The 144,179-nt window shown below is 33.5% G+C and overlaps 8 protein-coding genes, 2 long non-coding RNA genes and 2 pseudogenes across 18 annotated transcripts in view; 7 read left to right on the top strand and 5 right to left on the bottom strand.

The window, feature by feature from the left end:
- The window catches only part of LOC107948659 (probable disease resistance RPP8-like protein 2), a 6,280-nt gene extending 2,605 nt beyond the window's left edge, over positions 1-3,675 (bottom strand). The window contains exons 1-2 of the mRNA XM_016883283.2: positions 3,321-3,675; positions 1-1,702 (exon numbers count right to left, since the gene is read on the bottom strand). The exon at positions 1-1,702 is cut by the window's left edge and continues 2,202 nt beyond it. Coding sequence (XP_016738772.1) covers positions 1-1,625 — 1,625 coding nt within the window. The 5' untranslated portion in view covers positions 1,626-1,702; positions 3,321-3,675. The remainder of the gene's footprint in view (positions 1,703-3,320) is intronic.
- Positions 3,676-31,994: 28,319 nt separating this feature from the next.
- Positions 31,995-41,067, top strand: LOC107948658 (probable disease resistance protein At4g27220). Of its 2 annotated transcripts, none has more exons than XM_016883280.2 (4): positions 31,995-32,479; positions 32,580-32,680; positions 37,719-40,603; positions 40,688-41,067. In XM_016883280.2, exon 3 carries the CDS (start codon positions 37,726-37,728, stop codon positions 40,570-40,572), a length of 2,847 nt encoding a protein of 948 aa, XP_016738769.1. In that variant the 5' UTR covers positions 31,995-32,479; positions 32,580-32,680; positions 37,719-37,725; the 3' UTR covers positions 40,573-40,603; positions 40,688-41,067. The 2 variants fall into 2 exon arrangements, with proteins under 2 accessions (XP_016738769.1, XP_016738770.1); XM_016883281.2 differs by having other exon boundaries at positions 32,049-32,479; positions 32,598-32,680.
- A 9,074-nt stretch (positions 41,068-50,141) lies between these two features.
- LOC107948656 (proton pump-interactor 1) lies at positions 50,142-53,941 on the bottom strand. 2 transcript variants are annotated; one of them, XM_016883279.2, is made up of 8 exons: positions 53,682-53,941; positions 52,758-53,146; positions 52,241-52,429; positions 51,948-52,127; positions 51,641-51,835; positions 51,343-51,441; positions 50,747-51,253; positions 50,142-50,660 (listed from the first exon to the last, which is right to left on the bottom strand). In XM_016883279.2, exons 2-8 carry the CDS (start codon positions 53,124-53,126, stop codon positions 50,337-50,339), a joined length of 1,863 nt encoding a protein of 620 aa, XP_016738768.1. In that variant the 5' UTR covers positions 53,127-53,146; positions 53,682-53,941; the 3' UTR covers positions 50,142-50,336. The 2 variants fall into 2 exon arrangements, with proteins under 2 accessions (XP_016738768.1, XP_016738767.1); XM_016883278.2 differs by having other exon boundaries at positions 52,758-53,156; positions 53,682-53,912.
- An 11,961-nt stretch (positions 53,942-65,902) lies between these two features.
- Positions 65,903-66,774, top strand: LOC107948652 (uncharacterized). Of its 2 annotated transcripts, none has more exons than XM_016883275.2 (2): positions 65,903-66,047; positions 66,114-66,774. In XM_016883275.2, exon 2 carries the CDS (start codon positions 66,160-66,162, stop codon positions 66,592-66,594), a length of 435 nt encoding a protein of 144 aa, XP_016738764.1. In that variant the 5' UTR covers positions 65,903-66,047; positions 66,114-66,159; the 3' UTR covers positions 66,595-66,774. The 2 variants fall into 2 exon arrangements, with proteins under 2 accessions (XP_016738764.1, XP_016738765.1); XM_016883276.2 differs by having other exon boundaries at positions 65,905-66,047; positions 66,127-66,774.
- A 3,195-nt stretch (positions 66,775-69,969) lies between these two features.
- LOC107948655 (uncharacterized) lies at positions 69,970-71,498 on the top strand. Its single transcript, XR_001697515.2, has 2 exons — positions 69,970-70,135; positions 70,945-71,498. It is a non-coding gene; the product is annotated as an uncharacterized lncRNA (long non-coding RNA).
- Positions 71,499-90,435: 18,937 nt separating this feature from the next.
- LOC107902222 (uncharacterized) lies at positions 90,436-94,008 on the top strand. The gene has a single exon (XM_016828439.2). The coding sequence runs from the start codon at positions 90,712-90,714 to the stop codon at positions 93,601-93,603; it is 2,892 nt and encodes a 963-aa protein (XP_016683928.2). The 5' UTR covers positions 90,436-90,711; the 3' UTR covers positions 93,604-94,008.
- Positions 94,009-96,625: 2,617 nt separating this feature from the next.
- LOC107948653 (uncharacterized) lies at positions 96,626-97,755 on the bottom strand. The gene is made up of 3 exons (XR_001697513.2): positions 97,471-97,755; positions 97,085-97,123; positions 96,626-96,895 (listed from the first exon to the last, which is right to left on the bottom strand). It is a non-coding gene; the product is annotated as an uncharacterized lncRNA (long non-coding RNA).
- Positions 97,756-104,556: 6,801 nt separating this feature from the next.
- Positions 104,557-107,029, top strand: LOC107948651 (uncharacterized). The gene has a single exon (XM_016883274.2). It carries the CDS (start codon positions 104,613-104,615, stop codon positions 106,818-106,820), a length of 2,208 nt encoding a protein of 735 aa, XP_016738763.1. The 5' UTR covers positions 104,557-104,612; the 3' UTR covers positions 106,821-107,029.
- A 2,578-nt stretch (positions 107,030-109,607) lies between these two features.
- LOC107948649 (uncharacterized) lies at positions 109,608-112,058 on the top strand. 6 transcript variants are annotated; one of them, XM_041110819.1, is made up of 3 exons: positions 109,609-110,301; positions 111,125-111,311; positions 111,808-112,058. In XM_041110819.1, the coding sequence occupies exons 1-2, from the start codon at positions 109,755-109,757 to the stop codon at positions 111,289-111,291; spliced, it is 714 nt and encodes a 237-aa protein (XP_040966753.1). In that variant the 5' UTR covers positions 109,609-109,754; the 3' UTR covers positions 111,292-111,311; positions 111,808-112,058. The 6 variants fall into 6 exon arrangements, 3 of the variants coding, with proteins under 3 accessions (XP_040966754.1, XP_040966753.1, XP_040966755.1); XR_005925418.1 differs by having other exon boundaries at positions 109,613-110,920; XM_041110820.1 differs by lacking the exon at positions 111,808-112,058 and having other exon boundaries at positions 109,608-110,301; positions 111,125-111,590.
- A 107-nt stretch (positions 112,059-112,165) lies between these two features.
- Positions 112,166-113,213, bottom strand: LOC107948650 (acidic endochitinase-like; annotated as a pseudogene).
- A 1,316-nt stretch (positions 113,214-114,529) lies between these two features.
- Positions 114,530-116,637, top strand: LOC107948648 (putative pentatricopeptide repeat-containing protein At1g12700, mitochondrial). The gene is made up of 2 exons (XM_016883270.2): positions 114,530-114,789; positions 114,904-116,637. Exon 2 carries the CDS (start codon positions 115,416-115,418, stop codon positions 116,541-116,543), a length of 1,128 nt encoding a protein of 375 aa, XP_016738759.2. The 5' UTR covers positions 114,530-114,789; positions 114,904-115,415; the 3' UTR covers positions 116,544-116,637.
- A 5,943-nt stretch (positions 116,638-122,580) lies between these two features.
- Positions 122,581-123,623, bottom strand: LOC107947949 (hevamine-A-like; annotated as a pseudogene).
- Positions 123,624-144,179: the final 20,556 nt, after the last annotated feature.

The raw sequence follows: 144,179 nt of genomic DNA, 5'->3' as shown, positions 1-144,179 counted from the left end.
ATTTCAGACTCATTTTCCATGATATCAGAAACCAAATTCCACCGTCGCACAACCTTTCGGTCGAAAGCATCTTCCTGCAAGTGTTCTAAATCAGGTAACTCTTTTCCGGGAATCATTTGAAAGACCCAAGAATTGGTTTGCCGTGCTATTTCTGCACGAGGTACTGTAAGAATCACCCTGCTACCAGTCAAGGAGTTGGGAAGGGAAATTTTTAGACTTTCCCAGACACGGGATGTCCAGACATCACATAGAACTATTAGGTACCTCCTCTGAGCTAAGACATTGCAAACCATTTGTCGCATTGGCTCAAGGGATAGTTTAATTTCCCTGACGCCTATCTGCTTCCAGATTTCAACTAAAACATCTATTTCTTCGAACTCTTCTTGAACATGAACCCAAGCACAGCATTCAAAATGCTGCTTGACTTCTTTTGCATCATATACTTCCCGCAATAGAGTACTCTTGCCAACACCCACAATTGAAATGAGAAACAGCAACCTGTAAGAACCGAGGATCGATTGCATTAGCTTACTCATTGCAGCCTTTATGGCAATGCTAGAATCATCCTCCAAATAATTAGAAGGTTGAGGCCATTCTTCTGAAGCATGTCTTAATGCTGCATCATCAACAACACCATTTTCTCCAATGATCCATGAACTATTATGAATTGCAAGAATCACCCGACTACCATTAAAAGAGAAAGGAAAGGCAGATTTGAGCTCGTTCCAAATACTAGCCGTTAAAGCTCCATACAAAACTATCAGATACCTCTTCCCAACTAAGAAATCACAAAGCACCTTGTCTACCTGTTCCTCTTTCGTTTTGTTACGCATAACTTGTTCTAAAATGGCTTGCAAGATATCCTTTTCTTCACACTCTTTACGAACAGGGACCCAAGCAATGCATTGGAAATATTGTTTGATATCTTCTGAATTGTAGACTGCCCACAATAAAATTGCCTTACTTGAGAATGCAACTAAAGCCATTGAGATGAGATATTGAAGCAGGCATCGACTAAGGAAAGGCTGAGCTAATTTCTTTACTAAATCATCCAAAACGATCGTCACTGGTTTCTTAAGCCATTTTTTGCCATGGCTTTCAACTGAAGAAATTGGTACAACATCAATAAAGTCACTCAGTGAACATTCAAGCGAAACCTGCTCTTCTCCTACAGTGGCCTGCTTATCTTCTGAATAAACTTTTGGTCTAACTCCCACAACTTTTGAGCTAGTTGGCTTGACTTTCCTTTCCTCTATTACTTTGTCCTTCAAATTTTCCTCTATTACTTTGTCCTTCAAATTCCCAATCTTTTTTCTTAATCGCCTTTCGCTCAACCAGCACTTGATGCTCTCGGAGTAATACTTCATATTGAAACCTTTGTGGCATTGCAGTACCATAGAGTCCAAGGAGTCAATCATGTCCTCCACAAGATAGATATCCTTGACAAGCTTCGACCAGTCATCGATAGTTTTTTGGTCACTTACTTGGACGCTCACCGCACCTTTCAAGGATTTCTTCAACTCTTTCAGCTCCTTTCTGGATTTTTCAGCTTCACTTTTCAAATTTGGATTTCTAGTGAGCAGTTCTAATTTTTGTCTCAAAAGTTGAGTTATTTCAACAGCCATGGAGTCTCAATTATCAATCTTTAATCCTTCCTTTCCTTTATAATATGTGGCTTAACTTTGCCAGTGATTCCTGCATCCTGTTAAAATACAATTCTTTAATTAGTGAATGAGATTTGGAGAAGTTGCCTGCCTAAAATACATAAATTTTGATGCCAATTAGGCCTTCATCAGTCTTTCCTAGTCTCATGAAGAGATTAACTTCAGCTACTAAAATTTTATGATATTTATCAAATATCAAGAGTGACAGACAAAAGGAAAACAGATAAATGTGGTAAGTTGTGTTTTCTGTATGTTTGTGTTCTACATGCTAATTAATTGCGTAAGTAAATAAATTGTACAAGTTATTAACATATTAAAATAGTGGGATTTATTCAAAACAAATTAAAATCATGGATACTTGAACTTTGTTCCAATATGTTATATCATAGATGAACTTCGATTTAGTGCGACTGTATAAATAAAATTTTGATTTGATTCAAATTTTACAAATCACTAACAATATTTTTGAATTAGCATCATTTTACATTGAATACATACACAAACAGTTATATTAATCCAATATGAAATTAAATGTATGTATTCATTCATTTACATATATTCAATTGAATCAAAATCAAAGTTTCACGTACACATATGAACTACAATTCAAGTTTCATATGTATAACTATACCAAATAAGAACACATGTATTAAATTATACATTAAAGTAAAGTACTCTATAAATTTGATATTTATCCCCAAATTCATAAACAATGTAAAATGTGCTAATAGCGTTTAAACATGTTTTTTTTTTTTGCATTTATTGAACATATAGTATTCTTGTAAGTATTTCTTTAGGTTTAACTCACAAATTGGTATTTAAATTCTCTTGTTTTCGTACTTAAACTTTTTTTTCCTAAATTGGTACCTCCTCCGTTAACCAAACAATCAGTCAAATTGTTAAATCTATTTTTTTTCCTTTAAAAAAGCTTAACCTACAAATTAGTACCTAAACTATGCATTTTTTCCTATATTGATACCTAAACATTTTTTTATCACAAATGAAACCTAAATTTCTTTTTGTTCCCAAATAAGTACTTCTGTTAATTCAATAGTTAGTTAAAACATTCAATCTATTTAAAAGATATGTAGAAAAAAAAAAGTTGTAATATTTTCTCTTTTACACATATATTTTTTCTTTTTTTCTTTGGTCAAATCGGTCAAGCACAAATTTTCAGTTTGATCAATTTTTCCGATTCAATTAAATAAAATTTTAAATATTCATAAAAAATATTTTTAAAATAAAAATAGTGATTCAACCAAATTTTTTTGCTTGGTTCATCTAGTTTATATCGATTGACGAGTCAATCATTTTCACCCAATAGCATATTTAGGGGGCTGGTAAGGATGGACACCTTAAAATGAAAAATTATTCATTTAAGTCTTAAAATTTTTAAATTTAAATTAATAAAAGTAAAATTACACTTTCACCTTCTAAAAATATAAAAATTTAATTTAATTTTTTAAAAATTACAAACATATATGTTATTAAAAATTAAAATTTAATTTCGACCTCTAAAAAGTTCTAGTCAACTCCTATCTTCTAGCTAATACCCTCATCTATTCTTGATTCAATCAACTAATTTGGTCCAGTTTTGAAAATACTGGTTTTGTTATTCTGAACAAATGGAGCAGTAAGAAGATTGGGATTACGTACCGTTAAATACAAGTGTTGAGGTGCACAATCTGCAGGCAGGCTCATTCATTTGGGACCATCGCAGATTGGCGTCTGCAATTTTTTAGTGTTTGAACTTCAGGCTGTAGTTTTTAGCTGATCTGACGACAATAGCTTCCTGGAGACCGCCGGTTAAGCTAGGCGTTGCTAAGATAGAGAAATAAAATAAGAGATTAAATGGGACGTAAATGAAAAGAAGAGGTGTAAAATGAATCCACTCAAAGGAGCATTTTTCTTTCAATAATTGAACGTTAGGTACATGAAAAGAAGAGCTAAGAGGTAGTACTTTTTCATGTTTGAAAGAAAAAAATTAATCATAATTCAATATTTCTAAAACATCATAATAGCTCTGAGGTAGTACTTTTTTTTATATTTAGGAAATAGATCAATATAGAGAAATAGAAATTGATTTTATAAAATACATTTTTTATATATTAGATTTTTTATTAGATAATTAAATGTTAATAGTTTTATTCTTGGATCTCAAATTTGATTCTTCTCATGCTCACATTTATATTTTTTATTTTATTTTAATTTTTTAAAATAATTTAAATTTTTAAAATAATATATTTACTAATTAAAAAATTGATTAAAATTTTTAAAAATTTAAAATAATATGAAATAAAAAATACAAATGTGAGCAGTAAAGAAATCAAATCCAAGACTTAAAAAAAACCACTAACATTTAACCATTTAATTGAAAGAATTAATGTATCAAAATAAATACATTTTGTAAAAAGTGTTTTCTGTTTTTCTCTCCAAAATCGACTTAAATTTTACAAAAAAAAACAATATGTTTTTCTAATTTACCCAGCTAAAAATGCTCAATTTTGTTTTTGACAAATTAATCTAAAAAAAACAAGATGCAAGTTTTCAATTATTTTTAATGAAAATATTTTGGTTAAAATATGCAAAAGGATTGAGGGGCTTTAACCCCAAAGTTTTTAAAATTTCATTATACCCTTAAATCTTTTTAGAATTTTAATTAAGTCTCTCAAAATTTTTAAAAATTTTCTCTATACCTTTCAAAAAAATTTTAAAATTTAATTACGCTCTTCCAAAAAAATTTTTTTTGTAAATTTTTGAAAATTTTAAATATATCTATCCAAATTTTTAAAAATTCTCATTAAAACCCAAAATTTTAAAAAAAAATAGGTAGCCCCCAATTTAATGCCAAGCTCGGTCATTATTATACTTTTCGTAAATTTAAAATTTAAACTTTATATTTTTAATTTTTAGACACTTAATCTCTCTATAGTTTAAATTTCAAAATTAAAGTGAAATTATTAACATAGTTAAAATTATTTTGTTAAATTCAAATTCATTGCAAACGTCATTTTTTTAGTTATATTGATATCAATATGAAAAAAAAATTAATTTCAAAATGTCATACCATCTAATTTAACAAAAGAAATTATATCGATAATTAGGCATCAATTTAAAAAATATACAATTAAATTCCAAAAAATTAAAAATATAAAAATTTATCTTACACGGGCTAAAATGTATCTATGAGGGAGTGATTTTGCCAAGTCAGCAAAGCGCGTCCACGTCAGCGCGTTTTGTACTGACATGACAAAATTGCTCCCTCAAGGATGCGTTTTACTAGAATATCTCCCTAAAACACTCCTATGTAGACGCATTTTGGTGTTTTCAGCCTATTCTAATAAATAATGGAAAAATAGCTATTTCCGTAAATAAAATTGGAAATAAGCCTCTATTGGTAAAATAGTCCTTTTTCACCGAGTATATGAATTAAAAAGGTTCCAGTAAATAATTGTTTGGCACGTTTACAGCGAAAAGCAAATCCCAATTTGCAAATCGTGGGGTCTGGGATAGGAATGTGCAAGGAAAGCTACATTAAATTTCACACCTTTACATTGACTTTGTTGACTTCAAATTTTCAGCTTCCCACAAGCCAAGAAATTTGATTACAATTGAAAAAGCATGGAACACCCTGTTGCTCCGGCCAAAGAAAAACCCAATTCCCCGATTATCATAGCAGTAGTGATAGGCCCCTCAAGCAGGGGCGCAGTAGCCTGTGAGCTTGCCAAACACCTCGAACTCCACCTCATTGACGAAGATGATATCATCCCTACACTTCAACACTCTTTGCCTTCCTCCTCCTCCGCCCCAGCCCCCGCCGTTGCTGACTCCGAAACTCTCATCGACTTGTTCTGCGAACTTGTCATTAAAATTGCGACAACCCAGGTGAAAAAGTTGGATCTGGGGCTTATCATCAGCACAATACTCCCTTTTCACTCCCTCATCGATAAGCTAAAGCAGCTGGCGGACTCTGCTGCTGCTAGGTTGGTAATTGTTCAATGCATCGAAGCCCAAGATGCGACCGACGGATACCAATTTGAAGGAGTTCAGAAGTACACTGTTGACCCCAAACGCTTCGTTGCCGAAAACTTTGCAGCCGAACTGTTGGATAAGCTCGCAGAAAGGAATTCCACTCACCTGCATGCTCTGTCTTTGTATAACATTTATAAGCCATTCACTGAGTCGGGGAAAAGCCTCCTTTGCAAAAGGTGCCAGGAACCCATTTCAGGTCCTATGTATCAATGCATGGCGTGCAATGAATACATTTTCCACAAATCTTGCGCTGAAGATCCCAATGATTTAGAAGTTGTTCGGCAAAGTTGCCCTAAAAATCTCCGAGCATCAAAAGAGCCGACTGAGTATGAAATACGCCCGGAGAAACAGAAGAGGTGTGAAACATGTGAATTGAACAACAAGGATTTCTCCGTTAGTTGTCGTGATTGTATCTTCAAAACCAACATGGAAGGTAAATTCCTACCGCTCATCATCAATCACGGATCTCACCCCCATCCCCTCAATCTTATAATGATGCCAACCTCGTATGATTACAAGTTCCGATGTTGCGGGTGCGGTGAGCTGAGCAAATCCATTAGCTACAGATGTTATGATTGCAACTTCAATCTGCACGTAGGTTGCGTTTTGTTAGAGCCCACAGCTTCTAGCAGCCGCCATCGCCACAGTCTTACACTTGTCTATGATTCTCTGGAAGATACCTATTGGGATAATAACATTTGTGGATTTTGTAATAACGAAAGAAACCGAGATCACTGGTTTTACTACTGTTCAACTTGCGAAATCGTGGCTCACATTGGCTGCTTTGTGGTAGATTAGTCGCAGTGATCTTAGGGTTTCCGAGGCCATGGCTGCATATGGTCAAATTTCAGCAACGCAGATCGTTCCTTTTCTTTGTTTTGCCTAATAATCTTGTATGATTGTTTTTGTTTTAATTTTTATTTGGTTTGTTTTAATATAAAAGGTTTGTTTAATCTTTAATGATTCTCGTTTTGTCTTTTTTTTCGTGTAAAATAGGAAATGTCTTAACAATTTCTTTTGTGTAACACATTTTTCAAACTAATTACACCCTAGTCAATACAAAAATCTCATACCTGACCCGAACATTAGGTCAAAGCACCAAGATATTAAATTTTTTACTACGTTCTTCACTTATCAGCAAGGGCAAAGCCGAGGAGGGGCTGGCATGGGCCCCGGCTCCCCTAAAATGTAAATTTACTCTTTTGGCCTTAAAATTTTTTAAAAATTTTAAATTAATAAAGGTAAAATTATACTTTGGCCCCCTTAAAATTATAAAATTTTGATTTAATCCTTTACAAATTATAAAAATATAAACTATAAAAAATTAAAATTTTATCCGCCCCTAAAAATTTGTTCTAGCTTCGCCCCTGCTTATCAAATATTTTTTTGTAAATTTTCATAACTTTTCATTTTTTTGGGATTCAATCCCAATCAAGCTCATATAAGTACAAGATACATACCTGACCAACTTAAGGTATTATACGATTTCAATTGTCGTTTTATCACGAAGTCTCGAAATCTTAGATTTATATCAAATCACCGGCAATTAGCTTGCTAGGTTTAAAACCCGAATTCATCACCAGCATGAAGCCTGCTAGACTTTAAGTCTGAACTCATTCACCGGCATTACGCCTGCTAGGCTCGAAGCCTGATATTAACTCACCGGCATTATAGCCTGCTAGGCTCGACGCCCGATATTAACTCACCGGCATTATAGCCTGCTAGGCTCGAAGGCCTGAATAGTACCGTACGATAATCAAATTGACAAGTTCCATATAACATAATCATATCAATTAGGTACTAGCATCATTTGAACATATATAATTATACATCTCAAACACTTTTCTTTCATCTCATTTTCACACTTAGCATTCGATAGCTTATGCATAACATTTTGCTCACATTCATTTCAAACTTATCATTCGATTATAAAAGCACATTGCATATTTACCAACATGTTATACTTGCCATTAGGCCATATAAGCATGATACAATACACCATCATTTCATTTTTAACATTCGGCTAAATCCATACCTTACAAGGAATACCTAATTCACATAATATATCAGATTATAATCAATTGTTATTTACATTTGATTACTTAAAACTTACCTCTGATGTTGTCGAATGATTACAACGGCTATTCGATTACTTTCTCCTTTCCCCTATCCAACTTTGGTCCTCTAAGCTCTTGAGCTAAATCAAACAAATTTACTTCTCAATCAAACACATACATACGGCAACCATATACATTTCAAAAACCAATTCAATCGTATCATTTGTCCACTTAAGTCTATCACCATTTCATTTTCAAATTTATGTACTTTGTAAGTCACATTCGGCATTATGCATCTTTTCAAATATTTCTTTTAACATTAAACTCAACTTATAACCTTCTTCTAATTAAAAACATTCAACACCAACTAGTCATGCTTACATGCTATAGCCGAATATTATTTTAGACATTTGAGAAATCATTTCTCAACTCAACTTATAATTGTGCATATCTCATTCAAAACATCCACACCAATTTATTATACAATTAACCATAGCCGAATACTAAATCAAATAGATATTTGTTCACATTTCCATAACACATATTTATCAACTAGTCCATATATTAGCTTTTAGCATATTCGGTCATTAGAGCGACCTATTTAACTTTCAAACATTCATTTCTAATTTTAATTAAACAATGCCGAATGCCATTAACTACTAATGCCACACACACATATGCATAAAATTCATCCATACATAACCTATAGCTCATTTAGCCATTCATCACTCAAACCTATCAAAGCTTCATATCAAACTTCCTTGGCCGAATACACATATAAGCACATAATGTAATATCCTGAATTAAGGCCTAATCAGAATAGTGGTTTTGTGACCACAAATCTGAGATAGAAATAATTATTTTATAATTATTTTGAGGTTTATGATATGATTGCATAATTCTGTGAAAATTTCGTGAAAAATTTTTTGGCATAACGAGTTTAATTTAAAGTTAGGGACTAAATCGAATAAGTTACAAAACTTGCATTCTAGAAGTTTTTAGTATGAAATTGCTTTGAAATATTAATTAGGAGGTCTTAAATGGTAATTTGACCAATTTTAATAGGAAAAATAACCCAAAATGATCGTCTTCTCCATATTGTTCGGCCGATTTTTACTCTCCTCCATAACTGGGGTTTCTTCAACTTTCAAACTTCATAGTAAGTGATTTCAAGCCCCGTTTTTAATGATTTTTATGTTTTTGAAATCTCGGTAGCTCGATTTGGCTTATGTTAACAATAATTCAACCTATGGTTCATATTTGGAAAAATACCCATAGGTGAAATTTGTGTATTTTGGTGTTTATGACAGAATATGAGGTTTTAAATTTTGTTAGACAACTTGTGCTACTCGGTTTTGAGTAAAAACGAGTAAAAAGGCTTAATCGGTAAAAATATTTAGTAGTCATAAATACATGTTAGAGTGAGAATTTGATGTTGCCATAGAAGGGAAAAATGATTAGAATTTCATAAAACATGATAATAAGGGATGAAGTTTAATTCCCGAGCCTAGGGGCAAAAGTGTAATTATGAATAAATTTAGGGGCAAATGGTAATTTTGCCAAAGTTCGTATTAAGGACTATTTTAATGAATGTATGTATTAAATAAGATTAATTTGGTATTATAGATCAAGAGAAACGAGATTCAAGTCGTGATCGAGGGAAAAACAAAGTTTACGAGGAATAGGCTCGATTGTTAAAAATTTTGTACCGAGGTAAGTTCATGTGTAAATAAGGTAGCATAATTGTTATTTTTAAGTTATTGATGTTAAATATATGATATGCTGATTTTTATCATGAAATAGATGCTTTGTGGTTATTTTCGAATAAAATGCAGATTAAGTGTATTATTTGTTAAATATAAAGTGCTACTGAGTATTGGTTTCGGTATTTTACGGAAGATGGCAAGGAGATGTGTTCGAGGAAAATCCCGTTTGAACCTTAGGAATAGATTAGGATACAAGTGACATGTCACTAGGATGGTTGAACATCCGAACACGTTGAGTTGAGTCCGAGTTCACTTATGGATGAGAAATGTCCGAACTCATTGAGTTGAGTCCGAGTTCGTGAGATGTAACTAGGCATCCGAACTCGTTGAGTTGAGTCCGAGTTCACTTATGGGCGGGTTACATGGTAGCTTGTGTGACATCCCAAAGTTGACCCTAGTCGGGAAGTGGTTTCGGGACCGCTAAACCGAGTCACCAAAATGTTTGAATGTGATACTTATTGTCTAGAATATGTAATTATGAATGTGTGAAAATTTCAAGCTTCGATTTAGTCGATTGCATGTGAATTTAGTCAATAGGACTTATGTGAGAAAATTTTAAAATGTGATAGGTCAATGTGTGAGGACCTATTAGTGCATGTGGACAAAGGGGGGGACTTGCATGTCAAATTTCCCCCCCTAATGAGTAGTGGCCGGCCATGACAAGGAATGATGGGCAAAACATGTCATGAAACATGTTTTGTTAATGGAAGAATAAAATAAGGAGTATGGGTAATAAAGAAATGGAAACAAAAGAAAAAAAAATGTGTGGTTGCCCCCCAATGCCGTGAGCTAAAGAGAAGAAAGGAGAAAAATTTGTGTTCATTCTTTCTCACCTTCATTTAGCCTAAATTAGAAAGAAAAACAAAGAAAAAAAATTTCTCATCTTTTGGTTCATCCTTGGCCAAAAATTTTAAGGATGAAAGAAGAAGAAAGGTGAAGAGATTCGGCCATGCATGTAGCTAGGCTAAGGTATGTTTGATGATGTTCCATGAGATGCATGCATGTTTTAGTTGTTAGCTTGAGTTCTACCTAGCCCATGGTCTAAATCTTGCTATGTGATGGAAATGGCACTTGACCATGGATGCATCATTCTTGGTTGATGTTTGATGTTGTGGTGATGAGGCATGAGGATGAGTTAAGATTCGGCCTAGGTGGAGGTTGTGTTAATGCCATTGCATGCAAAATATGAAGCTTGTTAATGATGCATGTGATGATGGCTTGATGATTCTTGAACCTCCTTTTTAGCATTTTTTTGTGTGAGCACATATGTGCATTGGTTGCTAAATGGAGAAGAATCGGCTAGCAAGATGTGTGCTAAGGCCGAATGTAACTTTGCATGTTAATGAGCAATGCATGTGTTAAATTAATGAAAAGGGGGAGGATGCTTTACTAGTGTGTATATGTGTGTATTAAGTGTTGAAATCGACCCCAAAAATAGACATGCATATTCGGCCAAGGGGAAAGAAATTAGCTAATATGTTGTGTTGATGCATGATTTTTGCATGTATGAGACTTTAATGTCTAATGTATAAATATGGGCTAAGTGCCTTGTGTTCATCTTTTGATGCCTAAATGATGAAATCAATTTATTTGTTTAATTAAGCTCAATAGCAAAGGGGAAATAAATCCGATAAAGGGAAGGAAAAAGTGGTCGAATAGCTAGCGGAATCGTTCGACAACACCCGAGGTAAGTTCTTGAGTAAGAGAGCTTAAATTACGATGTGATTAAATCATGTTTTAAGCAAATTAAAATCATGCTCTATGAGTGGCTATTGAGCCGAATGTGCAAGGATGGTGTGTGCCTTGTGTTTGAGTTTCGCAAATGAAAATGAAATATGAATGTGCCATGAATTATTGTTAGATGTGCATGATTAATTGAATGCTGTCCGGGCTAAGTCCCGAAGGCTTTGTGCTAAGTGAATATATCCGGACTAAGATCCGAAGGCCTTTGTGCGAGATACTAAATTCGGGTTAAGTCCCGAAGGCATTCGTGCGAGTTATTAAATCCGGGTTAAGTCCCAAAGGCATTCGTGCGAGTTGTTAAATCCGGGTTATGTCCCGAAGGCATTGTGTGAGTTACTAAAACCGGGCTATGTCCCGAAGGCATTTGAACGAGGAGCTATATCCGGTTAAATCCCGAAGGTACGTGATTTGGTAATGAATGAGCTTGCTGTAAAATTCCAGCGAATACTCGAAAAACATCCCAATATGGGGATATGTTACGTATGTGTTGAATTAATCGAGCCCTTACAAATAAATGTTCGCTCAGTTGATAAACGAGCTACCGGCCTTCGGCTAAGTTAGTCTATTGTGTATGTACATAAGGGTTGTTAATGTTGTGAAGCAAGTTTGATATCGGTAAATTGCGTATTATGAAATATTCCATTTAGCCAAATGTGTGTTATTCTTTGTTTATGCTGGAATTCCTTGCTCAAACTTACTAAGCATAAATTGCTTACTCGTTACACTGCTCCTCTGTTTTATAGATTTTTGGTTCTCCAGCTATCGGACTCGGGATCTTGAAGTCGAAGTCGCCCACACTATCAAAGGCTCTTTTGGGTACTATTTTGGTTGAATTTTGATATGGCATGTATAGGACTACCCATTGTTGTCTTTCGAGTACTTTATGAAATGTATAAGTGTACAGCCATGCGAAAATGGCTTGTAGAAGTGGAGTATGGCATTAGACCATTCGTGTTTATGAATGTATAAATGGTTTCATGATGTAACTATAGTTGGAATGGAAGTGTTGAGCAAATGATCAGCCATTGGAATGGCTAAGTATGATCATATGTGGGCATATGTATGACAAGGCCCTAGTTGGTCCATGAAACCCCGAAAATAGGTAAGGTTTACTTTGAAAACAGAGGCTGACAGCAGCAGTGGTGTGGATTGGAAAAATCACAAGAATTCGTAGGAGTGGAATTAAATAGTGAATAAATTATGTAATCGAACCTTGATGAATCTACTTTCATATGAAAGTAACGAAACAATCATATGAACAGTACAGTAAGAGATATTCAGGTTCTTGTGGGACAGGGCCAGAACAGTTTCTGGATTCCCTGTTCCGACTTTGGAAATTCACTATAAATTGACCAGAGATAATTAGGAGTCATACCATATATGTATGGATTCCTCTCTGAGTCTAGTTTCCATAGAAACAAACGGCATCAGTATTGAAGCTCTGTGCAGAGAGATATCCAAGTCGTAATGAGCAAAGGTCAGTGTAGTCGACCCCTGTAACATGGGAGACTTTGACTAATAAACTGTACTAATTGGCCAGACCAAAAATTCTAGAAAAAAATACATAGATGGAGACATGAGTCTAGTTTCAGGGAAAAATCACAAAACTGATTTTCGAGTTGTGAAACTCAAGATATGATTTTTGAAGAGACTAGTACTCAGACTGGGCAGTGTCTGGAAAAATTTTTCAAAGTTTGTTAACATCTCGTGTCTGACTCCGGTGTCGGTCTCGGGTTCGGGGTGTTACATTTTATTGGTATCAGAGCTACGGTTTAGTCGATTCTAGGACTACCGTAATGTTTTGGGTCTAGCTATACATGCCATTTTATGTGATTACTTGATAGTGTGGTGATTTCTGACAATTGTAAATGTGTTTATTTATAGTAATGGATCCCGATCGTGACCGAGAGGTAGCTGATGATCTTGAGAGTGTAGCGCCTGCTCCCGCACAAGGGACAGTGCCGGCGGACTCTCAACCTAATGCTAGTAATCCGAATGATGAAGCTAGACAAGCATTCTATAGCGTGATGAATGATTGGTTTAACCAATACATTCGAACTAATATGGTTGTTCCACAACCTCCATTCCCGACAAATACTACCCCCGCACCTACAATACCACCGGTAACAGACCAAATAAGGTCAAATAAGCCCCCAGTTGACAGAATCCGAAAACATGGGGCTACTGAATTTAAGGCTATGGATAGCGATGATGTCGAGCAAGCTGAATTTTGGCTGGACAACACTATCCGGGTACTCGATGAGCTATCTTGTACACCCGATGAATGCCTAAAGTGTGCTATCTCCTTGCTACGTGATTCTGCCTACTATTGGTGGAGTACTCTGACTTCTATTGTGCCCCGAGAGCAAGTAACTTGGGAGTTTTTCCAAACTGAGTTTCGGAAAAAGTATATCAGTCAGAGATTTGTTGATCAAAAACGGAAGGAATTTCTTGAGCTTAAGCAAGGCTCCATGTCGGTTACTGATTACGAGCGAAAATTTGTTAGACTTAGCAAATACGCTCGGGAATGTGTTTCGTCCGAAGCTATTATGTGTAAACGCTTCGAGGATGGGCTGAATGAAGATATAAAAATGTTCGTTGGCGTTCTTGAAATACGAGAGTTCGTGGTACTTGTTGAACGAGCTTGTAAAGCCGAAGAGCTTAGAAAAGAAAAGCAAAGAGTTGATGAGGGAACTGGAGAGTTTCGTAAAAGATCCTCGGGGAGGTCTCTTCAACAGACATCGAAGAGATTTCGAGATGATACGGGCTAGTTTAGAGGCACTTCGGACCTTTTTAGACGAGATCGTGATCGACCCCCTGTGGGTACACGAGGCACTTCGGTCGCCAGTGTTGGGAATGAACGTCGAGACAGGACGAAATGCCGATATTACGGTAAATGGCATTCGGGGAGTTGTAGATTTCCTGACCGCTCCTGTTACAAATGCGGATCAGTTGACCACTTCATTAAGGATTGCCCGAGGTTGTCGGGACAGAATGCAAATCAGAGTGGGAGACCGGGTGCTACCACTGCTCGAGGTAGACCATCTGGAAATATGGGCAATGCTAGTGGTGGTCAGAGAGGATCTAGAGATGATATAACCAGATCCGAAGCCCGTGCGCCTGCTAGAGCTTATGCTATACGTGCCCGCGAGGATGCTTCTTCGCCTGATGTTATTACCGGTACATTCACTCTCTTTGATACTAATGTAATTGCTTTGATTGACCCCGGTTCTACTCATTCTTACATATGTGAAACCTTAGCATCCAGTAAGACTTTACCTATTGAGTCTACTGAGTTCGTAATTCGGGTGTCAAATCCCTTGGGTCGTTACGTGCTTGTCGACAAAGTGTGTAAGAAATGTCCCCTGGAAATTCGAGGTTCCTGTTTTCCGGCGGACTTGATGCTTTTGCCGTTTGATGAATTTGATGTTATCCTTGGGTTGGATTGGTTGACCGCGCATGATGCGATTGTGAATTGCAAGAGCAAGACTATTGATTTGAGGTGCGCAAATAACGAAGTAGTCCGAATTGAGTCTGCGGACTTGGAGGGGATGCCAGCTGTAATATCAGCAATGTTGGCACAGAAATATGTAAGAAAAGGGTGCGAAGCATACCTTGCGTATGTACTTGGTGACAAAGAATTAGAAAAGAAACCCGAATCTGTGCCGGTGGTTTGTGAATACCCGGATGTTTTTCCGGAAGAATTACCGGGTTTACCACATGTTCGAGAGGTAGAGTTTGGTATTGAGCTTGTACCTGGGACTACGCCGATTTCGATAGCTCCGTATCGTATGGCACCAACTGAGTTAAAGGAGTTGAAAGCTCAGTTGCAAGAACTGACGGATAGAGGTTTCGCTCGACCAAGTTTCTCACCTTGGGGTGCACCAGTATTGTTCGTGAAAAAGAAGGACGGAACCATGAGGTTGTGCATTGACTATCGTCAGCTGAATAAAGTGACGATAAAGAATAAATATCCGTTGCCGCGCATCGATGATTTGTTCGACCAACTGAAGGGAGCCTCAGTGTTCTCAAAAATAGATTTGAGATCGGGCTATTATCAGTTGCGAATCTGAGATTCAGATATTCCCAAAACTGCCTTCAGAACGAGATATGGTCACTACGAATTCTTAGTGATGCCGTTTGGGCTCAGTAATGCCCCTGCAGTATTTATGGATTTGATGAATCGGATCTTCAGACTGTATTTGGATCGGTTCATAGTGGTGTTCATTGATGACATTTTGGTCTATTCAAGAGACGAGACCGAACATGCTGAGCATCTGAGGCTAGTGCTGCAAATTTTGCGGGATAAGCAGTTATATGCTAAGTTCAGTAAGTGTGAGTTCTGGTTAAGAGAGGTTAGCTTCTTGGGTCATGTGGTATCCGCGTCGGGTATTCGAGTTGACCCGAACAAAATTTTAGCCATACTTGACTGGAAACCTCCGAGAAATGTTCCTGAAGTTCGGAGCTTTTTGGGGCTCGCCGGTTATTACTGACGATTTGTGAAAGGTTTCTCGATGATAGCCACACCAATGACGAAGCTACTTCAAAAGGATGTTAAGTTCGAGTGGACGGAGAAATGTCAGAAAAGTTTCGACCAACTGAAAACTCATTTGACTGAAGCTCCAATTTTGGTGCAACCCGAATCAGGTAAAGAGTTTGTCATTTATAGTGACGCATCCCTACTTGGGTTGGGTTGCGTATTGATGCAAGAAGGTCGAGTCGTGGCCTATGCGTCGAGACAATTGAAGCCACACGAGAGGAATTATCCGACCCATGATCTCGAACTAGCTGCCATCGTGTTTGCTTTAAAAATATGGCGACATTATCTGTTTGGTGAGAAGTGCCATGTATTTTCGGATCACAAAAGTCTCAAATATTTGATGACTCAACGAGACTTGAATCTGCGACAAAGACGTTGGCTTGAGTTGTTGAAAGATTACGAGCTTGTCATTGATTACCACCCGGGAAGGGCTAACGTGGTTGCGGACGCCTTAAGCCGGAAGTCATTGTTTGCTTTACGAGCGATGAATGTGCATTTGTCTGTTCTACCAGACAATGTGTTGGTAGCTGAATTAAAAGCTAAACCATTATTGACTCACCAAATTCGTGAAGCCCAGAAAGTCGATGATGAATTGGTTGCAAAACGGGCTAAGTGTGTTCCGAACGAGGAATCGGAGTTTCAAATTGATGATGATGATTGTTTGAGGTTTAGAAATCGTTTGTGTGTTCCAAGGAATTCGGAACTCATTTCGATGATTCTGAACGGAGCCCATTGTAGCCAAATGTCAATTCACCCGGGGAGTACGAAAATGTACAACGATTTGAAACGTCAATTTTGGTGGCATGGTATGAAACGGGACATCTCCGACTTTGTTTCGAGATGTTTAATATGTCAACAAGTGAAAGCGGAACATCAAGTGCCTTCAGGATTACTCCAGCCGATCATGATACCCGAGTGGAAATGGGATCGAGTCACAATGGACTTTGTGTCCGGACTGCCCTTGTCAGCAAGTAAGAAGGATGCGATATGGGTTATTGTTGATAGACTGACTAAGTCGGCTCATTTCATCCCCGTACGTACGGATTTTTCATTGGAGAAACTAGTTGAATTGTACGTTTATCAAATTGTGAGATTACACGGGGTACCTGTTTCTATCGTGTCGGATAGAGATCCGAGATTCACCTCACGATTTTGGAAGAAATTGCAAGAAGCTCTGGGTACCAAGCTGCATTTTAGCACTGCTTTTCACCCCCAAACCGATGGTCAATCCGAGCGGATAATTCAGATACTTGAGGATATGTTGAGATGTTGCATCCTCGAGTTCAGTAGTTCATGGGAACGGTATTTACCTTTGATTGAATTCGCTTACAACAATAGTTTTCAATCAAGTATTAAGATGGCACCTTACGAGGCTTTGTACGGTCGTAAATGCCGTACACCATTGTTTTGGACCGAGCTCGGTGAAAGTAAAATTTTTGGAGTTGATTTGATTAGAGATGCTGAACAGAAAGTAAAGGTAATCCGTGAAAGTCTGAAGGTAGCCACGGATCGTCAGAAATCGTACGCAGATTTGAAACGAAAAGACATCGAGTATCAGGTGGGAGACAAAGTGTTCCTTAAGGTTTCACCTTGGAAAAAGATACTCAGGTTCGGCCGTAAGGGCAAGTTGAGCCCAAGATTCATTGGGCCGTACGAAATCTCCGAACGAGTTGGTCCGGTTGCGTATAGATTGATTTTGCCCCCGGAGCTTGAAAAGATTCATGACGTCTTTCATGTTTCGATGCTTCGATGCTATCGATCTGATCCATCGCATATAATTAGCCCATCAGAGGTTGAAATTCAAGTCGACATGAGCTATGAAGAAGAACCGATGCGTATCCTAGCTCGTGAAGTGAAGGAGTTGCGAAACAAAAGAGTTCCGCTAGTAAAGGTGTTATGGCTCAAACACGGGGATCGAGGAAGCTACTTGGGAGACCGAGAGCTCGATGAAAGAACGATACCCAAACCTATTTACTGGTAAGATTTTCGGGGACGAAAATTCTTAAGTGGGGGAGAGTTGTGACAGCCCAAAGTTGACCCTAGTCGGGAAGTGGTTTCGGGACCGCTAAACCGAGTCACCAAAATGTTTGAATGTGATACTTATTGTCTAGAATATGTAATTATGAATGTGTGAAAATTTCAAGCTTCGATTTAGTCGATTGCATGTGAATTTAGTCAATAGGACTTATGTGAGAAAATTTTAAAATGTGATAGGTCAATGTGTGAGGACCTATTAGTGCATGTGGACAAAGGGGGGGACTTGCATGTCAAATTTCCCCCCTAATGAGTAGTGGCCAGCCATGACAAGGAATGATGGGCAAAACATGTCATGAAACATGTTTTGTTAATGGAAGAATAAAATAAGGAGTATGGGTAATAAAGAAATGGAAACAAAAGAAAAAAAAAATGTGTGGTTGCCCCCCCATTGCCGTGAGCTAAAGAGAAGAAAGGAGAAAAATTTGTGTTCATCCTTTCTCACCTTCATTTAGCCTAAATTAGAAAGAAAAACAAAGAAAAAAAATTTCTCATCCTTTGGTTCATCCTTGGCCAAAAATTTTAAGGAGGAAAGAAGAAGAAAGGTGAAGAGATTCGGCCATGCATGTAGCTAGGCTAAGGTATGTTTGATGATGTTCCATGAGATGCATGCATGTTTTAGTTGTTAGCTTGAGTTCTACCTAGCCCATGGTCTAAATCTTGCTATGTGATGGAAATGGCACTTGACCATGGATGCATCATTCTTGGTTGATGTTTGATGTTGTGGTGATGAGGCATGAGGATGAGTTAAGATTCGGCCTAGGTGGAGGTTGTGTTAATGCCATTGCATGCAAAATATGAAGCTTGTTAATGATGCATGTGATGATGGCTTGATGATTCTTGAACCTCCTTTTTAGCATTTTTTTGTGTGAGCACATATGTGCATTGGTTGCTAAATGGAGAAGAATCGGCTAGCAAGATGTGTGCTAAGGCCGAATGTAACTTTGCATGTTAATGAGCAATGCATGTGTTAAATTAATGAAAAGGGGGAGGATGCTTTACTAGTGTGTATATGTGTGTATTAAGTGTTGAAATCGACCCCAAAAATAGACATGCATATTCGGCCAAGGGGAAAGAAATTAGCTAATATGTTGTGTTGATGCATGATTTTTGCATGTATGAGACTTTAATGTCTAATGTATAAATATGGGCTAAGTGCCTTGTGTTCATCTTTTGATGCCTAAATGATGAAATCAATTTATTTGTTTAATTAAGCTCAAGAGCAAAGGGGAAATAAATCCGATAAAGGGAAGGAAAAAGTGGTCGAATAGCTAGCGGAATCGTTCGACAACACCCGAGGTAAGTTCTTGAGTAAGAGAGCTTAAATTACGATGTGATTAAATCATGTTTTAAGCAAATTAAAATCATGCTCTATGAGTGGCTATTGAGCCGAATGTGCAAGGATGGTGTGTGCCTTGTGTTTGAGTTTCGCAAATGAAAATGAAATATGAATGTGCCATGAATTATTGTTAGATGTGCATGATTAATTGAATGCTGTCCGGGCTAAGTCCCGAAGGCTTTGTGCTAAGTGAATATATCCGGACTAAGATCCGAAGGCCTTTGTGCGAGATACTAAATCCGGGTTAAGTCCCGAAGGCATTCGTGCGAGTTATTAAATCCGGGTTAAGTCCCGAAGGCATTCGTGCGAGTTGTTAAATCCGGGTTATGTCCCGAAGGCATTGTGTGAGTTACTAAAACCGGGCTATGTCCCGAAGGCATTTGAGCGAGGAGCTATATCCGGTTAAATCCCGAAGGTACGTGATTTGGTAATGAATGAGCTTGCTGTAAAATTCCAGCGAATACTCGAAAAACATCCCAATATGGGGATATGTTACGTATGTGTTGAATTAATCGAGCCCTTACAAATAAATGTTCGCTCAGTTGATAAACGAGCTACCGGCCTTCGGCTAAGTTAGTCTATTGTGTATGTACATAAGGGTTGTTAATGTTGTGAAGCAAGTTTGATATCGGTAAATTGCGTATTATGAAATATTCCATTTAGCCAAATGTGTGTTATTCTTTGTTTATGCTGGAATTCCTTGCTCAAACTTACTAAGCATAAATTGCTTACTCGTTACACTGCTCCTCTGTTTTATAGATTTTTGGTTCTCCAGCTATCGGACTCGGGATCTTGAAGTCGAAGTCGCCCACACTATCAAAGGCTCTTTTGGGTACTATTTTGGTTGAATTTTGATATGGCATGTATAGGACTACCCATTGTTGTCTTTCGAGTACTTTATGAAATGTATAAGTGTACAGCCATGCGAAAATGGCTTGTAGAAGTGGAGTATGGCATTAGACCATTCGTGTTTATGAATGTATAAATGGTTTCATGATGTAACTATAGTTGGAATGGAAGTGTTGAGCAAATGATCAGCCATTGGAATGGCTAAGTATGATCATATGTGGGCATATGTATGACAAGGCCCTAGTTGGTCCATGAAACCCCGAAAATAGGTAAGGTTTACTTTGAAAACAGAGGCTGACAGCAGCAGTAGTGTGGATTGGAAAAATCACAAGAATTCGTAGGAGTGGAATTAAATAGTGAATAAATTATGTAATCGAACCTTGATGAATCTACTTTCATATGAAAGTAACGAAACAATCATATGAACAGTACAGTAAGAGATATTCAGGTTCTTGTGGGACAGGGCCAGAACAGTTTCTGGATTCCCTGTTCCGACTTTGGAAATTCACTATAAATTGACAAGAGATAATTAGGAGTCATACCATATATGTATGGATTCCTCTCTGAGTCTAGTTTCCATAGAAACAAACGGCATCAGTATTGAAGCTCTGTGCAGAGAGATATCCAAGTCGTAATGAGCAAAGGTCAGTGTAGTCGACCCCTGTAACATGGGAAACTTTGACTAATAAACTGTACTAATTGGCCAGACCAAAAATTCTAGAAAAAAATACATAGATGGGGACATGAGTCTAGTTTCAGGGAAAAATCACAAAACTTATTTTCGAGTTGTGAAACTCAAGATATGATTTTTGAAGCGACTAGTACTCAGACTGGGCAGTGTCTGGAAAAATTTTTCAAAGTTTGTTAACATCTCGTGTCCGACTCCGGTGTCGGTCTCGGGTTCGGGGTGTTACAGCTTGGCTACAAATATGGCACTTATGTGCAAATTATCCATGTATCCGAGTTATATTTCGATGTGTTCAACGGGTAAAATTTCTAGTGAAATGGAAGAACACTTAAGATGTAGGTGACGTATTGGTAAGTATTGTGAAATGGACACTTTGGACAGGTATGTACTTAACCTTCGGGTTGAAAATAGATACAACAACGATAAGGTGGTAAGATGATTAATGATGTTTAGAAATGTGATATATGTTTTGGTGATACCATGCTAAGGTTGTTTGGTATAATTGTATTGTTATGTTACTTGTTATTTGCATATGACTTACTAAGCATTTATGCTTACTCCCTCCTTTTCATTCACTGTAGTTTTGAACAAGCCGGCTTAGGAATCGGGACAGGTCAAAGGTTCAGTCACACTATCCGAAGGACTCTTTTTGGTAAATGGCTTGTAAAACTTAAGTATGGCATGTATAGCAATACACCTATTTTGTGTAAATAATTTTGTGATATGGCCATGATTTGGTTGAGAAAATGCTTAATAATGATAAGTCATGGAAAATGCTAAGTAGATCATGTTTGATGTCATGGAAGTTTAATATGTTATCTAGATCATAAAAACTCATGAAAAGATGAAATTTGCCATAAACAGAATATTGCAGCAACACTGACATGAGTTTGAAAATTTACTAAAAATCATAGAAATTGAATTTGGTGATGGATTAAATATGAAATTGAAGCCTAGTATGTCTAGTTTTATATAAAACAAATGAAACAAGCAAAGGAATTATATGTTATAAGATATTTGAATTTTAGTGAAATAGGGTCAGAGCGATTTCTAGATCCCCTGTTCCAACTTTATAAATTTACCATAAATTGTAAAAAAATAATTAGGTGGTGTATTTTATATTCTTGGAATCCTTATTGAATCTAGTTTCGGAATAAATAAACTTCATAGTCATATAAACTTTTCACATGGAGAAATATGGTTCGTAGTAAACAGAGGTCAGTCCAGTCAAGTCCTGAAACAGGGGTAACTTTAACTAATAAACTGTATTAATTGGCCCAACCAAAAATTTTAGAAAAAAATTAGTAAATAGATATATGAGTCTAGATCTAAGGAAAATTTACAGATCTTGATTTCGAGTTTTGTAACTCGAGATATGATTTTTCTTGTAACTATGACGCAGGTAGCTAGAAAGCTGTGAATGTAGAAATAAATGATTCGAAGTTCTTAATTCGATAAATTATGTTCGGTAACACTTCAAGCTCGAATCCAGCAACGGTATCGGGCGTGGGAGCATTACATTTAGTGGTATCAGAGCAGGTTTAGTCGGTTCTCGGACTGCCTGTTGTATGTACGGATTTTGCTATACATGCCATATGTATAAATTGTGATAGTGTGACGACTTCTGACCTATTAAATGATTTTTTTATAGTAAATGGATCCCGATCCAACTGCGGCTGATGATGTAGAGAGTAATGCACCAGCTCCGACTGAAGGGGTGGTGCCAACTGAAAATTCACCTCCTACTGTTGGTCAAGGAGGAGGAGAAGGGGCTCGGGAAGCCTTTCTCCAAATGATGAATGCTTGGTATACTGAGTTCGTTCGTCGAACCCAAATGCACAACCTCCCCCACCTCCCCCAATTCCTCAACCTATACCCCCGATGCCTCAAGGTGTGGATATGATAAAATTTCACAGAACTCCGGTCGATAGAATTCGTAAACAAGGGGCCGAAGAATTTAAGGCAAATATTGATGACGATGCAGAGAAAGCAGAGTTCTGGCTTGAAAATTCTATCCGGGTATTTGATGAATTATCTTGTACACCTAAAGAATGTTTGAAATGTGCTATATCTTTGTTGAGGGATTCAGCTTATAATTGGTGGAAGACTTTGATTTCGGTGGTACCGAAAGAGATGGTAACCTGGGAATTCTTTCAAGAAGAGTTTCGAAAGAAATATATTAGTGAAAGATTTATTGATCAGAAACGTAAAGAGTTTCTTGACTAAAGCAAGGTAATATGACAGTCACAGAATATGAAAGAGAGTTTGTTCGATTGAATAAGTATGCCAGAGAATATGTTCTTACAGAGGCCAAGATGTGCCGACGATTTGAAGACGGGCTCAACGAAGACATCAAGGTATTTGTTGGGATCCTTGAACTAAAAGAAATGGTGGTCCTTGTCAATCGAGCTTGCAAGGCTGAAGAACTACTTAAGGAAAAGAAAAAGGTCGAATCTGAGACACGAAATTGGAAGAAAAGACCAATGAGTAATGTACCCTCACAACAACCCGGAAAGCCAAGAAATATGAATCCTCGTTCCCAAGTTTTAGCTGGGCAATCATATAGGAATTCTAAGAAGCAAAATGTAGGTCCTAAGGCCCAGACTACTTCGGCAACCAGTGTAGGGAACTTGAGATTTGTTAAACCCAAGTGCCAGTAGTGTGGTAGAAATCATTATGGTCCATGCAGAGCAAATGAATGTTTTCGATGTGGTTCTCCGGATCATTTTATTAGAGACTGCCCAGAAAGAGCTGAGAAAGAAAAATTTCAGTATACAAAAGCAAGTGGTGCGGATTCGAAGGGAATGTATCCAAGAAAAGCTGGGAATGAAGCAAGCAGTAAGAATGTAGCCAGAGATGCAGCAGTTAGATCTGAAGGTAGGGCTCCGGCTAGAACTTATGCTATTAAAGCGCGTGAAGATGCTTCATCACCCGATGTGATTACTGGTATATTTTCTCTTTATGATGTTAATGTTAATGCTTTGGTTGATCCTGGTTCTACTCATTCATATGTATGCATGAAACTGGTGTCTAGTATGAATATACCTGTTGAGAACACAGAATTTATGATTAGAGTGTCGAATCTACTAGGCAAATGTGTGATAGTTGATAAAGTATGCAAGAAATGCCCTTTAATGATTCGGGGTCATTACTTTCCGGCCGACTTGATGTTGTTGCCGTTTGATGAATTTGATATTATTTTGGGTATAGATTGGTTGACATTGCATGATGCTATAGTAAATTGCAAAGAAAAGGTTATAGAATTAAAGTGGGAAAATGGTGAAACTCTGCAGGTTGAATCAAATAAATCAGAGGCATTGTCTAGTGTGATTTCTTCAATGTCGGCTCAAAGATATTTTAGAAAGGGTTATGAAGCTTATTTGGCGTATGTAATTAATACAAAAGAAGTTGAAAAGAAAGTTGAATTAGTGCCGGTTGTGTGTGAATTTGCGGATGTATTTCCAGAAGAATTGTCGGGTTTGCCTCCAGTCAGGGCAGTAGAATTTGGTATTGATTTGATATCGGGAATAGTTCTGACCTCGATTGCTCCATATAGAATGGTACCAGCAGAGTTGAAAGAATTAAAGTCGCAGTTGCAAGAGTTGACTGATAAAGGTTTTGTGAGACCAAGTTTTTCACCTTGGGGTGCTCCCGTGTTATTTATGAAAAAGAAGGATGGTTCTATGAGATTGTGTGTTGACTATCGGCAATTAAACAAGGTGACAATCAAGAACAAGTATCCGTTGCCAAGAATTGATGATTTATTTGATCAGCTAAAACGAGCGACATGGTTTTCAAAGGTTGACTTGAGATCTGGATACTATCAGCTGTGAGTAAAAGAGTCGGATGTGCCTAAAACTGCTTTTAGAACAAGGTACGGTCATTATGAATTTTTAGTTATGCCATTCGGGTTGACAAACTCTCCTGCTGTGTTTATGGATTTGATGAATCGCATATTTCGGCCATACTTGGACAAATTTGTTGTGGTGTTTATTGATGATATTTTAATTTATTCAAAAGATAAGACAGAGCATGCTGAGCATTTGAGGATAGTTTTGCAAACTCTAAGAAATAAGCAGCTGTATGCTAAGTTTACTAAAAGTGAAATTTTGGCTCCGGGAAGTTGGATTTTTGGGTCATATTGTTTCAGGTGATGGTATACGGGTTGATCCTAGTAAAATTTCAGCCATTGTTGATTGGAAACCAGCGAAAAATGTAACCGAAGTTAGAAGTTTCTTGGGGCTAGCTGGGTATTATCGGCGGTTTGTAAATGGATTTTCTATAATTGCTGCTCCTATGACTAGACTACTCCGAAAGAATGTTAAATTTGAATGGACGGAAGAATGTCAATAGAGTTTTGAAGAATTGAAAAAGTTATTAACAGAGGCACCAGTGTTAGTACAACCCGAATCAGGTAAAGAATTTGTGGTGTATAGTGATGATTCTCTAAATGGTTTAGAGTGTGTACTCATGCAAGAAGGAAAAGTGGTGGCTTATGCTTCGAGGCAGTTAAAACCTCATGAGAGGAATTATCCTACTCACGATTTGGAATTGGCTGCGGTGGTGCTTGCTTTGAAGATTTGGCGACATTATTTGTATGGTGAAAAGTGCCGGGTATATACTGACCACAAAAGTCTTAAGTACTTGATGTTACAAAAAGACTTGAATTTGAGACAACGAAGATGGTTGGAGTTGTTGAAAGATTACGAGCTTGTTATTGACTACCATCCGGGAAAAGCGAATGTGGTTCCCGATGTTTTAAGCAGAAAGTTGTTATTTGTTTTGAGAGCTATGAATACTCAGTTAAAGATATCAGGTGATGGTTCAATTCTAGCAGAGATAAGAGCAAGACCGATGTTTTTACAAGAGATTTCTGAAGCTCAGAAAAATGATAAAGATTTGCTAGCCAAGAGAAAACAGTGTGAAGCTGATATGGGATCAGATTTCAGAATCGATTTTGATGGTTGTTTGATGTTTAAAAATCGGATTTGTGTACCGAAAAATGATGAGTTGATTCAAAGGATTTTGTATGAAGCACATAATGGTTGTTTGGCGGTTCATCCGGGCAGTACGAAAATGTATAATGACTTGAAGAAAATGTACTGGTGGAGTGGAATGAAAAGAGATATTTCCGAGTTTGTATCAAAGTGCTTAGTTTGTCAACAAGTGAAAGCTGAACACCAAGTACCTTCGGGATTACTCCAGCCTATCATGGTTCCTGAATGGAAATGGGATCGAATTACCATGGATTTTATATCAAGGTTGCCGTTAACTCCGGGGAAGAAAAATGCCATCTGGGTAATAGTTGACAGACTGACTAAATCGGCTCATTTTATTCCGGTACGTACGGATTATTCTCTTAATAAGTTGGCTGAATTGTATATCCGTGAGATTGTTAGACTTCATGGAATACCTTTGTCAATCATTTCGGATAGAGATCCGAGATTTACTTCACGGTTTTGGCAAAAGTTGCAAGAGGCATTAGGTACAAAGTTAAATTTCAGCACTGTCTTTCATCCACAAACTGATGGACAATCAGAGAGAGTAATTCAGATTCTTGAAGACATGCTCAGATGTTGCGTATTGGAATTTTAAGGTAGTTGGGAAAGGTACTTACCGTTGGTAGAATTTGCTTATAACAATAGTTATCAGACGAGTTTGAAGACGGCACTTTATGAAGCATTGTATGGTCGTAAATGTCGGATGCCATTGTATTGGACTGAACTCAGGGAAAATCAGATTTATGGAGTTGATTTAATAAAAGAAACCGAAGAAAAGGTGAAAGTGATTCCAGATTGTTTGAAAGCTGCTTCAGATAAACAGAAATCTTATGCGGATTTGAAACGAAGGGAAATCGAGTTTCAAGTTGGTGATAAGGTATTTTTAAAAGTGTCTCCATGGAAGAAAGTCCTTAGATTTGGCCGGAAAGGCAAGTTAAGTCTGCGTTTTATTGGACCATATGAAATAATTGAAAAAGTTAGACCGGTAGCATATCGGCTAGCATTACCACCTGAATTAGAAAAGATCCATAATGTGTTCCACGTATCTATGTTACGTCGGTATCGTTCGGATCCTTCACATATAATTTCACCGACAGAAATTGAACTACGACCGGATATGACTTACGAAGAAGAACCGATTAAGATTTTAGCTCAAGAGGTCAAGAAACTAAGAAATAAAAGTGTCGCTCTCGTGAAAGTATTGTGGCAAAAGCACGGGGTAGAAGAGACTACATGGGAACCTGAAGAAACTATGAGAAACCAATACCCACACTTGTTTACCGGTAAGATTTTCGAGGACGAAAATCCTTAAAGGGGGGAGAGTTGTAATATCCCGAATTAAGGCCTAATCGGAATAGTGGTTTTGTGACCACAAATCAGAGATAGAAATAATTATTTTATAATTATTTTGAGGTTTATGATATGATTGAATAATTGTGTGAAAATTTCGTGAAGAAATTTTTGGCATAACGAGTTTAATTTAAAGTTAGGGACTAAATCGAATAAGTTGCAAAACTTGCATTCTAGAAGTTTTTAGTATGAAATTGCTTTGAAATATTAATTAGGAGGTCTTAAATGGTAATTTGACCAATATTAAGTTCATGGACAAAATTAGGACATGGAAGGAATTTTTGAAAAGTTTAGTAGTAAGGGCATTTTGGTCATTTGGATATTAAATGAAATAAAAATAGGAAAAATAACCCAAAATGATCATCTTCTCCATATTGTTCTGCCGATTTTTGCTCTCCTCCATAGTTTGGGTTTCTTCAATTTTCAAACTTTATAGTAAGTGATTTCAAGCTCCGTTTTTAATGATTTTTATGTTTTTGAAATCCTGGTAGCTCGATTTGGCTTATGTTAACAATAATTCAACCTATGGTTCATATTTGGAAAAATACCCATAGGTGAAATTTGTGTATTTTGGTGTTTTATGAAAGAATATGAGGTTTTAAATTTTGTTAGACAACTTGTGCTACTCAGTTTTGAGTAAAAACGAGTAAAAAGGCTTAATCGGTAAAAATATTTAGTAGTCATAAATACATGTTAGAGTGAGAATTTGATGTTTCCATAGAAGGGAAAAATGATTAGAATGTCATAAAACATGATAATAAGGGATGAAGTTAAATTCTTGAGCCTAGGGGCAAAAGTGTAATTATGCAAAAGTTTAGGGGCAAAATGGTAATTTTGCCAAAGTTCGTATTAAGGACTATTTTAATGAATGTATGTATTAAATAAGATTAATTTGGTATTATAGATCAAGAGAAACGAGATTCAAGTCGTGATTGAGGGAAAAACAAAGTTTACGAGGAATAGGCTCGATTGTTAAAAATTTTGTACCGAGGTAAGTTCATGTGTAAATAAGGTAGCATAATTGTTATTTTTAAGTTATTGATGTTAAATATATGATATGCTGATTTTTATCATGAAATAGATGCTTTGTGGTTATTTTCGAATAAAATGCAAATTAAGTGTATTATTTGTTAAATATAAAGTGCTACCGAGTATTGGTTTCGGTATTTTACGGAAGATGGCAAGGAGATGTGTTCGAGGAAAATCCCGTTTGAACCTTAGGAATAGATTAGGATACAAGTGACATGTCACTAGGATGGTTGAACATCCGAACTCGTTGAGTTGAGTCCGAGTTCGTGAGATGTAACTAGGCATCCAAACTCGTTGAGTTGAGTCCGAGTTCACTTATGGATGCGAACGCCCGAGCTCATTGAGTTGAGTCCGAGTTCACTTATGGGCGGGTTACATGGTAGCTTGGCTACAAATATGGCACTTATGTGCAAATTATCCATGTATCCGAGTTATATTCCGATGTGTTCAACGGGTAAAATTTCTAGTTAAATGGAAGAACACTTAAGATGCAGGTGACGTATTGGTAAGTATTGTGAAATGGACACTTTGGACAGGTATGTACTTAACCTTCGGGTTGAAAATAGATACAACAACAATAAGGTGGTAAGATGATTAATGATGTTTAGAAATGTGATATATGTTTTGGTGATACCATGCTAAGGTTGTTTGGTATAATTGTATTGTTATGTTACTTGTTATTTGCATATGACTTACTAAGCATTTATGCTTACTCCCTCCTTTTCATTCACTGTAGTTTTGAAAAAGTTGGCTTAGAAATCGGGACAGGTCGAAGGTTCGATCACACTATCCGAAGGACTCTTTTTGGTAAATGGCTTGTAAAACTTAAGTATGGCATGTATAGCAATACACCTACTTTGTGTAAATAATTTTGTGATATGGCCATGATTTGGTTGAGAAAATGCTTAATAATGATAAGTCATGGAAAATGCTAAGTTAGATCATGTTTGATGTCATGGAAGTTTAATAAGTTATCTAGATCATAAAAACTCATGAAAAGATGAAATTTGCCATAAACAGAATATTGCAGCAACACTGACATGAGTTTGAAAATTTATTAAAAATCATAGAAATTGAATTTGGTGATGGATTAAATATGACATTGAAGCCTAGTATGTCTAGTTTCATATAAAACAAATGAAACAAGCAAAGGAATTATATGTTATAAGATATTTGAATTTTAGTGAAACAGGGCCAGAGTGATTTCTGGATCCCCTGTTCCAACTTTAGAAATTTATCATAAATTGTACAAAAATAATTAGGTGGTGTATTTTATATTCTTGGAATCCTTATTGAGTCTAGTTTTGGAATAAATAAACTTCATAGTCATATAAACTTTTCAGAGAGAGAAATATGGTTTGTATTAAACAGAGGTCAGTCCAGTCAAGTCCTGAAACAGGGGTAACTTTAACTAATAAACTGTATTAATTGGCCCAACCAAAAATTTTAGAAAAAAATTAGTAAATAGATATATGAGTCTAGATTTAATGAAAATTTACGGATATTGATTTCAAGTTTTGTAACTCGAGATATGATTTTTCTTGTAACTGTGACGCAGGTAGCTAGAAAGCTGTGAATGTAGAAATAAATGATTCGAAGTTCTTAATTCGATAAATTATGTTCGGTAACACCTCAAGCTTGACTCCGGCGACAGTCTCGGGCGTGGGGGCGTTACACATAATGCACATTTAGCATTTTTATTTACTTCATGATACATTCGGCCTTGGCATAATTTCATTAAAAATCCCTATTAGCCACTTCAGAAATCAATTATATCATCTACTTAATATTTCATAACTTATCATGCTAGCCGAATATTATTTATTCAAGTTCTCATTCGGCCATAGCACACACAACATGTTAGCCGATTTTTCCACTTAACATCTAATGCACATATATGCTCATTTGTCTAGCTCAACTTCACCTATCTATCATTACTCATAAAAAGAACATGAAACAACAACCATTTCCTTCAATTCAATTCATGACCGAATGTTCACAACACAACAATTTTCAAAATTTAAACATGGGTTAACTAAGCAATGCTTTGACCATGCTAATTTCGCAAGAATATCAAGAAAATACGTGGAACATACCTTTGAATCATGCTAAGTAAATGACCGAATGTGCTTGAGCTTTTTCCTCTCTTTTTCTCTTAATTTCGGCTATGAAGAACAAAGATGAACAAGCTTTGTCCTTTTCATCATTTTGTTATTTTATTTATCTTTATTTTATAATATAAAGCCATTAAATATTATAATGTTAATTTAAAATGCATATATTGTTTATCATCACCATTTTGGCCGGCCACTACAAATTAAAGTGGGAAATTTGACATGTAAGTCCACCTATTTTAAACCATAAAATATTTGGCCACTACAAATTAACCTATCACATTTTCAAAATTTCTCACATAAGTACTATTTAATAATTTCACATACAAATGACAAAATCAAAGGATGAAATTTTCACACATGCACTTTCACATAATAAGCATAGAATATAACATTTAATTATTTTTGTGACTCAGTTTTGTGGTCCCGAAACTACTTTCCGACTAGGGTCAAATTAGGGCTGTCACACCTGATAGGGGTGTGGCAAATTCAACTTGGTTGAGTTCATTTTCAAATTATTTTGTAGTTCATTGGACACATTTCTTTTCTAACCATTGTCCGATTGTAGTAGATACAGTAAGGCAAAGAAGTTGGTAGCGAAGAGGTCGATATAATTTCTGTTTCGATGCTAATTGGTGCTTTAAGGGTTCTTATGAGGAAAAAAATATGTCAATTCTGGTCTTCATCTATGGATGCTTTGCCTTTAAAATTAATTAGGTTGGGAAGAAAGCTGAGATATTAGAGCCATTTGGTAAAAAAGAATAGAGTGATTTCATAAGAGAATTTCATAAGATAATTTAGTGAAAAATGTAAAGGAGTTGTAAAGGATCAATTAATAAACTAACTGTTAAGTCTGACTCCTATTTCAGTCAAATTTGATAAATAATCTTCCAGTTAAACTCTGTTTATTTGTTTCAATCAAACTCTGATTAGTCTATATTATTTTATTATTATTTGACTTATGAATTTAGCCTATAAATAGGCTCTTTTGCAACCTTACAACATACATCCATTAGAGATTAGAACTCATAACACATTTAGAAAATTTTGTGTTTACGTTTTGAGGGTTATTTGTTTTCAAGTTTTTAGGGTTTAATTTTTATCTCCATCTTTTTGCAATTATAGTAAAATTATTATTGCCCGTAATTTTTTATCCTATTTGGAGGAGTTTTTTTCACGTTAAATTTGTGTGTTCAATTTTTAAAGTTCTTTCACTATTTTTACTTATTCGTTGCTTAATCGGGTCGATCCCCAACACTAACATTCGACAATGATAATTCATAGGTAAATGTAATTAATGAGGTCATGATTTAACCCTTGGAGAATGAACATAGATATAATGGTCTTAGAACTAATAGAGAAAATAGTGATAGTTGACTCAAAGAAGAATTAAAGAGTATAAAGTTTCATAATTAAAATTAAGGAAGTGAAGACTCTTGAAGAGACAAAGGATGCACTTTGGTCGAAAGTAATTACTAGAAAATTGAAAAAAAAAAGTGCAAACATAGGAGAGAGTTGCAATCACCATTTAGAATATGTGAGAAATACATGAACAACTCTCTTATTGATTTTGATATTGTAAGAGAATTTTGTACACAAATGTAAAGGAGGCATAGAGTGCCAATTAGTATCCTAGCATTATATAGTGACAATTCACAAGCTTATTTACTTTAAGTGGCTTAAATTGTTTAAGTACCAATGCAACCAATGAGATTATGATGGAACCTTTGAAGAACGAAAATAGATATGAACTTAAAATTAACAGAGCTAAATAGTGATGGGCTAACTTGAATAAATAAAGAGGATAAGGGTGCATAATTAAAAATAAGGAAAGTTGAAACTGTTGAAGAAAAGGATTCTCTTTAGTCAAAAGTGACTATTAACAAGTTGAGAAAGGAAAAGAAAGAGTAAACGGAGGAGAGTAGCTATCCCCAAGTGAGAAATAAATAAATAAGTCTTTTTGATCCTGAATTTCAACCTGAAGGAGAATATATTGCAAAAAAGCAAAAGAGGTGAGGAGGACAAGAGGTGGGAAGGATCATTTGTTGTTTTTCATAAGTGGCCGCCCCTTTCCAGTTATCTACGAGGCCAAGCGGTGGAAGGCAATTTATTCAAAGACGATACCAGTCCACCAACACAACACGGGAGAAGATTAAACAAAAAGTGTTTGGCTTCCGTCACTCTTGTTTTTTCCCCTTTAATTTTTGTTTACAGCAGAGCACATTCGTTAGCAAGAAACAATATGTGGTTCCGTTCAGCTGGGCGTTGACCATTGTAAGTAGATCTAGTATTGTGCTTTACCTCATTCACAGCCATCACCAAAATATGAACCCTAACCTCCATAAATTGTTTCTTTTGTTTTGCATTTTAACAGAGTGCGTTTGTGGTACAGTAGCAAGGAATTTGGTGATTACTGTTTTCTGGGTTTTCTCTTTTGGCCGTCTCAAGATCTCCTATTAATCTTCTCAAGGCCAGGTACTCCTGCAATCCCTATGTTTTGTTTTTTTGTGTGTGTGTGTGTTTTTTTAAGCATCCTCATTTTTAATAAAATTTTAACTTTTTTTTAAAAATATTTAAGGGTAAACTATAGAATCAGTAAATGTTTTACTCGCTTAACTGTTCATTTTAGTCACTAATTTAGATAACTTTTATTTTGGTCACTCGTGTTTTAGACCGTTTTTATTTTGGTTTGATTAGTATAATAACATATTTAGTTCTCAATATTTACACATTCTATCAATTGATACTAATTCTAAATAATTCAATAAATTTAACTCTCCACTAGAGGTGAAACTAAATTTTTTTTAAAGGAGTTGAAATTAAATTATAATTTTTACGATAGTAAAAATATAATTTTTAAAGGATTAAATCAAAATTTTATCATTTTTAGGGGGTCAAAGTACAATTTTTTTTTTACTAATTTAAAATTTTAAAAACTTTAAAGAGCTTCCATTTTAAGGGGGTTGGGACCCCTGCGAGCCCCCTAGATTCGCCTCTGCTTTCCATATTTATAAATTTTATTAATTTAATCCTTAAACACATCATTAAATATAAATTATATATTATGAAAGAGTACAAAATATAATATTATTTATATAAATATAAATAATATTATGTATGTTTATATTTAGTTATAATTATAAGGCTTAAATATACATTTAGCCCATCGAACTCGACACATTTTCTCAAGTTAATACTTATTTTTTGTCCTAAGTTGGTACTCAAATATAATTATATTTATATTTAATTATATGTGTTAAATTGATAGAAGTTGTAAATATTGAGGATTAAATTTATTAAATTGTTTAGAATTAGGATCAAACTGATAGAACGTGTAAGTATTGAAGACTAAATGTGTTATTATACTAATTAGAAAAAGACTACACTATCACTTCCGTTAACCATTTAACTGAAGAGTGACCAAAATAGAAACAATCTAAAACATAAGTGACCAAAATAGAAATAATGTAATACGTTAGTGACTAAATTGAAAATTTTTATCATTTGATGACCGAAACAGAAACATGCTAATAATTAAGTTACTAATTCAATTTTAGCCGGAAATTAATGTTAAAAATTAAAATAAATAAATAACCTCATTTACTATTTTTTTATTTTTATATTTGTATATGTAATTGATTGAGTTGGTAGCTTTTTTTTACAATATAATCATTTAATTATTAATAAATTATTCTGAAAAGATACAATTTAATCACAAATGTTTTTAAAATTTACTCTATGCTGTTAAAGTGTCTAAAGTGCTGCTGTGGAGTGCTTTTTCTACATGTGTACACACCAAGTGGATTTAAAATAAGCATATAATTTTCTTTTTTTATATTTTTTCCATTTTTTAAAAAATATTAGTAAAGTGACTTGAAAACAATGTTAGAAATATTAGTGATTAAATTCTAACATTTCACAGTTTAGTGACCAAAACGAAAAGTTATTAATAATTAAATGATTAACCTTTAATTCCTTGAAGATATTACTTACCTAGAAACTAAAATGAGTTAGTTACTATTACTAAAAAAATTAAAGAGTTTAATATTTTTTTAATTAAAAAATGAAATTAATAAAGAATTTATTAGCAACAATATCAATACCTATTAAGTGAGACTCAATCAACTATTTGAAGTGTTTTTTTAATACTACCTTCGATAATCTTTTTCTTTGTTGGCGTAAACAAGCATACAAAACTAAAATTGAATATGTTAGCAAATCTCCTAGTTCCTAAAGACTAACAGAATGCTTTGCCAGCTTCCTTGCCAGTGTTAGACAAGTACCTCCTAAAACTAATAGACACTTTTTTATTCAGTTTATTAATATCATCAACTAATGGTCCAAACTGCCGATGAAAAGAAGTTTCATCTTCCTTGAATGCTTTTCTCTCTCCTTTTTTTTTTTCTGTTTATTTTCTTATACAATATCGGGAGAGATGGAATAATACCATTTGAATCATGTCAAATTGGTGTTTAGTAAGTGCTTTAACAATCATTCCATATAAGTCGGAAACTCTCGCTTATATTTAATTCTTAAATAACCAATACTTTAACTATCACTTCATACAAGTCAAAACTCCCGTTTATATTTAATCCTTGAATAACCAATGCTTTAATTACTACTCTATACAAGTTAAAACTATAATTTTAATTCTTGAATAACCAATTGTCTTTTTTCCCTATTTTTTAATGGTAATTAAAATAAATAAAATAAAACATCAACATAAATTAGTTGATTTATGGACTGTCAGTTATATTTTAAAAGATATATGTTATAAATAAAAAAAGCAATGGAGAATGGAGAATTGATGATTTAAAATTTATCAATAATAAATTTTTTATTAATGTAAATATTAAAAAAATTAGTAGAAAAAAATTAGTCAGTATTTAATTTAATGAAAATTTACAGTTAAGAAATTTTACTTTAAGAATGACTAATTTTGTTGATAACAAAAATAATTAACATTCCATTTCAATAGAAAAAAATGATTGAATAATTAATTTTAGAAAATTTAAAGGGTAAATATATTGTTCACTATTTATTAATATTTTATTTTAATAAAAGAACTTTCAACTCAATATAAGAGTGCATTTGGTCGGGAAACAATATTTGAAAAATAATTTTTAGAAAATTACTTGATTTTCTGGAGAAGCTAATATTTCTGGCTGTTGGATGATTGTACGTAAAATATTTTTGTTATTTAACATATTTTCTTGAAAATATTTTCGGTGAAACAAACATATATTTACAAACATACATTTTTATCTTTAGATTTTTTAGAGTTTATTTTTAATTTTATAAAATTATGTTTTGCAATGTTTTGTGTATATGTATTCCAATGCTTTTTTTTTTTTGTAAATATATCGAATTAAATTTTGGATAAATTACACTATTAGTTACTAAACTATGAATAAGTTTTCGATTTGGTAACTTAACTAAAAATTTAGAAAAATAAAATTTTGAAAATGGTCTTTAATAAGTATGGAAAATAAAGAAAATTATCATTCAATAGAATCCAATAACAAATTAAAATATAACAAAATGAAAAAAAAAATGGTTAGATCATTACATGCTTTCTTAGTGTTTCTTGAAACCAAATTAATAATATTGTAATACCTCTTACTCATCCCGATGGTTGATACGGGCAAGAGACATTATCAAAACATTTTCGGTACAAAAATCAATACTTTATTTAATTTATTTATTTCACGTAAGTGTTAATACAAAATAATTAACATTTTATTTTAATAAAGAAAACATTGAAAATAAAAATTTTATCAACTATAATTTATTTGGACTTTAATATTAATGGTAATATACTTTACTTTATTAACAGTTTGTTTTAATTAAAAATATAAGATTGAATAAAATAATTTTAGGGTAAACTATAAGAATAGTCACTCAATTATTAATTTTTTTGATTTAGTCACTCAACTTTTTAAAATTAAATATTTTAGTCACTCTTCTATTAGTTGTTGTTAACTAAATAACCAAAGTACAATGTGTGTTTCTATTGGCCTAATAACAAATTTACAATATTAATTTGATTCTAAATCTAAAAAATTTAATAAATTTAGCCTTAAATGTTTACAAAAGTTTTCATTTTAGTTCTGATTTAAAAATTTAATAAATTTATCTCTCAATATTTACAAAATTTGTTAATTTAATTCTAATTCTAAAAAAATCCAAAAGAAAAAGTAAAAAAAATTGATAAAAATTATTAAAATGATTTAAAAATCTATAAATACAAATAATTATAAATAAAAATCAATATATATTAAAAAAAGGAAAAATATATCAAATGACCCTAAGCTTTTCCTTCGAATAAATTTGGGTTTGCCATCAACTCGCTGATAGGAGTTAGGTCACTCAAAGGTTAGCTTTACCAAAACCTTGGAATCCAAAACACAATAAATCACAAACTTAAGATCAACTTAGATAAATATGGGGAAAAAGAACTAATATTCCCATAGTTTTCCAAGTACTTTAAAGGAAGAGAGGATCATGCCAAAGCTAAAATTTGTAGAATGAAAAGAGATGTAAATAATTATATTAATAGAGAGCATTAGGTCTAAAGGAAATTGTAGAATGAAAAAAAGATGTTTATAGTTATATTGATAGAATAGGTAAGCATTCTAAAATTTTGATAACTAAAATAATAAATTTTGTAAAAATTGAGGGTTAAATTTAATGAATTTTTTTATATTTAGGATTAAATTGATAGAATCTATAAATGTTGAAAGGCTAAATATTTTATTAGGCAAATGGGAAAAGCCCATGTTAAACTAAGTCAAATAACATGTGACTGATTAAAATATTTAATTTTGAAAAGTTGAGTGACTGAATTGAAAAAATTAATAGTTGGCTGACCAAAATAAACCAAGTGCATAGTTAGGTGACTACTCTTGTAATTTAACCATAATTCTTTTTTAAAAAAATTAAGGGAAAAAATGTCATTTGTTATTTGTAGTTTTAGAATTAGATCCACTTAAAACTAAAGTGGACAATATTTTACTATGAGATGTGATGTGATTGTTCACCTCATCCCTCAACTATGTAATTGGAGGTTTGATTCTCACTCATGGGAACCAAGCACATTTTATGATGAATCGCTTACGTTTTCGGAAAGCACTCGTGAGGGATTAATCGCTTCTACCGGCGAATATTTTAGATCGATATGATAAAGATATCAGATTGATTCAAAATTACATGCATGATGAGTTCAAATATTTTGATAAATTCAATGATTGAACTATTAAAATATTAATAGTAAAAAAAATTGTTGTGGAAGTGTTTAAAAACACTTTTGTAAGTCCAACCCTTTCCTATTTACATAGATTATTACATTAAATTAAATACTTACATTTTATTATGAAATATTGTAATATTTTAGTTTTAAATAATTCTCATGGAAAAAATTAAAATAGAAAAAAGTTGTATATATTTATCAACTATTTGATATGCCAATGCATTCATTCTTCAACGAATTAATTAATATCTGGACTTGATGCAGGGACGTCATGGTGGTGGTGACGCCAGTGACGAGATCAATTTTAGCTAAAGTGGTTAAAGGCGCCATCGTCAGACCATTTTCCAGGCCCCTGAATTACCACATAAATTTCAATAAATATATGCGAGAATTCGAGGTAGCTAAAGAAGAGTTGCTAGCCCGGAAGGCAGATATTGAAGCTCAATTGCAAGAACAGCTTCGTTATGTGGGAGGAAGATCAACGAGTGAAGTTGAAATTTGGCTAAGAACAGTACGGGATGTTATTAATGACGCACAACATGTTGCGAATGAGGCCGAGAAAGGGAAATATCTGTTGCGTTCTAACGTAGGGAAGCATTTTGTACAAATAACTCTTAAAATGAAGGAATTGTGCGCAAAAGGTGGTTTGTTTGACAGCTTGGTGGTTGCCTCAACTGATATTGTAGGTCACTTTCGTGTAATAGAGGAAATTAACAAGTATTTGATAGAGCAGGAAGTTGGAATGGTTGGAGTGTGGGGGGTGGGCGGAATTGGGAAAACCACCATAATGAATCATGTTTACGATAAATTGCAGGAAGAAACTAAATTTAGTAAAATGATTTGGATAACGGTATCCCAAAGTCCTGATATCCGTAAGCTACAGAAGGACATTGCACACACAATGAGTAATGACTTGTCAGATGATGAGACCACAATTGAACGTGCAGCAAAGATACGTGAAGACTTGAGGAGAACAGGGAGCTACCTAATAATACTTGATGATGTATGGCAGGGTTTTTCTCTTGAGGATGTTGGAATCCCTGTGCCATCTGCAGATAATGGGTGCAAGATAGTATTGACAACGCGTGAAAGAAAGGTTGTTCAAAAGATGGGTTGCAAGGAAGTCAAAGTGGCGCGACTTTCTGAGGATGAGGCCTCCCAGTTATTCTTAAGCCAAGTTGGAGAAGATGTGTTGTCGGCTGATCCAACCATGCGACCAATTATGAAAGATGTAGTTGAGAGATGCTATGGTCTTCCGCTTACAATTGTTACAGTAGCTATTGCAATGAAAGGAGTACATGATCCTCTCCGTTGGAGGAATGCATTAAACCGGTTGAAAAAAAGAAGAGATGTGCTGAAAATCAGTTATGATCATCTAGAAAAACCAGATAAATCTTGTTTCTTACACAGTGCACTATATCCTGGAGACTATGGAATCCCAAAAGAGGAGATAATTGAATATTGGATAGAAGGACTTCCAGATGAAATGGAGAGCAGAGAAGAAATGAATAGCAGAGAAGAAACGAAGAGTAAGGGCAATGCTTGTTTGGAAAGGATTTTAGACAGTAGCTTGCTACAAGGGACCAATGGCAAGAACATTGTAATGATGCGCGAAATTGTGAGAGGTATGGCACTGTCTTTGATACCAAAAGATCGTAGGTTTTTTGTGAAAGCTGGTATGAAATTGAATGAGCTACCAAATGAACTAGAACTAGAAGAGGCTGTAGATATGGAGAAGGTTTCCCTGATGGAAAATTTCATATCAAAAATACCTCCAAAAATGTCTCCAAAGAGTAAAAAGCTCACAACATTGTTATTGTCAGGTAACTCCTTGGAAGAAATTCCTGAAGCTTTCTTCCGCCATATGCATGCACTCAAATATCTTGATCTTTCAAGAAATCCTATAAAAAGTCTGCCAAATTCCATCTCCAATTTGAAGAATCTGACAGCATTACTACTTTCAGAATGCGAAAATTTAGAGGAGTTGCCATCTCTATCAAAACTTGTAGATTTAAAGAAGTTGAACCTTGAAAAGACAAGAATCAAAGAGGTTCCTCAAGGTATGGAATGCTTGGTAAAGCTATGGTATCTCAATCTTAGATTCATCTCGTGTTTAGAAGAGATCCCGCGAGGTCTTTTGCCGAATCTCCAAGGTCTTCAACACTTGGCAATTCATCCAACACTGTCGAGACCAGAGGAGATAATGGAATTGAACAAGTTGGAAACTTTTGAAGGTAGGTTTGCTGATCTGCAAGACCTAAGCAAATATGTTGACTTTCTTTGGAAACAAAGTAAAAGGACCATCAAGTACTTCATTTTGGTGGGCAAGACTGTTGAGTATAAGTTACATTCTTGTACCAACTCTGTCACAGTAAAAGATTGTAACACCGAAGGCAGTTGTGTGCTTCCTTGGAATGTTGAGGAATTCGTAATTGAGAAGTGCAATGACTTGAGCAGCTTAAACGGAGTTTCTGGACTGCAAGAGGCAACCCTTTTGAGAAAATGCAGAATTGAGGAATGTGAAGGGCTGGAGTCTGTTTTTTCCTCTAGGTGTCCACAACTTGAAAGCCTTGAGTCCCTAGTTCTTCGACATTTGAAGAATCTGAATGTCCTAGTTGCGTATCCAGAGCCACTCCTCCATGCCTTTTCCTCTCTTAAAGTACTTTTCTTATTTAAATGTCCCAAAATAAAGATTTTGTTCACAACTAAGCTGCCGCCGCGGCAACATCTCACCAACTTGGAACAAGTCATTATTTGGGGTTGTGATCAAATGGAGCAAATAATAGAAGAAGAAGAAGAAGAAGAAATCCTTAGCGATACCACTGAATTTACGTTTCCAAAATTAAAGGAACTGGAATTATGGCATCTACCAGAATTGAAGAGCATTTGCAGCAGAGAGAGAGTAATGCTGTGTAAATCTCTCCAAAAGCTAGAGATATGGAATTGTCCCAAGTTAAAGAGGATTCCTCTGAAGCTGGATATTTCCTCTGACAATGGCAAAGTATTTCACCATCATCCTCTAAAAGAAATCAAGATGAAACCAAATGAATGGAAATCCATCGAGTGGGATCATCCCAAGGCTAAAGACGCCCTTTCTTCATTAGTGAAGATCATGTAGCAGTCTCATATACTGGAGTCAATGATCCAAGGCAAGCCCTGTCATCTCCCTTATAATTTAAGTGGTTCCAACTTGTTTTCTTCTATTTTACATTTGCCATTTATGTTGTTTTCAGCTTTTCATAACTCTCTACATCACTGCCATCCGAAGGAAATTCCATGCCTGAGTGGGAAACAGGATTCTTGAACAACAACAAAAAGACAAAAGAAAAGGAAAGTTGCATGGCTTGAACCATGACTATGGATTGCATTGATCATCTTCTATATTGTAATTTCTTTTATCATCCCAACTTTAGTCTTTAATGCTAGTTTGTAATTGTCTGGAAACCCCCCCCCGTTTTTTTTTTTTTTGTTAAGCTCTATTCGTTCCCTGGAAAGGGTCCTTTATGTTGTAGCATCTGAACAAGAAATTATGCTTCTGTTTGTACAATTGTTTTCAATTTTTGTATGCCCCTTGATTTCTTTCGCAAAAAGTACATAAATTTAGAAATGTTCTTATATCGATGTCATATTTGGGGGCTCTTTATTTGGTATAGTGATTTACATAGTCCTCCAATTTTAAAAAATGGTCATTTTAATCATTCATTTATATTTTTTGTCCATTTAAATTTTTTGTCTCTTCAAATTTATATCTTTTTGTTAAATCACTCCAAATTAGATGAAAAATTAACAAGTGTTAACTTTATTAATATGAACATACACTTGGATTAATTATTATAATGTTTCGGGTTTAAGGCTACATATCCATGAAAATTATGGTCTGGTTGGGCGTCCTTCATGAACGAACCAAAAAATGTGATGGTTTAGATAGCCGTGCAATATGCATTATAAATTGCTTTCTTCTTCTTCTTCTTCCAAATGCTACCATGGCCTCACATGCATACTTGATATTTTGAATAAACCATGTATACCCGCCTAGCTCTTCCCCACCTTGACTTTGACATGCATTATTTTGCATGTTTTTCATGTGATTTAAGTGTTTTTTTAATGCAAGTTTAAATTTTGTTGCATTATGAAATTCAAGACATTTTTCCCCTCATGGTGCCGTGCGTCTTTTTTGAGCTAGCCTAACGCTTTATTTGTTTGCATATATGACTTGTGACAACGTTTGAGACGAATTCCTTACCCTGCGAGCTTCCATGCATCTTGTTTTAGTGTCAGAATAGCTCATATATCAGAAGTGTAATATTAATATATGTCATATTTTAGAATCGGAGTCGGAAAAAATATAATTTTTGGAAACTTTGAGGCATATTCTCGATTGGTATAGGTAGAGAATTGAATCATAAAATTATGGTTTTATATTCTACTCCATGAGATCTTTACAACGGTATATCATATGCTTAAAATGGTTGAGTGATGAATGAGAAATTGATGCTCAAAATAAGCTACTTGTGAATTTTGTTGAAAAAAAATGAAAAACATTAGTCCCACATTGATTAGGAGTAGAGTGTGGAACTTGTATATATGTGTAAACCAACTTAATAGCTATTTAATAAATAAGCTAATGTGGGTTGGGGACATAAATGTAACGACCCGAACTTTAAGGTTATTAGAAAAGTGTATTAGAAAAGTTTAATTGAATATAATGTGAAAGATTAAATTGAATATAATGTGAAAGTTTAGTTTTAAAGTAATAGAAAATAAAAGGATCAAAATGGCAATTAAGCCATACCCGTGAAATGAGGCGGTGAATGGAAGAAAAATCAAGATTTTTCTTGAATTATGTATATTATTAAATTATTAAATATATATGTATATATATATATATAAAAGAAAAACAAGTGTATAAAAATTATTGGTACAAGTGTTAAATAAATATTTGTTATTAAATAGATTTTTGTTATAGTTATTATTGTCATTATATATATATATAAAAGAAACAAAAGAATAAAAAGAGGAAAGAAACAGAATAGCAGGGGACGAAACAGAGAAGGGAGAAAGGAAGAAAAGAAAAAGGGAAAAATAAGGTTTTAAAGGTTCCAAGTTAATTTGGTAAGTCAATTTAGCCCCTTTTCTTATGATTTTTGAGTTTTTGGAATCCTAGAGATAAATACTACTTGTTTTAAGTAGAAATTTTGAAAGTCATTAGATTTCTAAGTATGGTTCATGTTGAATAAAATGATGGAATTGGGGGTTTATTTGATAGAAATTTTGATTGGAATTGAATAAAGGATTGAATCGTAAACTAAGCTATAAGTTTTGAGTTTTAGGGGACGTTACAAATTGTTGGTATCAGAGCTATTCAGGTTTAGTCGATTCTCGAACTAAATCAAGCTCAGAATTGAGTCCAGAGGTACATGCCATAATTGAGTCGAAATTGAGTCGGGATCAGATGCTGATATCTTTGTTTGGTACTATTTTATTGAACACCCCTACCCGTATCCGTCGCCGGAATAGAGTACGAGGCATTATCGAGAAGCATGAAACACTTACAGATAATTTAAATACATTTTCATAACAATTTGTTTCAATTTCATACTATTTCATATTTAAGCTTTATTCACTAAAGTATTTGAAATATCATCTTTATGCAAATAGCACACATGAGGTACATAATTCCGTAATTATGAATGAACACATTATCAAACATATTCCATGTTTTTTTTATATATATATAATAGTTTCATATTTTCATGTATCAATTACCATCACTTCCTCATATTTCAGACAAATACGTGTAACAATTCATAAATATGCAATTCATTAACTCTTCCTACCAATCACGATTTAAATTGCCAAATCACTTATTGAGCCCAATTTCAATGTTCACTAAAATCTATCATATAAATTTTGATGTACGTATTGTCATTATATATATATATAAAAGAAACAAAAGAATAAAAAGAGGAAAGAAACAGAATAGCAGGGGACGAAACAGAGAAGGGAGAAAGGAAGAAAAGAAAAAGGGAAAAATAAGGTTTTAAAGGTTCCAAGTTAATTTGGTAAGTCAATTTAGCCCCTTTTCTTATGGTTTTTGAGTTTTTGGAATCCTAGAGATAAATACTACTTGTTTTAAGTAGAAATTTTGAAAGTCATTAGATTTCTAAGTATGGTTCATGTTGAATAAAATGATGGAATTGGGGGTTTATTTGATAGAAATTTTGATTGGAATTGAATAAAGGATTGAATCGTAAACTAAGCTATAAGTTTTGAGTTTTAGGGGACGTTACAATAAATTTCAACATTTAGTAAAATTTGCTTTTTTTTTTAATTTGATGTTTTAAATTTAGATATGGTGTTTTTTTATATTTCTATTTATATTTGTTCGCAAACGTTTTTTGTTCAACAAAAAGTAGAGCATCCAAATATTTTAGAGATCATATATCATAAGTAAATTGCTTCAGGCATCTCATATATCGGTTTAAAACATCGACATATAACTTATATCAAAATGAAACATTAAGGCATCTCATATATTAGTCATTAAGGAAGATTCATCCAAGACTTGGAGCATCAACATTATAAAACATATTGTATAAGGCTTTCATGATGACCAACAAAGATCACTTCCCAACTATGCAACCTTGATATGTTGAGAGATAAAACATGCGACGTGTTGATGATCAACTAAGATCACTTCTAAACTTTGTAACCTCAACATGGTTAGAGATAGAATATATGCTAAGAAAGACTTATCCATAAACCATGAATATTTATCTTAATCTTTGAAGCATTAAGGCGTTAAGGAATATTTTATCTTAGACTTTGAAGCATCAACAAAATAATATCTATTTCAAGCTTCGAAGTGCCAATGTGATAAATGAATATTTATCTCGAACTTTGAAGTACCAAAATGATGAAGGATAATACATGCACATCAAAGAAGATTCATCCTAGATTTTAAGGCATCAAGGTGGCAAAAGATAACATATGCATACTATGGAAAATTCATCCCTGAATTAGAGACACCAACTGTTAGTGTAAAACTTCAATGAGGAAAATCTCGAACACATGAACAAAATACAAGTAATAACTTGAACAAAAAAATAAATCAATAAGGAAAGGCTCTAAAACATGTGTGAAACCACTATTTTTAAGGTTTTATATGCCCCCACCTATATATACTCAATGTGCAAATGAGGTCAAACAAATGAACCTTGAGGATAGAATAAAGCCTAGTGACTATTTTCATTTTGTACTGACGAAAGTAGTCCACCAAACACTGAACAAAGAATAACAAGAAAATCAAGTTCTAAATAGGATTTCTACAATAATTATTTATAGAATAATCTAAAATAAGGAAAAGATAAAGGAATAATAGAAAGAACTTTTTGATTACTTTTTTTTGGTATATCATCCAAATGAAATCACACTCCTATCTATAGAAATTCTCATTTCTCTTCGTAAAGACATAACTTTTCAATAAATACATTTTCTTAATAATCACACCTCTTAAATAGACATAATCATTCAAGAGATAGAACTATTCAAGTAACATCTCATAAATAAATATAACTCTTCATACTTAACAGGCATAACTCATTATTTATGAATAGTCATAACCAATTATTTATTGAAACATTATAAACATTTAAAAATGTTCCAACACTTAGATGACATGGTATCATGATCCAAAGTAAACTTGCTTACTAACATGAGATGGGGGCTAGCTTTCAAAACCTCAAAAGCTTAAGTTTTATCTTAAGATTTGATGTTGTTGAAATCATTTTCTAAGGCAAATTCTTTCAAATTCAAGGTGATAGTCCAGCTTTGAACAACTTATGCGTTTTGAAGTTTGTTGAAAAGTGGCCAACCATGCTGCTATGATGATTTTGTTGAGTACATACATGTTGTAGCAATTGTGCATGCTGCAATTACATATTTTTGTTTTAAGTTTGGTTGAAAATGAACAAGCTTGATGACAACTTGATGTGTTTAAGTAGTTGAATACCTTGTTTGGTTGACTTGTTTTAGTGTACAAGCAATGTATCACAACTTACTAGGTTGAGTAGTTGTGTTTGATAGAGAAGATTATCTATAAAAGTCATGCATTGCTTTGTTAATGGTAATGAAAATCAGTTTTTCATTTCTTGTTACACATTTGTGAGCAAGTAAATTATGTCAAGCTTCTTGTTGCTTTGTTCTCTGTCTTGTTCTCTACTTTTGTTGCTGAAAATCCCCAACAAATGATATTAAATCCTAACTGTTTAAGGGCCATTGATTTTTCTTTTGTTGCTTGTTAAGAAAGACAGAAGCCGCCAAAGCCTGACATCTTTGAAGGTTGCTTATTAAGGTAGCAGCAGTTCACCCTTGTGTGTGTAACACCCTGAAAATTTCTACAGTAAGATATTATCCTTAATATAGTAAAATAAGAAAATAAAGTGACAAGAAGAGGAAAAATTGAGTTATGTCACTGGGAAATATATTACGACATATTGATTCAAGAAAAGATTAAATTGTAAAAGTGAGAAAAGTTTTGTGGCCCAAGAGTAAATACTCAAAATTTGAGAGATTAAAGTGTAAATATGAAAAGTTGAAGGACTAATAGAGCAAATATTTTAAGGGTGGAATGATCTAGAAACCAAGGAAAATTGATGAATTAGGACCAAATTGAATAAGTGAAGAATTATAAGGGACCAAATTGCAATTTTACAAAATTAAGTGATGACTCAAGAATGAAATTTTAAAAGATCACTAAGGGCAAAATGGTCAATTGGAAGAGAGAGAAATCTACAGACAATGATGATGTTGGAGATATTTTAGATAAATTAAATAAATAAATATTAGTTTATTAATACTTTAAATTGATTTTTAAATGATATTTTATTATTTTATTATTATTTTATTTAGTATATATAAGGAAAGAAAGATGAAGAATCATCATCTTTTCTTTCCCATGCAAACCAACGTGAGAGAGAAAGAAGAAAAGAAGTTTTATTTCTTTACAATTTAGTCCTTCCACCAAAAATTCATTATTTTCACTTAAAAATTGAAAGAATTTCCATAGCCATCAAGAGAGAAAGGTAGGAAGGAGATGATGGGGAGCAAGAATATCAAATTGGATTCAAGAAATAGAAGCTGGAGGAGAGAGAAAAATCAAGTTAAAGATTGAAGTCAATAAGAAAAGGTAAGAACATCAAGATTTCAATATATTTTTAAGTTTAATATTGTTGAAAAAGCATGGAATTGATGTTGATTGAAAGTTTCCTTATATATGGTCTTATATTCTTGTCATGTTAGTGAAGAGAAAATAAGAGAAAGTAATGAAAAATAGTGTAGAGAAAGAAAATAATGGTGTTATAAACATGGTAAATAATACCTTGTACTAAAACAGTTTTGGACAGCAGCAATAGTCTAAATTTGAAAAATCACCAAAAATTGTGGGAATCGAATTAGAGGTTAAATAAAATATGAAATTAAATCTTATTGAGTTTAGTTTCTTATAAAAGAAACGGTGTGAGAAATGAAATTGTAAATTGTGAGATATAGTAAATTTTGTGAGATAAGGTCAGAATGATTTCGGGTTCCTCTGTTCTGAATTTGGAAAATCATCAAAAATTGGAGAAAATAATTATGGGCTTAACTTTATATGATTAGAATTATGAATGAGTCTATTTTCAAGAGAAATGAATGGGAACATCATTTGAATTCTGTAAAATGAGATAATTAATTTTTAGTTAAGAAGGGTCGGAATTGTCAGACAGTAGAATAAGGGTGACTTTAAAGAATAAACTGTACTTATTGCCTAAACCAAAAATTCTAAAAATTTTATGGTAAGAATATACATAAGTATAGTTTCATGGAAAATTATCGGATCTTAATTTTGAGTTCTGTAGCTCAAGATATAAATAATTTAGTGACTATGATGCAAATGGACAGTTTTGAATATACATATAAGTAAATAGTGAAATTATTGATATTGTTATTTGTAGCATGTTATATAAATTAAGGATGTGGAACGGAGAGGAGGAGGAGGAGGAAAATATGTATGAATGCTCATCTAGCATGGCTAATTTGCATGTTTTAAGCTCAGGGACTAAATTGAATAAAAGTCAAACTTTATGGGTAATTATGTAAAAATGTTAGAAATGGCCAATTTGCATGAAATGGATTATTTTATTATTTAAAATTACAAAATTGAATAAAATTATTAATTTAGCTCAAGATCGGGGAAAAACATGTTTTAAGGATTAAATTGAAAATTGTTGAAATTATGGAAAATTCTGATATTTTATAGAATTCATTGGTTATCAATTTGTTTGAGAATAACGACTGGAAATAAGGATTAAATTGTAAGAATTTTATTTTTTTAGCCAAAGGATGAAATCGTCATTAATTAAAAATTTTAGAGGTAAAATGGTAATTTTGTTTAGAGCATCAATTGAATATATTAGAACATGAAATAAATGAAAACGACGATCAAATTTCTTTATAAAGATCCGGATGACTCGAATACGAGACTTGAACGTGGAAAAGAAAAGATATCGGATTAATGAAATTATAAACATGAACAAGTAACGAGGTAAGTTAGTGTAACTTGAATTGTATTTTTAAATGCATGAAATATCGATATAATGAATTACCTGATTTATGTTTATGAAGAAATGACAAGAGAATGATATTTATCATGACATGTAAATAGGTGATTATCTTTGATACGTTGATACAAGGAAATTAATTAAATTGAGACGAGTAATAAATTCAAGTACAACATATCAAGAAAAATAAGTACGTTAAGGGACAGTATGTTTGATTTTAATTGGTTCCAAATATGAACGTTAGATGAAATGAAATATCTGATAAATAAATCAATAACTCCGGTAATGCTCTGTAACTCTATTCCGGTGACAGATTCGGGTTAGGGGCGTTACAGTGTGACTTTCAAACAAGCTTGGGATAAGCTGAAGGAGGAAGAGTTCCAAGGTAAAACAGCAGTAGCCCACACCTGTAAGACTCCCAAACAAGTTTGGGATAAGATAGAGGAGTTGATGGAGTATGTGTATGAAGACACTCCACGGTAAGTAGGAGTATGTGCAAGAAGAAACAAGACTATAATGAACAAAGGAGCAAGGCAAGATGTGTTTGAAGGCAAGTTGCCAACCAAGGATGTGAAGGAGGAGAAGACTCTATTTGAAGAACAAATCTTTGGCACAAAAGACTGGGATAGTCAAGTGTGTGGATCAGATTTGGTTGAGAATGAGGCCAAGGTTGAACATGAATTGCTTAAGCAGGGTCAGCTTGAAACAAAGCATCTTGGAACCGTCAAGCCCAAAAAAAAATTGATGAATGATAGATATTTGCAGCATGGAGGCCAAGGAGGAGTGTTGAAAAGTGGCCAACCATGCTGCTATGATGATTTTGTTGAATGCATACACCTTGTATGCATGCTACAGCAATTGTGCATACTGCAGTAACATATTTTATGTTTTAGTTGCAATGTAGTTTAGTTTGGTTGAAAATGAACAAGCTTGATGACAGCTTGATGTGTTTAGGTAGCTGAATGACTTGCTTGGTTGGCTTATTTTAGTATACAAGCAACGTATCACAACTTAGTAGGCTGAGTGGTTGTGTTTGATAGAGAAGATTGTCTATAAAAGTAATGTACTGTTTTGTTAATGATGATGAAATCAATTTTTCATTCCTTATTGCACGTTTGTGAGCAAATAAATTATATTAAACTTCTTGCTGCTTTTTTCTCTGTCTTGATATCTGCTTTTGTTGCTGCAAAACCCCAACAAAGTTTAACTTCAAGAATCAAACAATTTTTTTTCATGGTAATTGAATTTGATGTCAAAACCAATCAGTTTACATACCCTCATTTTTTTCTTAAAATGATTAAGTCATAACGTAATTCACTCAAATACAATCTAAAATCAATTCAATCATTTGTTCAGATCAATATATTGATCAATCCAATTCTAAGTGCCTTGTAATTATGAAAATATGTATAAGCAATAGCTTTTACACAAGATGTTAATGACATAATTCTCGAAGTGATAGAAGTCAAAATTCCAAAAGTACAAAAACCCAACCAAATTAATAAACTTATTGATAACAATCAAATCAAACTAAATATTTAAATATTTACTTAAAATATGAGACCTGAAATATAGGCTTAAAAAAACCGTTTTAAAATGGATTGAGTTTTGGACATAATTTTGCAAGCATGAACCGGGCAACATAACCCAAATAAGCTAACATCCATATCCTAAAACCTAACCCAAATCCGTCTTATAAATCCTAAAAATTAAAAGCCTAGAAGCATCAGCCTAACCTAAAACAGCCCCTCCTTTTCGTCTCTGACATCACCCTTCATTTTCACATTCAACCTATCAAAATCCCATCATATATCCATTTCAGCCTTTGCCTTCATTTCCACTTTCAATCATTTTCATGTCCACCTTCAACCATCAGCCTTCACCACCATTGCTTAAGCTATTTTGCAGTTTAGACCATAAATTACTGAGTTGAAAATTGTAGTGTCGTTCTGCAGCCTTCTTTGGTCCAGGCAGGGTAGGCTGGGTAGGCTGGGCTCAAAAATTTGGGCCGACCTTGAATAAAACATTTAAACCCATATTTCATATTAGGCCAAGCTTGAGCAAAAATAACAGTTAGCAATACCTTGTCTAAGCCTGGGCCAAATCCGGCCTATGAGATAAAGCATTCAGATTGAACTACCGGTAACATTATGAGTTTCTGGTCCATCCTCCATGGGGATGCAAAGAACAAAATTAACTAACTTTTGCCACTATAGAATGTTTGTTCAACTAAATAAAATAAAGATTGTCCTATAACTCTAGTTCCATTCAAGTTAAAACTTCTTCAGGCAAGATAATAGTAACATAATGCTAAAAGAACCAGCACAACCACCACAGCAGGAGCTGCCCATATCCAATAGTTCATCGACTTTCTACGTTTCAGGATGGCTCTTGGGAGTGACTCGGTTCTTTTGGTTCGAATCCTGTACCTACTATTATTCTCCTTTGGTACTTTACCCTTCACTGAAACGGTAGCAGGAACAGGTGCATCAGTATTAACATCGACCCTCTCGGGTTCTGAATCTTGTGCCACAGCTTCAATCAGTTCCTCGGAATTCACAGAATTTGTCGATCCTGCCGCCTTCTTCTTAGCTTTCTTTTCACGCTCCTGAAAAAAAGATCAAAAGAGTTTCAGTTTCAACCCACAAACTAATAACTGATAAAGCGAAACCAGATAAGGAAGCAAATGATTTCCTTGAGCTTCTTTTCAGCTTCCATTTGAGCTCTTCTAGCTGCTTTGGCTGCTGCTTTTTCGGCCAACTTCTTTTTCCTTTCCATGGCTTGCTTTGCTTTCGCTATTTCCTCTTCTCTCTTCAATTCTTTCAGTTTTGCTGCATCGACTTCCTTGTTCTTTTGCAATTTTCTGGATACCAAAATTTCCTCTGCTACAACACTAGTATCTGACAAAGGATTCGACTCCACTGCTATAGTCTTGGCATCTTTTGGGGCCTTTTTGGCTAGTTTAGCATCTGGTTCGGGACCTGATTTGGCCTCTTCCTTTGGTTGTCTTACACTAGGTCTCAGTATTGTTTCGGTTTCAGAATCCACTGATTTCTCAGGTGCAACCAGTGGCTTCTCATCAGGATTCCTTATCCGACCATCCCGACTCAATAGCCGACTGTCCAGGGATGGCAGAATTCTTTTCTCATATTCATCCCTGAAGGCTTTATTGCCATTCCAGAGAGCCATAAACTTCTCAACCTAAAAGCAATATAAAAGATAAGAGAGCGGCCAAATATAAAGCAAATGAGATACATTGGAATTAACATTAACAAGCAGTATCAACAAACCTCCGCAGTTGATAACTCCTCAAGAGCCTTTATATCTTTCTGTGCAGCAAGCAGTTTGGCATTGTGTACAATGGTACGGCTCTGGTAAAAGTGAGAATTCTGAAATTTTGAGAAAGAAAGTAATTAAAACGATTCATTAGTAACATCATGCACAGGAATATTGGAAGTAGACATAATATGTATCATTTAATATCTTAAGTGACACTAGTTATTGATGCATAAATGAAAATGTTCCGACATGGTCAAGTATACATACAAAGCAGATATCTTAAGAGTTGAAGCAAAGAAAAGGTGATACCCCCTGATCACTTTGTTTCCTCAGCTCCTGAATGTTTTCAAAAGCTTTGTCCCTCTTCAGGGTCACAGCTTTCAGCTCATTTTGTAAAGACTCGATTTTAGTCTCAGTTTCATCCAATTTATCTTTAATTTTCTTTTTTTTGGACCAGACTGCATGCTGCTCCTTCCTTACTCCATTCAAATCAACACCCATAAGCTACAATAAACAAATATAGCATTTTCTTTAGTGTAACACAATGGTGCTCTATATTCAGAGATAAAAAGAGGCTCACTCCGATGGATAAAGGCAGAAAATAGAATTTTCTTACTTTAACTTGATCTTGAATGTCTTCTTTCTGGCCTAATGAATCTTGAATCTTTGATCTCATTGCAGCATTAGCAATAACTTTCTCGCGGGTTCCCTCCAGATGTTTGATTTCTTTAAGGATTCGCTTCTCCTCACTCAACGAGATGCTTTCATGCTGAATGCGATATTGCAAGCTATGGATCTGCAATTCATAAAATCCATTGAAGTGACTAAAGGAGAAAAAGTAAAGCATTAGCTGCGGCAGAAAACAATGAATAAATCCAAATGCAGTCAAAGTTTATAGAAGTATCATACAATAAAGTCGAGCTCTTCCTCAGATGCACATAAACTAAGTCGATTATCAACATCTTTATTATTGCGAAGCTTGCCTAAAGCCTGCTGCAGTGGTTCTATTTCCCTTTTTTTCTCATCTAAAATTGTCTTAAACTGCTCAAAATCAACATTCAGTGCTCTCACTTGCGAAAGCATCTCTGATCGTTCTGCCTGCATTAGCATAAAGATAATCACAATTTAGCCAACTGGCAGCGCCATTATTTTTTACTTCTTTCACAATTTTCCTCAAATTCTGTAGGCAAACACAACAATAATGAATCATTATACCAATAGCATATCTGTAAGTGTCATTACATTTCAAGGACATAAATTTCAAACATTCAAATAAATGCTTCCGGGTTTAATTCCCCTACATTCATCGTATTACAATAAGCACACCGTAATGACATAATGATAGGCCTAATAATTATCTTTAAAGTATGACAATTAATGGCTACCATGCTATACATCTAACTGAAATTAATAACTTTTCACTCACTCTTTTTGCTTTTAATTCATCGGTAAGCTTAAACCTGGCTTTATTCCACTTTTGTATCTCTTTATCAGCCTGATCAAGTTTGGCTTTTATAGCCGGATCTTCGTAGAAGCGATACCGAATAAAATGAAAAGAGTGGATCTGCTTAGGTGCAGGCCACTCGTCGACCACATCCTTCGGAAAGTGGGGATCGAACGCACCATTCTCTTCTTCCTTATCTGGTTCCTCACTATGTGAATCAACTTCAATGGGGTTATTATAAACTGGATCCTTATCCAGTTTCCCATTTTCATGAAGAAATGATTTGTCTACTTCAGTCACTTTGTCAATAGACAATTGAGCCAGGTCTGAATCAACAACCTCAACACCCATTAAACACAAAATTGAGCTACCTGAAAACATCTAAAAGCAAAGATTATGATACCATGTCATATAACAACAAATATAAATATAAAATATTATTTCATTCATAAAATAAAAATTTTAAAACCAGACACCTGATAGACATGTATAAAACAATATATATTAAAAATAAATAATTTTTAAAGAACAGTGTAGCCAATACAATTTGAAATGGTGCAATCTAAAGCCATTCCTTTAGCTAGTATTCTCATTAATCAGATCAAAAGAGTGAACAAACAGTAGAATTGCAAAAATATATGTATATATTCTAAATAAATGATCAACTATAACGGAAAAAACCAATAATCAGATAAAATCCAGATCAAAAACTAAATTATAAGTACATTAGCTCATGCTACAACAAAAGATCAAGCCTTCATCCAACAAGATAATTAACATGCAAAATCATATGAAACTAATAGAAAAGAAAAAAAAACCCAGAAATTTACAAACATGAGATAAAATGAAAAACAAAAAACCTAGAAACAAAAACATGAGAAATGAAAGAAAAACTATATGATTAACCTTTTAGAGAGATTATTAAGAGGTGAGAGACCCTTTTTGTGGAGTAAAAGGGTGTAAAGAAAATACAGAAGAGAGTTTGGAAATGAAGGAGAAATGGGGTCAAATCTCAGTTTTGTTTCTCTCCAATTTCAGTTCTTCTTCATCACTAGAAAGAGAAACGTACGAAAAGGAAGGAATTTCTGAAAGGGAAAGATTTTAGCTTTACATTAATGCTTGTCTTCTAGAGAGAGAAATTAAACAGATTGAACTTTTTTAAGGTAATTCAAAAATAATAAATTGATTATGATTTTAAATACAGTATTTTAGAACATAAAAATATTTTTTTAAATATAAAAAAATATTTTAACAATGGAACTGGTTGGTCTTAAAAAATAAGGGCATAAATTATTTTATAATTTTTAAAATTTTTAATAGTATTATTCAATTGAACCGATCAAACTAGAATTATTATTTATTTGTTTATTTTTTTAAAATATTAAAAAAATTTACAACCGTTACAATATACTCTATGTTTCATTTTAATTAAAATTTTAATATAATTTTATCATTTCAGTGTGTTTTAATTTATTTCAATAATTAATATAAAATTTTGACATTCTAAATCAATTTTTTAATTTTTTATATTAATTATTTTAATTCTTCCATAATTACATTTAAATTTATTGGTTATTAAATTAAATTTTTGAATTTAATTAGTAATTTGAAAACTTATATTTTACCTATAAATATATTTATATGAATGTAATTGAGATAAATTTATATGTATATATATCTCTCTTTTTTTTACTAAAATAGTATATAATTGATAAGAAATTAAAAATTATACTATATATTTATATGAAAAAAATTCAAAAAAAATGATAACTTTGAAATAGTACATCAAAACATATCAATATGTATCAATATTAAGATAAAAATGATATGTTGACCGATATAATACTAACTATTTTATTCATTGCATTCTCAAAAAATAAATTAAGATTATAAAATTGACATGAAAAATAGTTTAAACATGTAAAGATAAAATAATTAAATCATAGTTGATTGAATGTTAACTAGATTAACATGAACATTGTTCGAGTTCGCTGAAGCACATTACCATCCTATTTATTGTGTTGAGGAGAAGTTATGGGTAATTTTAAATATTATATCAAAAAGAGTAAATATGATCAAAACGTAATATTAAATGGTTTAAAATTAATAGTAATAATAATTAGGGCATAAATAAAAAAATAAAAATAAGAAAGAAAAAGACAAAAAGGAAAAACAGAAAAGTAAAAGAAGGAAATAAATCCAAATTAATAAGCTTGATTTTAGTAGAATTTCCCTTTTAACACGTGTTCTTTACATGAATTTCAAATCTCTCACGAGAATGTCGAGTCGATGATTACGAGAGACAAATCTGTTGAAAAGCAAAAGTACAATAATGCCCCCTATATTGTTTCGAATTCAATATCACACCCTTGTATTATGGTAATTTTATTTTTTTTGGAATAAAATCTTTGTAAATTTCTAATTTCTAAATTTGGGGTAGTTTTAGGATCATATCTATTTATATTTTCCTAACAAAAGAAGTACCAAATTTATTTTCCAAATTTGGGTTCGGGTTTTGCTTAATAGAGTGAAAAGAAAATTAGAAAAGGTCGGAATATTAAAGAGATGAAAAATAATATTTTATCTTTTTATGGGTGTGCTTTGTAGGAAGATGGAAAAAGAGAAAAGAAAGAAAGTAAATTTCTTTCTCGCCATAACTTGGTAGAGTTAAAAAATAAAAAGAAATAAAATAAAATAGTTAAAAAATGCATAATTTTGAACTAAAATACACAATCTTTCTCATTTTCTTTCCTCTCGTTAGTCTAATTTGAAACGATTGATTTTTACTCATTAAAATAGAAAATAATCGTTCCTTCTATTTTCTTTCCTCTTACTTTTTTTTCCTTACCAAGTACACTCAAAATTTATTTTTTTCTCCACTTTTCCACTCTCTACTCTCTCCTCCCGTCCTTCCATTTTTCCACCCAACCAAACACGCCATTATTGCTCAAATTCTACTAAATACTAATAGGTTTAATGTAGATTTGAAATTAAGTCTTTTACACTTTTATTAAAAGAAAACAAATTATCTAAAAGTAAATTGCAAAGAAAATTTTAAGGTAAACTAAATAGATAGTCACTCAACTATAACAATGTTTCTATTTTGACCTTCGAACTATAAAATATTTTATTTAGTCACTAATGTTTTTAAATTTTGATTTTTTGGTCACTTTACTGTTAAATCATTAAACGAAGGCTAATGTGTCCTTTTTATTGGCATAATTAAAGTTTAGCCCTCTAATATTTAGACATTTCATCAATTTAGTTCTAATTCTAAAAATATTTAATAAATTTAATGCTCAATATTTATATATTTTGTCAGTTTAGTGCTAAACTTTGTTTAATCCTTAATTTCTTTAGATGAAGTGACAAAAAAAGAGAGAGAAATGAAGAATAAATAGTAAAAAAAGCTTAATTTAATTAAATAATCAATCAAGGGTATTGCAAAATTAAAGGTTCGACTTTGAACACTCTCAATAAGTTTGGTTCAATGGAATGGATATTCTATTCTATCACCATCAATGTTTTACAATAAAACGGTTCTTTGGTTCATCGCATGAGTGATTTCTATAGAATTGATATTACAAAATCAATTTTTTACGGTGTTATTGTAAATGTATTAAAGTGTATAACGGAATTTAAGTTCAAGTACTAATTAAATAAAAAAAATTAAGTTTATGTACTTTAATAAAAGGATAAACTACATTCAATGTCACTAAATTATTAATAAATTTACATTTTGATCGTTTAATTTCAAAAAGTTACAAAATGATTATTAAACTATTCAAAAGTTTTTAATTAAGTTACTTAACTATATGAAAGTTTTATTTAGATCATTAGGGTTTTTTCTTTTTAAAGTCCAACTAGCAAGCTCCAAATGACTATTCAAATATCAGTATGGTGGATCAATACCCATCAATAAGTTGAAGAATATACTTTAGATCCAAGTTGATTTGATAGTCAGTGCCGAAGATTAGAGAAGAAAGCTATTTGGATTTTGATTTTGTAACGGCCTAATTTTCAGTGGTGTCGGAAATGGTGATTTGAGATCACTAAATCCGACAAATAAGATTGAACAAGATAATAATTTAATATTTATGAGTCAAGTAAGAATTTAGAAGAATTTGTGAAATGGTGAAATTAGTGAATTAAAAGAATTTATTAGGTCAAACGGGTCAAAAACGAGGTATCGAGACCTCAAATTTGAAAATCAAGCTATAAAATATTTTTATAAATATTTATGAAGTTTCATTTAGCTAGTATTAAAGTTTGGTTGAGAAATTTTAACGATTAGGTAGTCAATTAAATAAAAAGGACTAAATTGTAATAAAAATAAATTTTGCTAAAAGGATTAAATAGCTCAAGTGTTAAAAGAAAGAAGATTTAAAGGGAAATTAAGCCTAAAAGTGAATAGGCTGGACGGCAAAGGCAAGAAAATCAGCAGAAAAATAAGGGAAATAAGGGCAAAATTGGAAATTTTACAACTTTAACATATAAAATAAGAATAAAATTGAAGAATCTAGAGATCTCTTCATATTTTATCAGCCAAAACGCCATAGAAGGTCTGGAGAAAGCTGGTTTTTCATATTTTACATCATGTAAGTTTAATTCTTGCTTTTTCTTGATAATTTTTATGTTTTTGTGACTTTTACAACTAGGTCCATATGTTTAATTCATTAGTTTTTGATTATATGGATAATTTTGAAAGTTTCCATGAATAAGTGCTGAAATTTTATGATGATTTATCATGGAATTGAGGTTTTAATTCTATTATATAATGATTTTATGAAGAGATTTTCATAGAAGTCATTATTTAGGACCTAATTGTGAAAGTTATAAAATTAGGGTTTTGTGATGAAACTTTGAATGTCAAAGGCTGTGAAATAGTTTATAATGTTTAAATAAAGTGTTATTTGAGAATAATTAGTTCAATTGATGAATAAATTAAGCAGGGACTAAATTGTAAAAATTGAAAAGTTTAGGGTAATTGTGTAATTTCAAAAATTTAAGGGCATAAATTGTGAAATAGAATAGAATTGAAATGGATGCTAATGAAGGAATGATTTTATAATTATAGATCAAGAAAACGAACTGAATCGTGGAAAGGAGAAAAGTCAAGAATAGTCCCTAAATTCCTACGACTTTTGCAAATTAGTCCAGGTAAGTTCATATGGCAAAATTCAATGTTTTGATATGAAAATCTTATGATTGTTAAAGTATTTTATTGTTGATGAATACTATCAATTTGCATTAACTAATAAATAATGTGTAATTAAAAGTACAAATTAGTAGGAACAATGGATTTGAGTGCTTCTATTCTGTGACCTTGATGAATTGACGAAAAATATGTGATAAGTGCGCCCGTTTGAGACCATAGCTGGGCTATGGCATCGGTGCAATGTGATAATGTGACTCCGTATAAGACCATAGCTGGGCTATGGCATCGGTATAATGTGATAATGTGATTCCGTATAAGACCATGTCTGGGATATGGCTTCGGTATGATATGTGAACCGTGTAAGACCATGGCAAGGCTATGGCTTCGGTGTGTGATGCGTAACAATGTGAAAGTCCATAGTTTACTATGGCAATGTGATAATGAAGCACTCAATTCCCTTATTGTTCCCTAATTTGACAATGAAGTAAATGAGAAATGGGCCTAAGGGAGTTAAATTGTGAGTAGCCATATGGAAATTATTCCAATGAGTTATTAATGAAATTGTGATTTGGAGGATGAAATAGTTAAACTAATAGATATATGATTGTGTACAATATTTGATATGATTTGTGTTTTTATGCCTATGAGCTTACTAAGCTTCAATAAGCTTACTTGTGTGTGTTTGATAATTTCTTTTGTAGATTGAATTAAAGAGAAGTTGGTAGATCGGATCAACACAACAGGGCACACTATTCAGATCAATTCTGGTAGTTTTTGTTTTATGTTTAAAGATTTATATGGCATGTATAGAGTTTGAATGAATTGAAGTAAAGATGTTATAAACTAGTTAACAATATTTGTACTAAAACAGTTTTTGGTAAGTAGCAGTAGTTTGACATTGAAAGTTCACCATAAATTGTGGAAATTGATTTAAGGGCTGAAAAAAAAAATGAGATTAAAGCCTAATGAGTCTAGTTTCATATAGAGGAAACGGTGCATGCAATTGGATTTTATGTTATAAGATATTTAAATTGTGGTGAGACAGAGTCTGAATGACTTCGAGTTCCCCTATTCTGATTTTAGAAAATCATTAAAAATTGAAAAAAAATAATTATTTCTTGTCGACCCCGTTTTATCCAAAAAATGGTGTCAACAGCTTGGCGACTCCACTGGGGATGATAAGAGAGTCAAGCCACGTGTTGATTATTTCTTGTCTTTTTGTTGAAAGTGGAAAATTCGATTTAAATTTACGATCCTCTCATTGCATCTCTTTTGTTTTGAGTTATATTTTTTTCCCTGTATTTTATTTTATACCTCTGCACATTGCATTGCATGACCGCTGGTCATACCCTTTTAAGTGGGAGTGAGAAACTACGCCTTCGTGAGGTTTTCACCTCCGCATGGGATAGTGAATCGCTTCCGGGATACATCCGTATCTATGTCTTCGTGAGATTTTCATCTCCGCATGGCCATAGGGAAATGTATTCCCCTGAACTGAACTCGGTCCATATGAGCCTATAATGGGTGAGGATCGAGGAATCTGCTGGTTCAGGTACCCTTACTTTAGAACCAAACCTCATGTAGTGAACCTTAGGAGCCCACCCTAGGTAGAACCACTTCGAACCCCTAGTATTCACCCAAATGGGTGTTCTATTTATTCTTGCTTGCTTTTGCTTGGTACTAACCTGTTTTCTTTTTGTTATGATTGCATTGCATTTTCATTATAAAAAGAGGTGTTGATTCACGTTCAGTTGTTAAATAGAGAGCTTGTCATAAGGAAATGGGTTTCTTGATAAAGTGGATAATAATACGGTTGTCCGAATGTGGTCCAAGAAAACGTGATAAGAGAAGGATGATAGTTTAATGGAGGACCACACAACCATTGCTCCGTGGCCCGAGAATTTAATGTGACAAGGATTATTCGAGAGCCGCTGAACTTTCTTAAAAGAGAAGCCAACGAGCACCATGAGGTTTAGTGAGCAACGAGTCACGGCCCGGATTGAGTAAAAAGGAGATATAAGATACGTCCCTTTTGAAGAGTTCGTGAGACTTATCTTAACGCTCGAACGAAGAAAATGATCGAATGTCTCCGCATATGAGGGCAAAGCCGTATATGTATCCGCTTTATGTAAAGAGATTTGTTTTCTAGTAAAGTTGTTCTAATAGAATTGAATCAAGAATCAATGTCTCTTTTTGCATTCATACATCTACATTACATTTCATTGCACGTATCTCTTCATTCATTAACATTACATTTCATTACATACAATAAATTTCCTAAAATCCAAAAATACGCGTTCATGCATTAACATTACATTTTATTACATACAATAAATTTCCTAAAATCCAAAAATACGCGTTCATGCATCAACATTACATTTCATTGCATACAATAAATTTCCTAAAATCCAAAAGTACGTCGAGTTTAGAACTCTAGTACAAAACCAGATGGATTGGAATTCTTTGAATATATCGATGGTTCGAAAGGTGAAGATGTGTATGCCTTTGAAAAAGAACTAAAAAATAAAAAAACCTATCTTGAATTTGTTTCTACATCCCTAGAGGCGTTTTAAACAACTGGACCGTGGAGGAGATTCTTGTAATTTTTAGGACCATTTCAGAGTAATATTTGGAACGCTCTTATTGTTCTAAGCCTGGGAGCAATAGAAAATCCTTTTGTGAAAAGGCACATGTCCACTATTCTTTATTTCAACGAAATGCATCTTTGTGTCTTGTTTTGGCAAATATTCTTTTGTTCCTTCCAATTCATTCATACTCATACCACCAGGTAATTACCCTTTGATTCGTTAGCTCTTTGAGACTTCCTTCGTCCCTAGAATAGGTCTCCAGATATCAATGATATGAGCGACACTGCTATTGACTCAGAACTTTCTTTCAAGCAAGATATGTGTCTAGAGGATCCTCAAGACTTCGAAGATGATCAAGACTGTAGTTTATCTCCTGATTTGTTAAGGATGGTAAGGCAAGTCGAAAAATAGATCCAACCTTACAAAAAAAATTCAGTGGGGAATTGTGAGCTTAGGAGAAGAGAAAAAGGTGAAGATTAGAGCCTGTATCACTGCAGAGACAAAGCGAGACGTCATTGAGTTACTCTAAGAATTCAAAGATGTTTTTAGACAAGTGGATGCTCTTGAGGTTAAGAAGATCTTGGACGAGGAACACGTGCTAATGGTTTTGCAATGGTCAAGCAAATCATGAGATTTGGGTACTGCTGGCCCACCATGGAAGGGGATTGCACCAGTTATACCAAGAAACACCACAAGTGCCAAATTTACGGAGACAAGATTTATGTGATTCCTTTATCTCTTCATGTTATGAATTTTACATGGACTTTCTCTATGAGGGGCATGGATGTTATTTGGGCCGACCTCGCCAAAAGCTTCTGGCGGTCATCGATCTATCTTTGTGTTCGTTGATTACTTCATCAAGTGGGTAGAGGTTGTTTCATATGCCAATATCATAAAGTCGACACTCGGCAAATTTCTTGAAGAATCATATGTCAATATGGAATGCCAAAAAGGATCATATTAGATAATGCATTGAATTTGAACAACGGCACGACATCAGAAGTTTGCAGTTTGTTCAAGATTAACACCATGTTGCCCTCAAAATGAACAGTTTAGTGGAGGCCAAAAAAAAAGAACAAATAAAAACCAAATAAAAAACAAAAGCAAAAACAAAAAAAACTCTACCAGGACAACTCATTTCTCATTGGCATATGGAATAGGGACAGTTTTACCCATCGAAGTTGATATTCCTTCCCTTCGAGCCTTGTCAAAGTTGAAGTTGGATGAAGTAGAATGGATCCAGGTCCGATACAATTGAAGAGAAAAGGTTAACAGCTATCCGTCATGGTCAAATGTACCAAAAGCAAATGATGTGAGCTCACCAAAAAGGTTCACCCTAGAGAATTCCATGAGGGGATCTAATATCGAGGAAGATCCTTCCCATGCAGAAGGACTTCATAGGAAAGTCTATGTCAAACTGGAAAGGACCTTATGTGGAAGGCCTTATCTGAAAAAGCGTCGATATTAACCAAGATGGATGGCAAAAACCTGCCTAATCTTGAGAATTCTGATTCAAGCAATAAATACTTCACTCGAAAAAAGAAACAAAAAATGAACAAAAAGAAAAAAAGGAGAGGCCAAGGTGAAAACCCGCAAAGGGCGCCTTGAGACCAAAGGGTTTTGAATTGAAAACCCAGAAATGGGCAGTTCAAATTTTGATCAAAGGTGGGGCATGCGGTAGTCTTGCCCTTTCTGAATTAATAAGAATGAGGGATGCTACATCTTGGGTTATCAACAAAGCCTTCTAGGACTTCTAAACACATATCAAGTTTTCAAAAGGGTCCTTAAGAAGTTTGGGACAAAGAAGCTCATGCTACGATATCTGGGGCACCTATTTCCATTTTATTCATTTTTTGTATTTTTGACAAAATACATCATCTTGATTAATTTATTCTCATTTTGTATTCTAGCAAAATTTGCTATCTTGATTAATTTGTTCATTTAGAGCTTTGCTCTCAACAAATTTTCATCTTATCCATTGTGATAATCTTTTTCATCTTATTCATCTCGTATCTCAGCAAAATTTGCTATCTTGATTGATTTGTTTGTTTAGAGCTTTGCTCTCAACAAAATTTCATTTTGTCCATTTTGATAATCTTTTTCAAGCATTTTTCATTGAAATAACGATTAATGGACTGACAATACACATGCAGAAGGAGTTCTGCATATTACTCTGAAAGTTTCTAAATAATACGATGACCTGAAACAGGACTATTGTTTAGAACTAACCAAACCTAAGGGTTGGAAACATTTAAGAAATGATAGTCTAAATAGCGTCTATTTCTTTAGGTTTTCTTTCAAAGGTGATTTTTCTTTTTTTTTTGGAATTTTCTCTTGATTTGGATTTCGTTTGTTCTGTTTCCTTTTCAATTTTTTTTTAAAAAAACATTTTTTTAAAAAAAAAAGAGAGGGAGAGAGGGGACTTACCGACGAACTAGCGACCTTGGCTCGCCGATCTCCGAAGGTGGCGCAGGCCTAAGAGAAAATTTGGGAGCTTTCTCTGTTTTTTTTCTTTAAGGAAAATAAGAGAGGTGATGAGTAATTTTTGTTTTTTATTTTTTTGTTTTGTTCAATGTTTTAAAAATAAAAAAATAAAAAAGTAGGCTTCATTTGTTTTTTTTCCCCTCAAAAGTAGAGCCTTGGGAAGGGAAAAAGCTGACCGTGCATTAAGGGATGGAAATGTGCACATTTCTTAAATGGGAAATTTTCGCGATTAGTCCCTGTCTTGGGTGCCTACGTTCAATCAAGTCTTTTTTTGTTTTCTTTAAATGCTTTCAAATTACCCCGGAAATTTGCGCCCAGACCCCTCCCTCATTACCCACGTGTCCATTTTGGTCCCCTTGTATCCTTTTATTCTGTTTTCACTCCAGAATTTTATTTTTTAATTCAATTAAGCCCTATTTTGTTTATTTTAGGCACTTTTATCACAAAATTTTTTTTTGGTATTATTATTAATCTAATATTACTATTTTTTATTATCATTTTAAAATTATTTTCCTATTATTTATTATACTATTTTTTACACTATTATTTATTATACTTATTATATCATTTTCATTATTTCTTATTTCTTTTCATCTAATTTGATCAATTGGAGTTAAGTTTCACATTATTATATTATTTATTTATTTATATATTTGTTATATGCTTCATATATATATATTTAAAATAAAACGAATTATTTTATGTATAAATCGTCATTATATGTATCACATTACTTGTTATATTATTTTTGTTTTACTAATAATCATTTTTTGTACTATTTCTTTTTATATACATATTTTATAATAATTTTAAATATAGTTTATTATACTTATTATATTTTATTTATCATGAAGACGAGACTCAATATTTGGCAATTCGCGGAATAGTGCCCTATCGTGCTGGGCTGCAATCTCCCGTTTGTCCAAAATAATCGAATATCTCTCCGGAATTTCACTTGTATTTTTCTAAATAAGGCAATATTTCGCGTTTGGAAAATCGAGAAAACGTGCCCTAACGTGCTGGGTTTCGATTTCTCGTTCGACTAAATAGCCAAATATCCTCTTAAAGCTTCAAAGTATGGTTTCATTAAACTATAAGGTGATCTTGGTTTCGATGGTTTAGAGTATCGTGTCCTAACGTGCTGGATGTGATATTCCTTCGGAACAAGAGAATCTTATATTTCAATTCACGTTATCAGAGTTTCTTTTAAGGATCGTACTTTTAAAAACTCTTCAAATTTTCAATTTTCGACACTAAGACACTAATTAATCAACTAGGTACCAATTTTGGGCGTATCGAGGGTGCTAATCCTTCCTCGTGCGTAATCGACTCCCGAACTCATTTTTCTGAATTTCGTAGACCAAAATCGTTGTTTTAATAAAATTAAATCATTTATTAAAAACAACCACTTTTTGAGGTGACCCGATCACACCTCATCAAAAAAGGATTGGTGGCGACTCCCGTTTCATTTTTTTTTTCAAAATCCAAGTCGACCTCGTTTTATCCAAAAAATGGTGTCAACATTACCCATTTTAAAAACAAAAGAAACAAAAACTTAATCCAACTTTTAATACAAAATTCTCCATAAAACTTTTTATCATATTTGACAAGTAGTGCAAATAAGCCAAAAAAGTATCAAATATGGTGACCCATTACTCTATAAATAAGGGACCAATCAACCAATCACATCTCCCCTATTCAAGAAATTAAAAAAAATGCACTTTTAGGTAGAAAATTTTATTAGAATTTATCAATAGGCCAACACAATGTCTAAAAGCTTAGGCCCCACTTATCCAATTCCATATATAATAAACATTAAGACAACATATGTCACTATTATTGTAATTATTGTAGAAAAGGAAAAAAAGTGTTTCACCCATCACTTCATACCCCACCTATGTTTCAAGTCTCTTTGCAGAATTGGGAAGTAACCAAAAACATAGAAACATGGCATTTTATTATTAATTTTTTTATTTATATCCAAATAAAATCTCTTGTAAAATAGTTAAATTTATATTTATTTGGACAGTTGGATACTTGGCTTGATTTTCTTCCACTATAAATTCCAATGTTATATAATAAAAGGTATTATAACAAATTTAGTCTTTAATATTTATATTTTTGTCAACTTAATTTGTATTCCCTTTTTTTTAAAATTTAAATTTGACTCAACCTTTAAAAAATAATCGATTTACTTTTTTTAACAAAAATATTTAATTTTTTAAATATGACAACCTACATGACAATTTCCATGTACTTCATGTTTATTTTTTTTATATATTTTTTGAATTTTAATTTTTTTAATAGTTTTATAAATTTTAAAATATTTCTTGATGTGTCATATTAGATAAATAGTGTTATATCAGTACAAAATATACGTACACCGAACACAAGTCTTCTTAAGAAATCTATTGAAATGGACCAAGGCTAATTTGGATAACTCAGGTTGGAGAGTGAGGAATGGGGTTCCATGGCCAACCCACTTCAGGTTGCTGGCACGGCACATATAGAAGAACATAAATCTCTTTGTCTTTTAGGATCTTTCTTGAAAATTTTTAGAAACTATTAAGATTTTATTATGTTGGGCAATACAATATAGCTTAGCACAAAGTTGAGGTCCAAGTAGCGAGAATAACTTAGACGATGAAAGTATTTTAGGAAATTATAGAAGTAATGAATGATAAGTCTAGGGAATTAGTTTATTTAGGTATTTTTACACCAAAAATAATAATTAAAATATTAATATTTTTGTAATGTTTCATTAGAAAAATTATTTTATTATTTTTGGAAGGTTTATAGTTAAATTTAATTTTAAAAAAATAAGGATCAAATTAAAAAATATATAAACATTGAGGATAAAATTTATCATTATGCATATAATAAGCACCTTTTTGCTTCTTCCATTCCACCCAGTCCCTTTTAATTCCAAAATCTCAGCTCTGGGGTCAGTGTTTTAGATCCAAACTTCCATCTTGTTTACAAAAAAAATAGCTCGAGAATCGAGATCATGCACCAATCATTGAATCAAATACTCGAATACCAGTAAGTTTTTATTTTCTTTTTTACATATAGATCATGTCTTACAAAGTTTTCTAATCATTGAATCAGTTCTTGGTTAAAGAAAAGGAAAGGTTTCCTTTAGTTTCTTTGATCAATGAGCTTACCAGGGTTCTTCATTATCTGTATGCTCCAATCCATAGTCGCCATCACTTGTGGAGCTTTAATGATGTTTTACACTAAGGAAGTCATAGTTTTGGGTCACGGTCATGAAATAGCAAGCAAATTGCAAGGTTCAACGCCTCATGATCAACTCTTGATCCAAACCTCAGAATCCTTTTCTGGGTTGCTTTTGTTCACTATTGGTTTCGTGTTGTTCATGGTGGCATTCGTTAAAGATGGAGAGTTCCAAAGCTTCTTTGCTAAAGGGTGTGTGTTAGTTCATGTTTCTATGGCTACTTGGAGAGTTTGTTTTGAAGGAAAGCTTCTGGGTTTTGGTCATGAATGGCTTAGACAAGCTCTTGGGGATATTGCTTTGGCACTTTCTTGGATTTTCCTTTTGGTGTGTTCATGGAGGGAAAAATATGATTAGTTTGATTGAAAAAAAGAATAAACTGTATGTTCATAGTGGTGGGGATTTCTGGAAAACTGATCAAATCTGAATCGAAATTGCAATAGCATGTGTTTCTGGTTAGATTTCATGTATAGTTAGACTTTTTAAGTGGGTGAAATTGATTTTGTTCCGAGTTAATTTAGATTAACTTTTTTTTTATTTGGATTTGTGTCAATTTTGTGTTCAAATCATTTCGAGTTCTGATCATAAAAGATTTTAATTATTTTGGTTCAAGTTTCTTTAGGGAAGGGGATTGGATTATTACATGGATCATTTCGGGTTTAAGTAGTTCTGGTTATTTAGTTGGACTTGTTTAAGTTCAGGGCAGGGATTCAAATAGCGGGATGATATCAGAATAGCGGCCGTTATATAGCGGTAGCGGCACCGTCCGAAACCGCTTTTGCTGAAAATAGCGGTGTGAAGCGGAGTCACGCCAATAGCGGTGGGTCGCGGCCGCAACTTAACGGGTAACGGCCAATTGCGGCAATAACGGGCCGCTATTCCCGTTATTTTCCGTTACAGTAAATTTTAAAAAAAAAGTCATCCCCTCAAACAAAAATCGACAGAAACAGTGAAAAACAAAAGGGAATATATTCCCCACCTGCAAAGTGCAAAATCAGAGAGCTTTCAATTAAAAAAAAAGTAAAAAGAAGTCAAAGAAACAAAAAAAGTAATCAAAACTCAAAACCAATAGAAAAAGAAATATGAAATTCTGTTTCTTATAGATGGGCAAACAACAAGCAGCAGATGAAAGCAAGGAGCCGAGCCAACTGCCGAGGACTTGAATCTGAAAAGCAAACCCATCTATTTCCTCTTCGAAGTACTTCTAGGTTTCTTCCAGTTCTTTCTCAGCCCTTCTAAGTTCTAAGCCAGTATTCCTTTACCTGATTTTTCACACTTTCAAGTTTCAACAGCAGTAGAGATTCGGCCATTTTTGTTGATAGTCTGATGAGTTGGAGGCTTGGAGCCTTGGAGGCTACTGGTTAGGGTTAGGGAATAAAAAGAATCGTTTCATTTTCTTTTAATTTTTCTGTTTTTGTTTATGTTTGTGGCTTTATTGGCAATTGGCATGCTGCTCTGTTTTGTTTCTTCTTTGACTCTTGTTTTACTCATTAATTAGGGGCAGCCACCGTCCATTTTAACCACTAGAAAATAGGCATGTAAATTGTGCTTTTATCCACCTATCCATTGTTAAAATTTGTCTTAAAATAATTATTTGAAAATTTCTTTATTAAATTTAAATATATATATAAATTTCTGGACACAATTTTTAATATGACATGGACTTCATATATAAAGTTGTGTTCTCATATCATATTAATAAAGATTTATAAGTGCTAGAAAACATTCTAAAATCATTAAAAGTGAATTTTTATAATTATAATTATAATTACTATGTTTTACAATAAGTTGTGCGAATTTGAAAAAAAATCATGATCGCGATATCCGCAGTGACCGCAATAGCGTCCGTTATGTCCGCGACCGCGACAAACGCGACGCGACCGAAAACGCGACCGCGACCGCAATTTAAATCCCTGGTTCAGGGTTATTTCGCGTCTGTGTTAGTCTGTGTTAGTTTTGGGTTTGGCCTAATTTGGATTTAATTGTTATTTTTTACAGTCAAATAGAATTGGGTCAAGTTTACATTTAACTTTATCAAAAAAAGATTCAATTCGAAATAGAAATGATTAGTCTATACCCCACAAATAAATTATAAAATCGTATTGCGATGATTATTTAAATCCTTAGAAAAGAACAAGGGAGTTAAAAGGGGATCTTAGAATGTGTCTTACTTGATTCTTGCATAAGGTAAGGAAAATGCTTGAGTTGAAAGAAAAGTGCAAAGGAATGTGATATGAGGTTGCCATATTTGCTTTTAATGCAATGGTGAGAATACACTTTTCATGGCTCAATGTATTCTAGTGTAAAGCAATAATTTCCCTGTAATTTTCATGCCTAAAAAAAAAAAAAAGTAAGAAATTGTCATCGTGAAATATAAAACTAGGTAAGTTGATTTAATTAGTTGGATCGAGAATCAATTAGTTTATTGAGTTAAATAAAAAAATTGTCAATATCAATGAAAGAATGGGAATTAAGAAAATAAAAATCGGTAAAATGAGTCTTTTTTTCCTTTGATTTTTTTAACAAAGAATTGAACTTTTACACTTGGTTTGATTATTTTTCATAAAACAAACATGCTTAAACTTTAAAACTTTTAACATCAAAACTATTTTTTTGCATGATCATAGGTATCTTTATTTGTTTTACGGTCTGAGTTTAATCATGTTTAGGTTAAGGGTGGTATTCAAGTAAAATCCTCCTAACAATGTCTATATTTACTTATAATTCCTTAGCATTTGAGCACTCTTGAATCTACGTTGAGTGATTGGTATAATAACAATGATGTCAACAGAACTAACATAATGCATTTAATAAACTGAAAATTAAGTGTTGAAATATTAAATATTGATTTTGTATTATAAAATTGTTTAGTATATTAATAAAGATTAAACACTGAATATAAATATTTTATTTGAATTTAGTAAATCTTGATTTTAAAAGTTAAATTTTGAATATTTTAATTTTTAATAAAATAACGACATGATTATTTCAAGAATAAAATTTTTGAAAAATAAAATCGAATTTAATATTTTTTACATTAAATGATATGTAGTTATTTATATCATATATAATACTTTTTTGTTGAAAATTTTTTATTAAGTAAAAAGTTAATATATTTATCAAACCTAATTAAGAAATTAAATGTTGGAATTTTTTTATTTTCAATAAAATAGAAAATTTCATTGATTTATCGATCACACTCTAAATTGCGATAATCTGAAAAAGATTTGTGTATATATTTCACAAAAACACGAAATCAAAGTAGCCGGAAGACATAGAAATAAAGGGATCATTTCAAAAATTTTACCTAAACAGGATAATGCCTTATCTGCAAGACAAAATATTTGTTGATATGGACTTCAACCCATTAGGAGTACATTCACGAATGAACATAGGACAGCTATTTGAATGCTCGCTTCGGTTACCAAGGAGTCTACTAAATAAATATTATCGAATAACACTATTTTATGAGAAATATGAACAAAAGACTTCGAGAAAATTAGTATTTTCTGAATTATATAAAGGCAGTAAGCAAACAACAAATCAATGAATGTTTGTATTTTTAATTATATTAAATTGAATACTTATTATATTAATATTTTTTTTAAAGAATTATATTAATATTTGTTAAATTATTATTTATTTGTAAATAAAAATTGCATTGTTTCAAATATTTTTGCCTAAATATCATTGGAAACAATATAGGGTGAGTATTTCCAATTTACTTTTCTTAGGAATAATAATTTTCAACCAATAAAAAGGTCTGACCCGACCCGACAGCAACGTGGCCTGCTTTTAAACCGTAAAACCGAATCACTTTTCTTCCTTTCTTGCCTCCCTTAAAACCTCTGAAAAACCCCTCACCTGGTTGCCGGCTCCGTTTACTTAAAATTCAAGGGTAAGCTCTTCTTTTTATTAATTAATTAATTATCTTTTGTTTTTCTATCTATTTCTTGATTCACTAGAGGCAAATGATTAAACTATGGGAAACAAAAGGAAAAAAAAAACTTGTAGAGATAAAAGATTAGATTTTTATCATTGCAAAGTGTTAATTTGTTTGATTCATGTCATTTTCTGTCTGGGTTTTTGTATTTCTGATGAATTATGGCTTCTTTTCCCTTTTTTTTGGGATGAAAATTGGCTATGTTTTTTGGACTAAACTTTAGCGAGGATCAAGGTGGAGCTTGATCTTACTGTTAAGTTGCCCGAAAATTGGGTTAATTCGAAAAATGGTTTGGTTAAGGGTAGATGAAATAATTCAGTTAATCCCTATTCGTTTACTATTTTATCCGAACTATACATATGAATACCTAAATTGGCACTTTTAAACTTTTCAAGAACCTTTTCTTGTTTTCTTTTGAGTGATGGCCTGCTTTTAGCTGTTCACATAAATTTGTGAAGTTCTTATCGAATTCAGTTCAAATCATACTAGATAAATTGGTTTTGTGATTGTTATGCGCTTTCTTTCAGTATCAATTAAGGATGGTATAAAATGTATATATGCTGATATTGGTAGTTGAATGATCAAAAACAAAAAGTAATAGACATTATCTGCAGTTTTCTGGTTGTGATAAGATTCATGTTATCATGGCCTAAGCTGTTTTTCGTAGTCTTTTTTGATGAAATTACTTCATTGTCCTTAGTGACATTTCATTTTTCTTCTGCTTTCTTGTGATATGTTTTTCTCTTTCTCGATTTCCGTAACAGTATCTTACGTTTGCTTACCGTCTGAGACAATGGGTGAGTTGCCAACACAAAGCACATCTGCCTTAGCCTTGCCTCTCTTACAGCTAAACCGGGGATCAACAACGGCAACATCTGGTCCAGAATCAAAGCCAAAGAAGAAAATTTGCTGTGCTTGCCCCGAGACAAAGAAGCTGAGAGATGAATGCATTGTGGAGCATGGTGAAGAAGCTTGTGCAAAATGGATAGAGGCTCATCGTATATGCCTTCGTGCAGAGGGCTTCAATGTTTGAGATTGGTATTTGAAGTTCATAGAATGAAAACAATTTGAGGTACAAACTAGTTATTAGAGGATTAAACAGATATGATTTGACAAAAAAGAATCCAGAAATAAAAAGAAAGCTTTATCGTAAACTGTTCATTTTTGTTTTTTTATTTTTCTTTTTTATGAGGTTATTTACCTCTATTGAATGAATTGAAACATCTGGAATGCTTATATGAATCATGATAGGATAGAGCGAAACTCTGTATGCCTTGGTTCCTTGAGTAAACATTTCCCCTTCTGTACTTTTCTATTAGCTGACTCTCTTATTCAATTTCTATTACTACTTGTGTTATTGTGTAACCTATGTTGGTAAAAATTTTGACCAAGAAGATTGCGCAAATTTAAGATTTCCTTTGTAGGGTAGAAAGAAAATCAACAAGATGAAAAATTGGAGGAGAAAACATATATATTATATATATAAATTTCCATTGTTATGCTTGGTAGGAAAGGATGAAAAAAAAAATCTTTCCATTCATTACTTAGTAGAGTTGAAAAATGAGTGGAAAGAAAAAAAATTAAAAGTAGCATAATTTTGTAAAATTCACCTTTGATTTCAACCTTTCTCATTTTCTCTTCACTTATCATTTCAATTTGGAATGATTCATTTGTATGCATTAAGAAGGAAAATGATCATCGTTCTTATTTTCCTTCCACTTGTTATTTCTACTAAGCACACTTGATATTTATTTTCTTTCCACTTTCAATCCCTCCTTCCTTCCTCCCACTTTTTCACTCAATCAAGCACATCCTTAAGCTTTGCTCACTAAGAAGAAAAGAAAGTTGGAAAGATGAAAAATTGAAGTGGAAAAGTGGAAAGATAGCAAATATGTTTATTCTTTCCATTGGTGTGCTTGGTAGAAAATATGGAAAAATTGAAAGAAAAAGTAATTTTCTTTCGATTCATTGCTTGGTAGAGTTAAAAAAAATGAGAGGAAAGAAAATGAAAAATATAAGAAATGTATAATTTTGAACACTTAACTTACTTCTCTCTCGTTTTCTCCTCTTAGTATTCCAATTGGGAATGATTTGTTTTCATACATTAAAATGAAAAATGATCATCTTTCGTATATTCTTTCTTCTCACTTTTCTTTCCTACCAAGCACACTTAAAAAGATTATTTTCTTTCCTCTTTTCCGTTGTCTTCTTCCGCTCTTCCACCCTTCCGCTTGTCCATTCAATCAAGCACACCCTTAATGCTAGAATGGCCTTAGTGCTAGAATGGTATCTTGGTGACAACTTAATTGATAATGAAGGCCAACATGGGGAATAAATTCTTGCGGTTTTCATTTTCCTTTATATCTTTATGTTTGAATTGTTTTCCTTTGTAGAAAAGCATAAAAAAAGGAATGAACATAATTGTTAGGATTGAGCTATTCTCTTAACCTTGGTTTACTGGTTCTAGTCAAAGTATCAAAATTTAATCAATATTCACCTTTACCTTGTACATAGATAGTTGGTGTAAAATGGCTCAACCTTGAAGACTTAAGCATTTTATTCTTCTTTATTATTTTTTATGTCATTGCAATTCAGAAGTTAATGGTGATAGGGTTTCTTTAGGTGTTATTATTAGGTTTATTATTCAATATTCTTCTTTTCTTCTTCGTTTCTCTTTGTCAAACTACCCGGTGTTCTAGATCCTTTTTGTTCTCTGTAAGATAAATCTCTGCATATTGCTAGTCGCCTGGAACTATGAACAGCTTTAGCTTATTAATATTCAGGGTGTAGCATTTTCCTGCGTTGCACTCTGCAACTGCAGTGATTATAAGTCCGGTAATGACTTGATCAGTTTGATATATGGAGCTACCATTTGAAACTTGAAAGGCTGCTTTGTTGTTGATATCCAAATGCAGTTTAGAGTCAAGGCAGAAGATTTATACTAATAATAGTTCATTAATCAGACAAAGGCCATTGACATGGTCATTCCATCATTGTATAAAATGAGAGACATAGACAATCATCGGACAGATAGACAAGAAAACACACTCAAACTACAACAAAAGACACAAATTATTCAACCCAACTTTTATTCTTTTTAGGTCCCAAACTTCATCATTCTATATGTCTGCTTAGTGACTGCCACATGTGCAGTTTGTGCAGCTGCAGCTAGTTCCGCACTTGCACTTGCCATCGTTCTCTGCCAGAGGCTCGACCACTACGGTGCTGATGTAGCTGCACAGAAATGACATAACAGGTTATATTTAGCATATGTGAATGCAACTTTAAACTTAATTCTCAATTTTCAACAGTGCAAGCAATTCCCTTTTTTGCTTCTCTAAGTAAGTAAATGATAAATAAGAGACAAAAGTACTGATGCTTGCATGTAGCGGATCATGCATCAGACAAGTTTTTTATTGCTTGTTTGAAAAATTATCAGGGATGGTTCAGATGTTATTTGATGGCAGCATGCGAGAAGTTGTGTATGTTGGTTTGTTTCTTTGCAGATATTAGTCTTTGAAGATCAGAAAATATACCTCTCCTCAGTCTCAATGACCAAGCTGTTTCCTTTCTTCCTGTAAGCATAGAAAAAAAAAAAAAAAGCCTTCAGTTTCAATGAATATTGATTGCAAACTCATGCACTTAGTTACAACAAGCTTATTAAACAAAGCAGTTAGCTATGTTGATCCGTATCGGATATACCGGGTAACATAGGATCTCCTTGAGGAAGCATGGGATCATAAATACTTTTGAAAAGCTTTTATCCAGCATAATGGTGACATACATGTAGTAATGTGCATCTATAAATCATGCAGAACTAAAAAAGCAACATAATCTCAAATCACACACAACACTAGGAACTGCTTGAAAGTTTCATCAAGGGTCGATGATTTTGGATTACTTACACACACTGGCTCTTGTCAGCGCAATCGCAGTTGCCACACTTGTCAGCCATGGTGAATTTGAGAGAGTTGAGAACTAAAAAGTTTGTTTGAGTTTCTAAAGTAGTTAGCTAATTTGCAATGTATATCCAGAGCTATGCACTTGATGTATTTATAGATGAGGAAGTACATTGAAATGTTGCAAAGGGAAGGCATCTGTGGGGGCCTCTGGTGCAAGAGCTCAAAGGAAGGGAATCTTGATAAAGGAGGTGGGAGAATGCTTGGCTTGCTATCCTCCTCTCATGTCTATATCATTTGGAATTTTTTCTTTTTGGGGTAGGGTTGTGTTTGAGAATTCGGATTTCAAAAGTAGCATAAAAATTTTCAAAATTTTGAATTTGTTACATATTGGAAAATTGAAATTCTTGTTTTCAAGCTTTTTATGAATCATGTTTCTATATTGAATCTTGACTCATTTATATATCACGTTGAATGTATTTCAAGGACTTAGGTATTCAAATATATAAAACATCAAGGACTTTGGTATTCAAATATATAAAACAACTTACATAATAAAATATAATGTTGAATGTATTTCAAGGACTTAAACGGCAAGGAGTTACATTGGTAGCATCTTATCATGGTCATAATTTTCAATAGGGTGAAATTAAAAAGGATAAAGTACATAATAGCATCGTTTTTATTTTGGTTACTTTAATTTTTGAATTTGGTCACGTTAATTAAGCAAATTGTTAGAATTGATCACTATGGTTAAAAATTCTATAATTTGTTAACGGATTTTTGATATGGCATTTTTGACTTTTGACTAAAGTTAGGGACCTCTTTATAATTAGTCCAAAACACTTTTTTTATTTACTCGGAACATGAAGATTTTAATAGTGACATCATCAATATTTGAGTCCTCTTTAAGAAGAAAGAATCCAATGGTAGTGATGACGGAACATGACCCCATTCTTTTTGATGAGCCCATTGACTTTTCTTCCGCTACTAATGACCATGACGATGCTGACTCTACAATTACTTCAAGTAAAACTAGGGGCGAAGCCAGAACAAATTTTTAAGGGGGTCGGATAAAATTTTAATTTTTCATAGTTTATATCTTTATAATTTGTAAAGGATTAAATCGAATTTTAATAATTTTAAGGGGGGCCAAAGTGAAATTTTACAATTTTTAAAGATTTTAAGGGTCAAAAGAGTAAATTTACATTTTAGGGGGCTGGCGGCTTCGCCCCTGAGTAAAACTTCTCTCTTTTACTTCCATTTTTGGTTTGATAATTATATTTTTCTCCAATTTAGAAAAGAAACCTATGTGATTTGGATAATTTGAAGTTGAGATAAAACCATGAAATATGTAGGAATAAAACCATGAAAGTTTCTTTTTAAATTGCAGAAACATATATTTATCAAACAAACAAAAAGAATAGGAAGTAAAAGTGAGAAGCTTTACTTGAAGTCACAACAGATACAATATCGTCGTAAATGTCAGTAGCGGTAGGGAGGCCGGTGGGCGTGCTCATCGGAAAGAGTGGGGTAATGGTCCATCGTCGTCGTCATTGGATTTTCTCTTCTTAAAGAGGATTCAAATGTTGATGTAACTATTGAAATCTTCATGTTGCAAGTAAACCAAAAGAAAGTGTTTTGGACTAATTATAAAGAAATTCCTAACTTTAGTCAAAAGAAAAAAAAATGGCACATGAATAATCCGCTAGTGAATTAACAAAAATTTTAATGACACTGACCAATTTAAGTAATTTTCTTAATTAAATTTACTAAATTAACAAAAAAAAATTAGAATAACTAAAATAGATGCAAAACTATTTTAAGGTGACCAGCAGTGTAGTTTACCCAATTAAAAATTTAGTGTTGGATAGGTGAAAATAAAATTTAAAAAGTTTGTAGGAACTAAAGATAAAAAAAATTATTAAAAAAACTTAATTAAATACCTTATAATTAAAAAAATGGTCTTAAAAAGTATTTGAATTCTGTCATAAGCAATGATCTTAATTAAGTTGAAATTCATATGATCACATGATTATATTCTTTCTTCATATCATATCATAATTTTATTTTAATGAAAATTTACCCTATATTTTGTTTTCTCAAATTTGAAATTCTCAAGATATATTCCATTGGACAACCAAAATGGTAGCATCTACCTTGGAAAGATTGATGAAGAATTTCACCTTTGCCTCTTTTAAAAAAGTATAAATTCCTTATCTTCAAAAGAAAAAAGAAAAGTGAAGAGAACAAATTGAGAAAAAAAGCAAAAACAAAAAAAAACTATCTTCTTTTAAGATTGGTATTCTATAGAAAGGTCATTGTAAAAAGTTGAATATATATATATATATATATATACAGCTAGTAGCATAAAATTTTCCCAACCACTCTTAACAATTAAATATAATTATTTGGTATAATAGAAGTGAGTTTATGTGGTATTTTAAAACTGCAATATGTACTCAATTAATATTTATTATATATATATATATATATATGAGTTTGAAGTAGGAATGAACAAAATTTGATTCGATTTAAAAATATCGAAAAAAATTAAATTTTGAGTTATTCCTTGAATAGTTAGTTCTAGTTTTGAATTCAATTTGAGTAGAATGTTACAATTCAAATAACTCAAATAATTCAAATAATAGATTGATATAAATACTATTTTGTTCATTGTCAATTTTGAAAATGAGCAAATTGGTCTCTTTCAACCAAACTTACAAAAAATTTAAAATAAATTTAAAATTCGAAAATATTTATAAAAATTCTTAAATTTATATTTTAAAAAAAATATGTAAAAAATTTGAAAGAATATATAAAGAAAGTTAAAAAATTAATTTTTTTTCTAAAATAATAATTTTGCAACCTAAATTAATTAATTAATGATTCAAATTTATATATAGTTGAAAATTTATATGCTCTAACATGGAATTAATTATACTGTAATGAGATTTTAATTTAACATGTTTAATTTTTTTAAATTAACTTGAACAATTTCACCCGGTTCGACTTGACTCGAATTCATTTCACTTGACTTAATTCGAAATTTTATAAAATCAAATTAGGATGATAAAATAAGACTCGTCATCTTGATTAATTCGAAAATTTTTCATTCAATTCAATTTGATCGAATGCTCACCCCTAGTTTGAAAAAAAAACTTTTGAATTGACGAGGATACATTTTATTTGTAATTATACTACTAAATTGACATTTAAATTTTTTATATTATTATATGATAATAATGAAAGTAATATTAATTAATATAAGAGTATATTAATGTGAAATTAATTAATTTAGTCATATCTTTTAAAATTTCTACATAAAAAATGACAAATATATTATTAATTAATAAAATTTTAAATCTATAAAATAATTGAATATAATTAGATAAATTTAAAATAATATAATAAAAGTTTTTAATTAAATAGATAATATATATATAAATGTGATTTTATTTTAAATATGAAAATAATTAATCATGTTAAACTCAATTTTCTTATATAATATGATTTTATTTTCAATATAGTAATAATTATTTTATTAATAATGCTTTTATTATTAATGTAATAGTCATTATCACTTAATAAAAAATAGATATATTTTTTTATAATTATTCTATAATAAAAAAATTTATAAGCAGATTTAGTATCTAAAATATGTTTGTAGAGTTTTTTTTGTTTGTTTGTTTGTTTTTTTATTATGCTAACTACATATAGAATATAGAATGATTACTTTTTTTTCTTACCAATTTTTTTTTTTGAAATATCTAATTATAGGTTCTGATTATATCTACTCATTTTGACACAATACTTAGAACTACCCAAAACCCCTCCTAACCCGTAAATACGAGGATAATGCGCTTCAGTGCACTCAAATTCACATCCTCCTGCATTGGTAACAATAACCATATTAATCGAGTTAAGACTTAGTTGATACTAAACTTTAATTTTTTAAATTTATTATCAATTTTAAGTTTCGTTTCTCCTAAATAAAAGGAGTGGTCCTTGAAAGTTGGAATTATGGAATAAAGCAAATGGAGATAAAATAAAAGTTGGAAAGAAATGGCTTGGAAGGTATAACTTGTGCTCTATCTATTTCACTTTTGTGTGGAATTCAAACATTTTTCTCGTACTTATTTTCATATTCCATTTGATAGTAAAGAAGTTGCAAACACAATATGTACACTCTACATTTCTTAATTTTAAAAAACTTCCACTTATTTAATCAATTATCTCAAAAAAAGTAGAATTACAAAATTCACCTCCAATGTTTCTGAATTTTTCACTTTGGCTCTTAACTTTTTTTTTTCTTCACCTTCTCACCCATAGTGTTGCAAACAATTTCAAGTAAGACCAAACTTAATGAAAATCGTCAAGCAATATCAACAAATATTTTTGTCCAACGTGGCAATGCCTTAGTTGATGACATCATTGATGACACAAAAAACATAAAAAAAAAACTATTTGTTTTAGTTTTTAATGTAAAAGCATTTTTCTTCTACCTCCCCCAAAGATAAAGAAAAAGTGAACTTAAGAGCTCTCTCTTTTTCTTCTTCACCAAATCATTGTTGTTTCTTGCCTCACTGCAATTTCATGCTCAAATGAATAATCAAATAATCACAAAAGAGGTAATGGTTGAGAAATGCTTAATAAATTTTGAAGAAGTCGTTGATGGAATTGATAAGAAGATAGAATTATTCATAAATTTAAAGCCCAAATTATCACATTACAATTTTGAATAACCAAAATATTTTAATCTATTAAATACTATGAAGAACACAAGAGGCCCTTGTACCTTTTTAAGTTAAAAAATAAAAATGCAAAAAAATAAAAATAAAGTCTAACCTAGAAAAGAAAAAAACCTAAGGATCTAAAATGATTAAGGGAATAAAAAGATGATGATAAGAATATTGAATGTTTAGTTTTTTGTGTCATAAACATACTTTAAATAGCATGACATTACAACTCTAATATTGATCAAAATTCCTTTCAAAATGTGGATGACCGGAGTTTGTTTAGACATAAAATTGCCTCTACAGGTTTTCATCCATCAGACTTTAGTGCATGACATCTAGACTTTGGTGTCGCGACCCCCACAACATCCAAACTTTGGTGTCGTGACCCCTACGACAATTAGCTCAAATGAGGCTTACTCTAGTTGTTTTTCCCTCCTTGTAGATTTTCACCTTATAAAATTGCCGAGTCGAATCAGTAGAGGATCAGGCACTATCCTGAGATAGTAGTTATATGTTCAATTTGAGTCTAGACTGTATGGCATGTGCTTAAGGGTTCCTAGTGTGTAAATGACTATTTTGATATTTGGTAGTTTTGTGTTAATGGTAGTAATGGTTGGTTTTTAATGTAACTTTGGTATGAAAGATACATATTTTAGTTAAGTTTGATGCTATATGAGTGATGATTTTTCTTTTGATTGGTTTGACATGCTTTAAAGCTATCACTTAGGCTATTTGAGTTAGTTAAAATTGATTAATGTTTTGGGAATGGTAAGGTGAATGTTAAGCATGCCTTATAACTTAGTATATGCTTTGATTAATTGATGTTATTCTCTTGAATGACTAGTTTTCAGTTGGGATAATATGAATATGCTTGAGTTGGTGATGGCAACTGATGAAATCGTAAACCAACTAAAAATTTGACTAAGGTAAGTGCACCTATCAATTAATAGTATAGCTATGGTGAACAAAGATATCGTTCTCAAGAATACTAAAAGTATTATTAATTATTGTCTTTCTATTATTTAACTGATAAATTCGAGTGATTGATTGAAAACTAAAATTAACTAAATTAATTAACTATGAACACGACAAAGAAAAATTTAGGAAAATAAACGATTAACAACCAAGAAATGAAATAATACCCAGGAAAGAATCCACTTAGAATTCATTTGTTACTATCAATCTAAATCACACAATTATTTACTTAGTTTCTTGATCCATAGAAATCCCTAATTACGCTAATATCTTTTTCGAGAGTAAGAGCAACAAACTCTAGGTTGATTAATTGAAATTTATTTCTAATTAAAACTTCTATTATCGCATTAACTCGATTTATGGATTTCCCTATTAGATTTGACAATAATTCGGTAGATTTATGTCGTCCTATTTCTAGGATTTCATGCAACTCCACTCAATTACTGTAGATCTACTCTTAAGCAAGGTCTATTCCTCCTTTGATTTAAACACATCAAACATGGATCAATAATCTAGAAATATCAAACCAAGAATTAAGCACACATAATTGAGAACAAGATTTAAGTATTTATTGCGTAAAATAAAAATTAAAGGATAGAATTCATCACAGGGTTCATCTCTCTTAGATATTTAGAAAATTAGTTCATGCTTAAAAACAAAAACATCCAAAAGACAATATAACAATAAGAAATAAAGAAACTCATGATAATCTCATAAGAAATCAACTGGGAGTCTTTAATTTTGATGGAAATATGCTTCAGAATCGGTTTTAATGGTGATTTTTGAGTTATTTTCTTGAATATTCTATGACGGCTCACTCTTATCTTATTATTTTTTTGTCATATATAGGTCTCAAAATGCCTGAAAAATCTAAAAATCGCGTTTATGTTTTTAGAATCAAAATGAACGGAATGAATAGAAATAGTGAAATGGGAAACAATTAGAAAATGATTGTGGTTTTCTCTGAAATAAAGAAATGAAAACATTTTGAAAATGAATATGAGTTTCTCAAAATGAAAATGAAAATGAGAAATGATACATTTGCAAATGTACATGGATTACTTAGAAATGATCAGAAGAATGTGTTTATGTTTTTGAGCAGTTTTAAAGTCCGGAAATGAAAATAAATCGTTCGACCATAGTGAAAAAGTTGAGTTGTGAAATATTAAATATATTTTCTCAAAATTTTACCAAAGGTAAAATCGTCATAATTTTATCGGAAATAAAATAGGGATGAGAAAATTATTTAATTAAATATAAATATTGAAGTTTATTTTGGGTAACAAAATAAATAAATATTGGGTTGGATCGAATTATAAAGTATTGGGTCGATATGGAAGAGACCCAAAAGCCTCTTATGTAAAAGAAGGTTCCAATTCAACTGTTTGACCAGCGAACAACGATGTTATCAAAAAATAAAAAATCATTTCGTAATGAAAAAAACATTGGCCTTAACATTTAAGTCAAACAATAAGATCTTAATAATTCATCTTAAAATGATGTTTGGTGAAATAATACTTTCAGGACAAAACCAGAAAAAAAATAAATGTACATATTCCATAATGTCATTCCGAAGATTAAAAGAATTAAGGCATAAATCGAGGGAGAGTAAAAGTTTTAATTCACATAACGTAGAAGTTAAACAAATTGGCGAAGTGTAGTCATTCGTTATACATGATGGTTATAAAAAGAAATTCAAATTCATTTTTGCATATTTCAGTTACAAGAGACTTAAACCACAGGCTACCCCGAATTGATATACATGTTATGACGGAACGATGAAAGGCTCACAAAAGAGTCCATTGTCTCGCTGAGTCCTTTCAAAAGTCTTCTTTCTCAACAGATCCTGAAATGGTAAGGGAACTAAGTAAGTTCATAATGAACTTAATGAGTTCCAAGACTAAATATTAAGGTTTCGAACAGGGTTTTCAAGAAGTAAATTTAAACTAAGCTTTTACAACACTTGGTAATACCAAAAATTAGGATTCGTTGGTAGATACAATCCGCCGCTAAATGTAGTCGCCAGTAACTTAAGATTTCATGCGAATAATAATAATTATGTCTAGTCACAATCACAAACCATTTCACACTACAAATAATGTTAGTTCTCATCCGAATACTTTTCACTATTAAACATAAGTCATACGGGTACCTTTTTTGTCTCAGCACTATTCACATGCATTAACTTTTTGTAGCACTCACTTGCATGCTTTGCATAGACTATTTATGGACCCCTTCCTTACGTTAGCTTTTGATCAACATATCACTTCGAAGAGCCACGATTTCATATTCATGGTATTGCTCTTTTAATTTGGTATTTATATATCCAACCGAACTTCCATAAATTCTCCTTGTTAATTCTAACACTTACATATTCCCCCGTAAGGCATTCACCAATTGCGGTTTGCATTTACATGCCCTACTAGAGGTAAATCTCATTTCAAATCATAATCTCCATACATTCTGCCATCATATCTTAACAGTTTCCACCCTTTGCCCTTTCCACAATCTCGAATACGGAGCTTGTGCACCAAGGAAAAGTATCCATTCACAATCTTTCTTACGCAATCGTTATTATCATTTTATTTTGTTATTACTAACATGCACAACTGATTTTAAATAAACTTGCTTACTTGGAAGACAACATTATCATGAAATTAGTTGGAATTTAACAGGAGCACAAGTGAAAGGAACTTATAAGATATTATCAGGAAAAGCTTTACTTATTCTACGGGTTCTTTCCCTTTTGCACTAGGGCCTTCTCCCATTTCTTTAGTTAAATAAGATTAAACACTCTATTAAGTTAAGAATCAGTCTAAACTTCAAGGTAAAAACAAGAATCGAAAACATGCAAACGTTAATCAAAAGGAAGTTTCCTTCCTATCGACCTCCAGTAGAAACCTATAGTAATGGTTCTTACCACCCTGTCATTCTTAATATTAAACTAATGAAGGACCTAAGAATTGACCAGTTGCTAACTCGAAACCTGGTACCTTTTTTATGCAGCGAAGAACATACTAAGTTTCTTCTGAGAAAACAAGGATGAACAGAGAAAAATAGAGAATAAAGTCATCCTATGTTAAGCTTTTATCTTATTTATATAGGAATTATCCCGTAATTGCACTATATCAGGTTACCTAATCATTTACATGCACACACGATTCCACTAGTCACACGCGGTTCCATTAATTAGACATAATTAATGAGGTTCTACAGGTGTCTTGCAAATATGACATGTTCCTAACTTAAAATTTTGACACGTAACTAATACGTGTCCCACTTACTCCGACTAACAATAAAAATATCGAATAACTTACTCGCTATAAAAAAACTCGCCACTGGCGTGTCCACACATGGAAGAATTGCCAAGCATAGGAGTTCGCCAAACACTAGAAAGTGAAAATTTGCTAGATTGCGAAACACATCGATATAATCCGCCGGGTGATTCCACCTAGAAATTTGTCTAATCTTGTTGATTAGACATACTAACTTACAAGATCACATTCGCCGTGTTAGCCAACCAAAATACAGATTCTAAGGTTTGGGGTGTTACAACTAGGGTTTTCGTTCCCTACGTCCTGATTGAACTAGGATTTTATTTTTCTAGTAAAAAAACTTTTACAATTCAATAAGGGTTCTATCTTATTTTATTATAAATAGATGGCACCGATAGGGCATAAATGACGAACTTTGAGAGATTGTTACTCTACCAAAAAATAGAGTGAGTTTTATTCTCAACTATTAAATATATTTTTTCAGAATAACAATTCTACTGGTTTTTATTTGAGAAGAGAAATTTTCATATTCACCCCAAAAGTAAATAAAACTTTTTTTAGTTCTGTGTTTTGATTCAAATGGTTCAAGCCCACACCCGAAACATTTCATGGTATGAGAATAGCAGAGAAGATCGTTTAGTTAAAGCCAGAAAACGTTAAGGATCTGCACATACGAAAGCACATGTATAACTTTAGTCTAAGGTTTATTGCTATAAATATTACAAACCGGGTCGTTTTCAAAATTTTAATTTCTGTTGTGCAAGAAAACTATTTTCAAACCAGATTTTTTTCCAGCACCAAGCACACCCTAAATGTGGGGTTGAAACAACCACACATTAGGGGTCAGAGCAATGATGAGTAACAATTTTCAACAAACACGTGTTTGAGTGTCACTGGCTATGAAGTGTTGAGGCATACAAATTATGAAACACATCGTTTTGAAACAACCCTACATTTTCTTGTTTCCTTCAACCTTGAAGCATTTTTGCTGTTGCCAGGTATTGAAATTTTCTCTGGTGCTTTTGTGTTTACCTGCCATGGACACGTAGTACCACGAGAGGAAACCTAGGAGATGCCTACAAATGATCCTTCACTTTGCAAGAATTGTCTTATTCTCCACTTGAAGGTCACTCGGATGGCCCTTTATTTGGACATCTCATCCTCTTGGCCATCTACTTTTAGCAGGAACACACTAACTCGCAAGAGGAGACCACTCCACTGAGGTGTAACAACCTTATACCACCTCATTCTAAGAAATGTCAGAGCGATACCAACTAACCTACCACCTAGCCAACCATACAGTCGGGCCATCGCCCGTACTGTTGGTGACATGTCACCAACGACTACGAGACCTCCTATAAATACCTTCCAAAAGGATGAAGAAAGAATCTTTCTGTCTTTAGCAACCCTAAGCACTCTTCAGAATCTTGTCTCCTTTGCTACCTTACCTCCCTCTCTGCCTTTCTCTTTTCTCTAACTCTTCACTTATTTAGGTGAATCGATCTTCCTTGCATCACCAGCTCCTTCTCATCTCATCAATTACTAATACCCAATATCAACAAAATATAATATAATATATATAATTTATGAAATCTATTAATAACAATTTCATTGCTCCAATCAGTTGTGGTGAAATTTTGTTTAGATTTATTTCCCTGAATAAATTTAATAGTAAAATGTAGTTTGTAGACACCGAAAGCAACTTTCAGGTCAGAAAAAAAAGACAGCGAAAGTTGGTGGAAGGTTTCAAGTGTCTGATATTAAGTCAAGTCAGCGGTTGTAGGACCTGCCAATAAAAGCCTTTTGTCTGGACCCAAAAATTTGGCACAAAAAGAAAAAAAGGTGCATGCTGATTGACATTGACTTAGCTATATGCCAAAATTATAATAATACATGGATTGAAGTAGGGCACAAGTATTATTCATACTACTGCGAAACCCCTTGCTTTGCTGACTTGACTTAAGTGATAAAAATTAATTTTATTTTTAATTTGGAATTTATTTAAATTTTTTATATTATTATTTTTATGAAATTATAAAAAATATATAGAATTACTAGAGAAATATATGTTCAGAATAAACTTCAAAGATATAATTATTCAGATTCATTTGTATCAAAATAACTATTTGTCCAGATTTATTGTGCATTTAAAATAAAAAATCCTAAAATTCAAAAAAAAATCTACAAAATATATAAAAAAACATAAAATTTTTGTAAATACAAGAGTTTATTATTCTGTATATATTACCCCGTTTTTAAATATGACTTATCATTGTAAGCATTTGATTCGTCAAAATCAAAATCTAACTCTTTCAACCTTGTAAACAAGTCAATGTCTCATCATCCGATTTAACTATCTTGACCATCATTTATAATTCAATACTAGGTTATGATACAATCAAAATATGAATAAAAAAAATTAATATATTAATTAAAATTTTATATAATGAGTATTTAACTAGAATCATAAAATTAAAATTTTAAAATTCTTTATGTCAAGAGTTCATATATCATCATGATTAAATTGTGTTGAGTAAATATAAAAAAGATAAAAGATAAATTTACTTATCTAGCTTTCGACTTTACAAAAAAATTATTGTAGTCATTCATTTAATTTTTTGTCAAAATGACCTTTAAATTTATGTTTTCTGTCAAATAGTCTAAAAGTGGATTGAAAATTTAACATTTTTAAATTGACTAACGTGATACACATAAATTGTCACGTGTATGACATGTCACTATTTAAATGAATGCGTGGTTGATTTCAAACCTCTTAAAATAAATGATTGATTGGAACATTTTTTTAGCAAATAGCAGGAATTTTCATTCATCTCTCTATGCTCTAGTTTCTTAAATCAAGTCAGCTGTAGGACCTTTCAAGAAAAGTCTTTGGTTTGAACCCAAAAACTGGAAAAATATGTGTATTTCCATTGGGATTGACTTAGCTAAAATAATAATCGTAACCACTCGTTATTGAATTGAGGTAGAGCACGAGACTTGACCCTAAAACTTTATTTAATGTGATGAAATATAAATAAACCTATGCATGGTTGGCTGCAGGCGTTCAAGTTCAGACAGCAAATCATTTTCAAGCCATTCGATAGATTGCGATATCCTTCTGCAAGTCAACTTTCTTCCATTGAACTCGAACAAGAGAAATAACATCAAGGGAAGCATCGAGAGCACGCGTGAGAAAACCGATAATCTGTACTTCAAGCCTCTGCAGATTTTGGGAACAAGTTATTCTCGCAGTTGGGTAGGGGAATCGATTTGGAGAATGGATTTCGAGATGATCGTGTCGGTCGTATCCAACACTCTTGCAATAATCTTTGTTGCATTTCAAATCTTTCATGTGAGGAAGCACCGTGGCATTGGTCCTATGGTTTCACTTCTCATGCTTGTTATTCTAGTCCTGGGACACTTGATCCCTTTGGTTCTAAACCTCGAAGCAATGTTCATTCAAGATAGCGAGAGATTGGTCTTGATTAGAGGAGGAACGTGGCTCGAAATGAACGAGGTGATCATTAGAGTCGTCACAATGGTGGCTTTTCTGCTGCAAGTCCGTCTTCTGATGCTCTCATGGACTGCTAGATGCTCCACTGAAAAGAAGAAGACCTTATGGATTGCAGAGAAAAGGGGGCTGTATGTGTGTATTCCGGTGTACGTAATCGGAGCTATTATTGCCTTTTCCGTTAAGTCAAGGCAGAATGTACACCAAGCAGTAAGGGCAAGGCAATCTTGGTACTACATAGATGAAGTCATTTTGGGGAGTTCAAGAGCTTATGCTGGTTTGATACTGGATGCCTTTCTTTTCCCTCAAATCATCTTCAACATATTCCACAACTCGAGGGAACTGGCTCTCTGTCGACTCTTTTACATCGGAATCACCCTTGTTCGCCTGGTATCCCATGGATATGATCTGTGTTAGCATCGTCCCGAATAAGCAGCGAACAAGTAAAAATAGTAGAAGAAATTGAGAAGATGAACACACAAATTTAACGTGGAAAAACCCCTCAAAAGAGGATAAAAAACCACGGGCAAAGATAATTTTACTATAATGGCAAAAGAATGAAGAGTACAAAAGATGGAGATAAAAACTAAACCCCGAAAACCCGAAAAACAAAGAACCCTCAAACGTAAACACAAAATTCTCTGAATGTGTTATGAGTTCTAATCTAATGGGTGTCTCTCAATTCTAAGATTATAAAGGAGCCTATTTATAGGCTAAATTAGTAAGTCAAATAAACTATACTAATAAATGCTAAATATATTATACTAATAAATACTAAATCTTCTAGAAAGAAAATATATTTTTGTTTAACTTGACTTGCAAGCAATCTCTTAGAATTTGGGTCACACAATTCTAACAATCTGTACAAGGCAAACAACTATGTTGATGTAGATGACACATATATTTATGCAGATCATGGTTCAGATTACTACTCAACTGCTTGTGACTTCATTATTATTGTGTTGGGTATATTCTTTGTGTGGTCATACACTACCAACAGCGCCTCGGAGGTCGATATTTCCTTTCGAAGAGATTCCAAGAATCTGTGATAGATGAGGAACATCCGGTGGATTCAGAAGAACAATTGCCATTGAAATATAGCACCTAGTCCATGCCTTGTGTTACTTTTAAGTGTTCACAACTTTTACTGTTTCCAAATAATTGTGTAAATTGATCCTTTTTCTTTTATAGCTTACTAAGCCTAATGTAATATAAAGTTACAAATAAAATTGTATTAAAAGTACGAATTATCCTAAATCGACTCATGAATGAAGCTATGAATTATGTAATATGTTGGTACAATCCAACGAAATATGACTCATCTCTTTTATAATATGCAAATTATTTTTATAATATTTTTTATTATAACTTAATAAAATAAGATTTAAATAATATAAATTTTATTATAATTTTATAAAATACATATAAATTATTTTTATAACATAATTTATTATAATGATTATGATTTTAACCATTATTTTCTACTACTTTCAATTATACAAAAAGATTTAAGTTTAGATCTTATCCCTGATTCGAAGACATAAAAACCTTAATCGGATGAAGAGATTGACATTCTACTCAGGAGGAGAGGGATGATTTTCAAAACTTTTTGAATTCCTTTGCTTGAAGATTGATTTGGTAATGGTGGAGGAAATAATTTGCTTGATGAAAATTCTAGGGTTTGAAAATATTTTGTATTTCAAAATTTTAAAATCTAAAAGGTAAATGTTAAATTATTCGAAATAAAAGTATAAGAACTAGATTTAAAATTTTTCAATAGCGCAGGGACCGATGACATAACTTAACCCTTCAATGGTTGGACCTTTTTAGCAAATAGTACGAAATTTCATCCATCTCTTGGTGTAGCTTTTAAGTCAAGTCAACTGTTGTAGGACCTGCCAATAAAATCCTTTTGTTTCGACCCAAAACCTAAAAAAAAAAAATGACTAAGCTGATTCACATTGACTTCGCTATTTTTCATAATAATAATAATAACAATAATAATTCATTAACCTAAAAATAATAATAACTCAATGATAGATCTATCCATGGCCGGATTATTCAACTAGATCCGAAGTACCACTTAAAAAGTGAGAGAGTTTAAGTAAGAATATAAGTCTAAAAAATGAACTTGGACAAAAAAAAACTCGTTAAAAGAATGAGTCAAGCCTTGGGTAAGTCTTTTTGGCCCGATTTTAGCTCTAATAAGCAAAAAGACAAAAACAAATTCTGCTATTTTCTTACTGTTTTGCTACTATTTTCTTATTATTTTCTTACCGTTTTACTAACATTTCACTATTATATTACTACTATTTTATTGTTATTGTTTAGATATTATATAACTATTATTTTATTATTAATTTTGTTACTATTTTAGAGGCATTTGCTTGTTAAGTATAACTCTTAGTATTATTTAAGTATAAATATATATTTTAAATATATTTTTAATTTGTTGAGAATAATTTATTTTAATGCTTTTAGTATTTTTGATGTATTGTATTTTTAATTTTTTATATATAAAAAAATAATATAAAAAAATTAATTTGGGCAGATCAAACCAGAGTCGAGTTTTAGTATTTTTATTCAAGTCGTGCTTGAAATAATTTTAGGCCCATTTTTTGGGCCAAATCAAGCCCAAGCATAGCAAACGGGCCTAAAATAATAATTCATTATTGGATTGAGGTAGAACATGAGGCTTGACTCTCAACTTGTTAATATATTATTTGGTACCTATATTTGATTTCAATGTTTAATTTGGAATTTGAATTTGACTTCAATGTTTAGTTTAGTACCTAAGCTTTTTCATATTAATGCTCGAGTTTTTCTTTGTCACATACAAGTACCTAAGTTTTACTTCAATGTTCAATTTAGTACTTGAGTTTTTTCTTTTGTCCTAATTAAGTAACTATGATTCTTTTACTAGGGCACGCATGTAAAATATTTATTGAAGTACATGATGTTGTTTAGTTTGGGTACTAAATTGAACAAAAAGAAAATTAACTGTGTTAACAATTAGACTTAAATTTTGAAATTTGAAAAGTAAAAAAACTAAATTCCTGAAAATAAAAATATAGGGACTAAATTTTAAATTTATGAATAGTACATGGACCTATAACATATTTTAATCCTTTTAAAAATCAATGGTTGGACCATTTTTAGCAAATAGCAGGAAATTGCATCCATGTGCTCTAGTTTTTAAGTCAAGTCATGCTGTTGTAGGACCTGCCGATAATAATAGTAACCACTCGTTATTGGATTGAGGTAGAAGGCGAGGCATGGCTCTAGACTTCCTTTAATTTTAAAGTTAATATATCATTTAGTACCTATATTTAATTTCAATGTTTAATTCGATATCGATTTTTTTTTTCAAATTGGTACCTAAATTTGGTTTCAATGTTTAGTTTGGTACCTGACTTTTTTCGTATTGATACTTGAGTTTTCTTTGTCTCATACTAGTACTTAGGTTTAACTTCAATTTTCAATTTAACACTTGAGTTTTCTTTTTGTCTCAATTAAGTACCTATGTTTTTTTTAGAAGGGCAGACATGTCAAATATTTATTGAACCCCATGATGTCATTTAGTTTGGGTACCGAATTGAACATTGAAGCCAAATTTAGGTTCCAAATTGAAACAAAAAAAGATTAGGTACCAAATTAAAAATTTAAGCCAAATGTAAGTACCAAATGATATATTAACCCTTAATTTATCATATATATATATATATATATATATATGGAAATATTAATCATATATGAATTTCATATTCATGGATAAGATTTTTTTAAATATATGAAAAAAATTAAACATTTTGGTGTTGATTATATAAATATTCATATAAGACATTCACACCAAATGGCATGATTTCACCCATATTTCTGGTCTTGTTTATACGTTTGAGGGTCTTTATGGAGTCTACAAAAAAATACATCAGTTTTCAGAAATTATTTAGTGATTAAATATAAAGTTTTCTTTTGTTGTGTTCATTTTATAATGTGATTTGATCAAAAACCTACTTCGGATTAAATATAAAACATTGTTATAATCCTCTCTTACTTTTCAAAGTCTTGCAAGGTCTTGTTCTTGGAAATTTCCCATGTCCTGTGAGAGATGTAGAGTAATATCTATATATTTATGATCATTGTCAAAGCTTTTGCAATAAGTTCTTTATCACAATCTTGCTGTCTGAAGAAATTCATGTCTATAGATATGGACAGTTCCATATTCTGTAGGACGAAACTTTGTTTTATTAATGCTTTCTTCTTCTTGTTTATCGTCTCCTCTTTCACATGTCTTCATGTAGTCTTCGGCACCGCAAGTGAATTTGATTATGGTGTTCACTGTAACTCAGTTGTTCATGAATCCAAACCAGATGATGAGGAGTTCAATATCATGCCTTTCCCTGGACGTCAAAATGGTTACTTTAGTGGTGGTGATAAAGTCCTAAACAATCCTCCTTCACGTTCCTACTCTCCACCGGAATCGAAAACGTTCCTTTTCGAGACTCACCACGTATATACAACCCATGCTGATGATGTCTTTATGGTGGAAGGAAACCTGATTTTTCAAACCTCGTTTTACTATGAACAGAGTATCTCCTCTGGAAGCTCATTGGTTATAAGTTCAAGCGATTCAAGCGACCGTGGGACGCTGGACTTCGATTTTCGAGGCTTCTGGTCTCGACCTACCGGGAAGCTTTGCATGGTGGGATCGAGTTATGCTTACTCCAAAGAAGGTAAACTGCTTCAACTTGCTGCTGTTCTTAAGATTAATAATCTTAGGAAGTCCAGTACTATCAAAACTTTAGTGACTGGTACCCTGGATAGCTTGAATTCAATTGGTGGTCCAAATCACTTTGAGCGAATTTCACTGCTGATGTTTCCTCAACTAAATTACGCTTACACCATGGTTTCAAAACAGTTTAGTGAAGGGTGTCCTCGGGGAACCAATGTCCAACCGATGTCGTCCCTCCGCTTATCGCAAACTCGAACTATTTGTGATATGTTAGGTGGAAGCAATGCTTTCCAATTGGAGTATACTGGCAGTTGTAATTCTTCAAAGAGTTGCAATCCATTTGGTGATGGTATTGGATATTTACCTTCAGTAATAACGTTGAGTATGATTCAGTGCTCAAACGATAGGCTAAGCTTGAGGTTTCTGATAGAATTCCGGAACGATAGCTATCAGGGATACTATAGCTCTCCCAATCTCAACACTTCATTAATTGGAGAAGGATCTTGGGATGCAAAGAGTAATCGGCTTTGTATCATTGCTTGCCGAATCTATGATGCATCGAGCTCCTTGGAGAAGTCTCATGTTGGAGACTGCACGACACGGTTGAGCTTAAGATTCCCAGCAATCTTGTCTATCAGAAACACAAGCACCATTGTAGGAGAAATTTGGACTGTGAAGCCTAGGAATGAAGCTGGTTTCTTTGATAGGGTCGAGTTCCGAAATACTGGACGTTATGGAGGAATTCAACTTCCAGGTTTGAAGTATGTGTTCACGGAAATGGACGAAGTGAAGAAATCATGTCCAAAGAAGAATCCTAGGACTAGGAACAGCATGGGACAATATCCAGACGTCTATTCTGGTAATCTGGGTTTTAGGATGTCCATCATCAAAGGTTCCAAAGGAAGAATCGGATGGGGTTCTTCGGATCCTCTTGCGGTTGGTGATCAGCAAGATCAGAGATTTCCATTTCTAATACCATCCTCAAGCTCAAAGCCTAAAAGTTCTGGCGTTGAATCCAATTCCAGCAGTGGCTTACTTAATATCAGCTATAAAATGAGTATCATGCTACCTAGTTCGGAATTGGATGGTGGCCTTAATCCGTTTAATGAATCTTCAAATGAATATTTTCAAACCGAAATCCAAATTTCTGCTGAAGGGGTTTATGATACAGCAACAGGTAGCCTATGCATGGTTGGCTGCAGACATTTAAGGTCAGGTGACAAAACATTTTCAAGCCATTCGATGGATTGCGAGATCCTGGTGAAAATCAATTTTCCTCCATTGAACTCGGACAGGAGAAGTAAGATCAAAGGAAGTATCGAAAGCACACGTGAAGAAACCGATTCTCTGTCCTTCAAGCCCCTGCAGTTTTCGGGAAGAGCTTATTATCGCAGTTGGGCTACGGAATCAATTTGGAGAATGGATTTCGAGATGATCATGTTGGTAATATTCAATACTCTTGCAATTATCTTTGTTGCATTTCAAATCTTTCATGTCAGGAAGCACCGTGGCATTGGTCCTTTGGTTTCACTTCTAATGCTTGTTATTCTAGCACTGGGACACTTGATTCCTTTGGTTCTAAACCTCGAAGCAATGTTCATTCAAGATACCGAGAGATCAATCTTGATTAGAGATGGAACATGGCTTGAAATGAAAGAGGTGATCATTAGAGTGGTCACTATGGTGGCTTTTCTGCTGCAAGTCCGTCTTCTAATGCTCTCATGGACTGCTAGATGCTCTACTGAAAAGAAAAAGACCTTTTGGATTGCAGAGAAAAGGGGGCTCTATGTGTGTGTTCCGGTGTACATAATCGGAGCTATTATCGCCTTTTTGGTTAAGTCAAGGCAGAATGTATATCTAACTTGGTACTACATAGATGAAATCATTTTGGGGAGTTCAAGAGCTTATGCTGGTTTGATACTGGATGCCTTTCTTTTTCCTCAAGTAATCTTCAACATATTCCAGAACTTGAGAGAACCAGCACTTTCTCGTTTCTTTTACATAGGAATCACCCTTGTTCGCCTCATACCCCATGGATATGATCTGTACAGAGCAAACAACTATGCTGATATAGATGACTCATACATCTACGGAGATCATGGTGCAGATTTTTACTCAACTGCTTGGGACTTTGTTATTATTCTGTTGGGTATATTCTTTGCTGTGATCGTACACTACCAACAGCGCCTCGGTGGTCAATATTTTCTTCCGAAGAGATTCAAAGAATCTGTGATAGATGAGGAACTTCCGGTGGATTCAGAAGAACAATTGCCATTGAGATGTAGCACCTAGTGCATCCTTTATGTTACTTTTTAAGTGTTAACTACTTTTGCTTACCATGGACTTGTTTTTAGTACTGATTCGAAATAATAAATAGAACTGTTTTAAAAAGTGTTTTATTGTAGCTTGGGTGAGTGTTTGGGTAAGAATATATGTCCAATATGAATAAATATGAAGATTATATCTCCTTATCCCTGTTTAAACATGTATCGAACATGAATATAAAGAGAAGATTTATACTGATAATAATTCATTAATCATACAATGTCCATAGATATGGCCATTCCATCATTGTGTACAATGAGACTCAGACATAAGACAGACAGACATGAAAACACACTCAATGTCTCAAACAACAACAACAAAACACCAATTTATTCAACTCAATTTCATTAGTTTTAGGTCCTAATAGTTCTATGGACTAAAACATCATGGTTCTATGTCTGCTTAATGAGTTCCACATGTGCAGTTTGTGCAGCTGCAGCTATCTCCACACTTGCACTTGCCATCGTTCTCTGCCACAGCCTCGACCACTACAGTGCTGATGTAGCTGCAAAGAAATATAACAACAGATTATATTTAAGCATATGTGTTCGACTGTGCAAGACATAGCTCCTCCTTTTTTTGCTTCTCTAGGTAAGTATATGATAACTTATCCAAATGGGTTCAATTTTGGTTAAATCATTCAATATTAGTCCTAATATACCTCTTTTCAGTCTCAATGACCATGCTGTTTCCTTTCTTCCTGTAAGCATAAAAAAAAAGCCTTCAGTTTCAATGATAATTGATTGCAAACTCATGCATTTAGTCACAACAACCTTAATAAATTTATATTTTGATCTATAAAAAAAATTATAATTAAATTCCGACTCCATTAAATAATTTTTTAAATTTGCCCCTAGTAGTTTGCAGCTAAAAAACATGCAGAACATAGACATGGTAACTTAGGAACAATAACAAAATCAAAGAATCACATACAACAGTAGAAACTGGTCGAAAGATGATGATGGATGGATGATTACTTACACGCACTGGCTCTTGTCAGAGCAGTCGCAGTTGCCGCACTTGTCAGACATGGTGAATTTGAGAGAGTTGAGAAGTGAAAGGTTTGTTTGAGTTTCTAAAGTAGTTAAGCTAACTTGCGATGTATATCCAAAGCTATGCACTTGATGTATTTATAGAAGAGGAAGTACATTGAAATGGTGCAAAGGGAAGGCATCTGTAGGGGCCCAAGCAGGCATGAGAGAAGCACACGCCTCTGCTACAAGAGTTCAAAGGAAAGGAATCTTGATAATGGAGGCAAAGGAATGGTTGGCTTACTGTCCTCCTCTCATGTCTATATCATTTGGAATTTTCTTTTAGGTTGTCTTTTAGAATGTAATCCCAAAATCTATGCAATATGGACTCTACCCAAAAAGAAAAATCAAATTCAACTTTGAATTGGTGCTCCCTTATCATGATCATAGTTTTCAAAGACATCAGGACTTTGATCTAAATATAAATCTTACAAATAAATAAGAATTAATTGTACCGAAAATTTTAAAATGTTCTAATTATGTCTCCAAATTATCAAAGTTATATTAATAAGGATCTTAAATTTTTATCTTAAATTATATGGTATAAAATTTTACCTGTCATTTAATAGTTAAATTAGCGATTTCAAAATAAAAAGAATCTAATTGATATAATATCGATAATTTAAGGATATAATCGAAATATTTTAAAGTTGAAGGATCAACCTAAAATAAGAATTATAATTTGGGGATGTCTGAAACAATTACCTCAATAAATGAATGTGAGTGACAGTCATTTACATCAATATGTTATATAAGTGGGTTTGGGCATCATATCTTATATATTCTTTTCTCATTTATTTATTTTATTTATTTATTTTAATTTTTTAAATATGGGATTCTAGCAGGGGTTTGTGAAAAATTATCCTTTAGGTATTTTTTTTTTATTTTGAAATTCCTAAGAATACATTTATTTTCATTTGATGATACAAATGCTAACTCTCCCTTCAAAAAATAAGAAAATTTCATTTTAGGCTCATTTAAAAGATATATAAAAATTAAGAGGATGTATGTTCAAATACATTTGATTACATTTTTTATATAATATTAAGAGTAGGGATGATAAAAATTATACAATATTTAAATAATAAGAACAAAATAATAGTAATATAATAGTAAAATTGTAGTAAATTAGTAAAAAAATAACAAGAAAATAGAAAAAAAAAGCAAGAAAATTATAAACAAAACAACAATTTTTTTTGCATATTCGGGCCGGGCTCGGGTAAAAAAGCCTTACCCGAGACTTGACCCGGTTTTTAAATGAATTTTTTTTGTTCAAACCTATTTTTTGGGCTTATATTTTTACTCAAATTTTCTCACTTTTTGATCCCACCCAACTCGACCCATGGATAGGTCTAATCATATCTTATATGCTTTCCCATTTTATTTTATTTTCTGAATAATAGATTTTAATAATTTTTTATGACAATTTTTTTATGAAAAAATATCTTGAATTTTTATTTTATTATTTCCAAATTCTTAAAATATTAACATATTCATTGAAAAGATGTATAAATATTATTAGTTAATTATTTTAGTTTGTGAATAATTAATCAAGAACACAACTTATAGATATGTATACTGTAACTATTATTGATTATTTAAGTATTTTATAGTTTATTTTCTTTCATTTTCTTCAATTCTCCCTTTTTTTTTTATCATCATCGTGAGTTTTAACATGATATTAGAGCTTTCCAAGACTCTGATATAATTCACATTGGTAATTTATTAGTTTAAGAGCCATATATCAATTTCTTAAGAGGGGAAGGCTGCTTGCAAATTTGTTTTGTGCTTGTTTTTCATCAATTTTTTTTTCATTCTTTCATATTCTTTTGTTTTTTATTTTCTTTAATGAAATTATCTTGTCGCAAATTTGTTTTGTGCTCAAGTGAAAGTTGGATGTGAATATATGTCGAATATGAATAAATTTGAAGATTATATCTCTTTGTTTATGGAACAGATTTGTGCTAATAATCATTCATTAATCAGACAAAGTCCATAGACATGGCCATTCCATCATGGTATACAATGAGACGCAGATATAAGGCAGACAGACATAAAACACACCACCAATTATTCAACTTAATTTAATTATGGAGTACTAAACATCATGGTTCTATATGTCTGCTTAATGATTGCCACATGTGCAGTTTGTGCAGCTGCAGCTAGCTCCACACTTGCACTTGCCATCGTTCTCTGCCATAGCCTCGACCACTACAGTGCTGATGTAGCTACACAAGAATAACACAACAGATTATGTTTAGCATATGTAAAAGCAACTTTAAATTTCTTAATTCTCAATTTTCAACCGTGCAAGGCATAGTTCCTTCGTTTTTGCTTCTCTAGGTGAGTAATACGATAAATGGAAGTATTAATGCATGTATGTAGCGAATCATGCATTAGACTGAGGAAATATATACCTTTTCTCAGTCTCAATGACCAAGGCGTTTCCTTTCTTCCTGTAAGCATTGAAAAAAAAGCCTTTAGTTTCAATGAATATTGATTTCAAACTCATGTGCTTAGTTGTAACAAGATTAGCAATACTGGTATCTGATATTCGAGCAAGAGTATAAGAATATGATCCTCCGGTTGACACATATCTATATCCTACACTCGCGTACTGGGTAACATCCTTGAGGAAACATGGGTTCATAAATGCTTTTGAAAAAGCTTTGGTCCAGCTTAATGGTGACATATACGTAGTAAAATGCACATGCACAACAAAAACAGCATGATGATCTCAAAATCACACACAAGACTAGAAACTACTGGCAAGCTCCATCATGGATGGATGATTATGGATTACTTAAACACATTGGCTCTTGTCAGAGCAGTCGCAGTTGCCGCACTTGTCAGCCATGGTGAATTTGAGAGAGTTGAGAAGTAAAAGTTTTGTTCGAGTTTCTAAAGTAGTTAGCTAACTTGCAATGTATCTCCAAAGCTATGCAATTGATGTATTTATAGATGAGGAAGTACATTGAAATGGTGAAAAGGGAAGGCATCTGTGGGTGCCCAAGCAGGTCTCTGCTACAAGTGTTCGAAGAAAGGAATATTGATAATGGAGGTAGGGAAATGGTTCGCTTGCTATCCTCCTCTCATGTCCTTATCATATGGAATTTTTACTTTTTTAAGATTGGTATTTGAGAATTCGGATTTCAAAATAGGATAAATTGTATAATAAAAGCATAAGATCATATCTGTTTTCTTTATATAGCACTTAAATTATTTATAGTCACTTCTCAATCTACAAGTAAAAAAATAATGCATTTCAATCCACTTAAATTCACAAAATATGTAAACATTCTTTATTTTATTTTTCTTTACAAATTAATTATTTAAAATGTGAACATTATAATATTTTTAAAATAAAATTTAATTAATTAATTTGTATAGTAAATTTTAAAAATATAATTTTTAATTTAATTGCAAGTTAAATTTTAAATTATAAATTTTAATATAAATATATATTTTCAATTGAGTATTAAAAAGATTATGATATTTTATATAAATATATAATTTTTTTCACTTACACTTTGTTATTGAGTTATACAAGATTTGAAGATTATATTGCTACTCGGTTTGTCAAATTATGTATATTGAAAGGCTCACACAAAGACTTTTATCTTGTTAATTGATTAAGCAACTTGTGAAGTTGTTGAAGATGAGTAGATTCAATCCTTTGATATGGCCACTAACGATATCACTCGACTCAAAGAAAGAAGCAAATATACTCAAAGAAAAAAAAGAGGGACTTAAACTTGAAAATTATCTATCCTTGCTCACAAAAATCATAAAATTATCTAAAAAGGGACTTAAATCAGATATTGCAACATTTGATAGAATAATACCAAGACAAAAACATGTATGTAACAAGATGAAAGGAAGACCCTTATGCCATTATTGTGGCAAAGTGAGACTGGACTTGAAAATATGATCTAAAAAACTAAAGCTCCAACTTATTCTTATGCAATTTGAGTTGAATTTGAAAATATTCAAGCCTAAAAAACTCAAACCTAAAAAGGCCTAAATTTGAAAAGACTTGAACCCAATTTGATCCAAAACCTACTATCATAAGTATTTTTATTTGATTTAATGCAAACTTGAAAAAACTTAAATCTCAAAAACTTGAGCTACGAAAAACTCATATCTAACAAATTTTAGCTGAATAAATCCAAACTTGAAAGCGACTCAATACCAAATTCGAATTTAATACTAAAAACAATTAAATTGTATTTTTAAAAATACAATTTAATTTCTTTAACATATTATAAAAATAATAAAATTTAGTATTAAAAAATTTCTTCATAACTTAAAAAAGGATGTGATAAAACTCTATGCTCTAGTTTCTTAAATCAAGTCAACTGTACGACCTGCCTAGAAAAGTATTTGGTTTGTACCTAAAAACTGGAAAGTTATGTGTATTTTTATTTTTATGGATTATAAGAAGAAAGTAAAATCTTAACAGCAACGCGATTCAAATTTAGACTACACCTAATGCACTAAATAATTTAGCTATTAAGCCAATATATAGTGTTGAAGTTGGCATGCATGCAGCAGATAAAGCAACCAAGGAGCAGACCGTGCAACATAAGTTATCCGGATGAAGTATGAAGAAGCAGATCAAGTTGCTGTAGTATTTCCGAATGAAGTACATACAGCTACTGAAGTTGATGCTGTTGTTCAATTTCAGTTTCATTTTGTTACTTTTGTAATATTTTGTAACTTAGTTAAATTAGAACTAAGTAGGTAGTGTATTTAATGCATTCGGTGCTGATAAGATTGATATATCAGTTTATCTAATTTTACAAGTTGCAATTTGCAAGTTGTGCAAGTTGCAATGAAGCCTAAAAATAGTAAGTGAAACCTGTCAAAGCTGACTAGCTTATGACTGGTATATGTACTGGCAGTATGCCATTTTTCAATCTGATGAATTTCAATAGAAATCATTCCAGAAAAAATACTCTTTCAATTTTGCTTTCTTTTACCAAGTAAAATTCTGTTTTGTTTATCCTGCAAGTATAGAGTTTTTTTTTAAGCTTAATCTTCCTTCATTCTTTATCCGGATATATTATGCTGTTGTTTAAGATCCAGACTGGAGTTCATATTTCATCCGGATAAAGTGTGTCAAACACCAATAATTGGTATCTAGAGCCTTATTCTTAGTGGACCTGTCATATTTCAATTCTTACAACCATGGCTTCATCAGGCTTCTCACCAGCTGCACCACTAGTTTTTAATGGAGAGGGCTACCACATTTGGGTAGTGAAAATGAAGACCTACCTGCAGGCATTCGATTTGTGGGAAGTGGTCAACTCAGATGTTGAACCAGAACCACTCAGAGCCAATCCAACAGTGGCTCAGATCAGGCAGCATGCTGATGAAAGAACAAAGAGGCATAAAGCTATGTCATGTATCCAGAACAGTGTATCTGATGTGATTTTCACAAGAATCATGGCTTGTGAGTCACCAAAGCAGGCCTAGGATAAGTTGAAGGAGGAGTTTCAAGGGACTGAAAGAACAAAGCAGCAACAACTACTGAATTTAAGAAGGGACTTTGAAAACTTGAAGATGAAAGAGGAAGAAATTGTCAAGCAGTACTCAGACAGAATCATGGCTGTAGTAAACAGCATAAGGCTACTTGGAGATCAATTTATTTAAGCAAGAATTGTAGAAAAGGTGATCTCAACCTTACCTGAAAGGTATGAGGCAAAGATCTCATCTCTTGAAGACTCAAGGGACTTGACCAGTATATCCTTGACAGAATTGATCAATGCTCTTTATACTCAAGAGCAAAGGAGAGCAAGTAGACTGGAGGAGCATCAAGAAGGTGCCTTCCAAGCCAAAACTAGACCAGCCTCAAACTCCTCTAGATACAAGGGGAAGAAAACCTGGTCAGACAAGCTAAAGACAGATGGTGCAAGAAAATATCCACCTTGCCCACACTATAAAAGGCTAAGTCATCCGGGTGAAGTATGTTAGTTTAGACCTGATGTGCAGTGCAAAATCTGCAAAAAGATGGGCCATGCAAAAAAAAGTTTGCAAAAACAAAAGCAAACAGAGGCTAAATCAACCTCAACAGCCAAGAGCTGAAGCTCGAGTAGCAGAAGAAGGCAGTGACCAAGAAGAGCAAGTCTTTGCAGTTTCTTGCTCAGCTACCAAAAGAAAAGCCACAAAAGGATGGTTGATTGACAGTATATGTACTAACCACATGACTCCTGATGCTTCCATCTTTAAGAAAATTGACAAAAGCTTCAAAACAAGGGTGAAGGTTGGAAATGGACACTTCATCAAAGTAGAAGGCAAGGGAGATGTGCTGATTGACACTTCTACAGGTACCAAACTTGTGTCAAATGTACTTTTGGTGCCTGAAATAGATAGAAACCTGCTTAGCTCAGTTGCTTGAAAAGGGCTACTCTGTGGTGTTCAAAGGCAAGGAGTGCCTAATCAATGATCCAAATGGATCCAAGCTCATGTCAGTGACCATGGCTGACAAAAGCTTTGTGGTGGACTAGAACAAAGGCGTAGACAGTGCCTACATAGCTGCTTAGGATGAATCCAAGCTATGGCACAAAAGACTTGGCCATGTCAACTACAACTCAGTGACTCAGCTAACCAAAGAAGATTTGGTTGAAAACTTCACTAACTCAGTTGAAAAGGAAGAAGTTTGTGAAGTATGTCAGCTAGGAAAACAAGCTAGACTACCATTTCCTACAAACAAAGCTTGGAGAGCCTCTGAAAGACTGCAATTTGTACACACTGATGTATGTGGTCCAATGAAGTCTCAATCTCTGAATGGCAGCAGGTATTTCATCTTATTCATTGATGATTACTCGAGATATTGTTGGATTTATTTTTTTAAACAGAAATCAGAAGTGGCTTCAGTATTTTTTAAGTTTAAAGCTGTAGCAGAGACTGAAACAGGTTGCAAGTTGAAGACATTGAGGTCTGATAATGGGACTGAGTATACTTCATCTGGGTTAAATAAGTTTTGTGATGAAGTAGGCATCAAACACCAGCTCACCAACACTCATACACCTCAACAAAATGGTGTAAGTGAAAGAAAGAACAGAAGCTTGATGGATATGACCAGGTGCTTGATGTTTGAAAAAAATTTACCTAAGACGTTTTGGGCAGAAGCAGTTAACACTGTTGTTTACCTCCAAAATAGGCTCCCAACCAAGGCTTTGGCTCAGAAAACTCTATTCGAGGCCTGGTTCGGGTTCAAACCATCATTGGCTCACCTAAGAGTCTTTGGATGTGTTTGTCATGCTCATATTCCAGTAGCAAAAAGAGACAAGCTTGCTAAGAAAGTCATCATGGTATTCTGGTGGGCTATAGCAGTATCAAGAAGGGTTATAGGATACTTGATCCTTCAACAAACAAAGTCTCTGTGAGCAAAGATGTTGTATTCGATGAGAAAGCAAGCTGGAACTGGGATAAAAATAAACCAGATGCAGTCTCTAAAGATCTTGCAACAGACCAGACTGAAGCTGATCAAAATGGTCTTGAAATGGACATTGATGATAAACCAGTCAGAGGCACTAGACCATTGGCTGAGATTTATGAAAGAGCTCATGTTGCTGCTATTGAACCAAGCTGTTTTGAAGAAGCTGAAGCTCATCAAGGCTAGAAACAGGCAATGGCTGATGAAATCAGTATGATTGAGAAGAATCAGACCTGGCAGCTAGTTGAAAGACCACTCAACAGAAAGGTCATTTGAGTGAAGTGGGTGTTTAGAGCCAAGCACAATGCTGATGGAAGCTTGAACAAATTGAAAGCAAGGCTGGTTGTAAAAGGGTTCAACCAAAAGTATGGCATTGACTACTTTGAAACCTTTACACCAGTGGCTAGGCTTGACACCATAAGGCTGCTAGTTGCCTTAGCAGCACAATTGCAATGGAAAATCCATCAGCTCGATGTGAAGTCAGCCTTTCTCAATGGTCTCCTTGAAGAAGAGATATATGTTGAGCAGCCTGAAGGCTTTAAAATTGTTGGTCAAGAAGACAAGGTGTACAAACTGAAGAAAGCCTTGTATGGCTTGAAACAGGCTCCAATAGCCTGGTATAGCAGGATTGATAGCTATCTAGCTAGCCTTGGATTTGAAAGAAGTATCAGTGAACCTACTTTGTATGTGAAAAAGCAAGGTAGTGAAACTCAACTGATAGTGTCTCTATATGTTGATGATTTGTTAGTAACAGGAGGAGACAAAGCAATGTTGACAGACTTCAAGTGCAAGATGCAACAAGTGTTTGAGATGTCTGATTTGGGACAAATGTCTTACTTCCTTGGCATGGAAGTATCCCAAACTCAGCAGGGGATCTTCCTAAGTCAGAAGGCTTTTGCCTTAAAAATTCTAAACAAATTCTCCATGCAGAATTGCAAAGCAACAAGTACACCAGTTGCCATTGGAGAGAAACTATCAAGCCAAGGCGATTTTGAGAAGGTTAGTGAATCAACCTATAGAAGTCTAGTTGGATGTTTACTCTATTTAACTACCACTAGACCAGACATTATGTTTGCTGTAAGTTTGCTTTCAAGATTCATGTATTGTTGCAATGAAAAGCACTTCCAAACTGCCAAAAGAGTTCTCATGTACATTAAAGGTACACTGAGCTATGGAATGATGTTCACCAAGGCTGAAAGCATGAAATTAATTGGCTATGCTGATAGTGATTGGGCTGGATCGATAGATGATATGAAGAGTACCTTAGGGTATCTATTCACCCTTGGTTCAGCCATTTTTTACTGGAGTTCAAAGAAGCAAACTGTTGTTGCTCAATCAACAGCTGAAGCAGAGTATGTGGTAGCTGCAGGAGCTGTCAACCAAGCCATTTGGCTAAGAAAAATAATGGCCGATTTAAATCAACACCAAAGGGAAGCAACAGAGATCAATTGTGACAACTAATCTGCTGTTGCAATTGCAAAAAATCCAGTGTTCCATGGGAGAACGAAACACTTCAAGATCAAATTTCATTTTGTTAGAAAGATGGAGCAAGCTCAAGAAGTGAATCTGATTCATTGAAGTTCTGAAGAACAACTTGCTGATATCCTAACGAAGCCCCTTAGTGTGTCAAGATTTGAAGATTTAAGAGCCAAAATGGGAGTTTGCAGCATGCAAGCCAAGGAGGAGTGTTGAAGTTGGCATGCATGCAGCAGATAAAGCAACCAAGGAGCAGACCATGCAACATAAGTTATCCGGATGAAGTATGAAGAAGCAGATCAAGCTGCTGTAGTATTTCCGGATGAAGTACATACAACTACTGAAGTTGATGCTACTGTTCAATTTCAGTTTCATTTTGTTACTTTTGTAATATTTTGTAACTTAGTTAAATTAGAACTAAGTAGATAGTGTATTTAACGCATTCGGTGCTGATAAGATTGATATATCAGTTTATCTAATTTTACAAGTTGCAATTTGCAAGTTGGGCAAGTTGTGCAAGTTGCAATGAAGCCTAAAAATAGTAAGTGAAACCTCTCAAAGCTGACTAGCTTATGACTGGTATATGTACTGGCAGTATGCCATCTTTCAATCTGATGAATTTCAATAGAAATCATTCCAAAAAAAATACTCTCTCAATTTTGCTTTCTTTTACCAAGTAAAATTTTGTTTTGTTTATCCTGCAAATATAGAGTTTTTTTGAAGCTTAATCTTCCTTTATTCTTTATCCGGATATATTACGCTATTGTTTAAGATCCAGACTGAAGTTCATATTTCATCCGGATAAAGTGTGTCAAACACCAACATATAGAAATAAAAAATGTGTATTTCATTTGAGATTGACATAATAATAATAATAATAATAATAATAATAATAATAATAATTACCACTCGTTGTTGGATTGATGTAGAATACGAGGCTTGACTCTAAACTTTGTTTATTGTGATCAAATATAAACAAGTATTATTCATACGAATTTTTCTGCAGGCTCTTGTTCTTGGAAATTACGATGTCCAGTGAGAGATGTAGACTAATATCATTATGTTTATCACAATCTTTCTGTCTGAAGAAATTCATGTCTACAGTTATGGACTGTTCCTTATTCTGTAGGACGAAACTTTGTTTTTTTAATGCTTTCTTCTTCTTGTTTATCATCTTCTCTTTCACATGTTTTCATGTAATCTCTGGCACTGCAACTGAATTTGATTATGGTGTTCACTGTAACTCGGTTGTTCATGAATCTAAACCAGCTGATGAGGAGATCAATATCATGCTTTTTTCTCAACGTCAAAGTGGTCATTTCAGCGGTGGGGATAATGTCCTAAACAATCCTCCTTCACGTTCGTACTTTCCACCCAAATCGAAAGCGTTCATTTTTGAGACTCACCACGTATTTACGACCGATGTTGAGGATGTCTTCAAGGTGGAAGGAAACCTGATTTTTCAAACCTCATTTTCCTACGAACAGAATATCTCCTCTGGAAGCTCATTCATTTCAAGTTCGAGCAATTCAAGCAACCGTGGGACTCTAGACTTCGACTTTCGAGGCTTCTGGTCTCGAATTACCGGAAAGCTTTGCATGGTCGGATCAAGTTATGCTTATTCCAAAGAAGGTAAAGTGCTTCATCTTGCTGCTGTTCTTAAGATTAATAGTCTTAAAAATTCAAGTACCATAAGAACTTTAGTCACTGGTACCATGGATAGCTTGAATTCTGCTGATGATCCAAATTATTTTGAGCGAATTTCACTGCTGATGTTTCCTCAAGTAAATTACACTTATATTATGGTGTCGAAACAGTTTAGTGAAGAGTATCCTCGGGGAACCGATGTCCAACCGGAGTTGTCCCTTAGATTATCGCAAACTCGAACCATTTGCGATATGTTTTCAGGTGGAGGCAATGCTTTCGAACTGGAGTATACTGGTAGTTGTAAATCTTCAAAGAGTTGCAATCCATTTGGTGATAGTATTGGATATTTGCCTTCGGTGATGTCATTGAGTATGATTCAGTGCTCCAATGATAGGCTAAGCTTGAGGTTTCTGATAGAATTTTGGAACAATAGTTACCGGGGATATTATGGCTCTCCCAATATTAGTACTTCATTAATTGGAGAAGGATCTTGGGATGAAAAGAAGAACCGGCTTCATATCGTTGCGTGCCGAATCTATGATGCATCGAGCTCCTTGGATAAATCTCATGTTGGAGACTGCACAACAAGATTGAGCTTAAGATTCCCAGCCATCTTGTCTATCAGAAACACAAGCACCATTGTAGGAGAAATTTGGAGTGTGAAGCCTAGGAATGAATCAGGGTTCTTTGACAGGGTCCAGTTTCGTTCTGGGGGACGAATTCAACTTCAAGGTTTGAAGTATGATTACATGGAAATGGACAAAGTGAAAAAATCATGTCCAATGAAGAATCCTAGGACTAGCAGCAACAAAGGACAATATCCATCTGACTTTTCTCCAGACATGCGGTATAGGTTGTTGGCCATCGAAGGTTCTAAAGGAAGAATTGGATGGGGTTCTTTGGATCCTCTTGCGGTAGGCGATCAACAATATCAGAGATTTCCATTTCTACTACCATCCTCAAGCTCAAAGCCTAATAATCCTGCTGTTGAATCCGATTCCAACAGTGGCTTGCTTAATATCAGCTATAAAATAAGCATCACACTATCTAGTTCGAAATTGGATGATGGTCTTAATCCGGTTAATGATTCTTCAAATGAATATTTGGGAACCAAAATCCGAATTTCTGCTGAAGGGGTTTATGATATAGCAACAGGTGGCCTGTGCATGGTTGGCTGCAGGAATTTAAGGTCAGGTGACAAATCGTTTTCAAGTGATTCTATGGATTGTGAGATCCTCGTGAAAATCAGTTTTCCTCCATTGAACTCGGACATGAGAAGTAAGATCAAAGGAAGCATCCAGAGCATGCGCGAAAAAACCGATCCTCTGTCCTTCAAGCCTCTGCAGTTTTCGGGAAGATCTGAGCATCGCAGTCGGATAATGGAACAGATTGTGATAACTGATTTCGAGACTAGATCGATTTGGAGAGTGAATTTCGATTTGATCATGGTGCAGATTACTTTTCAACTGATTGGGGCTTTATTGTTAATGTGTCAGTTATGTTCTTTTCGGTACAATAATACAGTACCAACAACACTTCGGCGGTGGATATTTCCTTCCGAAGAGATTCCACTAATCGGTGACAGATAAGGAACTTCCAGTGGATACTATTTGACAAAACAACCCACCAAATACTCATGCCGAAGAAGAGTTGAGGACACCAAGTAAACTTCTAAAATAGCTAGATATAGTCTACATAAAGTGTTCAATAAATTGTAACTTTTCAAATATGGAAATTGTTTTCTTATAGTTTTGGTGACCAGGTTTAATTGCGATCTCTTTTAGTGTGAAAACCCTTGCCTCGCTTCGGGGACAGAAAGGCAGGCACATGGTTGAGGATTGGCAAGTGCCGTATTCCTTAAATTAGAAAATTTTTATTTAAATTTTTTAAAATTTTAAATTAATAAAAATAAAAATAAATGAGATAAACTAATATAAGAGATTCGCAAAAGAGTTTAGCATCCACTATTTTAGATTTAGTGAGCCCCTGTAGTATAAAGGGTATTGATATGAATTTATATTTAAAGAAAATATTTCCTAAATATATGAAAATATTATTTAAAAAAATAAACATAATCACATTGAATATAATCATATTTAACATTTACACTAATTCTAATTAAGGTGAGGGTTAGTATTTAGTTTGACGTTAGTTTACATTTCTTTTATTTCACAAGTGTTTTTAAAAAAATTATGAGTTTTTAAAATTTTTTTTACTATATTTTTATAATACACTTGTCAATACCTTGATTTTGGAGTCTAAAACTTCACTGATAATGTACCAAATATTTTCTCTATATGTAATTCATCTATTTCTTTGGTCTTGTTTATAAGTTTGGGGAACTTCATAAACTCCAAAACACATCAGCTTTCAAAGGATTAATATATACGGAGGTATATAAATTTTGTAATTTATATTTATTTGGTATCTAATTTTTTATAGATCTAATTAGTACCTAAATTTAAAAACCATAAACAAAGTTGGTACGTTTTATTAGTATGGACTAACATTGTTAGTTTTTTTACCTAACAACTAGGGGCGTAGCTAGGGGGGCTGGCATGGGGCCCGGCCCCCTTAAAATGTAAAATTATATTTTTGACCCTTTAAATTTTTAAAAATTTTAAATTAGTAAAGGTAAAATTGCACTTTGGCCCCCCTAAAATTATAAAAATTTAATTTAATCCTTTACAAATTATAAAGATATAAACTATAGAAAATTAAAATATCATCCGGCCCCCCCTAAAAAAATTTTCTGGCTTCTCCCCTGCTAACAACTAATAGAATGTTGACACATGACGTTAAAAAAAAATAAAAAAACATATATTTTTAAAAAAATTAAAAGATTATGATTTTTTTTATTTTTTTTGAATGCATTATGAAATTGGACAATTGTTTAGATTAGTTTGAAGTTGGTCATGTTAATTACGAATATTTTAATAATTTTTATATTTTTATAATTTAAAAATAACAATATAATTCTTTAAAAAAAATCTTGTTTTTTTTATATTTTATATTTTTTTATATTTTGAAGCATTTTTCTTGAATTTTAGGATTCTTTATTTTTATTTCAAGTGCACAATAAATTTAGACTCGGAGTCGTCCATATACAAATGAATCTGAATAATCATTTGTACAGATTCATTCTAACGTGTATTCCTCTTGTAATTTTATATATTCTTTTAGAATTTCAAAAATAATAATATTAATATATCTTTTAAATAAATTCTAATTTTATTAATTAAATTAATTATAATCATTTTAAAAAATCTGATCTGGAATTTTTTTAAAAATTTATTACTCGAGTAATAAAAAATATTTTAAAACAATTTTTCATCATTATTTTTTTAAAGTCTAGAAGAAAAATTAAATCAATTTTAAAATGATTTATTACTTAAGTGATAAAAAATAATTTTATTTTAAATTTGGAATTCATTTTTAAAAAATCATATTATTTTTTTAAATTATAAAAAAATATAAAATTACTAGAGAAATATATGTTTAGAATGAAGTTAAACAAATGGTTACTCAGATTCATTTGTATCTAGACAACTATTTTTCAGATTTATTGTGCACTTAAAATAAAAAATTAAAATCCTAAAATTAAAAAAAAATCTACAAAACATAAAAACAGAAAATTTTAGTAAATACAAGGTTTATATTAAAAATATTATATTGTTATTTTTGAAATTATAAAAAAATATCACGAGTGAATCTGGATAAACGGCTGTCCAAATATTTATGCATGCAAAATAAAAAATAAAAATCCTAATTTTTATTTATTTAAATTTTTGAAAAAATTATTTTTATGACACATGTCATCATTCTGTTCCACTAGGTAAAAAAATACTAACCATATTATTAGAGACCACTAATCTAAGATCTAACGTCCCACTACATTCACTTAACCAAATTTGAGAAGGGAAAACTCATAATTTATGTGTTGAAATTAAGGTTTATTGCTTTTTCACTATTTCAATTTCTCTTCATTTTATATTGTCATTTGCTCAACCTCTCCTAATCTTCTATTGCTTTTCATAGCCATTTTCTGCAACCTCTTGTTCTTGGAAATTTCCTATGTCCAGTAAGAGATGTAGAGTAAAATTCAAGTCAACATTTAATTAAATGGATGGTTGATTTCAAGTCTCCGAAAATGAATGATTGGACCATTTTTGAGCAAATAGCAGGCACTTTCATTCATCTCTATGCTCCAGTTTCTTAAATAAAGTCAGCTGTAGGACCTGCCAAGAAAAGTCTTTGGTTTGGACCCAAAAACTGGAAAAATGTGTGTATTTCTGTTGAGATTGACTTAGCTATAATAATAACCACTCGTATTGGGATGAGGTAGAGCCGAGGCTTGAGTCTAAACTTTATTTAATGTGATCAAATATAATTATTCATACGCATATTTCTGCAAGCTCTTGTTCTTGGAAATTTCCTATGTCCAGTGAGAGATGTAGAGTAATATTTATATTTCAGACCATTTCAAAGATTTTGCAATAACTTCTCTATCACAATCTTATTTGATGAAATTCAAGTCTATAGTTATGGACTGTTCCATATTCTGTAGAACGAAACTTTGTTTTACTAATGCTTTCTTCCTCTTGCTTATCATCTCCTCTTTTACTTGTCTTCATGTAGTCTTTGGCACTGAAAATGAATTTGATTATGGTGTTCACTGTAACTCAGTTGTTCATGAATCCAAACCAGCTGATGAGGAGTTCAATATCACGCCTTTCCCCGGACGTCAAAATGGTTACTTCAGTGGTGGTGATAAAGTCCTAAACAATCCTCCTTCACATTTCTACTCTCCACCCGAATCGAAAACGTTACTTTTTGAGACTCACCACGTATTTAAAACCCATGCTGATGATGTCTTTATGGTGGAAGGAAACCTGATTTTTCAAACCTCGTTTTCCTACGAACAGAATATCTCCTCTGGAAGCTCATTCATTTCAAGTTCGAGCAATTCAAGCAACCGTAGGACTCTAGACTTCCATTTTCGAGGCTTCTGGTCTCGAATTACCGGGAAGCTTTGCATGGTGGGAAAGAGTTATGCTTACTCCAAAGAAGGTAAATTGCTTCATCTTGCAGCTGTTCTTAAGATTAATAATCTTAAAAATTCAAGTACTATAAGAACTTTAGTCACTGGTACCATGGACAGCTTGAATTCTGTTGATGATCCAAATTATTTTGAGCGAATTTCACTACTGATGTTTCCTCAAGTAAATTACACTTATACTATGGTGTCAAAACAGTTTAGTGAAGGGTGTTCTCGGGGAACCAATGTCCAACCGGAATTGTCCCTTAGATTATTGCGAACTGGAACCATTTGCGATATGTTTTTAGGAGGAGGCAATGCTTTCGAACTGGAGTATACGGGTAGTTGTAAGTCTTCAAAGAGTTGCTATCCATTCGGTGATAGTATTGGATATTTGCCTTCGGTGATGTCATTGAGTATGATTCAGTGCTCGAATGATAGGCTAAGCTTGAGGTTTCTGATAGAATTTCGGAACAATAGCTAAAGGGGATATTATGGCTCTCCCAATATTAGTACTTCATTAATTGGAGAAGGATCTTGGGATGAAAAGAAGAACCGGCTGCATATCGTTGCTTGCCGAATCTATGATGCATCAAGCTCCTTGGAGAAGTCTCATGTTGGAGACTGCACAACAAGGTTGACTCACGTTAGGTACAAGTAACACATCTTTGATGAATTTTATACCTGAAATGTTTTCAATTGCAACAGTCTTTTCCCTTGACTGCAATGTACTCACTGTTGCCGATCTTTACTTGGGAAACTACTGAAGAATCCAATTCCTTGAAGAGATCATGATCAAAAGTCATATAATTGGTGCAATCACTATCAATGAGTCACTTCTCACTTGAATGACAGGTTGCAAAGCAAGTGGCCACAAAGAGTTGCTCCTCTTCTTCGTCGCCAACTTGAACAGCATTCTCTTGTTGCAAATTCACTTGTGCGATAGTCTTTTGCTGAGTATTGCTTTTGCAATTTTTTTGATGATGCTTCATCTTCTGACACTTTTCACATTGGTGGTCTGACTTTCTCCAGCATTTGAAAGGTGAATGACCCTTTCTTCTTGTTTACAAGAAGGAAAATCAGGTTTTGTTAATATAATGGAAGAATCAGAATCAGAATTTTCCTTCTTGTTCTTTTCATATTTTTTTTCCTTTCCTCCTCGACTGTACTGAACTTCCACAGCTAATGCACATTCAACAAACCCTTCAGATCTTATGAACCTTTGTATGTAATGCTATTATTTTTTTCTTTATTTAATGCTACACTTTGTATGTAAATTATGTATTAAAAAATATATAGCAAATCACATTTGATTGCTAAATTTAGTCTGTCTTTCCTTTCTTCATTTGCCAGAAAAACAACATTTTTGTTGGCTACTTCTCTTAATTACCATGGAGAAGTTTGTACCAACACTTAAGTTACGGTTTTCATGTTTGAAAAATCCTCTTAGGACTAATTATTCAGATTTAAGTGTGAATGTTGAATATAATGTATAATATTGGTATGATAAATTATTTCCATATTTTCCATGTGTACAGAGTATCTTTGGAATTGGAGGGTCATATCCCTTCTCCCATGTCTGCGTATGTGATGAATATGGGTGTCAAAAAACGAATACTTCAAGATGCAGAGCTGGAGCAACACAAATTCGAACATTTGAAACATTATGATACAAGATGGTGTACGATCCACGTATTGGCAGTTTGTAATTTCAAGTAACTTTTCGTGGATTCAAAAGGCAATTGTTCTTGTTGTTCTGCAGAACCTAATTATATGATAAATTCACAAATCCGAATTGAGTTTTTAAGTTCAAACGTGGGATAAGGGAGGGGAAAGGTTCAACATGTAGAATACATACTTCTCTTACATTAAAAACATGGTTAAACTTACATATTAATACAAGTATAACAGATAAAAACTCTTCTTAGACATAATTTTTAATGGCTGAACTGTATCCAGTCTGATCATCATAGTACTTAGACCACAGCATTACACCTCCATATTGGCAGAACCTCTGATGGCAGGAAGTACTTGAGAAACAATATCCGATACAGGGATGAAGTCGCTACCAGCTGCCTCGGGTGATGCTGGGAGTCCTAAGAAAATTTTGGTAGCCGGAACATTTGTAGTCCATTGCTTCCATGCATTTTCAAGGTTTGAAATATCACCATCAGAGTATTGGCATTGAAGATTGTTATAGAATTGTACCCAAACATAGTCAAAAAGGCCAGTTTTAAGGGCACCCCCAACCCAAGCATCAGGGAATGGACACTGTGGGGCTGCCGTTAAGTATACTTTCCTGCTGCGTTGGCTATTCCTGGAGAGATACTTTGCAAGATCATCCCAGTGTTGGTTGGTTCCGCCTTCAATATCGAAATCAATTCCGTCTAAAATGGCATCACCAAATGGTCGAGAGGCCGATTGTCCCCCCAAGAAGTTGTTCCACAAGTAGGCCGCAACCCGTCTGGCATCGTCGGATGAGGCAAGGAAATAGCTCCCTGCTCCTCCTCCTAGTGAAAGTATTACTTTAATACCTTGTGCTTGACATGATTTGATGTCTGAGCTTAAATTAGTGCATCCGTTGCTATAAGGATCACAATGACCAGCAAGGTTGATCATTGGAGTCTGTCCATTGCCAAATGTCGGAAGGAATGCTAAGTTCACAAAGTCATAGTTGCCGGTCGCACATGTCTCCGCTAATGTGCCCTCGTCACTGTTCTGACCCCAGTAGATTGCGATGTCACCGGCATCTATACCAGTAACTAGCACCAGAATCACTGAGGTGGCAAATGCAAGTAAGATTGCAGACTCAATAGCCATCTTTCTTTGCTAGTGCTGGAATCGTTTTGTACACTTATAGTGTTCATCAAAGCATCCTTTTATAGGTGAAAATGCCTATCAGAAACCAAATAAGATATTAAATTCTCTGAATGACTGCTCAAATATACAAGAAATGAACCTTTTTCAAGGCATTGTTCACTATTTGGTGGCTTATGATTGTCTCTTTTTACTTGAAATTGTTGCTGTTAGATTGGTATTGTCAGTTTGTCATATTAGGCATAGATATGTATTTACATTGATTATTTTTAATGTATTGGATGGAGATATAGCTTTTAGAATATCAAAATTAAAATGATAAAATTAAGGGTGCAAATTGAAAATTTAAACTCATCTGACTCTTGCTTTGTCACTGTAAGTATATGGAGTATGATGATACTAATCCATTGTCTGTATACAAACAAAACCTTCATAGATGACAAAATCAACTCTCCATTTAATTTATTTTATCTCCAAAATTTCAATTTAAAGAAATTTAGGATACTGTAAAATATTTTTCCTAAAACATTTTCATTATTTTACGGTGTTTGTTTGATGAAAAATAAATTATCAAAGAAAACCATTTTCCAAAAAAACAGATAAAATTCACTGTCTTCATTATCGAATAAACAAAAAAGGTAACATTTTATAGCAACAAAAGATATACTCTTTTTACTGTAGAAAAAAATAGTCCCTTATATTCTAATTTTATATTTTTTTCAATTTAATCTTGAAATAAAATTTTTTACTATTCTACAATTTAATTCTTCAAAAATAGATTTTCTTATTTTATGGTTCAATCCTAAACTTCGTTTTGTAAAATTTTACAAAAAAATCCCTTTTCTAAAATTTCTAAATTTTATAATTTGGTCCTTATAATTAAAATTGTCAAATTTTCTAAAAATTAATCCTTGCTTTTTGAACAGTTAAACTTTCATATTCTATTTTTTTAGAATTGTAAATTTTTAAATAATGTAAATTAGTCCTAAAAATCAAATTTTGAAATTTTTATAATTTAACCCCCTATAGTTTCAAACTTTACTATTTTATGTTCAACTTTTCAACTTTTTTATATTTCATAATCATATAATTTAGTTACTATATCAATGTTTCCAATTTCACTACTCAAACCCTTATAATTCAAATTTTTATAATTTGGTCCTTCAATTTTTATCAAATTAAATAAATTTTCAAATTACTCATCCAAATAATATTAATATTAAATATTTACCACTTTCAACTTAATTAACTTGTATAAAATATTTTCAGAAAATCTATCAATTAATAGAAAATATTTTATATTTTCAGAAATCTCTCAAACAATTAAAAAAAATTATTTTAAGCATATTTATTCAAACACCAAAAAAAAATTAATTTTTTAAGAAAATTAGGTAAATTTCCAAAAAGTTCAATTCCTGAATTTACAGCGAAACAAAAAAGACCAATGCTCATAATGTGAATTTGGGCTGAATGCTAGGGCTACGGGAGAGGCGTCCAAAGTCAAGTGAGGAAGTTGAAATCTCCGGTAAATATTGTAGTAAAAAACAACGAAAATCAGGCAAGTCGAGATTAGAGATTGAAGCAATTCCATGGAGCCTCTCTCTTACGGCTATTTCAGACGGGAGAGTAACGAATCGAAATAAGGTTTCATTTTCAAGCTCAGCGCTCTTTGGTTTTCCATTTTGCTTACTTTCAAGAAATGGGTAAGCTTCCTTCTTCTTTTATTCATTGTTCAGTTGTTACTGGTGGAAGCCATCTTTCTAATTTCTACTCTTTTTCTTCTTCTTCTTCTAACACCATTGCTACCCACATCGAAGCCTTAAGTAAGAAACCCATGTCTATTAGAGGAAACGGGGAAAAAGATGATCGCTTCGATAATGTTAATGATGCTTTGATTTTGTTCAATAAGATGATTGGCAAGTACCCAAAGCCTTCCATTGTGGAATTTAATAAATTATTAGGAGCCATTGTTAGGATGAAACATTATGCCATTGTTGTTTCTATGTATAGACAGATCGATTTATTGGGCGTTTCCCATGCTGTTTATTCTTTCAACATCTTGATTAATTGCTTTTGTCAATTAGGTCGAATTGATTTTGGGTTTTCTGTTTTGGGGAAAATGCTGAAATTAGGTGTTGAACCTAATGTTGTAACTTTTTCAACTTTGATTAATAGGCTTTGTAATCAAAGTAAGATTTTCGAGGCCGTTAGTATGTTCGATGAAATGACTTAAAGAGGGTATCAACCTAATTTGATTGTTTACAGTACAAAACTTAAGGGGTTGTGAAAGAGTGACAATACTGATAGATCTGTTAGGTTTCTAAGGCTGATGGAAGGAAGAGGTTTTCAACCCAATATTGTAGCATATAGTACTCTGATTGACTGTCTTTGTAAGAATGGGTTGGTAGAGGAGGCTCTCGATCTCTTCTTGGAAATGAAGGATAAAGGCATTAGACCTGATATCGTTACTTATAGTGGTATGTGTAATTCACGCCAGCAGGAGGAGTCAACAAGGCTTTTGAATGAAATGGTTGATAACAATATTTCACTTAATATTGTCACATATACTATATTGATTGATGCACTTTGCAAAGAAGGAATGATTTCAAAAGCTGTAGAAACTGTTGGCATAATGAGAAAACAAGGCATTGAGCCCAATGTTGTGACGAATAATATATTGATTGATGCACATTGCAAGGAAGGGATGGTTTCTGCAGCTGAGGATATTGTTGATGCAATGATAAAGCGAGACATTGAGCCTGATGTTGTTACCTATAATGCATTAATCAATGGCCATTGCTTGCTGAAGGAAATGGATAAAGCTAGAAGAGTTTTTAACTTGATGATTGAGAAGGGTTGTGCACCTAATATAGTTACTTGCAGCAGTCTTATGCAAAGTATGTTTCAATTAGGGAGAGTTTCAACTGCATGTGAACTTTTTAGGAAGATGCTTGCTTCTGGACAAGTTCCAGATATAGTGACCTGTTTGATTTTGCTGAATGGTTTATGCAAAACAGGTCATATCAAAGAGGCATTGAAACTTTTTCAAGCAATGCAAAACAGTGGGTTGGTACTTGATATTGTCCCATATACTATCCTAATTGATTGGTTGTGTAAAGCTGGGCATATCGCACTTGCCAAGGAATTATTTCATCAACTCTCAAACAATGGTTTAAAACCGAATGTTTACACATATCGTATAATGATTAATGGACTGTGTAAAGAGGGATTGCCAGAGGAAGCATATAAGATGTTTGGGAGCATGGGAGATAATGGTAGTTTGCCTAATAGCTGCTGTTATAATGTAATGATCCGGGGGTTCCTTCGAAACGGCTATACCTTAAAGGCAACACAACTTCTTATGGAAATGGTTGGTAAGGGCTTTTCTGCCGATATATTCACTGCCATCTTATTTATGGATCTCATTGTGCACTCTAATAAATCAATCTTGCTCTGAAATGTTTCACAAATTGTGTAAAGATCATCACTTGCAATGTGAATCAGTTTGTACATAACCATTGCACAGTGATAAAAGAATTTGGAAACTAGAATGAGTTTTAGTGTCTATTTTCAATTTTGTTGATTTTGTTCTAACTTGTGTGGTAAGTGAGAATCTTTTTAGCGGGTAATTTTAAGAAATTAGGGGAAAACCAACATTAAATGATTTCTGGAAAATATGGTTTTCTGAAAAATGTAATATTTTCTTGTGTTTAAATGATTTTAGGTAAAACATTTTACATTATTTTCTTAAAGTCATTTTTCGAAAATACATAAATATATTCATAACGGAAAAAATATTTCTTTTCACTATTTAATTACAAAAACTATTGTAAAATAAAATATTCATTTTTAATCAAACTCGGTTAACTTAATTATTCTTGTAGAAGGATTTGTTATGATTATTGCAATATATAAATGAAGTCACATATATAGGTGTTTGTGTTTGGAATATATGTTTGCAAATTGATATTTTTGAGGTTCTGAACTTCGAAAGGAAAATGTTTAGAACTTGATTCCTTGGTCTCCTATAAGGAACTTAATAGGAATAGGGTCTTCGAGATGGTACAACTTGCATTATTGTTCATATCTAGCCCTAAGAGAAGCTAACAACTTCTTTGCTACAAGTCAAAATAAGGAACCATATATCACTAGTAGAAAATAAATTAAAGCAAGAAACCTAAAAATCAAAGTTAAATCTTTAGAACGAAATTGTAGATTTCAAGCTTCATAAAGCAGGTTCCAACACTGTCATTTACATCCCTAATAATATCCCCAATAGCATAAAGCATATTTGAAAACTCTAATTTACATTCCAAAAACAAGGATCAGAAGTTCGGGATAAAAACTAAGCTTTTCAAGCAAATTTAGAAACTAATACTCATGTGTTATTACTTGACTTTGCTCATTCAATAGCCCATATGTTTGGTGGTCACAGATTACTTTTGAAGGTAGAAGCGAACAAGGTTCCATAGACTTAAGTTACCCTTTCTTTCTTCTTAAAATAAGGTAAAGTGCTGAGCATGGTGGGGTAGGAGCACCCAGTTGGAAAGACTTTTGTCTTTACCGAAAAGTCTCAAGTCCCCCAAGTCACACGGAGTCTAACCGGGCATTTTATCAATATGAGATAATCGTAATACAATATAAGACTCATGATTTAGGCAATTCAATCTTCCATGTGTATTTCAGATTATTCAATCCTACGTTTCTTCTAATTCCAAATCATACTAAACCCAAACATCATACAAGTTTATGAATTACTGAGCTATAAATTGACCATTAGATCTTATACACTTCAGTGAGGAGTTAATGGAGACCCCTATAATAGGGTTATTCAAATAAGTCTGTAATCTTCTTTTATACTGAATCAGTTGTGCAATGTCTAAAGTCTTGGATTATCCTAGGTAGGCACATTCGTTAGTCTGTACTAATAATAGAATAGGCTTAGAAAATGTCAGGTGCAAAAGGAAGAACTTGTGTACTGTCTACGAACATTGTGACTTTTGCAAGGTTGAGAGTGCTCAAGAAACTGAGTTTTAGTTATAATGTTTAAAACCATTGCAAAGTGTACTCATTTGAAGCTCTGTCGGAATAGAATCCTTTATTTAATAAATCCTATCTGTTTTTCCTTGAATTTGCTTATGGTTTTTTATCCTTTATTTAAGCATTGCCAGGTTCCAGGTTCTATTTATCTTTTAAAGGAGCTAAGGGGAGCAGGTAGGGCCGGCCTCCTAAAGTTAAAAAAAAATTGATTTAATCATTTAAAAATTATAAAGATAAAGACTGTTAAAATGATGAAATATTACTTTTTCTATTATAAATATTCTAGCCCCTCTCAAAAACTTTTCTGCATCCACCCCTGCATACATACATATATTTTCTAGTAATATATATATTAAAAGATTTGCCTATCTAGCTAAATTGTTATATATTAGCTAGTTTTATTTTGTTTAAGAAGTAATGATGTAATCTTGTATAAAAAAAAAATAATGATCTAATCTATTTTTTTTTGGATAATTAAGATTTTTATTTATTTGAGTTATGCCCAAAATTATATATTTACCCGTTTTTTTCATTGGAACTAACTTTTATATATATTTTTCAAACAAGAAAGAAAAGGTTTAATTCTGAAAAAATTATTGTAATACCATTATATATTGAAGTTAATGATAAAAAAGTCTCATCTTTTTCTTTTCTCAAATTGGAAATCAAAAGTTAAAATCAATAAATCTCTTAAATAAGAAAAGAAAAGAAAAGATGAGATTGCATTTTATTTAATAAAAAGGGAAACTACAAGAATAGGTTTTTTTTCTCAGATTATATTTTAGTCATTTATATTTGAAATGTTATGTTTTAGTCTCTTATATTATCATTTTGTTACAAAGTGGTTACTCTATCGTTAAACTCTATTACCTCCCTAGCGATAGTCTTACATGGTAGTCTAAATGATTTTAAATGCCAATTTGGATGCTCAGTTGTTGTGATGAAAATATGTTTTTTAATTAAATAAATTTAATTTGAACTGTTACGTAAAGCATCTAAGTTCACATCTAAAATCCATTTGGGCTACCATGTAGGACCGTCATTTTAGAGGTAATGAAACTTAACGGTAGAGTGATTACTTCATAACAAAATGATAATATAAGTGACCAAAACATAATATTTTAAATATAAATAACTAAAAAGTAATTTGAAATAAATAAAAGTGTCTATTTTTATAATTTACCCTTAATAAAATTATGGGGATTTAATTTGCATGCAAAGAAAGAGAACAAAGAAAACAATTTCAAAGTGAGTGGGAGAAATAATGGATTTTCTTAGATTTGTAAAAAAAAAAAAGAGGAAATTTTTGTAAGGTAAAAAATTATAGTAATTAACTCTTAGAAATTTTATAAAGGAAATTGTCTTTTTCATACAAAATTGTCTTAAAAAAAGTAAAGAAAATTCTTATATTTTTCTAAAGGGAAATTCAGTAATTTATTTAATGAATGAGATCATATAATTTTGAAGAGGAGGGATAATAAATCGTACGCGTTGAAGGACAAGCTCCATTACCACAACAAAAGTTTTAGCTTTAGAATCAATAGAATATTATGACACATTGCCAATTGACTCTAAGGGTACCTGTATCCGAAATCGACACAGGTGGATAGGTAGAGAATACTTAGAGGCGTAAGACAACTCTCTTTAAGGAACTCGGCAAAATAGCCCTGTAACTTTGGAAGAAGGGGTGCCTCTTCATAAAGGGGGTCGTAGTGATCAGGCCCAAGCGTCTGTTTACCAAAAACACAAGTCTCTGCAAAGTCGTAAGACCATGTATGAGGGTTGATGCCTGCCCAATGCCGGAAGGTCAAGGAAATTCGTGACTTGATGACAGGGGAGCTGGCGACCAAAGCCTCGATGAACGGCCGCTGTAACTATAACAATCCTAAGGTAGCGAAATTCCTTGTCGGGTAAGTTCCGACTCGCACAAAAGGCATAACGATCTGGGCACTGTCTCAAAGATCACAACTCAAGCACAACATATCAAGAGTGATTGCAAGTACTTAATATAATAAAAAAATCAACTCTGAATGGTTCAAAGTGGCAAGTATACATCTGCAAAAGAACCAAGCATCCACTAAACTAGAGAGAATAGTGACAAAACAAATCTTAAAGTCACTTGCAAAAGTAAGACTAAATGCATAAGTATGACTAAAAAGCTTACTACAATAGTAGACAAAAAATTTTAAAAGTGAAAAATTATTAAACAATGGAAAAAAAACATATAAAATTTAAGATAACACGAGTCTAAATCAACTCATGAAATCATTTATTATTCTGAAACTTTCAAAATAGAAACTGATTAAGAAGTCAATAAAGAGTTACCCACTTTCTAAAAAAACTGCCAGTGGTTGGTGGTGTTTCAATGATGATAGGCATCATCATCTATTCATTACAACTTGTGAAGACAATAAAGATAACCACAAAATAGATTTGTAAATTGAAAGGAAAAAAGACGCATGGAGTGAATGAGTAGAAAAAGGAAAAAGAGGTTTGATGTGCAGGAGAAAAAGGTTGGCGTAGCTAACCCGGAGACTAACACCGTTGCTAGACAAAAACAAAAAGATAAGAAACAAACGACTTAAAAAAAAATTTATGGTTCTTTCAATGTTGAGTTCTATTCAAAGATCATCCATGTGTATATATATAATTAAAAAAATCTTAATTCAATAATTAAAACATTATTTTTCATCAAAATCATATATATATATGTGTGTGTAAAATAAAAAATTTTCAAAAATTAATCCTTGATTTTTGAACAGTTAAACTTTCATATTCTATTATTTAGGATTGTAAATTCTCAAGTAAGATAAATTAGTTCTAAAATTAAAGTTTTAAAATTTTTACTATTTAATCTTTATAGTTTCAAACTTTACTATTTTATGCTCAACTTTCCAAATTTTCATATTTCATAATCATATAATTTAGTTACTATATCAATATTTCAGATTTTATTACTCAAACCCTTAGAATTCAAAATTTTATAAATTTTACAATTTGATTCTTCAATTTTTATCAAATTAAATCATTTTTCAACTTACTCATCCTAATAATATTAATATTAAATATTTACCCCCTTTCAACTTAATTAAAAACAAACTTGTAGCTATAAATTTATATTCCATAATGTACGAAATTAACAATTAAGCTTAATTAAGTAAATTAAGATTAATTAAAGCTAAAACATGATTAATGAAAATATAAACAAATTTATGAAATAAAGTCAATTAAACAATGAAAAGATAATAAAATTTCAAAATTATGTTTGCTTCATTAAAAATAACTTTTATGAAATATTTTTAAGAAATTTATCAAACAACCGAAAATATTTTACACAAAATTTTAGTTTTTTCATAAAAATAATTATTTTCCAAAAATCATTTTTTTAAAACTATTTTAAGTGAATATCAAACGGAGCGTTGATGTTCAATTTTAGGTGTTTAAATTTAATTTCTTGAAGCAAGACATATTCTAGTTTAGATAAAAGGAACTAATTGTGTCCGGATGCTATAATGCACTACTAGATGCTCCACTGAGAAGAAAAAGGCCTTGTGGATTGCAGAAAAAAGGGGTCTCTACGTATGTTTTTCATTGTACATAACCAGAGTTGTAATCGGCTTTTTCGTTAAGTCGAGGCAGACTAGAAAGCATTCTCAGTACTACATGGATAAAATCAATTGGGCAATTTGAGAGCTTATGCTGATTTGATATTGGATGCCTTTCTTTTCCCTCAAGTCATCTTCAGCATGTTCCGGAACTCGAGAGAATTGCCTCTTTCTTGACTCTTTTACTTCAGAATCACTTTTGTTTGTCTAGTGTCCCATGGATATGATCTGCACAGGGAAAACAACTATGTTGATATAGATGACTCATGCATCTATGCAGATCATGCTACAGATTACTACTCCACTGCTTGGGACTTCATTATTATTGTATTGGGTACGTTCTTTGTTGCAATAGTACACTACCAACAGCACTTTGGCGGTCGATATTTCCTTCTGAAGAGGTTTTCGGGATCTGTGATTGATGAGGAACGTCCAATGGATATAGCACCTGGTGCATGCTTTTTGTTGACTACTTCTCTTAATTACTATGGAGAAGTTTGTACCAACACTTAATTTACGGTTTTCGTGTTTAAAATATACTCTTAGGACTACGTTATTCAGATTAGAGTGAATGTTGAATATAATGTGTAATGTTGCTATGATAAATTATTTTTATATTTTTCCATATATACGGAGTATCGTTGGAATTGGAGGGTCTATCCCTTCTCCCAAGCCCACATATGTGATGAATATGGATGTCAGAAACGAATACAAAATGGAGGGTTGGAGCAACACAAATTTGAAAATTTGAAACATGATGATAGAACAGGGTGTATGATCCATGTATTGGCAGTTTGTAATTTCAAGTAACTTCTCGTGGATTCAATAGGCAATTGTTATTATTGTGCAGAACCTAATTATATGATAAATCCACAAATCCGAATGAGTTTTGAGTTTAAAAGTGGTATCATAAGAGAGGGGAAAGGTTCAAACATGTAGAATACATATTTCCATTACATTAAAAACATGGTTAAACTAATATATTAATACAAGCATAACAGATAAGAACTCTTTCTTAAACATAATTTTTAATGGCTGAACTGTATCCAGTCTGATCATCATAGTACCTAGACCACAGCATTACGCCTCCATACTTGGCAGAACCTCTGATGGCAGGAAGTACTTGAGAAATAAGATCCGATTCAGGGATAAAGCCGCTACCAGCTGCCTCTGGTGATGCCAGTAGCAGGAACATTTGTAGTCCATTGCTTCCATGCATTTTCAAGGTTTGTAATATCACCATCTGTGTATTGGCATTGAGGGTTGTTATAGAATTGTACCCAAACATAGTAAAATAGGCCAGTTTTAAGGGCACCCCCAACCTAAGCATCAGGGAATGGACACTGTGGGGCTGCCGTCAAGTATACTTTCCTGCTACGTTGGCTATAGCCGGAGAGATACTTTGCAAGATCATCCCAGTGTTGGTTCGTTCCGCCTTTAATATCGAAATCAATTCTATCTAAAATGGCATCACCGAATGGTCGAGAGGCCGATTGTCCCCCCAAGAAGTTGTTCCACAAGTAGGCTGCAACCCGTCTGGCATCGTCGGATGAGGCAAGGAAATAGCTCCCTGCTCCTCCTCCTAGTGAAAGTATTACTTTAATACCTTGTGCTTGACATGATTTGATGTCTGAGCTTAAATTAGTGCATCCGTTGCTATAAGGATCACAATGACCAGCAAGGTTGATCATTGGAGTCTGTCCATTGCCAAATGTCGGAAGGAATGCTAAGTTCACAAAGTCATAGCTGCCGGTCGCACATGTCTCTGCCAATGTGCCCTCGTCACTGTTCTGACCCCAGTAGATTGCGATGTCACCGGCATCTATACCAGTAACTAGCACCAGAATCACTGAGGTGGCAAATGCAAGTAAGATTGCAGACTCAATAGCCATCTTTCTTTGCTAGTGCTGGAATCGTTTTGTATACTTAAAAGTGTTCATCAAAGCATCCTTTTATATGTGAAAATGCTTATCAGTAACCAAATTGTTGAAAGCTGGACTGCAATGCAACATGGAGCCAGAAGCATGCTACTGTCGAGACCAGCAGCTATCAAGCTTAGCTCATTTTGCTTGGCGCGCACGAATGGTTTTTGGACCAAATGAAGCAACTGACATTGCTGTTTTGTTTTGATGTAATTTAGTTCAGTTTGATTGTAACTAGCTTTAATAGTTAGTAGGATTAAGTTAGTGATTAGATAGCTGATGTAAAAGCTGATATGGCAGCTCATTTTGTATTTGACTTTAACTTACATTGGTTGTAAATTAGTGGAGGCAGTTAGATTAGTAGGTAACTATCAAATGAACAAATTGTAACTCCTTTTTATTTCAAAAAATTTTGAATGAAATGAGGTAATGTTCAGTTACAATTCTTGCTGTACATTCAAGTTTCTTGCTTGCTGCTCTGCTTGTTTTTCTTTTCTGCTTCGATTACTCTTGCTTCTGCTTGCAAATCTCTTTTTTGCTGCTGCCATTGTTCCTACAAATGGTATCAGAGCCCGAGTCTTTGAGGGGCCTTTGCTTGCATTCTGTTGATTTCAATTTAAAATCTACAGCAAAGCTTAAAACTAAAAAGGATCGAAGCATTTAAACTCAGCCTAGCAAGATGAGTTTCACTCCACCACCTCCACCAGTGTTCACTGGAGAAAACTATCACATTTGGATAGTCAAAATGAAGACTTATCTTCAGGCACACGATCTTTGGAGTGTGATTGAGAATGATGTTGAACCACCTCCATTGAGAGCCAATCCCACCATTGCACAGATGAGGCAGCATGCTGAGGAGCGAGCCAAGAAGCATAAGGCTATGGCCTGCTTGCAAAATGGAGTCTCTGATGTGATATTCACTCGCATCATGGCCTGTGACTCACCAAAACAGGCCTGAGAGAAGCTGAAGGAGGAGTTCATGGGGACTGACAAGACAAGGCAACAGCAAGTGATCAACCTCAGGAGAGATTTTGAAAATTTGAGGATGAAGGAGTCTGAGACCATTAAGCAGTACTCAGACAGGATAATGGCCATTGTCAACAGCATTAGGCTCCTGGGAGTGGACTTCACAGAGAGCAGAATCGTTGAAAAGGTTATTACAACTCTCTCTGAGAAATTTGAGTCTAAAATCTCTTCACTTGAGGACTCGAGGGACTTATCAGCCATTTCATTGTCTGAGCTGATAAACTCCCTGTATGCACTTGAGCAAAGGAGGGCAAATAGGCAGGAGGAGAATCTTGAAGCTGCTTTCTAGGCTAAAGCCAGTGAAGGCTCAAGCATGAGTGCAAAAGGCAAGAAGCCTTGGCACAATAGAAAGGCCAAGTCAGGAAGAGATGAAGCAAAAAGGGTGTTTCCACCATGTGTTCACTGCAAGAAGACAACACATTCAGAAAAATATTTCTGGTTTAGGCCAGATATTCAGTGCAGAAAGTGCAAGCAGTTTGGTCATGTAGAGAAGGTGTGCAAAGGCAAACCAAGGGAGGTTGCTCTACAACAAGCTAGACCAGCTGAGGACATGCAAGCTCAGGAGGAGCATGTGTTTACAACAACCTGTTTTGTTGGCACAACAAAAACCAGCAATGATTGGCTACTAGACAGTGGCTGCTCACACCATATGGCAGTAGATGAGAAGTTGTTCAAGGGCTTAGATAGAAGCTTCCACTCTAGGATCAGAATTGGAGATGGCAAGCTGATTGAGGCTAAGGGCAAGGGCAGTGTGCTGGTTAGCACTGGTTCAGGTAACAAGCTGATCTCAGATGTGCTTTTTGTACCTGACTTAGACCAGAATTTGCTTAGTGTAGGCCAATTAGTTGAAAAGGGCTATACATTGGTTTTTAAGGATGGTTGCTGTACTGTTCAAGACATGAATGGTCTAGAGTTAATCTCAGTCTCCATGACCGATAGATGCTTCATGCTGGATGTTAGCCAAGTAGAAAGAAAGGCATACACTAGCCTTGCTGACAGCACTGACTTGTGGCATAGGAGACTAGGCCATGCCAATTTCAGATCGCTTGATCTGCTACATAGGCTGAATTTGGTTGATTGCATTTCAAAAGTTGAGGTTAGTGGAAATGTTTGTGAGGTTTGTCAGCTTGGTAAGTAGGCTAGACTGCCTTTTCCTGCTGACAGTGCTTGGAGAGCTCAAAACAAGCTCGAATTGGTGCACTCTGATGTTTGTGGTCCTATGAGAACACCTTCAATCAGTGAGAACAGGTACTTTGCCCTGTTTATAGATGATTTAACAAGGTTGTGCTGGGTCTACTTCTTGAGGTAAAAGTCAGAAGTGTTTGAAGCCTTCTGTAAATTCAAGGCTTATGCTGAAAATCAGTCAGGCTGCAAAATTAGAGCTTTGAGGACTGATAATGGCTCTAAATATGTGTCTGAGAGATTTCAAAAGCTTTGTGACAGTGATGGGATTCATCATCAGCTCACAACAGTCTATACTTCTCAACAGAATGGAGTCTGTGAGAGGAAGAATAGGACTGTGCTGAACATGGCCAGGTGCCTCTTGTTTCAAGGCAAGCTTCCAAGTCAGTTTTGGGCTGAGGCAGTTAACACCTCAGTGTATCTGCTCAATAGACTGCCAACTAGAGCAGTCGAGGATAAGACTCCTTATGAGGCTTGGCATAGAGTTAAACCTGTAGTAACACACTTGAAAGTGTTTGGTTGTGTGTGTTATGCTCTTGTTCCAGTGGAAAAGAGAACCAAGCTCGAGAGCAGGGCCACTCCAAGAATCTTTGTTGGCTATAGCAGCAACAAGAAGGGCTATAGAGTTTATGATCCTATAGCAAAGAAAGTCTTAGTCAGCAGGGATGTAAAATTTGATGAAGAAAAGGTGTGGAATTGGAATAGTGCTGAAGCTAACAGGTTTGAAATGGATCAGTTGGACTTGGTTGCTGAGCCTACAGAAGAGGAACCAAGTGAAGATGCTGTAGATGACACACCAGTGAGGGGCACCAGAACTTTGGCTGATGTCTATCAGAGGTGCAATGTTACTGTGATTGAGCCCTCAGACTTTGAAGAGGCTGCCAAGGACAGAAGCTGGATGGAAGCTATGGAAGCTGAGTTGGAAATGATCAATAAAAATGAAACATGGGAGTTGGTGAGCAGACCAGAAAATAAGAAGGTTATTGGGGTTAAATGGGTGTACCGGACCAAGTACAATGCTGATGGCTCACTGAACAAGCACAAGGCCAGGCTTGTGGTGAAGGGTTACAGTCAGCAGTATGGTGTGGACTTCTTGGAGACTTTTGCTCCAGTGGCAAGACTGGATACAATCAAGCTACTATTTGCTTTAGCAGCTCAGAAGCAGTGGAAAGTTCACCAATTGGATGTCAAATCTGCATTCCTGAATGGTTTTCTCAATGAGGAGATCTTCATTGAGCAACCTGAAGGTTTTGAAGTTGCTGGACATGAAGACAAAGTGTACAAGTTAAGAAAGGCCCTCTATGGCCTGAAACAGGCACCAAGGGCCTGGTATGACAGAGTTGATGCTTATCTGACCAAGCTTGGATTTGTGAAGAGCCTTAGTGAACCTACTCTGTATGTTAAGAGGTCAGAATTTGAAACCTTGCTGATTGTCTCCTTGTATGTGGATGACTTGTTAGTGACAGGGAGCAAAGTTGAGCTCATTGATGAGTTTAAGATTCAAATGCAGCAAGTGTTTGAGATGACAGATTTAGGGGTCATGACTTACTTCCTTGGCATGGAAGTTCACTAGTCTGATCAGGGCATCTTCATCAGCCAACAAACATTTGCCTTGAAGATTCTTGGCAAATTTTGCATGCAAAATTGTAAAGCAGTAAGTACACCAGTGGCACAGGGTGAAAAATTAACCAGCAATGGTGATCAGCAAAGGGTTAATGAGAGGCATTATCGAAGCCTAGTTGGTTGTCTGTTGTATCTAACAGCAACCAGGCCAGACATCATGTTTGGTGTTAGCCTGTTATCGAGATTCATGCATTGTTGCAATGAGGCACATTTGAAAGCTGCAAAAAGGGTCCTTAGATACATCAAAGGCACAGCGAACTTTGGTGTAATGTTTGAAAGTGGGAAGGAACTGAAATTAGAAGGTTACTCTGATAGTGATTGGGCAGGATCCCTCGATGACATGAAGAGTACCTCTGGATACTTCTTCACACTTGGATCGGGCATGTTTTGTTGGAGTTCAAAGAAGCAACAAACTGTTGCTCAGTCCACAGCTGAAGCAGAGTACATTGCTGCAGCAGGAACAGTTAATCAGGCCATTTGGCTAAGGAAACTGCTTCATGACCTTAATGAAACTCAAGATGAAGCAACTGAAATTTGGGTGGATAATCAGTCTGCAGTTGCGATAGCCAAGAACCCTGTGTTCCATGGTAAGACTAAGCATTTTAAAATCAAACTGCATTTTGTTAGAGAGGCTGAACAAGCAAAGGAAGTTAGCCTTGTGCATTGCAGCTCAGGGGCACAATTGGCTGACATAATGACCAAGCCTTTAGGGGCTGCTCGATTTGAATCTTTGAGAAGTGCAATTGGAATGTGTTGCATACAGTCCAAGGAGGAGTGTTGAAAGCTGGACTGCAATGCAACATGGAGCCAGAAGCATGCTACTGTCGAGACCAGCAGCTATCAAGCTCAGCTCATTTTGCTTGGCGCGCACGAATGGTTTTTGGACCAAATGAAGCAACTGACATTGCTGTTTTGTTTTGATGTAATTTAGTTCAGTTTGATTGTAACTAGCTTTAATAGTTAGTAGGATTAAGTTAGTGATTAGATAGCTGATGTAAAAGCTGATATGGCAGCTCATTTTGTATTTGACTTTAACTTACATTGGTTGTAAATTAGTGGAGGCAGTTAGATTAGTAGGTAACTATCAAATGAACAAATTGTAACTCCTTTTTATTTCAAAAAATTTTGAATGAAATGAGGTAATGTTCAGTTACAATTCTTGCTGTACATTCAAGTTTCTTGCTTGCTGCTCTGCTTGTTTTTCTTTTCTGCTTCGATTACTCTTGCTTCTGCTTGCAAATCTCTTTTTTGCTGCTGCCATTGTTCCTACACAAATAAGATATTAAATTCTCTGAATGACTGCTCAAATATACAAGAAATGAACCTTTCTCAAGGCATTGTCGCTATTTTGGTGGCTTATGATTGTCTCTTTTTACTTGAAATTGTTGCTGTTAAATTGGTATTGTCAGTTTGTCATATTAGGCATAGATATATATATATTTACATTGATTATTTTCAATGTATTGGATAGAAATACAACTTCTAGAATATCAAAACTGAAATGATAAAATTAAGGGTGCAGATTGAAAATTTAAACTCATCTGACTCTTGCTTTGTCACTGTAAGCATATGGAGTATCATAATACTAAGCCATTGTCTGTATACAAACAAAACCTTCATAGATGACAAAAGTATATGTACATGAATTAGTAGCCAATAAAGTGGTAATCAACTCTCCATTTAATTTATTTCATCTCCAAAAATTCAATTTAAAGAAAACTCATATGTTAGGATCTTGATGTTCATTTTTTGGGTGTTCAATTTAAACATATTCTAGTTAGATAAAAAGGAACTAATTGTGTTAAATCTATTGGGATCAAATAAAATTTTTCATAAACACAAATATAAAAAATAATCTTCCAAATGAAAAATAGCCCAAATCTCCAAAGTTGTAATCTACAAATCATAAATACATTGTCTACAAACGGGGCAAGTTAGATTATTCTGGAGCCAATGCTGAATACAACTCGAATGAAACGTGTGTTTACACACTGGAAAAACCGTAAAAGATTCACCAACTATGTAATCATCCAAGCATATGGGACAATCACTGTATTTTAACTGATGCTTATTGTCTTCATAAATCTTAAGCGAGGGTAAGAGCTTCTCCAAGACCTGCACACTTAACACCACCCTGTCGTCCACGATGTCCGGAAGCCGTTGCATTGTAACCGGGAACTGCAAATAGTTACGGATTCTTGATTCGGAAGTAAGTAGCCGAAGGTAGACGAAGATGGTGACGAATAACGAAATTAAGATACAGGCTGCAATCAAGCAGCATAATAAGAGAAGAGCAATGCCAAGGGCTGTAAGAGAGGAAAGAATCAAACGGTAATCTAAGGAATATTGAATGGCAAAACTTAGCTTAATCATGTTTAAGAATGTATGATTTTTAGCATGTTTTAACTCGATTTTTGAATAGATCTATTTCGCAGTTTAATTTCCTTAATATAAATATTTTACGAATTCAATAGTTAAATTTATTTTTGTAAAAAAAAATTGGTTTTAGTTCTAATTTTAGGGATTGTTAATTGGGTTATAAAAGTACAACGTTTCAAATAGTTTTTTATTTGCAAAATTAGAAAGATATATGTTAATGAAAAAAATTAAATGGAAGTTTTAACGAGGAAAAGAAATAGATTGTGTTTTTGGTTATGTCAGTAATATCAAATATTATTTGTTTTTTTAGTTAATTTTATACTATTTTGGTAATGATAGGTTTGCCACAATTTTACTTATTTTAAGTACTTTGAATCTTTGATTCATTTTTAGTAAATTTTAATGAAGAATTTTTTTTAAAAAAAAAAGTGGATGTGGGATGGGATGGAGTGGATTTTTTTCTTTTGGATGTTGGATTTCATCTTGTCTCGCTTCATTATATGAAATTATTATTTTATTATTGCATATATATAATTATTAAAAGGGTAAAAATATAATAAAGTATTACATGAAAAAATCTATATGTTTTATGTTTAAATATTTACTTAACTTTAAAAAGATTAAAAATATTAAAGGTGAAATAAAGAGTGGGGCGGAAATGGATGCATTCAATGTTTATAAAAGCGGTAGAGATTTTCAAGATTATATATCCATAATAGAGCAAAGTGGATAGTGAAACAAAGTGTAACAATTATGAAGCAATAGTGAATTTAGTAATATCTACCCTCACCCTGCCTCGTTGCTTTACTTAAGTTAGAGAGGATAAGTATTCTCATTTTCATTTATTTAATGCTTACAAGTAATGTGCTATTATTACTATTATTATTATTATTTGATTAAAACATGTTGTTAGTTTTTAAAATTTTATAGAATTTAAGATTTAGTTTTTATATTTTAAAAGTTAAAAATTCAATTTTATTACTTTTTTTAATTTAAAGACCCTAGTCTAATAATTATTATTGTTGATAGTTTCCATTAAAATATGTCAACTTAATATGTTTGCTTTCAAATGAATGTTTCATACCATGCTTTCTAATACATATCATAGTCATTTTCATTTTATAGCATACTACTCATTTATTTCATAATCTCAATCTTTCTCGAATCTATTGATTAATTTCATTATCATATCGGTCCTCAAGGTTCATTTAAAATGATTCACATAATCTTTCACATGTTGTCATTTGATATATTTCATATACATGTATATATACATATAAAGTCATTTCATATTGTAGCGACCTAAAAATTTGGCAATAGGCGCTAGTTGAAATGATTATTGAAAAATTAAAGTTTCAAATTTTATTTACAAAAGAGGAGTCGCCACCGATCTTTTTTAGGTGTGATCGGACACCAAATAAAATCCTTTTTTAGAAGAATTTTTTTAAACTTTTCTAAAAAAAAGAGACAATTTTAGGTCCACGTCAAAATCCAGAGAAAATTAGGGTCCGGGAGTCGGTTACGCGCGAGGAAGGTATTAGCACCCTCGCGACGCCCAAAATTGGTATCTCGTTAAACGCATGTTGTCTTAATTTTCAAAAATACGAGTTCCATTTAATATTTAGTCGTGATCCGATTGAAATACGAGAACCCCCTTTTTTTAAAAAAAACACGAGAATTTTGAAGCGCAGTATTTCTTTTTTAAAACGAAAGTTTTTTTTAAAATACGAGAATTTTTGAAAACACGAGAATTTGTAACACGAAAATTTTAGAAACACGAAAATTTTTAGAAAAAACGAAATTTTCTTAAAACACGACATTTTTTTCTGAAACACGGGAATTTTTAAAACAGGGAAATTTTAGAAACACTGGAGTTTTTGAAAACACGAGAATTTGTGAAACACGAAAATTTGTGAAAACACGTAAATTTTTTTTTTAAACACGAAAATTTTTGAAACGCCAGAATTTTTGAAAACACAAAGATTTTTGAAAACACGAAAATTTTTGAAAACACGAATTTTTTTTATTCACGAGAATTTTTTTGAAACACGATTTTTCTTTAACAAATACCGTATTTAACACGAATCGATGATATTCATCCCGATATGGCGATGAAACCATCGAACTAGTGTTAACTCAATTCAATTTAATATTTAATTGGGATTCTAATAAAACACAAGAATTTTTATTAAAATACGAGGATTTTTGAATATTTTTTTTTAAAGGGCGTCCCGAATTTAACACGAGCTATCGATATCCACCCAACATAGCGATGAATTCGATGACTCGATGCTAAATCGGTTCGTTGCCTTATGCATTAAAATATTATTATTATTTTTTAAAAAAAATATGCAATTAAAATGACATAATAATATTTATGAAAACTATTTTTAAACATACTAATTTAAATTAAATAAAACAACATTTAAATACATTAAATAAAACAAAATAGATTAAAAAAATTACCCAAAAAGGCCCTTTTTCTTTTTTTCGGTTTGGGCCTCAGTTGGCCCGCTTCACTACTGCAATCGGCCCGCTGGAGCTGCTGGTATATTGGGCCTGCACTGGGTCAAGTCCATTGGTGGTGGACTGCTGGTGGCTTACCAAAAATGGGCTGCTGTTTTTATTTTTTTAATTACTTTTTAATTACTTTTTTTCTTTCTTTTTCTTTCTCTTTTTTTCTTTCTTTTTTCTTCTTCTCTTCTTCTTGTCTCAAAGCCTTGGCCCTTCTTTTTCACCGCCGTCGGTGTCTCCTGGGTGCGGTGGTTGGACGGTCGCCGGCGTTCTCCTTTCCCTCCTCTCTTCTTCTTCTTTCTTCACTTCTTTCTACTTTACTTTTTTTTTGCTTGCTTGCTGCTATTTTCCTTTCTTTTGTTTATGCTTGCACATTTCTTAGCTTGACTTCGGCGAGGAGCAACGATGATCGTTGCATGGCGATCGTGGTGGCGTGTGTACGGTGGCGGTGAGCGTGGGATCGGCCCATGGGAGTATTTTTTTTTTGCTGCTGGAATTTTCTACTATTTTTTTTTTTGCTTTTGGTTGCCGAAAAAATCCCCCCTCCCTTCTCTTCAATTTTTCTTTTTAAAAGCTCCAAATTTTGTCCTCTTTCTCATTGTTTGCAGGTAGTGGGTGAAGAAGGAGCAGCCACCCATGTTTATGGCCTGAAAATCTGGGAAGTGGGTGCCCCAAATCACGTAACTTGTCTGAAGGACCAAATCACAAATGCAGCAAAACTTCTGGGGCTAAATGTAATTTTTAGAAAATTTAGGATTAAAATGAAATTTAATGAAAGTTTAGGGGTCTAAGTGAAATTTAAAGAAAGTTTAAGGGTCAAAATGAAATTTAGGAAAAGTTTAGGGGTCAAAATGCAATTTTTATTTTTTAAATTTTTTTTTGAAATTTTGAAAATTAAACACAAACTCTAGTCGGACAAAAATTTAGTGCTTACAACTGCCCCTCTTTGCTTATCATTGTGAAACAAGGATAGTGCAAAGACTTAAAAGCACTAAATTTTGTTCAATTGTCCAATCTTTATTCTTTACTCGGCATGTGATCCTGAGCTCAACTCATTTCTCGCAATATGAATTGACTCTTTAAAACTAGACATTAAAAATAGAAATTGAAAATAGCTCAGCACGTGAGCCAAGGCTCAACTCACTTCTCGCAATATGAGTTGATTTTTGAAAACAGAATTTGCGAAAGGCTCAACTCGCCTCTCGCAATATGAGTTGATTTTTGAAAAATAGAAAAAGGCTCAACTCACCTCTCGCAATATGAGTTGGTTTTTGAAAAATAGAAATTAAAAGGCTCAACTCACCTCTCGCAATATGGTTGATTTTTGAAAAACAGAAATTAAAAGGCTCAACTCACCTCTCGCAATATGAGTTGATTTTGAAAAACAGAAATTAAAAGGCTCAACTCATCTCTCGCAATATGAGTTGATTTTTGAAAAATAGAAACTGAAAAGTAGAAATTGAAAATACATCAGCGTGCCCTGAGGCTCAACTCACCTCTTGCAATATGAGTTGATTTTTTTTTTGAAACACAGAAATTAAAAAACAGAAATTAAAAACAGAATTTGAAAAGACCTCAGCGTGTGGCCTGAGACTCAACTCACCTCTTACAATATGAGTTGATTTGAAAAGTAGAATTAGTAAAGCAGAAATTGAAAATACCTCAGCGTGCCTTGAGGCTCAACTCATCTCTCGCAATATGAGTTAAGTTTTGAAAAGCAGAAATTGAAAATACCTCAATGTGTCTTGAGGCTCAACTCATTTCTCGCAATATGAGTTGAATTTTGAAAACAAAGATTGAAATTACCTCAACGTGTCTTGAGGCTCAACTCATTTCTCGCAATATGAGTTGAATTTTGAGAAGCAGAAATTGAAAATACCTCAACGTGTCTTGAGGCTCAACTCATTTCTCGCAATATGAGTTGAATTTTGAAAACAGAAATTGAAATTACCTCAACGTGTCTTGAAGCTCAACTCATTTCTCGCAATATGAGTTGATTTTGAAAAACAAAAATTAAAAGGCTTAACTCACCTCTCGCAATATGAGTCAATTTAAAACATAAACTAAAAATACCTCAATGTGTCTTGAGGCTCAACTCATTTCTCGCAATATGAGTTGAATTTTGAAAACAGAAATTGAAATTACCTCAACGTGTCTTGAGGCTCAACTCATTTCTCGCAATATGAGTTGAATTTTGAGAAGCAGAAATTGAAAATACCTCAACGTGTCTTGAGGCTCAACTCATTTCTCGCAATATGAGTTGAATTTTGAAAACAGAAATTGAAATTACCTCAACGTGTCTTGAGGCTCAACTAATTTCTCGCAATATGAGTTGAATTTTGAAAACAGAAATTGAAATTACCTCAACGTGTCTTGAGGCTCAACTCATTTCTCGCAATATGAGTTGAATTTTGAAAACAAAGATTGAAATTACCTCAACGTGTCTTGAGGCTCAACTCATTTCTCGCAATATGAGTTGAATTTTGAAAAGCAGAAATTGAAAATACCTCAACGTGTCTTGAGGCTCAACTCATTTCTCGCAATATGAGTTGAATTTTGAAAAACAAAAATTAAAAGGCTTAACTCACCTCTCGCAATATGAGTCAATTTAAAACATAAACTAAAAATACCTCAATGTGTCTTGAGGCTCAACTCATTTCTCGCAATATGAGTTGAATTTTGAAAACAGAAATTGAAATTACCTCAACGTGTCTTGAGGCTCAACTCATTTCTCGCAATATGAGTTGAATTTTGAGAAGCAGAAATTGAAAATACCTCAACGTGTCTTGAGGCTCAACTCATTTCTCGCAATATGAGTTGAATTTTGAAAACAGAAATTGAAATTACCTCAACGTGTCTTGAGGCTCAACTCATTTCTCGCAATATGAGTTGAATTTTGAAAACAGAAATTGAAATTACCTCAACGTGTCTTGAGGCTCAACTCATTTCTCGCAATATGAGTTGAATTTTGAAAACAAAGATTGAAATTACCTCAACGTGTCTTGAGGCTCAACTCATTTCTCGCAATATGAGTTGAATTTTGAAAAGCAGAAATTGAAAATACCTCAACGTGTCTTGAGGCTCAACTCATTTCTCGCAATATGAGTTGAGTTTTGAAAAACAAAAATTAAAAGGCTTAACTCACCTCTCGCAATATGAGTCAATTTAAAACATAAACTAAAAATACCTCAATGTGTCTTGAGGCTCAACTCATTTCTCGCAATATGAGTTGAATTTTGAAAACAGAAATTGAAATTACCTCAACGTGTCTTGAGGCTCAACTCATTTCTCACAATATGAGTTGAGTTTTGAAAAACAAAAATTAAAAGGCTTAACTCACCTCTCGCAATATGAGTCAATTTAAAACATAAACTAAAAATACCTCGGCGTGCCCCGAGGCTCAACTCACTTCTCGCAATATGAGTTGATTTTGAAAAAAGTAGAAATTAAAAGGTTCAACCCACCTCTCGCAATATGAGTTGATTTTTGAAAAACATAAATTGAACAGGAATTGAAAATACCTCAACGTGTCTTGAGGCTCAACTCACCTCTCGCAATATGAGTTGATTTTCTTGAAAATAGAAATTAAAATTACCTCAGCGTGTCCCGAGGCTCAACTCACCTCTCGCAATATGAATTGATTTTGAAAAACAAATATTAAAAGGCTTAACTCACCTCTCGCAATATGAGTCAATTTAAAACATAAACTAAAAATACCTTGGCGTGCCCCGAGGCTCAACTCACTTCTCGCAATATGAGTTGATTTTTTTTTAAAATTTAAAAATACCTCAACGTGTCTTGAGGCTCAACTCATTTCTCGCAATATGAGTTGAATTTTTGAAACAGAAATAAAAGCATCAGAATACTAAAACATGTTATCTGGTGGAACTCAGGTGTCTTTTCCTTTAATTCAATATAACTATCATCATATCTTCTTATTCTACTGGAGTACTTGTATATGTCATGCATGATGTTATCATGATATGTACATGTTTGTCTTAAATGCCTTTATGCCTACATGATTATGCTATGCGCCTTAGGCATGTTTGTCGTATGTCCCTTTCCGTCATGATTTTTAATGATCTGTGTTCATTGCTTTGACTCTTAACTTTCTCTTCAGGCCCTGTACCCGTCCTCTGGCTTCACGAGTAATCTGCGTTTCTCAATTATCGCTCTCTTGCCCCTGGTTGAACTTTGTCCTTGCGTTGAGGCTCTTGTACTTATCAAATTCTCATCCGGGTAATGCTCAACATTTCTTTTGTTTGGAGCATGTCATTTCAAAATACTCTAGATCTTCAACGCATGAACTCTTCCACATTTCTTAATCAAGAATCTTTTTGAGTATGTCTTCTTGCGTATAAATTTTCGAGCTGCTAAAAATCCTTCAAATACTGTAGTCTTGCTGCTTGACTCACTTCTTGAATCTTTTTACTCATTGGGCCCAAACCTGCTTCATTAGGACGCCCTTTCGGGTTTTCATCCTAATTTTTGTTTATCAAGACACCCTTTTCAGGTTTTCATCTCGATCTTCTTCTTCTTTTTTTTAAGGCGTCATCACTCATTGCCCATCAGGGCTCTATTACGGACGTAGTACGCTGCACTAATGCTCGGTTGGTATTTTAACCCAAAATCCGAAGAAATAATCGCGCTTTGCTCAGCCCCACCGTAATTTTAGGGTCCATTCCACTGTAATTTTGGGATACAAGGTTGGCACTATCCTTAAACCATTCCGCTGCAATTCATGGCTATAAGATCTGTATCCTACTGTAACTTAAGGGTGTATGATCTGTAATTTGTTCCATCGACTGATATTTTTGACAGAAAATCTGAGGAGATAAACTCAATTTGAGCTCAAATATTTCCAACCCTTACACTTGGTAAGCTCTTGAACAACCGACTGGTTTCAGGTTCCTGTACTATTTAGAAGCTTTCAGAGTAATATGCAAAATTCCTTTTATAAAAGTATGATTAGTCCATTAATCATTATTTCAATGCGAAATGCTTGAAAAGGATCGAACTGATGGACAAGAAGAAAATCGGTTAAGAACATAGCTCGAAACAAACAAGTTGAACAATGAGAGTAAATGCAAGTTTATTGGAAGCTTATTTTGAAAAGAATAAGATAATCAAAGATAAATTCAGAAATGGGTAAAATGGAAAGCTAAGTGCCCCAAATATCGCCGCCTGAGCTTCTCTGTATAAACTCCTTTTGAGACAATTTTGAGTTCAACATGTATTTAGGGGATTCAGAGTACTTTGTCAATGCTCCAAGACGTAGCATACTTCTTCACTGTCAATTTAAGTATAGCAAGACTACCATATGCCCCACCTTTGAACAAGATTTGAGCTGCCTTTTTCAGGTTTTCAACTCAAAACCCCTTTGGTCTCAAGGTGCCCTTTGCGGGTTTTCACCTTGACCTCTCCATTTTCTTTTCTTTTTTCTCTTCTTTTTTTTTTGCTTTTGAATGAATGAAGGTCACAAGGCGCCCTTTGTGGGTTTTCACCTTGGCCACTCCTTTTCAAGTATTTCTTGACTGAATCCGAATTTAGGATTGGATTAGTGTTCTTTCGGGGAAAGCCTCCTTTACCGCATAAAGTTCTTAAGCATCCATTTCCCTTTGAAATCTTTTTGTATAGCAAGGATCTTCTGCAATACCAAGTTCCTACTATGAAATTCCTTTGGGTGAACCATTTCCGCCATAACTCAGCATCATAGGCGTTTGACCTTCAAACCCTTTTCTGCAGTCAAGTTTAATGAAGACATTTTACTTCATCCAATCCTTGATTCAATCAAAGCTTGGAGAAAAAGAATCTTAATTTCCATGGACAGAACCACCTCTAATGCCCCAGTGAAGGTCCTGGTCAACTTTAATAAGCACAAAGAGTAAAAGGTAGCTTCTTATGTCAATATTTACAAGTCTCGGTCACCTTCTATAACTTTTCTTGATTTTTGTATCTTTCTTTTGGCAGCCTTTGTTGCATTGTGATATGACATTGTACAGTTACGCATTAAAACATGATTCTTTCTGGCATTTGATTTTTTTTGTTTTTTTCTTGTCCTCCTTTTTTTCTTTTTCTTTTTTTCTTTTTCTTTTCATGACTGTCGACCTTATAATATTGGCATATGAAGCTACATTCATCTTCTTAGTGAAGCTATTGACGGCCACGATGATGATGTCGACTGGAAGCTTTTGACGAGATCATCCCCAGAACATCTATGCCCCACGTATTGAAAAGTTTGTGAAGAGATGAAATAAGCACGTGAGTCTTGACATCATAACTGATGCTATTCCCTTCCCATGGTGGACCAACAACATTCGATCCTCATTGATTAGCTTGGCTATTGCAGAATCATTGTCATGTGTTCTCTAGACACCCTTATGGACCTCTTTCCAGATGTTCCTAAGTGCGTCTTAATATGATCGTGAAAAAACATCCTTAAATTCTTAGAAATAACTCAATAGTCTTGCCTTATTTTTGCGGTGAGCTAGGTTTCGATCACTTTCGCAAGCTCACAATGTCAGCTGACCCTTTGTAAGTTAGGGTCTGTTTTTCATCTCATTTTGTTATCCTTCACGAATCAGAAGATGGACACAGTCTCTGTCATCTTCAAAGTCCTGAGATTCCTCTAGACACACATCTTGCTCCAAAGGGAGTTAGTAACAGTGTCGCTCGTGACATTGATATTTGGGGACCCACTGTGGGTATGAAGGAAAATTCTAGAGAATAAATGATTCTAAGGATGATTATTTGTATAGGATGATCATGAATGTAAAATAAAAGAATGAAAGTCCAAATAATAAAAGAATCTATAAATAGAAGAAAATTTACTCAAAAAGATGCATTTCATTGAAATAAAAATCTTAGACCGAAACCTATTTCTCAAAAGAAATCTTATCACCTCTAGGTCTTAAGGCAATAAGTATGTTTTGAATATTACTCTAGATTAGCTTTAAAAGTACACGGATCTCTTCCACTGTCCCATTGTTCAAAACACTCCCAAGTATGTGAAATTCGGAGGTGGGTGATATCGAGGTCATGGTTGAGTTGGGTACGAATTAGAAGCATAGTGGCTTCCTATTCCCACCACATTGGTTTCTGGCTCTTTTTTCTTTATGGGTGCTGCCCTTTTGAGCTCTCAGGGCATTCCATCCTTCCATTTTTGATGGCATTCTCTATAAGTTCCCCGGATATCACAATGTTCGCAAAGTCTTTCGTAGCACTTCCTACCAACTTGTCATAGAATGGTGCTCTCAGAGTATTGATGAAAAGGACTGTTATCTCAGTCTTCGTTAATGGTGGTTCCACTTGAGCCGAGATATCTCTCCACCTTTGAGCATATTGCCTAAAGGTTTCTGCTGGTTTCTTTTCCATCCTTTGTAGAGTCATTCGATCATGCACCATGTCAGACACATGCTTGTACTGTTCACAAAATGCTGATGCTAAGTCTTTCCATGATCGGATCCTTTCTTTACTAAGTTGATTATACCATCGAAGAGCCGATCCGACTAAGCTGTCTTGGAAACAGTGTATTAGCAACTTATCTTTATTCATGTGACTCGTCATTTTTCGGCAAAACATGACAAGATGCGTTCTTGGACATCTCGTTCCGTCGTATTTTTCAAAATCTGGTGCTTTAAACTTCGGAGGTAGAACCAGATCAGGCACCAGACTGAGCTCCTTGGCACTTAATGCAGAGAAGACTTCAGCGCCTTCGATTGCCTTGAGCCTTTCTTCAAAACTCCTATACTTCCCCAAACATCATGATCGTCTAATTTCAACATGGCTATCTTTACTGGGTCATCCCGATCTGGAATATTGGGATCAACGGGATTACCTCCGGGGTTTGATACAGATATACCTTGCCCTAAATGAATAGGTGGTACAGGTCGTTGCTCCAAGCCTACAGGCTCCTTTTGAGGACATCCTCTTTGCGTTACATGAACGTGAGGCGGGGTGAATCTTGGGGAATAAAACGGATCCTGATCATGATTAACTCTTGACTGAGGTTCTATAACGTCAGGACTCTGCATAAGCCCATTCCCTTTAACAAAAGCTGACATCATCTCCATCATTTTGGCCATTTGATCCCTTTGCTTGAGTGATTCCTCTCGAGACCTTACCATCAGATCTCTCGTTTCCTGCTGTGATTTAGCCAACTGTTCTTGCAATTCTCTTTGGGCCTTTTCCATTCTTTCAATTCTCTCATTGAATTCGGCCTCCATAGTTCTAGCTCTTAGTCGCGTCTTATACGAATGGCGTGATTCCAGACTCGTAGCATTACAACTGTAGATCATACGGTTTCAGCCTCAGTGAATGATTAAGGGACATGTACATGCAATGAATGGATGAATGTCAGTCATGAATATGCAAAAATTTGGTGTTAATTTCAAGATAGCCCCTATTTAGGCATTTCCTTAATTAAAAGAGTCTATTACACAACATTTCGGCCATTCGTATAATTGACTCCTCCATCAGAAACCCATTTTTGGCAACCAATCTCTAATCAACACCTTCCTAACAAGATGCCTTTGATGCATGATGAAAAATAGAAATACAGGCAAACAACTTTGGTTAGCATAACACATATGAACAGAGAAAAACTGTGGAAAATCTAACAAATTAAGCTCCTTGGTCTAATGGACTCGATTCCCTTGCATAGAAAGCGTAAATGTAAAAGAAACAGAAGGTAAGATGTGTTTTTCCCGTGTACTTATTTCGGTGACTAGTAAATGGACAAAGGTTAGGCATGGCTCTAGTTAGGTGGCTCGTACAGTTCACTATATGCGGTTTTGGCTCTAGATAGGTACTCGAATTGTCCATACTGTCATATACTAAGATTAGTATATAGCCTCAGTCATTGCCCATCATAGGCTTACGAGATCAATTCGAGGGATTACATTTACTTATGCCTATGCGGAGGGACAAGTTAACTCACGAAAGCATAAGTCATATGTAACCCGAAAGTATTCACTAGCCTGTGCGGAGGAACGAGTTAACTCACGAAGGCGTAGTGTTTACTTTCTCTTAACAGGGACGGAGCCCGGGTATAGAGCTCATGTTATGCAACAAAAATGCACGTGCACGGTGTGTGGGGAGAAACTTGTAAGCCTTTACGTTTTATTTAGAAAAACTAAACCAAAACTAAAATCGCAAAAATTTAAAGCTGAAAAACAACCTGATAAAACAAGTTAGAATATATACAACACGATGCAAATGCATGATTTTTTTTGAAAACAAAAAATTTAAGGATCACGACTAAATGTTAATTTGAACAAGAAACTTTGAAAATTTTGTCAACGCGAGTTTAATTCGACTCGACTCTCAAAAAGGGTCCCCAGCGGAGTCGCCAACTGTAGCGACCTAAAAATTTGGCAATAGGCGCTAGTTGAAATGATTATTGAAAAATTAAAGTTTCAAATTTTATTTACAAAAGAGGAGTCGCCACCGATCTTTTTTAGGTGTGATCGGACACCAAATAAAATCCTTTTTTAGAAGAATTTTTTTAAACTTTTCTAAAAAAAAGAGACAATTTTAGGTCCACGTCAAAATCCAGAGAAAATTAGGGTCCGGGAGTCGGTTACGCGCGAGGAAGGTATTAGCACCCTCGCGACGCCCAAAATTGGTATCTCGTTAAACGCATGTTGTCTTAATTTTCAAAAATACGAGTTCCATTTAATATTTAGTCGTGATCCGATTGAAATACGAGAACCCCCTTTTTTTAAAAAAAAACACGAGAATTTTGAAGCGCAGTATTTCTTTTTTAAAACGAAAGTTTTTTTTAAAATACGAGAATTTTTGAAAACACGAGAATTTGTAAACACGAAAATTTTAGAAACACGAAAATTTTTAGAAAAAACGAAATTTTCTTAAAACACGACATTTTTTCTGAAACACGGGAATTTTTAAAACAGGGAAATTTTAGAAACACTGGAGTTTTTGAAAACACGAGAATTTGTGAAACACGAAAATTTGTGAAAACACGTAAATTTTTTTTTAAACACGAAAATTTTTGAAACGCCAGAATTTTTGAAAACACAAAGATTTTTGAAAACACGAAAATTTTTGAAAACACGAATTTTTTTTATTCACGAGAATTTTTTTGAAACACGATTTTTCTTTAACAAATACCGTATTTAACACGAATCGATGATATTCATCCCGATATGGCGATGAAACCATCGAACTAGTGTTAACTCAATTCAATTTAATATTTAATTGGGATTCTAATAAAACACAAGAATTTTTATTAAAATACGAGGATTTTTGAATATTTTTTTTTAAAAGGGCGTCCCGAATTTAACACGAGCTATCGATATCCACCCAACATAGCGATGAATACGATGACTCGATGCTAAATCGGTTCGTTGCCTTATGCATTAAAATATTATTATTATTTTTTAAAAAAAATATGCAATTAAAATGACATAATAATATTTATGAAAACTATTTTTAAACATACTAATTTAAATTAAATAAAACAACATTTAAATACATTAAATAAAACAAAATAGATTAAAAAAATTACCCAAAAAGGCCCTTTTTCTTTTTTTCGGTTTGGGCCTCAGTTGGCCCGCTTCACTACTGCAATCGGCCCGCTGGAGCTGCTGGTATATTGGGCCTGCACTAGGTCAAGTCCATTGGTGGTGGACTGCTGGTGGCTTACCAAAAATGGGCTGCTGTTTTTATTTTTTTAATTACTTTTTAATTACTTTTTTTCTTTCTTTTTCTTTCTCTTTTTTTCTTTCTTTTTTCTTCTTCTCTTCTTCTTGTCTCAAAGCCTTGGCCCTTCTTTTTCACCGCCGTCGGTGTCTCCTGGGTGCGGTGGTTGGACGGTCGCCGGCGTTCTCCTTTCCCTCCTCTCTTCTTCTTCTTTCTTCACTTCTTTCTACTTTACTTTTTTTTTTGCTTGCTTGCTGCTATTTTCCTTTCTTTTGTTTATGCTTGCACATTTCTTAGCTTGACTTCGGCGAGGAGCAACGATGATCGTTGCATGGCGATCGTGGTGGCGTGTGTACGGTGGCGGTGAGCGTGGGATCGGCCCATGGGAGTATTTTTTTTTTGCTGCTGGAATTTTCTGCTATTTTTTTTTTTTGCTTTTGGTTGCCGAAAAAATCCCCCCTCCCTTCTCTTCAATTTTTCTTTTTAAAAGCTCCAAATTTTGTCCTCTTTCTCATTGTTTGCAGGTAGTGGGTGAAGAAGGAGCAGCCACCCATGTTTATGGCCTGAAAATCTGGGAAGTGGGTGCCCCAAATCACGTAACTTGTCTGAAGCACCAAATCACAAATGCAGCAAAACTTCTGGGGCTAAATGTAATTTTTAGAAAATTTAGGATTAAAATGAAATTTAATGAAAGTTTAGGGGTCTAAGTGAAATTTAAAGAAAGTTTAAGGGTCAAAATGAAATTTAGGAAAAGTTTAGGGGTCAAAATGCAATTTTTATTTTAAATTTTTTTTTTGAAATTTTGAAAATTAAACACAAACTCTAGTCGGACAAAAATTTAGTGCTTACACATATCATCATTTCAATTCAAATAATATTTATCAAGATCATGTTTTATAATCCCTATTAACTGAAAACGTACTCAAGATAGATATACGGATCATCCAACTATCACACCAATACGGCACCCAATGCCTCATTGGAACGTCCAAAGTATATATTGCAGTCCGTGCCTCATTGATAAAACCGAAGTATAAAACCGTACATAAATCTAATCTTATGACATGTCAATTATATTCGACCTTGCTCGAACAGTTAATAGGGTATCAATATTCCAATTACATTTTATAAATCGATTCA

The sequence above is a fragment of the Gossypium hirsutum genome, chromosome A04, assembly GCF_007990345.1.
Source record: "Gossypium hirsutum isolate 1008001.06 chromosome A04, Gossypium_hirsutum_v2.1, whole genome shotgun sequence".
Classification (NCBI taxonomy): Eukaryota; Viridiplantae; Streptophyta; class Magnoliopsida; order Malvales; family Malvaceae; genus Gossypium; species Gossypium hirsutum.
This window is presented reverse-complemented; position numbering and strand designations above follow the sequence as displayed.

What these genes read in the sequence shown, in the direction of transcription:
- LOC107948658 (XM_016883280.2), top strand. Translation starts at nt 37,726, where the DNA reads ATGGTGGTGGTGACGCCAGTGACGAGATCAATTTTAGCTAAAGTGGTT.
- LOC107948656 (XM_016883278.2), bottom strand. Translation starts at nt 53,156, where the DNA reads ATGTTTTCAGGTAGCTCAATTTTGTGTTTAATGGGTGTTGAGGTTGTT. An exon ending in AGGAAGAGCTCGACTTTATT is followed by an intron (nt 52,128 to 52,240) that starts GTATGATACTTC and finishes TATGAATTGCAG; the next exon opens with ATCCATAGCTTGCAATATCG. An exon ending in ACATTCAAGATCAAGTTAAA is followed by an intron (nt 51,836 to 51,947) that starts GTAAGAAAATTC and finishes TGTTTATTGTAG; the next exon opens with CTTATGGGTGTTGATTTGAA.
- LOC107948652 (XM_016883275.2), top strand. Translation starts at nt 66,160, where the DNA reads ATGAGCTTACCAGGGTTCTTCATTATCTGTATGCTCCAATCCATAGTC.
- LOC107902222 (XM_016828439.2), top strand. Translation starts at nt 90,712, where the DNA reads ATGATCATTGTCAAAGCTTTTGCAATAAGTTCTTTATCACAATCTTGC.
- LOC107948651 (XM_016883274.2), top strand. Translation starts at nt 104,613, where the DNA reads ATGTCCAGTGAGAGATGTAGACTAATATCATTATGTTTATCACAATCT.
- LOC107948649 (XM_041110819.1), top strand. Translation starts at nt 109,755, where the DNA reads ATGAAATTCAAGTCTATAGTTATGGACTGTTCCATATTCTGTAGAACG. An exon ending in TTATGCTTACTCCAAAGAAG is followed by an intron (nt 110,302 to 111,124) that starts GTAAATTGCTTC and finishes CTTGAATGACAG; the next exon opens with GTTGCAAAGCAAGTGGCCAC.
- LOC107948648 (XM_016883270.2), top strand. Translation starts at nt 115,416, where the DNA reads ATGGAAGGAAGAGGTTTTCAACCCAATATTGTAGCATATAGTACTCTG.